General features: G+C 51.8%; 10 protein-coding genes across 23 annotated transcripts; 5 read left to right on the plus strand and 5 right to left on the minus strand.

Moving 5' to 3' along the window:
• Nucleotides 1-3,909: 3,909 nt before the first annotated feature.
• ZNF668 (zinc finger protein 668) lies at nucleotides 3,910-13,234 on the minus strand. Of its 5 annotated transcripts, none has more exons than XM_060122960.1 (4): nucleotides 12,679-13,184; nucleotides 8,779-8,844; nucleotides 5,773-6,441; nucleotides 3,910-5,342 (listed from the first exon to the last, which is right to left on the minus strand). In XM_060122960.1, exons 3-4 carry the CDS (start codon nucleotides 6,417-6,419, stop codon nucleotides 4,130-4,132), a joined length of 1,860 nt encoding a protein of 619 aa, XP_059978943.1. In that variant the 5' UTR covers nucleotides 6,420-6,441; nucleotides 8,779-8,844; nucleotides 12,679-13,184; the 3' UTR covers nucleotides 3,910-4,129. The 5 variants fall into 5 exon arrangements, with proteins under 5 accessions (XP_059978943.1, XP_059978942.1, XP_059978945.1 ...); XM_060122959.1 differs by lacking the exon at nucleotides 8,779-8,844 and adding an exon at nucleotides 9,080-9,236; XM_060122962.1 differs by lacking the exons at nucleotides 8,779-8,844; nucleotides 12,679-13,184 and adding an exon at nucleotides 13,207-13,234.
• Nucleotides 13,235-13,468: 234 nt separating this feature from the next.
• ZNF646 (zinc finger protein 646) lies at nucleotides 13,469-22,233 on the plus strand. The gene is made up of 3 exons (XM_060122953.1): nucleotides 13,469-13,739; nucleotides 14,900-20,319; nucleotides 21,639-22,233. Exons 2-3 carry the CDS (start codon nucleotides 14,982-14,984, stop codon nucleotides 21,758-21,760), a joined length of 5,460 nt encoding a protein of 1,819 aa, XP_059978936.1. The 5' UTR covers nucleotides 13,469-13,739; nucleotides 14,900-14,981; the 3' UTR covers nucleotides 21,761-22,233.
• On the minus strand, nucleotides 22,160-29,120 carry PRSS53 (serine protease 53). The gene is made up of 10 exons (XM_060122968.1): nucleotides 27,300-29,120; nucleotides 26,330-26,350; nucleotides 26,062-26,224; nucleotides 25,472-25,734; nucleotides 25,175-25,329; nucleotides 24,811-25,030; nucleotides 23,868-24,018; nucleotides 23,538-23,782; nucleotides 23,306-23,451; nucleotides 22,160-23,075 (listed from the first exon to the last, which is right to left on the minus strand). The coding sequence occupies exons 1-10, from the start codon at nucleotides 27,355-27,357 to the stop codon at nucleotides 22,758-22,760; spliced, it is 1,740 nt and encodes a 579-aa protein (XP_059978951.1). The 5' UTR covers nucleotides 27,358-29,120; the 3' UTR covers nucleotides 22,160-22,757.
• A 146-nt stretch (nucleotides 29,121-29,266) lies between these two features.
• On the minus strand, nucleotides 29,267-31,475 carry VKORC1 (vitamin K epoxide reductase complex subunit 1). Of its 2 annotated transcripts, XM_060122986.1 has the most exons (3): nucleotides 31,151-31,447; nucleotides 30,209-30,318; nucleotides 29,267-29,730 (listed from the first exon to the last, which is right to left on the minus strand). In XM_060122986.1, exons 1-3 carry the CDS (start codon nucleotides 31,321-31,323, stop codon nucleotides 29,522-29,524), a joined length of 492 nt encoding a protein of 163 aa, XP_059978969.1. In that variant the 5' UTR covers nucleotides 31,324-31,447; the 3' UTR covers nucleotides 29,267-29,521. The 2 variants fall into 2 exon arrangements, with proteins under 2 accessions (XP_059978969.1, XP_059978970.1); XM_060122987.1 differs by lacking the exon at nucleotides 30,209-30,318 and having other exon boundaries at nucleotides 31,151-31,475.
• A 4,364-nt stretch (nucleotides 31,476-35,839) lies between these two features.
• Nucleotides 35,840-43,021, plus strand: BCKDK (branched chain keto acid dehydrogenase kinase). Of its 2 annotated transcripts, XM_060122982.1 has the most exons (13): nucleotides 35,840-35,985; nucleotides 38,106-38,395; nucleotides 38,984-39,350; nucleotides 39,476-39,544; nucleotides 39,639-39,749; nucleotides 40,047-40,094; nucleotides 40,175-40,294; nucleotides 40,786-40,884; nucleotides 41,089-41,162; nucleotides 41,503-41,631; nucleotides 41,721-41,810; nucleotides 42,315-42,473; nucleotides 42,566-43,021. In XM_060122982.1, exons 3-13 carry the CDS (start codon nucleotides 39,156-39,158, stop codon nucleotides 42,708-42,710), a joined length of 1,239 nt encoding a protein of 412 aa, XP_059978965.1. In that variant the 5' UTR covers nucleotides 35,840-35,985; nucleotides 38,106-38,395; nucleotides 38,984-39,155; the 3' UTR covers nucleotides 42,711-43,021. The 2 variants fall into 2 exon arrangements, with proteins under 2 accessions (XP_059978965.1, XP_059978966.1); XM_060122983.1 differs by lacking the exon at nucleotides 39,476-39,544 and having other exon boundaries at nucleotides 35,841-35,985.
• Nucleotides 43,022-45,320: 2,299 nt separating this feature from the next.
• Nucleotides 45,321-55,059, plus strand: KAT8 (lysine acetyltransferase 8). Of its 5 annotated transcripts, XM_060122965.1 has the most exons (11): nucleotides 45,322-45,558; nucleotides 46,887-46,961; nucleotides 47,038-47,213; nucleotides 50,858-50,911; nucleotides 51,013-51,177; nucleotides 51,926-52,015; nucleotides 53,718-53,858; nucleotides 53,956-54,049; nucleotides 54,144-54,294; nucleotides 54,445-54,599; nucleotides 54,884-55,059. In XM_060122965.1, exons 1-11 carry the CDS (start codon nucleotides 45,348-45,350, stop codon nucleotides 54,946-54,948), a joined length of 1,377 nt encoding a protein of 458 aa, XP_059978948.1. In that variant the 5' UTR covers nucleotides 45,322-45,347; the 3' UTR covers nucleotides 54,949-55,059. The 5 variants fall into 5 exon arrangements, with proteins under 5 accessions (XP_059978950.1, XP_059978948.1, XP_059978946.1 ...); XM_060122967.1 differs by lacking the exon at nucleotides 54,884-55,059 and having other exon boundaries at nucleotides 45,321-45,558; nucleotides 54,392-54,524; XM_060122963.1 differs by having other exon boundaries at nucleotides 54,445-55,059.
• PRSS36 (serine protease 36) lies at nucleotides 55,035-70,497 on the minus strand. Its single transcript, XM_060124813.1, has 22 exons — nucleotides 70,461-70,497; nucleotides 70,136-70,171; nucleotides 69,911-69,946; nucleotides 69,521-69,683; nucleotides 68,799-69,079; nucleotides 68,341-68,507; nucleotides 66,444-66,693; nucleotides 66,204-66,333; nucleotides 65,601-65,857; nucleotides 65,351-65,514; nucleotides 64,712-64,949; nucleotides 64,458-64,599; nucleotides 63,918-64,183; nucleotides 63,721-63,842; nucleotides 63,183-63,456; nucleotides 61,138-61,198; nucleotides 59,130-59,296; nucleotides 58,837-58,854; nucleotides 57,017-57,179; nucleotides 56,466-56,737; nucleotides 56,209-56,375; nucleotides 55,035-56,077 (listed from the first exon to the last, which is right to left on the minus strand). Exons 1-22 carry the CDS (start codon nucleotides 70,495-70,497, stop codon nucleotides 55,754-55,756), a joined length of 3,735 nt encoding a protein of 1,244 aa, XP_059980796.1. The 3' UTR covers nucleotides 55,035-55,753.
• Nucleotides 70,498-99,634: 29,137 nt separating this feature from the next.
• Nucleotides 99,635-109,612, plus strand: FUS (FUS RNA binding protein). Of its 3 annotated transcripts, none has more exons than XM_060122969.1 (15): nucleotides 99,635-99,743; nucleotides 101,296-101,320; nucleotides 101,412-101,566; nucleotides 102,319-102,463; nucleotides 102,633-102,814; nucleotides 103,029-103,236; nucleotides 104,843-104,877; nucleotides 106,380-106,412; nucleotides 107,211-107,314; nucleotides 107,671-107,800; nucleotides 108,045-108,146; nucleotides 108,282-108,405; nucleotides 108,740-108,840; nucleotides 108,956-109,103; nucleotides 109,413-109,612. In XM_060122969.1, exons 1-15 carry the CDS (start codon nucleotides 99,731-99,733, stop codon nucleotides 109,450-109,452), a joined length of 1,545 nt encoding a protein of 514 aa, XP_059978952.1. In that variant the 5' UTR covers nucleotides 99,635-99,730; the 3' UTR covers nucleotides 109,453-109,612. The 3 variants fall into 3 exon arrangements, with proteins under 3 accessions (XP_059978952.1, XP_059978953.1, XP_059978954.1); XM_060122970.1 differs by having other exon boundaries at nucleotides 102,322-102,463; XM_060122971.1 differs by lacking the exons at nucleotides 103,029-103,236; nucleotides 104,843-104,877.
• Nucleotides 109,613-116,001: 6,389 nt separating this feature from the next.
• On the minus strand, nucleotides 116,002-117,618 carry LOC132505098 (apoptosis-associated speck-like protein containing a CARD). 2 transcript variants are annotated; one of them, XM_060122985.1, is made up of 3 exons: nucleotides 117,000-117,618; nucleotides 116,713-116,769; nucleotides 116,002-116,148 (listed from the first exon to the last, which is right to left on the minus strand). In XM_060122985.1, exons 1-3 carry the CDS (start codon nucleotides 117,271-117,273, stop codon nucleotides 116,009-116,011), a joined length of 471 nt encoding a protein of 156 aa, XP_059978968.1. In that variant the 5' UTR covers nucleotides 117,274-117,618; the 3' UTR covers nucleotides 116,002-116,008. The 2 variants fall into 2 exon arrangements, with proteins under 2 accessions (XP_059978968.1, XP_059978967.1); XM_060122984.1 differs by having other exon boundaries at nucleotides 116,002-116,354; nucleotides 117,000-117,594.
• A 6,980-nt stretch (nucleotides 117,619-124,598) lies between these two features.
• On the plus strand, nucleotides 124,599-134,319 carry TRIM72 (tripartite motif containing 72). Its single transcript, XM_060122978.1, has 7 exons — nucleotides 124,599-124,836; nucleotides 125,279-125,675; nucleotides 128,382-128,477; nucleotides 128,566-128,796; nucleotides 129,615-129,637; nucleotides 130,746-130,864; nucleotides 131,778-134,319. Exons 2-7 carry the CDS (start codon nucleotides 125,286-125,288, stop codon nucleotides 132,353-132,355), a joined length of 1,437 nt encoding a protein of 478 aa, XP_059978961.1. The 5' UTR covers nucleotides 124,599-124,836; nucleotides 125,279-125,285; the 3' UTR covers nucleotides 132,356-134,319.
• Nucleotides 134,320-134,923: the final 604 nt, after the last annotated feature.

Consider the following 134,923-nt stretch of genomic DNA (forward strand, 5'->3'; position numbering starts at 1 on the left):
TTTAAAAAAAAAACAACTTGGGGCTTCCCTGGTGGCGCAGTGGTTGAGAGTCCGCCTGCCGATACAGGGGACACGGGTTCGTGCCCCGGTCCGGGAAGATCCCACATGCCGCGGAGCGGCTGGGCCCGTGAGCCATGGCCGCTGAGCCTGCGCGTCCGGAGCCTGTGCTCCGTGTCGGGAGAGGCCACAACAGTGAGAGGCCCGCGTACCGCAAAAAAAACCAAAAAGAAATCAAAAAAACAAAAAAAAAACAACTTGTACATGAATGTTCACAGCAGCATTACTCACAATAGACAAAAGATGGAGACCCAAATGTCCATCAGCTGATGAAAGGATAAATAAAGGTAGCATAGCCATACAATGGAATATTATTTGACAATAAAAAAGAATGAAGAATTGATCAAACTACAACATGGATGAGCCTTGAGAACATTATGCCAAGTAAAAAATCCGTCACAAAAGACCACATATTGTATGACTCCATTTACATGAAATGTCCACAATAGGCAAACCTATAGAGACTGAAAGTAGATTAGCCATTGACGAGGGCTGAGGGAAAAGGGTTGGTGGGGGGAGGGGCTTGGATCAATAGGAAGTGACAGCTAATGGGTATGGAGTTTCTTTTGAGGGTATGAGAATATTCTAAAATCAGACTGTGATGGTCGCATAACCCTGTGAATATACCAAAAAAACACTGAATTGTACACTTCAGACAGGTTAATTGTATGGTATATGAATTATATTTTAATAATGCTGTTAATTTTTTGAAAGTCAGACTGTGTCCTCAGGGAGCAGGAACTAGGGTATGGGATACTGGGGGTGTCAGAGAAGAGGGACCAAGGGATGGGTGTGTTGTCTGGGCCCAGAAAGGGAGCAGGAGTTGTGGATCTGTTCTGAACATCCAGGGGACCCACTTCATCCTTCACTGTAGATAGATACCCAGGGATATCTGTTGATTAGTGTATATGGTATCTTTACACCTATTTTTAAAAGGTGCCTCCCCAAACCCCAAGATAAATCATCTTGCTCAAGGCCAAAACTCAAGTCAGTAGTAAACAAAAGTTCCCCTGCTTTCAATCCCTCAGTCCGGTGTCTGTTTCTTTCCTGCTCTGGATATGGTTCTGGGCAGTGAGTGTCCTTGGTCAAACTGATGCCCTCTTTCTGCAGCCATGACACTGATCCCTGCTGTTGCCATGTGGCCCCCTTGTTCTGCTGTGGAGAACAGGAATGAGGGCCTGGGCATGACAACACTGAGTGAGGCCCCTGACACCAAGGGGATACCTAGTACTTCTGCTCCAGGTGCTACCTGGTGTACCAGTCCTGGGCTTCAGCCAGCTGCTGCCTAGTCCCCATGACTGGCAGTGGCACACCGGGCACTTCCTAAGGCTGCCAACTTGGTGGCCCCCAAGTCTACAGATAACAGCATAGAAAGAAGGATCTGGTTCACTCTGACCTTTGGCTTTGTTTTGGCTTATAAATGCAGAAGGCCCTGGTGGTTAGAATTTATAGTCCAGAATCAGTTCTTGATTATCTTTCTAGAAATATTCTATAGGAATTTGAGCACTTATGTGTAATTCGGCCCAAATGGGAGCATACTGACCACACTGCTTTGTACTTCACTATTTTACACTTGACATATTTTTTGAATATTGCTCAACAACATAGATTAATAAGCCTCATTTTTTTAAACAGTTAAAAAAATTTTATTTACTTATTTTTGTGTGTGTTGGGTCTTCATTGCTGCCTGCGGGCTTTCTTTAGTTGCGGCGAGCAGGGGCTACTCTTTGCTGTGGTGCGTGACCTTCTCATTGCGGTGGCTTCTCTTGTGGCGGAGCGCTGGCTCTAGGCATGCGGGCTTCAGTAGTTGTGGCACATGGGCTCAGTAGTTGTGGCGCATAGGCTTAGTTGCTCTGTCGCATGTGATATCTTCCCAGACCAGGGCTCAAACCCGTGTCCCCTGCATTGGCAGGTGGATTCTTAACAACTGCGCCGCCAGGGAAGTCCTGATAAGCCTCATTTTTTTTTTTTTTGAGCTTTGTGTTTTTCTTTCTCTTGGCTTTTTTTTTTTAAACATCTTTATTGGTTTACAGTGGTGTGTTTGTTTCTGCCTTATAAAAAAGTGAATCAGCTATACATATACATATATCCCCATATGTCCTCCCTCTTGTGTCTCCCTCCCACCCTCCCTATCCCACCCCTCTAGTTGGTCACAAAGCACCGAGCTGATCTCCCTGTGCTGTGCGGCTGCTTCCCACTACTGATAAGCCTCATTTTTAAAAAAACTGTTGCATAATATATCTTACAGAGGCCTTATATAGTTAGTCCTTTGCTAATGGACATATACGGTGTTCCCAGTTATCACAAATTTTGCTGCACCAAAGAATCTTTCATCTTCAGTTTTGCCACAAAACTGGAAAAGGAAATCTGTGATGTAAATTCTTTGAGGTGTACTTGCTGAGAGTATATGCATTTAACCTTTTTTAAAAAAATGTGTTTGTTTGCTTTTTTCCCCTCTTCCAGTTTTGAGACGTGACATACAGTACTGTATGTTTAAGGCGTACAGCATAATGATTACATACATCATGAAGTATTTAACTTTTGATAAACATCAAATCATCTTCTCAGTTTACACTAAATGTGGCGCCTCATTTTTGTTTTTCCATTTTTGGTTCTTTGCAAAATTACTTTAAAAGTTATGTAGTCTTCCAGAGTACAGCTATAACTATCAAATTATTTAACAGCCTACATTTCTCCCGATTTGAATAATCATATTTATCATAAACTACATTCCCAGAAATAGGGCTGCTTTTGAACCCTCTCCCCCACTCTATTAATTTATTCTTATGTCAGTAATCTCCTGTTTTTATTCCAGTGCTTTGGTGTTTGATTATCTAGCGTGTCAAATACATCATTTCCACTGTTTTTTTGTTTTTGTTTTGAGCAACACAGCATGCAGGATCTTAGTTCCCTGACCAAGGATCGAACCCTTGCCCCCTGCAGTGGAAGCACGGAGTTTTAACCACTGGACCGCCAGGGAAGTCCTGACAGCTTCACTGTTGTTGGTTTTTTAAAAATATTTATTAATTTATGTATTTGGCTGTGCTGGGTCTTAGCTGCGGCATGTGGGCTCTTAGCTGCGGCATATGGGATCTAGTTCCCTGACCAGGGATCGAACCTGGGCCCCCTGCATTGAGAGCACGGAGTCTTAACCATTGGACCACCAGGGAAGTCCCCTCCACTGTTTTTACATATATATATATTGCACAGGAATTTAGGATTTTCAAGTTTTGTTAAAAAATTCTTTTGGATGGCAATGAACTTAAGGATTAAACTGGAGAATCAACATCTTTTAATAATAACTTTCCACTCAGGTACATGGTATATCTCCATTTAATTAGGTCTTATATCCTTCAGGACAAAGATACTATTTTCTTCATACAGGGTTTGCATGTTTTTTGTGAGATTTACTTCTTTGTAGTTTATGGGTTTTGTTGTTATTGTGAATGGGACCCCAAGTGTATTTTCTAATTTGTTATTGCAATTTGTGGGAAATATACTAACTTTGGGCCTCAGTTTATTATCTGCAAAAAGACAGAAGTAGAGCTACTCAGTAACAGGTCAAGTAAGTGTGGGCTAAACAAAGCAAAATAGATTTGTTCATTGCAGGACTTATCGATGACTTTAACATACTTTGATCACCAAGAATCCCCAATAAGGGTACAGGAATTTCCTGTACTTACTTGACCGTGGAACCCTTTGTCACAAGACATTCTGAAACGTAGAGAAAACAGTGCACCCAAAGACCCTTCTAGTTTCTAATTTGTCAATCCAGGGATCTCCACTGAACCTTATCTGATGCCCAAATTCCCATTACTTACCCCCGACCAGAACACAGAAGACAACCCAGTGTCAAAGCGAATGCTTTAATGAGTGGTGCTCGGAGGGAGCCATGTCTCTCAGAGGCTGCTGCCAGCCTCCACTGTCCCCAGCTCTTTGTCAGGAAGGTGAGCTAGCTGCCTGGGATGAAGGGATGGATCTGGAGTCTAAGAGTGAGCTGAGGCAAAGGGAGGTTCAGGAAGCACCCTGTAGGGGCGGAGCTCCCAGGAGTGTGGCAGAGGGGGCCTGGGACTCAGGCTGGCCCCTCTTCAGGCATTCCTAGCAAAGCCACGAGGGGCTCGAGGGGCGTGGGGGTCCCGATGGGCACAGGGTGGGTACGTTCGTGCTTGCGCAGGTCGCTGGCACTCAAGAAGGCCTTGGGGCAGTGGGGGCAGGTGTAGGGGCGCACAGAGCTGTGGGTGCGGCTGTGCTTGCGCAGCCCAGCCCGGTCTGAGAAGCTCTTGCCGCACTGGGTGCAGGGGAAGGGCCGGAGCTCTGGGTGCGAGCGCTCGTGCCGTCGCAGCAACGTCAGCGTGGAGAACGTCTCCTTGCACTCCCGGCATACAAACTGTGGTGGTTTCTCGTCCACCTCCTCACCCCCCACTTCGCCTGCCCCCCCCAAGGGACCAGGAGCCTCCCCAACCCCAGCATCTTGGCACTCCACGTGCTCCACCGTCATGCCCACCACTTGCCACTGGGTGGCCATCACACCACCCGATTCCGGAGGCAGCCCCAGCAGCCCTGCTGCAGGGTCCCCGAGCCCAGCCCCTGCTGCCGGGGCTGCTGAGCCCTCGCCTGCCACGCTGACCGGCAGCGCCAGCCCCACCACCAGCTCCTGCTGCGGGGGAGGCCCTGCGGCCTCGCTACTGCGATGGGTCCGCTCGTGCTTCCTCAGGCTTGACGAGACCACGAAGGACTTTCCGCACGCGTTGCAGTGGAAGGGGCGCTCACCCGAGTGCACCCGGCTGTGCTTAGTGAGGCTGGCCCGCTCGGCGAAGGCTCGGCCGCACTCCTCGCAGCGGAAGGGCCGCTGGCCAGAGTGCACCAGCGCGTGCCGCTTGAGGTCCCAGGACGCGACGAAGGTCTTGTCACACTGCAGGCACTTGAACGGCCGGTCGCCTGTGTGCACCCGCCGATGCATGGCCAGGTCGGCCGGCTGCCGGAAGTCCTTGCCACACTTCTCGCAGCGGTAGGGCTTCACACCCTCGTGCGCCCGCTGGTGGCGCCGGAAGCTCGAGGGGTCGGAGAACATGCGGCCGCAGCGGGGGCAGAGGAAGGGCTTCTCGCCAGAGTGCGTGCGCTCGTGGCTCTGGTAGGAGCTGAGCTGCGTGAAGCCCTTGCCACAGGCCGGGCAGCGGTAGGGCTTTTGCGCCGCATGGATGCGCTGGTGGCACGTGAGCGAGGACGAGCGGGAGAAGCTCTTCCCGCACTCTGAGCAGAGGAAGGGGCGCTCGCCAGTGTGGGACCTGTGGGAGTGGAGAGGCCCGGAGTGAAGGTGGCAGCCCATCGCCCGACCCCCGCCGCCTGTCTGTACTGTACGTTAGGGCCCCCTAACATCGCTGGGGCCTTGGCCCAATCCCCTAAGGGCCACAGGTCTGTACCTCAGAGTAAGAAACTTTCAGGCTGGGTGTCTAGGTGTTCTAGATCCATCTCTGCACTCAACAGACCCGGCCCCCACTCGTACCTCCTGGGCAGCAGCCCAACTTCAAGCCCCACCCCCTTCCTAGTCCAGGAACCCAGGCCAATCAGACCCCAGTTTCACCCTCTGCCCCCATAGCTCTGCCTCACTCACTTTCCCATTGGTTCCTTCCGATCTTTGGGACTCAACGCCTTCACGCTATTGGTGCGCTCTTCCCAACCCCTTCAGCTGCCCCCCACCCAGCCCAGCGCCCTCACCGCTCGTGGTTACGGAGGTCCTTGAGTTCAGCATAGGCCTTGCCGCAGCGCTCGCAGCTGTAGGGCCGCAGGCCTGCATGCGTGCGCCGGTGCTTGCGGAACACCGAGGGGTCAGCGAAGCTCTTGCCACAGTCGGCGCAGGCGTAGGGCCTCTCGCCGGTGTGACCGCGCTGGTGGATCTTGAGCTTGGAGAGCGCGCCATAAGCCTTGGGGCAGTGCGCGCAGCGGAAGGGCAACTCGCCGGCGTGCGAGGCCAGGTGCACGCGCAGGCACACGGGCTGCATGAAGCGGCGACCGCACTCGGGGCAAGGGAAGGGCTTCTCGCCCGTGTGGCTGCGCCCGTGACTGCGCAGCTCTGGTGCCGTTTTGTAGGCCTTGGGGCACAGCGGGCACGCATACGGCCGAGGCTTCGCCGCTGCACCTGACACCTTGTCCCCGCTGGCATCCTCCGCTTTGGGGTCTGTCTCTGGCTTCAGCTTTGCCTCGGCTACCTCCTCTGTGCAGTCTGCAGGCCCATGTGTGGCAGCATGGCGTGCTGCCCGGGGTGCATTTGGAAACGTCTTGGTACAGGACAGGCACTTATAGCGACGGCCAGAGCGCTTGTAGCCAGGGGCTGGGGACCTCTCCTCCGATGACTCTACCTCCATGGCCTGGATGGGCGGGGCTTCTCTGCAAGAGAGGCAAAGTTAGAAGCCACACCCCTTTCCAATTCTCCAAGGCCTGTCTCCTCACCAAAGCCCTCAGAGGCCTCAGAAGGAACTCTATCTTATCTGCATTTCCCACCTGGGATGCACATCCTTCCTCGCAAACATTCCTGTCTCTCTGCGCTCAAGTTTCCTCTCTGGTCTGTTCACTGATGAAAGGAGCTGGACCAGGTGACCTCAGAGGAACTAAGAGAGGCCGGGATCATCGAAATGCCCACCTGCACTTCCCTCCCCAGCCTCTGGGCTTCTCCAAACCCTGTGGCATTCCCAGAAGGCCCAGGCTCTGTCCATCTCACCATCTTCCTTCTACAGCTCAGAATCCAAGCCCTGTGCAAGGCTGCAGACACGGAGGCTACCTAGATGTGGGTCTGGCCTGAAGGTCTCCAAGTGCTCAGGAAAGACAGAGGTAGGTCCAGAAGAAGGCAGAGCCAGTGGGCTAAATGTGGTCATTGGCACCATCTGTCTGGAAGGGACAGGTCCCCAGCGTATGTATTTTGTCTTTCCCCTCTGGTTGGTTAGCTTTCAGAGGCAGCAACTGTTCACACAGAATTCTGGCCTTGCACAGCTGTAAGGTACTCCACCCCAGATAGGAATCCTGGTCCACCCTCTGCTCTGGAATGGGTCTTTGGTTCTTGCTCCCATAACTCTGGTAATGGGAAGTTCAATTACTCTCAAAGCAGCTTGAGCCATTGCTAGCAGATGTTAGAAGTCTCTGTCTCATACTCAATGTATCTGCTCTGACCTGGCCTCCTGGGACACCCACTCTAGCTATGGCCCCTTCTTTCTCTGTTCAGAGCCCAGACAGCCTCCACCCAGCTGCTCCCGCAGATCATGGCTGGGAGGAAATAGGATTAACAGCTGCATTAGTCTTAACACCAGCTCATCCTCCCTGGGGGATAAAGGGAAGAGGATTACATCAGATCCACTTAAGGTGCAGCAGCTGCTGGGGCAGCCAGGGTGGGGGGAAGGACAATGTTATAGAGAGGGGAGGGGAGCCAGGTGTGTCCAAAAGATGGGCTGGGAGGTAGGAGGTTTGGATTCTAGCACTCCTTTCTAGGCCTGTTTCCTCATCTGTATACCTCAGGGGTTGGTGTCTTCTAAGTTATGACCCAGGGAGGATGCAGGAGTCCCCGGGTGATTGGCAAGGGCTGCATCTTTAGAATCAGCACCCTTCTGCCTGGTGGCCCTGCCTCAGTCTCCCACCCCTACACACACAATCTAGTGTGCACAGGCAGCCAGAGTCTTCTCCCTAAGGTACCATGTGATGCTCTGTCCCCTGCTCAAGAATTTTTCATGGCTTCCATCACACCATGCAAGTTCCCAGGTCCTTCCTGGCTGTTATGAATCCTACCAATCCTTCCTTTGAGCCTTACTTCCCGGGCTTCCCTGGTGGCGCAGTGGTTGAGAGTCTGCCTGCCGATGCAAGGGACACGGGTTCGTGCCCCGGTCCGGGAAGATCCCACATGCTGTGGAGCGGCTAGGCCCATGAGCCATGGCCGCTAAGCCTGTGCGTCCGGAGCCTGTGCTCCGCAACAGGAGAGGCCACAACAGTGAGAGGCCCGCGTACAGCAAAAAAAAAAAAGAAGAGCCTTACTTCCCAAAGGAAGGTCTTCCTGCATCTCCCCTTTGGTTTCTGCCCTACATCCCACACAGCTCTGTTCCACCCTCAGCTTGGTTTTTTCACTTTTCCCATTAAATCCTAGGGCTGGAAGGTGAGTTAAAGGGCTTGAGGCCCAGCCTTCCCCAGGGCTTGAATTCCGCCTAGTTTCTAGGGAATCTGCCTATCCTTGGATGAGGCCCTCACTACCTCCTTTCTAGATCATCTCTGGACAGTCTGATAAAGTTTCTCCTTAATAAAAATGATAGCCTGGGACTTCCCTGGTGGCTCAGTGGATAAGACTCCATGCTCCCAATGGAGGGGGCCCGGGTTCCATCCCTGGTCAGGGAACTAGATCCCACATGCATGCCACAATTTAGAGTTCGCATGCCACAACTAAGGACCCCGGGAGCTATAACTAAGGAGCCTGCCTGCCACAACTAAGACCTGGTGCAACCAAATAAATAAGTAAATATTAAAAAAAAAAGAAAATGATAGCTCACATTTACCGGGCACTTGCTAAACAGCAGACAACATCCTAACCTTTTTACATGTATTAACTTACTTGCACTTCATGTCAGCACCATGAAAAACGTTCTGTTATTACCCCCTTTCACAGATAAGGGAACTGAGGCCCAGAGAAACAATTTAGCATTGTCGTTAAGTGCAGTCTCCGAAGCCAAACTGCATGGCTTCGAATCTTACCTTCCTCACTTCCTAGCTGTGACCTTGTGCAATTCACTTCATGCCATAGGACCTCAGTTTTCTTATCTGAAAAAAGGGAGGTAATAACACTACTTACCTCACAGGGTTGGGCGAGGGCTGAATGAGGTAAGAATAATTACTGCCCTCAATTACTGAATCTTCTCAGAGCCAGACACCTTGCTGAGTGTGCAACCTTATTTAATTCTCTCATAGCTTCCTGAGATAGGGATTATTGTCCTCATTTTACAGACTAATAAACTGAGGTTCTGAGAAGGTTAGTGATTAACCCATGGTCACATACCTAGTAACTCGTGCAGCTGAGACTTGAATCCAGGTGTTTAATTCGCCTTGAGTAGTTGGGTCCTCCCAGGCTTATCTGCTACCTGGGCCAGCCCCACGATGACCAGAACCCTGAGCTCAGGTTACACCTTGGTCTCCTCTCATTCCTGTAGAAGTCCCTGGAGACCAGAGCCAGCACCCTTTATGTTTCTGTTTCCCTCTCAGAGGGCTGGAACCGTGGGTTCCAAGCTCTGGGCCTCAGTCTTCCCATCTGTGAGCCAGAAACCAGGTAGCTGGAGGGGTAAATCCCTTCTCCTAAGGCACTTCCTAGGGGAAATAGTAGGGGCGTGCCAGGCACAAGCTCCATAAAGAACGAAGGGTCAGGTAGGCTAGGCCCCTGTCTAAAGCCCCTCCATCGGGAATTCCCTGGTGGTCCAGTGGTTAAGAATCTGCCTTCCAAAGCAGGGGACGTGGGTTTGACTCCTAGTCGGGGAAGTAAGATCCCACATGCCACGGGGCAACTAAGCCCGCGTATCACAACTAGAGAAGCCTGCACGCCGCAACAAAGACCCAGTGCAACCAAAAAAGTAAATATTAAAAAAAACAAAAACCCATCATCAGGGGCTTCCCTAGTGGCGCAGTGGTTGAGAGTCTGCCTGCCGATGCAGGGGATGTGGGTTCGTGCCCCCGTCCGGGAAGATCCCACATGCCGTGGAGCGGCTGGGCCCGTGAGCCGTGGCCGCTGAGCCTGCGCGTCGCGTCCGGAGCCTGTGCTCCGCAACGAGAGAGGAGACAACAGTGAGAGGCCCGCGTACCGCAAAAAAAAAAAAAAAAACCATCATCAGCTCTTCACTTCCCTGTTCACGGAGGACTCTTCCACCCACCACTCCCTAGAGTGATTCTGTGAACTCCCTGCATGAAAATAATCATGCGGGGAGCATGGGGTAGGACTCAGAAATCTATTCTAAACATGCTTTCTGGGTCATTCCAACTAACACTCATTTAAGAACCTTAGGTTTTCAGAAGCTTCTAGGAGAGAGGCATTTTTAATACACCTCTTTTTCAGATGTGGAGATTAAGGCCCCTGTAAGGGAAAAAACTTACATAAGGACACACAGCTAGTCAAGGAGCCCAGACTCAAACACGAGTCTTCAGGTCCCTGGGCTGGGCTCTTTCTCTACCAGTCTTCATTTACTTAAGGTTTATTAGCCAAATCATGAGACTTTCCACTGCTCCCAGGACAAAGACCAATATCTTTTCCATGGCAAGCAAGGCCCTGAACTATCTAACTCCTGCCTATCCCATCTCCCACTCCTCTCCCCTTGGCTCACTAGGCTCTACCCACACAGGCTCCCCCTTTTTCCCCTCAAAGACTTAAATTCCTTCCCATCTCAGGGACTCTACACTAGTAGTTTCCTCTGCTAGAAACATTATTTCCAAGGGTCTTTGTGTAGCTATCTCTTTGATTCCATTCGGGTCTCAGCTCCCTGTCACCTCCTTAAAGAGGGCTTTCCTGACCACCTTTCTTAATGCTATCTGCACCCCTGCTAATCACTCTCTATCCCCCTCCTGTTTAATTTCCTTCATGTTGCTCATCTGGATGACATTCCTTGCAAATTTACCATGGACCAGGTATCATTCTAAGCATTTTATGTGTGCTACTCAAGCTAAGCCTCACGATGGCCTAGGAGTTTGTTATGGATGAATGTGCGCATGCATGGAAGCAAGGCCATGTGAGAACTTAAGACAGAAGGTGGCCACATACGATCAAAGAAAGGAGCCTTCACCAGGAACTGAATTGGCCAGCACCTTGATCTTGGACACCTCAACCTCCAGAACGGTGAGAAATAAATTTCTGTTGTGCCCCCCAGTCTGTTATTTTTGTTGTTGTTGTTATGGTAGCCCAAACAGACTAAGTTAAATAGTATTATTTTCCCCCCATTTTTCAGACAAGGAGACTGAGGCACACAGAAGCGAAGAAACTAGTCATAGTCACAGCCAATACTCAAAGCCAGGTGGTCTCTGCCTCCCAAACTTCTGCCCTCTGTCCCCTGCTTATTGCTTTGCTAGCACTTATACATTGTATGGTTCAGTTAATTCTCTGTCTCCAGCTTGAGAGTCTAGGCTGGCAAAGAGCCAGGAACCTTTATTATTCTGTATCCTCTACACATAGAACCATGCTTGGTGCCCAAAACAAACTGAACAAATCAACCTCCGAGGCGGTATTTGAACCCAGGTCTATAGCCTCTGCCTCCTCCATAGTAGGAGTTTGTAAGAATGTCGGTCAACAACTATTTGGTAACTGAATTTCTCTGCTTTTCCAAGTTCACAGGGTCCAAATATCGCCCCCAGTACCCCACAGTGGATTCATTGCTCTGGTGAGGGAGGCTTGTCTTTGTCTTTGTTTACTACTGAATTAAGGGGGCGGGACACGTCCTGCTGTATTAAATGCCAGGGATGCAGAGATTTAATTCCCAGAGTTTAGAACGCTGCGGGCAGTGATGAGGTGAAAAGCCACTTTTTATCCTCTCTGCACCTCAGTCTCCCCACCTCTAAACAAGTAGTTACCAATAGGCCTCACAGGCCATGAGAGATCCGGTGAGATGGCAGATGGGGAACTGTGAACCATGCAGAGATAAGAACTAATCATCTCCTAGGCATCCAATCTGGTCAGTCCACAATCTAATCCCAACCCACTTTTCCAGCCTCACCTCCAGGGGCTCTGTGCCCCTCCCGACAGCGACCTTAGCTCCAGCCACAATTCTCAAACTTCACCACCTAAATACATCTCCATATGCAGTTCCCTCTGCCTTCTCCCGTGGGAAAACTCTTTTGCATCTTTCAAATACCTGCTTCCCCAGTGCCCTCAGGAATACTTAATAAGACTATAGAGGTAAGAGCGCCATGGCTCTCTGGGCCTCAGTTTTCTCATCAGTAAAATGAGGTTTCTGAGGCATGTGGGAGTTTTAAGGTCGTTAGAGCCGAGAGCTGCGGAAACCTTGTGCATTCTCGCTCCCTGCAACTGTCTACGTGTCGGGCCCCCGGCAGACAGACAGCCCCGCAGGGCAGGGCCCTGGGCTGCCTCTTCTCAGGAAAAGCCCTGGGAAAACGAGGAATCGGAGAACGCGGCAAGAAGGAGTGAACGAAGGATGACAGAATGAACAAATGAATGGACCGAAAGCCATACTTTGGACAAAGGCCGGCAAGATGGCGTTCTCTAGGACCGCGGGAGGGGCGGCCAGGACCTCGACCGGGGAGGGGGGCCGCCGGCTCCGGGGACCGTGCTTGACGGGCCGCACGCCTGGGACAAAAGCCCGCAACATGGCGGGCTCTAGGACCCTCGTGTGCGCACGGTGCAAGGCGGGCAGCCATGCCGCCCTAGCCCAGGCGTCTGCTGCAGCCGGTCCGCCGGGACAGCCGGCGGGTTCTAGGACCCGCTGGGCCCAGAGCCCGCCCGCCCGCGCCCTCCCGGGGCCGCACTCCTCCCGCCCCGCCCGCGCCGCTCGCGCCAGGCCAACCCCATCTGCCCTCTGCACCCACAGGGAAACTGAGGCCCGCTCGGATTGCGTCCGCAGTGGGACTGCTCGGGGGTCCCTGCGGCTTCCCGCCGGCATTTCCTACCTGAACAGACTGGGGCTGGCTCTGTGGCGTCAACGGCAGCTCCTCTCACCGACGGAGCCCGGGACACAGCCAGGGCGCGGCAGGCGCTAGGACCCAGCTTGGGGGGTGGAGGGGGAGGGACGGGAGGCGGGGCCGCCGAGCGGAAGTGGAAGGGAGCTTTTCCCGCTAGGGAGGAAGGCAAAGTTTATCCGAGCACCCCCCAGCCGAAGGTGGCGGAGAAACACCTTGCAGGGGGTCTCTGTGGGTGCTAATGACAGAGGACACCGGAATAGGTTTACGGGATGCACCGGCTATTGCTAGCCTGGGGATAGATCACCGTGAACTAGAAGGTGGGAGGACAGAAAGGCCATGCCCAAGATTTGTAGTACCTAAATCCGCTTATATTCCACAACATTTCCCTTAATAGCAAGGAGTAAATGACGCTCCCTTCATCTGTCTTTAGAAGTTTTACAAGAAGCCCCAGGAAAAGTGTCGCCAAAATACTGAGGCCAGGGCTGCAGAACCCTTTTTATCCTCTTCTGCGCTCACCCAATATGCACCGTAACGATTTTAGCGGCTCTTCCCGGAAGTGTGGCTAAGATTAGTGCAGAACGACACAGCTCTTTGACCTACGTGGGCGGGGTCAGAGTCGCGCGTTAGCCGCTTCTCATCTAGCACCGGAAATGTGTCTGTGTAGAACCGCTGCTTGGAGGCGGGACAGAAGCATTTTTAAGGCGGAAGTTTCGCGGGGAAGCTTTTGCGGCTAGGACACTTCCTGTTTCCTAGTAACAATAGGAAGTGTCCGCGGAGCTGGGGGGTAGACTGCTGGCTCGTGCCAGCTGCGCCCTCTTTCCTCTGCGTCCTTCCTCCTCCCCCTCTCCTTTCCCTCTTTCCCTCCCCTCCCACCGCCCAGGAGCCCTGGCAGAGTGTGCGTGTGTGGGAGCTCGAGAGCCCCTCCACAACCACCCCTTGGGGTGCGCGGCTGCAGTTAGGGTGAGGGTCCCAGTGCGCAGGCGCATTCCCGTTCGCGGTCCCCAACGGACGCACCCGCGGCGGGAACGAGAAGGGGCCACCGGTGTGAGGTAGGGGTCCTAAGAGAAAACTGGTCGAGGAGATGAGTGAGGCAAGAGGACCTTATTGGTGGTTGATTAGGAGAGGCGACTCTTGAGCGAAGGGGCTTTGTGAAGTGAGAATTCTGGGAGCAGGTTCAGTAAGGGGGTTTAGAGTCGGAGATAGGAGTTGTATTTGGGTCCCAAGGGAGTGAACAGTCAGAATCAGAGAAGGCCAAGGTGATGTAGGAGGCATGGGGGCCTGCCATGGAGAGAGCAAGGGCTTTGGAAAGAAGATTGAGTCAAACGGGCTGGCTCGTGTGTAAACTGGGATAACAGAGGCACTGCAGTGTGTTGTGAGGACTAAGTGACATAACGAATATTCTTTACTTAGCACAGTGCCTGACACATGGTAATGCTTAGGTAGCACGTGTTGCTGTTGTCATTAGTATTATGAGAGAAGGTAGAAGAAAAAATGAGAAGGGATGGAGAGGCGTAGGAAAGATAAAGGTTGGGGGTGAAGAGCCAGAAAGGAGATGAAATTTCCAAGATGGAAGATCGTTTGGAATCCAGGGAACCCAAGAGAGTCTTTCAGAAACGTGACTTTGTGACCCTGAAAGGAATAGGGCAGGTGGGGGAGCAAGCCAGCCCTTTCTCTGAAGGGGGCCTCTAACCTCATCTCTCAGGTCCGAGGCTGTCAACTGAAGAAAGAAGCTGCTTTTTCCATGCCTCTAGGCTACTCTGTTTAGCTGAGGGGTGAAGGCGGGAGGATTGGAGTTACCTTATAGAAGGTCCTAGGAGAGGTACAGGTATCCTTTTAAGATGTCGCAGAAGATAGGTTGTTTCAGATTTATAGAGAGCAGAGGGTTAGAGTCAGTAAAGCTTTTGGGATTTGGTCTGAAGACAGAATAATAGATTTGTGATCAGAGGTAGGTTGCATTCCTTTAGACGTCAGTTTCCTTATCTATACCTCCAGAGATGAGTCAGGCCTAGAGGAGCTGCCATGTTTGGGGAGCTTGTATGCAGGGAAGTATTAAATGATGTTGCTTCCAGAATAGATCCAGTAGAGAGCAGGTCTCTGGGCATTGCTGCTTGGGGAACCCATCTGTGCCCTCTGGTGAACTTGTTGCTCATAGAACTAATAGGCAAAGTTAATTCAGGCTTTCCTTCTGACCACTGCCCCCTGTTCCTAGGCCTTGGACCCTCCACCAGAGGAAGATGCTGCTGCCACCTGCCTGCTCTTCCTGAACCTTCAGGTTTCTGCCACACTGCCCCATGGAGGACACGCCCACCTCACTCAGCTGCTCTGACTGTCAGCGCCACTTTCCTAGCCTCCCAGAACTGTCACGGCACCGAGAACTGCTCCATCCATCTTCCAACCAGGACAGTGAGGAGGCCGACGGCATCCCTCGGCCCTACCGCTGTCAGCAGTGTGGGCGGGGCTATCGTCACCCAGGGAGCCTGGTCAACCACCGCCGGACCCACGAGACTGGCCTTTTCCCCTGTACCACCTGTGGCAAGGACTTCACCAATCCCATGGCCCTCAAGAGCCACATGAGGACTCATGCTCCTGAAGGCCGCCGGCGGCGCAGGCCCCCGCGCCCCAAGGAAGCCACTCCATGCCTCCAGGGGGAGAGAGTGTCCACTGACTCCTGGGGCCAGAGGCTTGGCCCTGGGGAAGGCTGGGAAAACCAGAAGAAACATACTGAAGAGACATCTGGCTGTGAATCTGGGCCAGACCCTAGGGCAGCTCTGGACACTTGGGAAGATCCACCCACCAGACAAAGAGAAGGCTGGGAAAGCCAGCCAGATCCTGAGGAGGGCACAGAGGGCTGGGGGCCCACCACCAACTCTGCCAGAGACCCACCGCTCCCCACCCCGGCCAGCAGTCTCCTTAGCAATTTGGAACAGTATTTGGCTGAATCAGTAGTGAATTTCACAGCAGGCCAGGAGCCCACCCAGTCCCCTCCTCCTGAGGAGGAGCGGCGGTACAAGTGCAGTCAGTGTGGCAAGACCTACAAGCATGCCGGGAGCCTCACCAACCACCGCCAGAGCCACACCCTGGGCGTCTACCCTTGTGCCATCTGCTTCAAGGAGTTCTCTAACCTCATGGCTCTGAAGAATCACTCCCGACTCCATGCCCAGTATCGGCCTTACCAGTGTCCCCACTGTCCCCGCGCCTTCCGGCTCCCCCGAGAGCTGCTGGAACACCAGCAATCCCATGAAGGTGAAAGTCAGGAGCAGCTGTGGGAAGAGAAAGGGATGCCCACCACCAATGGGCACACAGACGAGAGCAGCCGGGACCAGCTCCCTGGTACACAGATGCTAAATGGCTCTGGGGAGCTGAGCACCTCTGGGGAGCTGGAAGATAGCAGCCTGGAGGAGTATCGGCCATTCCACTGTGAGGACTGTGGCCGTACCTACCGCCATGCTGGGAGCCTCATCAACCATCGCAAGAGCCACCAGACAGGTGTCTACCCCTGCTCCATCTGTTCCAAGCAGCTGTTCAACGCAGCTGCCCTCAAAAACCACGTGCGGGCTCATCACAGACCCCGGCAAGGAGCCGGAGAGGATGGGCAGCCATCAGTACTGCCAGCTCCCCTGCCGCTGGCTGAGACCACCCACAAAGAGAAGGAGGTCCCCACCGCCACCATGGACCACCGCCCCTATAAGTGCAATGAGTGTGGTCGGGCTTATCGGCACCGGGGGAGCCTGGTGAACCACCGCCATAGCCATCGGACAGGAGAGTACCAGTGCTCACTCTGTCCCCGCAAGTACCCCAACCTCATGGCCCTGCGCAACCACGTGCGGGTACACTGCAAGGCTGCTCGCCGCAGCACAGGCCCAGGGGCCGAGGGTCCCCTCGGCCGCCGCAAGGTGGAGCTCCCAGCTGACCCAGTGGGAGCAGAGGCAGCCCCCTGTTCAGATCAGGGACCTGGGTGCAGACGTGAAGAGGGGGCCACCGATGTCCCGCCAGCAACAGATAGGACCGCGCCACAGATATGTAGCCTGGGTGGCACGCTCTTTGAAGACCCTGAGAGTCTTGAACGTCACGGCTGGAGCCATGGGGAAGGGGAGAACGGCAAGACCGAGACCAGGGTGTCACCTCCTCGGGCGTTTGCCTGCCGAGACTGTGGAAAGAGCTATCGCCACTCGGGCAGCCTCATCAACCACCGGCAGACCCACCAGACGGGAGACTTCAGTTGCGGGGCCTGTGCCAAGCACTTCCACACCGTGGCCGCCATGAAGAACCACATGCGCCGCCACAGTCGGCGGCGGAGCAGGCGGCACCGGAGGCGGGCTGGCAGTGCTGGCGGTGGGCGAGAAGCTGAACTCCCGTCAGGCGGGAGCTGGGCCCCAGAGCTGGTGGAAAACGGTGAGGGCCTGAGCCGTCCCCAAGACCCTTCAAGGCAAAGTCTGAGTGGAGCCGAAGGCAACGTGGAAAGTGATGGGAGCTGTTTGCAGGCTGCAGCTGAAAGGGACAAATGTGGGCTTGAGAGGGATGAGGCCTGTTTCCAGGGTGATAAAGAGAGCAGCGGCACTGAGGAAGGACTGGAAAGGAAGGAGGCCTGTTTCCTTGACAACTTGGACATCCCAGGCGTTGAGGAGAGCAATGGGACTCGCTTCTGTGGTGGCCCCCCTGGGGTGGAGGAAGACCAGAAACCAGCCCCTGGCCAGCCCAGCTCCCCTTCCCACTCTGCCAGAGCCGCTGCTGGCTGGCAGGCTGAGGTCTCCCACACGTGTCCTGACTGTGGGCATTCTTTCCCCCATGCTGCTGGCCTGCTGAGCCACAGGCCCTGCCACCCACCGGGCATCTATCAGTGCTCCCTCTGCCCGAAGGAGTTTGAGTCCCTGCCTGCCTTGCGTAGCCACTTCCAGAGCCATGGGCCCGGGGAGGCAGCCTCCGCACAGCCCTTCCTCTGCTGCCTCTGCGGCATGATCTTCCCTGGGCGGGCTGGCTACAGGCGTCACCGGCGCCAGGCTCATGACTCCTATGGTACGACTGAGGGCTCAGAGGAGGAGGGGGAAGAGGAAGGAGCAGCAGGGGTAGCCTCCACCCATAGCCCCCCACTACAGCTCTCGGAAGCAGAACTGCTGAATCAGCTGCAGCGGGAGGTCGAGGCGCTGGATGGCGCCGGGTATGGGCACATCTGTGGCTGCTGCGGTCAGACCTACGATGACCTGGGAAGCCTGGAGCGTCACCACCAAAGCCAGAGTTCTGGGAACACCAATGGCGAGGTTCCCAGCCTCATTCATCACCCGGGAGAGTCAGGTGATGCCACAGGGATGGCTGCAGATGGCACCTTTGAGGGCACGGTGACCTCTTTTTCTGGGGAGGGTGGAGACACAAAGTCTGGAGAGGGAGTAGGTGCCACGCTTGCAGACAGCCTTTGTATGCCGGGTGGGGAAAGTTCTCTGGAGACCCAGCCCCGCCCCTTCCGCTGCAACCAGTGCGGCAAGACCTATCGCCATGGGGGCAGCCTGGTGAACCACCGCAAGATCCACCAGACCGGAGACTTCATCTGCCCCGTCTGCTCGCGCTGCTACCCCAACCTGGCTGCCTATCGCAACCATCTGAGAAACCACCCGCGCTGCAAAGGCTCTGAGCCCCAGCTGGGGCCCATTCCAGAGGCAGGAGGCAGCGGTGAGCCCCAAGACATGGCAGAGGAGGGCCTCGGGCAGGCAGAGGTGGAGAAGTTCCAGAAGGAACTTAAAGTGGAGCCCCTGGAGGAGGTGGCGAGGGTGAAGGAAGAGGCCTGGGAGGAGACCACTGTGAAGGGGGAAGAAATGGAGCCGAGGTTGGAGACCGCGGAGAAGGGCTGCCAGACTGAAGCCAGCTCTGAGCGGCCCTTCAGCTGCGAGGTGTGTGGCCGGTCCTACAAGCACGCCGGCAGCCTCATCAATCACCGGCAGAGCCACCAGACCGGCCACTTTGGCTGCCAGGCCTGCTCCAAAGGCTTCTCAAACCTCATGTCCCTCAAGAACCACCGGCGCATCCACGCGGATCCCCGACGTTTCCGCTGTGCCGAATGTGGGAAGGCCTTCCGCCTGCGCAAGCAGCTGGCCAGCCACCAGCGGGTCCACATGGAGCGCGGTGGGGCTGGGGGCTCCCGCAAGCTGCCCCGGGAAGATCGGCCCTTTCGCTGTGGGCAGTGTGGGCGGACCTACCGCCATGCCGGCAGCCTCCTGAACCACAGGCGTAGCCACGAGACGGGCCAGTATAGCTGTCCCGCCTGCCCCAAGACCTACTCCAACCGCATGGCCCTGAAGGACCACCAGAGGCTGCACTCGGAGAGCCGGCGGCGCCGAGGTGGGCGGTCCCGGCGGGCAGCTGTGCGCTGCGCCCTCTGCGGCCGGGGCTTCCCTGGCCGGGGATCTCTGGAGCGGCACCTGCGAGAGCATGAGGAGACCAGAGGGGGTCAGGGAGGCCCGAACGGCACTGAGGGCGGTGAGGGGAACCTGGTCGATGACCAGGGACTAGAGGACCGGTGGTGCAGTACTGAGTCGGTACCCCTGCTGGAGGCTGGAGTCATGAGACCAGCGGAGCAGAGTCAGAGCCCCCTCAAGGCAGCAGGTTTAGAAGGCACGGAGCCAATGTCCTGGGGCACGGGGAAAGCAGATGGGTGGCGAGGAGACAGAGGACTGGTGAATCATGATGGAGATTGGGTTCCTGGGGGTCACGTACCGACCAAGCCGGAAGACGAGTCAGGGGACAGTGTCCCCAGGAGTCCTTGCCACCTTGGCAATAGCCAGCCCAATGGACCTAGTCTGATTCCCATGGATAGCTGGGACAATGGAGACAGCAGCCCTCAGCCGCAGCCGGAGAGCCACTCCTTTTCCTGCAGCCCTTGTGGCAAGACCTCCTGCCAGTCGGAAGGGCCCTGGAAACACAACACCCACAAGACAGACCGTCACTATTGCCTGCTCTGCTCCAAGGAGTTCTTGAATCCTGTGGCCACCAAGAGCCAGAGCCACAACCACGTAGCTGCCCAGACCTTTGCCTGCCCTGACTGTGGCAAGGCCTTTCGGTCCCACCAGGAACTCGCCAGCCACCTGCTGACTCATGCCAGGGGCCTCAGTCAGGTGTCGCCCCTGATGGAGGCCAGAGGTCCCAAAGCTGGGGCTGTAGAGGATGAGGTGGATCTCCCTGGTCAAGTCCGGAAGGCCCCATCAGAACCCCCCAGGGCCCCAGGAGAGAATGCCGGGAGAGCTAATGGAGGCCAAGGCGTCAGGTCCGCAGCGGCTGTGGACGAGGAGCGGCCCTTCCGCTGTGCCCAGTGTGGGCGTTCCTACCGCCATGCCGGTAGCCTGCTGAACCACCAGAAGGCCCACACCACTGGACTGTATCCCTGCTCCCTCTGCCCCAAACTTCTACCCAACCTGCTGTCCCTTAAGAACCACGGCAGGACCCACACGGACCCCAAGCGCCACCGCTGCAGCGTCTGTGGCAAGGCCTTCCGGACAGCTGCCCGGCTGGAGGGCCACGGGCGGGTCCACGCACCCCGGGAGGGGCCCTTCACCTGCCCCCACTGTCCCCGCCACTTCCGCCGCCGCATCAGCTTCCTGCAGCACCAGCAGCAGCACCAGGAGGAGTGGACAGTGGCCAGCTCTGGTATGGGGACATGAATGGGCTTGGGCAGAGGATTGGAGGGTCCCAGAGGAGGCGGGCACACAGTAGAGGGTAAAAACTGGCCCCAAGGGGAGCAAGGAGTGAGAGGATCACGTGGATTTCAGGAGGCGGCCAGGGCTGGGATGTAGAGAAAGCTAGTTTGCGCATGCTGCCTTTCGAGTGGCTGAGATCTGAACCCCTGGGGGCTACCTTACCCCAAGGTGAATAGGTAGCCTGGTGGGTTGGGGTAGTCAGGGGTGGTAGGGAGTGGTCAGGGGCAGAGGCAGCTGCCGGAGCTCCTCTGCTGTGCTGGAGCTAGAGAGGAACGGTCTTTTTGTTTTGGGAGGGGAGGTAGCTGGGTGCCACCTGGCTGCTGCATCCGGACACTCCCCTGATCCAGCCAATTAAGTAATGATTTCCAGAGAACAAGATGGTCTAGGTTCTGCTCTTCCCTAGAGTAGGCAAGGAGCCAGGGAAAAAGGAAGGGGGCATGGGAGACGCCCCCAGACTGTGGCTTCCATGCTGACCTGGTCGGGGAACAGGGTCATTAGTTGGCACCCAGCTCCCTGTCCCTGTTTCCCCGAATCTTGTCTCTGCTCCCCCTCCTCTTTACTTGGAAACTAGACCCTTGGCCCTTTCCCACCTCTATTGGCCCACGTTTCTTCTCCTTCCCTTTATTCAACCTTCTTCTCTCTCTGCTGTGCATTTCCTTTTTGGGATCCAACCAAACCACCCTTTCCACCTGCACACCTGCCTTCCCGCCGGCACACCTTTAATTGGAGAACTGAGTCACAGATAATTGATTCTTTGAAACCAGGCCCAGCTATAGCAACAACAGTTATCAGCCCCTATTTCCCTTCCGTCAAGGGGAATCTCCAGGGAAAGACACCTCCGCCCAGCCTTGCTGGAGGACGAGGCTGCAGAGGAATGGGAGAGCCTGTTCCCTCAGCAAGTCCCGGGCTTGCTCTCCACCTCCCCTAGGGATCTGTAGCCCTTCTCCCAGGGCCACTTCCATTTAGTGGCCCCCAAAGTGGGTGTCCCTGAGATGGTGGGCCCCTTGACCAGAGATTGTCAGGGCAAGGAGGGGTGGGTGGTGAGATTCCCCTGAGAGTGCTGATAAGACGGCTTTCAGGATAAGAGTTCTCGTGACCCCAAGGGAATGAGTGAGGAGTTAGTTAACCAGGTCTGGGGAAGTAATTGGGAGTTCTCACACAGGCCTTGGGGGCAGGGGCTGTGGGGAATGGCCTGCAGGGCTAGGGAGAGGGAGCGGTACAAGCTGTGTGGGGTTTGTGCCCTCAGTCGCCTCGTCTTTCTCTCCCCAGGAACCCCAAAGGCACCAGCGGCGGGCAGAGGGGACTTGTCATTGCCCCCTCCACCCACCCCCACGACCCCACTCCTGGACCCTTCACCCCAGTGGCCTGCAGACCTCAGCTTCTCCCTCTGAAATTCAAGTTTCCAAAGATCAGAATACGGGGTAGGGGGAGGGCAGGTTGTAGGGAAAGGCTTGATCTTGTTTTGCTCAGGAGTAGTTTGGGCATCCCCAGCTCTCTTCTCCTCTCCTCCTGCAAAGAGGACCCAGATCTGGCTTCTTTCCCACGGAGGGGGTGAGATGTTCCTCCCGTCCTGTCCTTCAAGGACCTCCTTTCCCCTGCCTTTGTCACCATGCTCTTCCCTGTGACCAGCCCTGCAAGAAACCAGTGCCAGGCTCTGCAGCCAGGCCACCCTCACCAGCCAGATTCCAACACTCGGGAGAGGCAGATTCAGAGAGAGAGCCATGGGTGGGAATGTTGCCTGTGGAAGGGGGGAGCCCTTTACTACAATTTGTAATTTATTTTCTAAAGTCTATTTTGTAACAATTTATTTAAGTTTAAAAAAACAGAAAAATTGCTCCCCCCAAAAAAAGAAATTTTCAAAGTACATGGCTGGTGTGGTTGTATCTGAGGGGATGATGAATAGGGAAAGCTGGGGACGCCTGCGTTGGACCGCAGAGCTGGACGTGGAGGGGGCATCCACAGGGGAGGTCTCCCTGTGCTGCAGAGGGGAGCGGGGGCAGCTGTCGGTCGGGGCAGGCTCCTTCCCAGAGCCCATTGCGCTGTCGGGCCTGCCCCAGTGGGGGACAGGGTCGGGGGGGATGGCAGAGGGGCAGGGGCAGTGACGCAGGAATTGCCTCACTGTGACCGCAGCATCCCACAGCCACCTGTCAACAGCCGGCTGGCTGGCCTGTCAGGGAGAGGAAGGAGGATGGGGCTGGCCTCGTCCTCACAGCTTCCCTCCCTTCCTCCCTTAGAGGAAGAGGAAGGAGGCGCTCCTCAGCCCCCATGACAGATGAGAAAAGTGAGGTCCGAAGAGGCTGAGAGGCGTGCTCTCCCAGTCAAACAATGACAAGAGCCAGAATTTGAATCCAGATGGGTCCGTCCACTGCTCCACTCCACCCAGGGCAGCTAGAGGTGGGTCAGGCCAGACCCTGCCCTGCCCTGCCCCAGGTCGAGAGAGAAGGTGTCTGCGGAGGCAGTGTTGGCACGAGGGCCCAGGGCCACGTACTCTTCGTTAGCGGGGCAGCTTCCAGGCTCGGCCTCAGGCCCTGGCTCCTCAGCAAAGTAGACCCGCCATTCCAGACTGCTGACCCAGTTCTCATAGGTGGGGAGCATTGTAAAGATGGCAGGCCTTGCCGGGCCTTCGCAGGCGTCTCCGAAGCTGTGCAGCCCAGCCAGGAACCATGTGCCCCTCACTTCCTGCACCAGCGGTGCCCCCGACAGGCCCTGTCAGGGGTCAAGGGACACTGGTGACTTCCTCCCCTCCCGAAGCAGCTTCACGGGGCAGAGGGGGCTGAGGCCGGGGCTGGGGGCCTGGCTCTTTGGGAGCCAGTTGGCAGAAGGGCTGAGTTTCGGTGAGAGGTCTGAGGCCAAGCCTGGCAGAAGGTCTGTTCATGAGCGGCAGCACGAGGGGTGCGAGGGGTCCGTGGGGTGCGGACAGGGGGAGTGGGGCTCACCTCACAGCTGGGCGGCTCACCCACAGCACTGGTGCACATCGTCCGTGGCAGAATGGGGGTGCTGTCGCTCCCAAGGGCTGTGTGCAGGCGGCTACAGGCCCTGGACCCCAGGAGGGTCACAGGCACTGTCTGAGGGGAGCTGGTGCCTGCAGGGTGACAGAGAAGACCCAGCTGCTGCCTCGGCCTCTAGGCTAGATGCACAGCTGCTGGTGGCCCTGTCCTACCTACATACCTGCTCCTTGGTGGGCTAGCCCCAGGACCCAGCCGTGTTCCCCATCAGGCAGGTGGTGGTCCGCGTAGGGCAGGCAGAGGGGCCGCAGGCTGGAGCCCAGTGTTACGGGCTGGGCCAGCAGCAGGAGGGCCACGTCATAGCCCCCCTCTGGGTGGCTATACATCCCATGCAGGGTGACTTTCTTCAGGCCCCGCTCCTCTGGTCCGGCCCCCAGGCCTACAGTCCATTCCTCTGGGGTCTGGCGCCTGTGCAGGGGACAGCATTGACAGCACTGGGTGGCACGGCTGCCAGCAAGGGTGGGGGCACAAAGGCAAGGGAGACGGGACTCACCCAATGAAGCAGTGGGCAGCAGTCAGCACCACCTCCTCGGACACCAGGGCTCCGCCACAGGCCAGCTTCCCTCGGTGCTTCAGCCTGGCGTCCCAGGGCCGTGGGGAGGGAGCTTCTGCCTGGGGCCCGTCTCTCCTCAAGGATCCACAGGCTGAAACAGACGGATTACATCATCTGCCTTCCTGCTAAGTGCTCACTGCATGCCAGGCCCCGTGCTAACCACTTCCCATGTGCTATCAACCATCTTCACAATATCCTTTTAAGTTGAATCTTGCTTGCCCTAATTACCGAAGGTAACCAAAGTTCCAGAGGGGTTACGTGACTTTCTAGCTCAGTAACCACAGGCAAATAGCCAACCTGAGATTCAAAATCCAGGGCCTAAGCTTTTAACTCTGATGGTCCAGGATCATGGGAGTGGCCTGCTCATCATTCCCTACCCCGCCTGTCTGCACCCTTCTGGGCTTGGAGTGGCCCCAGAACTCCTGGCTCACCGGTGCTTCTCTTAACATCAAGATGGAGCTTCCGCCTCAGGAATTATTTTGCATGCAGTTTGCATGTTAGTCACTTACTGCCAGAATTAATGCCCCACTGAGCGGGAGCCCTGCCCTCTCCAATCTCATGGAGTTCCTGCTCCGAAACTTGCAGCCTACCCCCAAACCTTCAGCCAGATCCCAGAAATTCCTCATCTTACCTAAACCCCAAATTCATAAAGTTCCAAAGCATCTATGCCTCTTAGCCGTAAATGGAGCTGTTCCCATCCTGGGGGCTGAAAGGGGCCTTGTAAGCCCCCTCATTAGCCCCTGGCAGCGTGTGGATACCCTGTATCAGTTTTCTATTCTGAGCTGAAATTTGTTCCACTGTGGCTTCCACCTGCTGCCCAGAAGTCATGCAGCCCTGAGGGGAGGTCCCCCCACGTCCCGCTCCTGACACTCGCTGTTCATACCTACACAGCTGTCCTCATCACTGATCTCTGGGGTCTCAGCGTCCTGGGCTACAAAGGCTGCCCCCTGAGCTTGAGCCTGGAGCCAGGAGCTGTGAGCAGTCACGTCGGTCAGCAGCACAGGAGTGTCTTCCTGGGCACAGTCTGTTGCAAAACTGATGATCCCAGCTTGAACCCAGTGTCCGTCAGGTTCGCGGCACAGCACGGGGCCCCCGGAATCTCCCTGGAGCCAAGCAGTGTTGTCAAGGACAGACACCTGAGCCCCAGCCCTGGGCGGACACCCTCTACGTGTGTTCCTTCCCACCAGTCCCTGTGGATTGAGTGCCCAGCCCCCTCCTGTTCCCTTCCCTTGTCCTCCCCCTCAGACCTGACAGGGGCCCTGCACCCCGGGCTGGGGACCTCCACACAGCATCTCAGGCAGGGCCGGGCTGGCCAGCAGCCGCTGGTGCAGGCGGTTGTAGAGACAGTTACACGTGGGGCGGCTGATCAGACGCAGGTGTATATTCCGTAGGGCCCTGGGAACTGGTGAAAGAGGGGGGTTGGGGCTGGAGTCTGGGCTCGGAGGAGCAAGGGAGACCGGGAGCGTGGACAGTTGGCAGCTGACGCTGTGTGACCTTGGGCAAGCAGAGTGCCCCTCTGGGCTCCAGCCTGGGTCAGCACTTACCGTCATTGTCCTGATCCCAGCCAGTGGCCCAGCAGTAGGTCCCAAAGGGGAAGCGATGGGCAGGTTGAGGCAAGCAGAGGGGTGTGTGGGCCACGGGGTGGGCGAGCCGTAGCAGGGCCAGGTCCGAGCCCTGGCTATAGTGCTTATAGTCCCTGGGCAGCTGCACAGCCGTCACCCCCACCTCCTCAGCCCCTGGGCTCAGCCCCTCGTGCTTCAGAGAACCCAGGACAACTGACCAGGAGTGCAGTTCCGTGACTGTCGCCCTGGAAGTGGGGGGGACAAGACCCAGGCATTGAGTGCAACGGGGGATGGTGACACCATGGGAGACAGCACAAAGTGGGTGAAAGATGGACAGAAAACCTGTGGCTTTAAGCAAAGTCCATCCTTCTCCCAACTCAGATGTCTCATTTGTAAGGCTTCTACCATGAAGGGCTGTGAAGATTAACTTGATAGTATGTACCCGGCACATGGCATATTTTTAATAAATGGTACTTTGTTACTCTAGGGGCAGGGCTCAGTCTTGAGGGGCTTGGGGACAAATCATTCACCCCCAAAGCCAGAAACCCTGTTTGACCACAGCCGTGACTCACTTTTCTAAGCAGTGGGCCGCAGTGAGGACCCAGCTGTCCGCCACCAGGGACCCGCTGCAGATGTGGGCCCCCTGCCTCCTCACACTGGCCTGCCACGGCCACTCGCCAGGAACAGTGTTGCCCTCCTGAGGTGTGGAGGGGCCAGGGCCACGCTGCCCGCATGCTGTGGAGAGGCGGGGGTCAGGGTGACAGCAGGCCCCTGTCCTGCCCTCACCCCCGGCCCGACCCAGACCCAAGTAAGGCTCAGGCCCCACGGCCCCAGACTTACCATGCTGAGCTGCTTGAAGACCTGGGAAGAGAGAGACACAGGTGAGCCTTGGGGCAGGGAGCCTTACCTGCCCGGCCCAGCCTTGGTGGAGGGGGCAGGTTTGGGGGGATTGGTGTGGGCTGCTGCTATGACTCTGTGGCGACCTCACCGGCCCCTCAGAATTAAAATATTTATATGAGGTCGAGAAACAGCTTGTATTGGAAGCTATTCAGAGTGTACACTCAGTCATTAATTCTTCTGTCTCAGCCGTGCTCAGCACTCCTGGGCCTGAGCGGCAGGGCCTGGGGTTCAGCTTGGGACCAGGCCAAGCCTCCTCCAGGCCGCAGGACCCCCAACTCCTGCCCCAACTGCTGAGTCAGAGAGGCGGCCTGTGCATGTGAAGAGCATTAGCTTAATTGTGCCCTGCGCTGCAGAGGCCTAAGAGGAATAGAGGCCTGTGTCATGTCCAAGTTGGGGAGGGCATCAAGAGATCGAGACTCACCCCGCCCCTGTTCTGACAACTCGGGCTCCGCCATCTTTCCGGAAACCACCAGAGACTCTACCAAAGGGTCCCCTGCCCTGCCTCTTCCCCATCACAGGCACACACAAACACACCCATTGAACATCTGCTCCAGGAGAACCGGGACGTATGTAAAGGCGGGGAGACTGAGGCCACAGAACCCCAGAACTTGCCTAAGGTCATTCTGGAAGTAGAGAGGCAGATGGGGCCACAGGGCGCACACACAGGTATAATGACAGTTCCTGCAGACATACACTATAATCCAGCCCAAGGAAATCATACCCATTTGGACACAGGTGGCCACATACCCCTCCCCAACACACACAGCCAGACACGGTTACGTTGCCACAGGCTGACTGTGGCCTCCCGGGCAGGCACTCTCTCACACACCAAGCTGCAGGGGGCTACTAGGGTAGAGGACAGCCCCCGAACCCCACCATACCGCCTCCCCGGCAAACACGGGTGACTCACCCTCTATGAGAACCACGGCTCCCAGGATGAGCAGCCTCGGTCCCCAGCTCCCCTTCATGCTGCTCCAAGCCACTCTGCCGCCTGTGCTCTGGTTCTCCGAGAAGCCACCTGGATCTCCCTAGCTCCACCCCCAACTTGCTAGGAGTCGGGAGTCATTGCTTTTCCTGGGCTGGAAGGGAGCCAGCAGTTTCCAGCTCTGGGGCTGTGGCTGTGTGACCCTGGGCTGTTCACCGCCTCTCCCTGGGCCTCAGCCTTGGCCACACTGCCTGGGTTCAAATCCCAGTTCCCCCTAACACTTGAGTGACCTTGGACAGTTAGCCCGTTTGTGCCTTGACTGAAAAACTCCAAACTGTTGAGTGTAAAAGTGCTTAGACCGAAGCCTAGCAGAGTAAACTTGCTCCCAAGCGTGGGAGCTGTCCTACTGGAACAGGTGAAGGGCATGGTGGGCAGGCCTTCCCCAGTTCTCACTCTTCATTTCAGCTTCCCTCCCAGGCCTGGGTCCAAAGGGGTTTCATTTATCTTCTCCTAGTTTGATTCAGAGGCAGGGTGTACAGGGCTAGGTGTCAAGGGGCCAGGCTGTCTGCTTCTTGCTGGCTACGAGACTAGCAAATCTCAATGCCTCTCTGCTACCTTCCCGGGAAACAGGGTCACATGGTGCCCACCTTCCTAACAGGTGTTGGAAGACTCAATTAGGAGGGAGGAACACTCAGGATGCATCCTTTTCCTCTTCCTGACTTCTAACTCAGAACAGACCAGACTGTTCAGGGACCCTGACCCCAACCCAGAGGCAGCTGTGGCTCCGGTTAAGAACATAGACACCAGAGCCATATGGCCCTGGTGAATTCAAGTCCTGAGGGCTCCCTAACCCCCTCCCCCAAACTAGCTGTGTGATCTTGGGCAAATTACTTAGCCTCTCTCTCTGAACCTCAATCTCCTCATCAAGATATACAGTCAGCCCTCTGTATCCACAGGTTCCGCATCTGCAGATTCAACCAACTGCAGATCCAAAAAGAAAAAAGAAAAAAAATCCAGAAAGTTCCAAAAAACAAAACTTGAGTTTACTGCTTACCAACAACTAGCTACCTAGCATTCACATTGTATTTACAACTATTTACATTGTATTAAATATTATAAGTAACCTAGAGATGACTTAAAAGTATATCTTAAAGTATATGGGAGGGTGTGTGTAGGTTATATGCAAATACTACGCCATTTTATTTAATTAATTAATTTTTTTTTTTGGCTGCACTGCGCAGCTTGCAGTGGGATCTTAGTTCCCCTGCCAAGAATTGAACCCGGGCCCACGGCAGTGAAAGTTCCAAGTCCTAACCACTGAACGGCCAGGGAATTCCCTATGCCCTTTTATACAAGGGACTTGAGCATTCTCGGATTTTGGTTTGGGGGTGGGTAGGTGAGTCTTGGAACCAATCTCCTGTGGATACCAAGGGATGACTGTAAGAATAATACCTACCTCATACAATTGATATAAGGATTAAAAGAGCTGACATGTCAGGGTCTTAAACAGTGAGTCACATGTGGATAAGTGCTTAGTACATACTGGGAAAAACAAAACAAAAACACAACCTGTACCTGGCCCTCCAGGGCTGCCAAGACTGGCTTGGGGTGGTAGATAAGGCAGCTGGAGGGGTTAGGTTAGACTACAGGAAGAACTTCCCAGCAAGCCTGCATAGAACCAGAAAGGCAGATCTCACATGCTTGGCTGTCCCAGAAGACAAGGCCTGGCTTCTGTGGGTAGGAGGGACAAGCTGCCAGCCCATTTCCTGGGAGTGGGGGCTGATGGCACCCCAGGTCTTGCTGACTCCACATACTGGAGAAGGGACTAACTACCCTTCCCAGCAGGCCCTCCACTCTCGTTCTGACTCACATCTTCCCCTCCCAGAGGAGGAAAGACTGGGAAAGCCCCAACACTAAGGTCCCTGGCAGACAGATGGCTCAGACTTGGCTAATTTATTTAAGGAATTTTATTGCTCTGAACCATCCCTCCTTGGGCAATAGCAGGAACTTTGGAAACCAGTCTTTGGGGACAGAGGCAGAGGCACTAAGCTGAAGGAAACAGTGTGGCATGTTTGGTCCATTGTCCTGTGTGGGAGTATGGCAGGGGCAGGTTGCAGACTCTTCTAAGGATCCAGACGTAGCCTCCTTGGGCAAAGATCACAAGCCAAAGCAGAGCAGATGAGGTCAGCCTGGCTTGGGGTGAGGGCTCAGTGCCCCTTGACCTTGCCCTGGGGTTCCTGGACCTCCCGGAAGCTCAGCACCATCAGGCCCACATTGATGGCATAGGTGGTGATGCAAACAATGCAGAAATCATAGAGCACAAAGAACAGGATCCAGGCCAGGTAGACAGAACCAGCTAGAGACACCAGGGAACTCAACACCAGCAGGACAGATGCCCAGCGGCCCTGTAGGCAACCTGCAAGGCAGAAAAGGGTCAGGCATGGGCTTCAGGCATGGGCTTCAGGACTAGCTACCTCTAGAACACGCCATGACTCCATGGTGCCACCCAGATGGCAGGGGCTACTGGGGAAGAGTCTCTAAAATGAGAGGCTCTGACAGGCTCCGCCAAGGCCTTGGTTCTCCTAACTGTTCAATGATCCCTGGGACCCAAATAGTGAATTTTCCTGCTGAGCTCTACATGAGATGAAAGATAAGCAACCCTTGGTTTTCCCCCAGAAAGGAACTTCTGAGTCTTTTCCAGAAAACTGGGCTCCTATGAAGTCTCTAAGGGCCCTTCTGGCTCTGACAGTAAAGACTCCTTTAGGTTCCCACCTCCCAGGTGCTCAGTGATGAGCAGTTGGCCATCAGATGTCTGGGTCACCAAGATTGCAAGGGATGGGGCTGGGGTGGCCAAGACAGGAAGGGGCCTGTCATGAGAGCGTAGGGCCGCTCACCTAACAACAACTGTAGTGTGTAGAAGATGCAACCGAATATGCTGTTGGATTGATTGAGGACGCTGTCCTTGCCCAGCACGTGTTCCACCAGTCCGAAGCCCCGGCCCCACCTGGTGCAGGGGAGGGCCCAGGTTAGGAGTGTCAACTGAGTGCCATGGGCCTTATCCTGGGAGGGTTATTTCCAAGAAGCCATCTGGGCTGTCCTTCCCCTTCTAGCCCTTCCCCCAACCCCCACATGAGTCCAAGGGTCAATGGCCTCCAGGAACAGCCTTTCTTTGGCCAGGACAGGATTCCATGTCACTGCCCCTATCCTCCCCCATCCCCAGGTCACACCAGGCCATGGCTCCCCGATAGGTCCCCTTTTCATCCTAGACCTTCAATAAGTCTTAACATGGCAAGGTGAGTATAACCCTACCCCTTGCTTTACAGAGTTACCAGAGACTGGGAAACCAGGGCAGAATCTTTCTGCCCTGGATCCCTAAATCTTCAGCGCCCTGGCCACCCTCTCCCCTATTCTGTTTCAGGTCATCCCACTAACCTAGACCCTCAAGCATAGCCAGATCTGGCCACCTTGTCCCCAGGCAAAGCCATCCTTAAGACCATAATCAAAATAAATTAAAAAGACCATAATCAGTCCCTACACTCGACCCCACCTCCCCGTCCTGCCCGGTCACTTATTCCTTGTCATCAGGATTCACGTGCACTCTCCCTCGAATAACCCCAGTCCCCAGCACTATCTGACCCCTCTACTCCACCACACTCCTGTCTCGTACACACCCGTCTCGCCAGGCAACGTCCCCTTCAGCAGTCCGGCTTCGTGCATCCGCTCCCCGGGCACCCCAATCCCAGATTCATCTGGCAACCTGGTCGCCATGCACACCTGGTCCCCATGCACCGCTCCTACGAGCAGCGGGTCCCCCAAGGCTTCACTCGCGCACGCACCTGGAGGAGAAGACGCGCGAACAGCTGATGGCGGTGCCCACGTCGCAGAGCGCGCGGTAATCTCGGTCCCGGGCGCGTGCCGCCTTCACGTGCAGCGCGTAGAGAGAGAGTCCTAAGCCCGCGAGGCAGAGCGCGAGCCGCGCCCACCCAGGGCTCCGCCAGGTATTGCCCATGTCTTCTGGTATCGCCGGAGGCGCCAGCCGGAAGGGAACCAGCCACGGAGCAGGGGCGGGGCCGGATTTGGCCACGCTCTCTCCCGCCCGTCTGGCTGGGTGACTGGTCTGTTGGTCTCACACTCCCTGATCCAATTGGCTGTTCCCAGGATTTGGCAGAAGTGCTGCTTGGGTACGAAAACTGCTGAGGAATGCTGGGACTAGAAAACCGGATTAAGGGACGTGGGTACCTACTGATTTGACGGCCTGCCAGGCATGATGGGAATTGTAGTCGGGGTGGCCGCAATGCCTCAAGGGTAATGGAGTCTCCGGAGTTTTAAAAATTTTATTAATCGGGCTAACAGTATATAGAGTTTACTCTCGCCCAAGCCCTGCTCTAACTTTGGAATATCCATGAACTAGAAACCAGAGGATCGGAGAATCCAGCGAATACTGCGATCCGATCAAGAACCACGCGTTTTCCCTGAAATTACTTTCTCAGACATTATTAGGACTATAACCTCCAATCCGCCTAGTTTGCCCAGCCATTCCCTCCTGCTGCACCAGCGCCTCCTGCTGGCCGATCTCTCTCTCTCCGTCTCTCCCCCACACGCCCAGCTCCATCACCTCCGCCATACCCTTGACAGTACCCTAACCTTTGTTCTATTGTGGCGCCACCTGGCGAAACCTGAGCCCAGATCAACCCAACAGTCCCTCCTTTCCAAGCCTTTGGTGGGCTAACTGAGCTCCCCACTTCACAGACATAGCATCTATTGATGACCCCTCTCACCTATACTTCCCCTTCCTTCCCATTTGCATTGAAACTTTTCCCCTTAGAAGTTGCAACAAATATCCCTTTACAATCAAGTTTTTTGGAAGATTTTACACTCCCAGTCTTTACTTCCTCACCTCTTCCTTGCTGCCCAGCACACCATAAACTAGCTCCTGCCCCCAATACTCCCCTGAAAACTTACGGCTAGTGTCACCAGGATGCTAAATTCAATGCATATTTTTCAGTTCTTATCATGCTTGGCCTCCCAACAGTATTAATCACTGTTGGGCACTCCTTCCTGGGAACTCTTGTCTTCCTCTGACTTCTGTGATATTTCACTCTCCTGATGGCCCCCTTCCTTCTCTGGCTGCTCCTTCTCAGGCCCATTCCTTTTCTTCCAGACAATGTGGCCAGCGGAATAATGGCTCCTAAAGATGTCGGTGTCCTAATTCCTGGGACCTGTGAACATGTTAGTTTACGTAGCAAATGGGAATTAAAGGTTGCAGATGGAATTAAGGCTACTAATCTGCTGATTTTAAAACAGATTATCCTATGGATCCAATGTAATCACAAGGGTCCTTAAAAGTGAAAAAGGGCAGCAGAAGAGATTCAGAGGAAGGTGTGACTATAGAAGAAAATCACAAAGAGATGCAGTGTTGCTGGCTTTGAAGATGGAGAAAGGGTGTCATGAGCTAACGAATGTGGGTGGCCTGTAGTAGCAAGAAAAGTTGAAGAAATGGATTCTCCCCTAGAGCCTCCAGAGAGATTTTTTTTTTTTTTGGCCCAGCCATGTGGCTTGCAGGATCTTAGTTCCCTGACTAGGGATCGAACCTGCGACCCCTACATTTGAAGGGTGTAGTCTTAACCACTGGACCACCAGGGAAGTCAAAATTCATGTTGTTTTGAGTCACTAAGTTTGTGGTAGTTTGTTATAGAAACAATAGGAAACTAATACAGAGGACTAAGACTTAGACCAGTTTCTCACTTCTTTCCACAGTTTTCTGGAGTGTTCCTATATCCATGACTGACTTCCCCCTGAATGAGTCATCTAAGAGGGAGCAAGGTGGAAACCACAGTATCTTTATGACTTAGCCTTGAAAGTCTCATATTGTCATTTATCCTATTCTGTCAGGTCAGCCCTGTTCAATGTGGGAAGAGACTACAGAGGGATATAAATACCGGGAGGTGGGAATCATCGAGGATTCACACAAATCACCACAAAAATAATGACTTAAGAGAAAAACAATCATTTTATTTTCTCTCAGTTTTTAGGGGTTAGGCATCCAGTACGAGAATTTTGGCTGGGTAGTTCTGGCTCACATAACTGTGGTCAGATGCTGGCTAACGCTGGAACGATGGGAGGCTGATAACCTGGCCTCTCTCTCTCTTCTTGCAGTCTCAGGGGCTATTCGTGATTCCCTGTAGCCTCTCCGTAGGCACTACTTTGGGCTTCCTCACAGCATGGCAGACTCCAGGCTACAATAGCCAGTTTCCAAAGTTGTCTTCAATGATTTCCACCTCCTGGGATTCATAACATTGTGTACTTTCTTCCCACACGAAATAGGGCTGATCTGACCCAGTAGGATAATACAGAAATGATGGTTTGTGACTTTGGCGGCTAAGTCATTAGGATATTGTGGCTTCCATTTTGCTCTCTCTTAGATCACTAACTCTGGGTGAAGCCAGTTGCCATGTTATGAGGACACTCAAGCAGCCCTAAGGAGAGGTCCACTTAGTGAGAAACTGAGGCTTCCTGTCAACAACCAGCACTAACTTGCTAGGCATGTGAGAGAGCCACCCTGGAAGTGGATTCTCTAGCATCAGTCAAGACTTCATGTGACTGTAGTTTTAGGCAACATGTTTTTGTTTTGTTTTGTTTTGTTTTGGTGGCACCGTGCAGCTTATGGGATTTTAGTTCCTTGACTAGGGATCGAACCCAGGCCCTTGCAGTGAAAGCGAAGAGTCTGAACCACTGGACCATAGGGCAACATCTTGACTGCAACCTCATAAGCAACCCTGAACCAGAACCACCAGCTCAGCTGCTCCCAAATTCCCAACCCAAAGAAACTGTGTGAGATAATAAACGTTTATTGTTTTGAGCTGCTATATTTTGAGGGTAATTTGTCACACAACAATGGACAATTAATACAGGGCAATCAGACTGCTTACGTGGTAACTCAGGACTCCAGTAAAAGTTCTCCAGGGAGCCAAGTGGAAGCTGCATCATCTTTTATGATCTAGCTTCATAAGTCATCATATAGTATCCCTTCCACTGTAATCACAAATTTGCTTAGCTCTTATGGGAAGGAACACAGAACTTCACCTCTTGATATGAGAAGTGTCAAAGTCATATTCTAAGAAACTCATGTGGGCATGTGGGGTGGGGCATCTTTGGGAAACACAAACTGCCACATGAGGCAACATTGTTTCCACCGATGTCTTCCCTTACTCCTTCCAGGTCACAGCTTCTGAACTCTGACCTGAGCCCAGATCTCTTTCCTGGGCTCCACACCCCAGAGCAGAAACACTTCTTGGACATCACCATATGTATGTCTCACAGGCCAATCAGATGCAATGCAATGCACCCCAAACTGAGCTTCTTACCTTCCCCAAACCTGGCCCTTCTCTGGGGTTCCCATTTTAACCATGGCCCCCCCCAGTCCACCCAAGCCACTCCTCCTGGACCACTCCCTCATTCCCTATAATCTATGCAGACCACTACCTTGACCCAAACCATCATCACCTCCCACCTAGATAAATGCAGTAGCCTCATCTTTGGTCTCTCAGATATATTTGTCTCTTACCCTAAGGTACATTCTCCATACAGCAGTCAAAGTACCTCTTTATCAAAAATTAAAAGATGTAGTTTTGTCACTCTGCCTTTCAATAGCTCAAGAAGAAAGCCCAATATTTCTTCCATTTATTTAATAAATGTTTATTGATCACCTGTTATGTGCCAGGGACTGTGTTAGGGGCACAGGATAAATCAGTATAGCAGACAAATATTCATACTGTGGGCTTACATTTTAGGAAAAAAACTGAGCAATTACTATGATAAATACATAAGTATATAGTATGCTGTCAGTGATACATGTTACGGATAAAATAAAGAGTAAAGCAGAAGGAATTCCCTGGCTGTCCAGTGGTTAGGACTTGGTGCTTTCACTGCCTGGGGCCAGGGTTCAATCCCAGGGAACTAAGAGCCCAAAAGCCACACAGCGCGGCCAAATAAACAAATAAATAAATAAGAGTAAAGCAGTGTGAGGGGAATGGGGGTGGTTGCAATTTTAAATAGGGTGATCAGGTTGGGCTTCATTCAGCTGACATTTGGGCAAAAGCTTACAGGAGGTGAGGGATTAAGCTATGTGGAAATCTAGGGAAAGGGTGTTCCAGGCAGAGGGCACAGCTAGTGAGAGGTGGAACGTGCCTGGTATGTTGAGGGAAAAACAGGTGGGCCAGTGTGGCTGTTGCCATGAGTATGGGGGGTGAGGACGGAACGGAAGGAGGGGACGGAGGAGTCGTTCAATCTTTCTGGGTCTCTGTTGCCCCATCTGTAAAATGAGGATAATCACATTACCTCAGAGGTTCGTTATGAAGATGAAACGAACACATGTAAATCTCTTAGAAGAGAGCCTGACCAACGGGAAGGTGGACTCTTGGGGTGCAAGTCCAACCTCCACCGCCGGGAGGTAGCAGCGAGTCCCGGCCAGGCTGGTCCAGTGCGCAGGGTCAAATACACTGCCGGCCACGTGAGCGCCGGGATCCGGCACGCTTCAAGCCATCTTTTGCTTCTCTGCGCACTTCGGCCTTCCCAGCGGGAGCACCCTCCCCTCTCCCTTTTAACGCTGGCTCAAGCCCTGCCTTCCTCCAGCCGCCTCCAGAGCTGAGCGTCCTCCCAGCTTCACTCCAGGGTATTGCCGGGATGCGGGAAAAGAAAGGGTGGGAATGGTGTGGAGATGAGGGGCGAAGAGAAAATCCAGAGACTCAGGGAGCCCCTTCCTCATGATCTGTGCAGACTCTCCCCCAGTCCCTCAGGCAGGCCAGCCGGTGGTGAAGGGTCCCACCTCTGCTGAAGTTTAAAGACAGCTCCAGGGAATTCCTTGGTGGTCCAGTGGTTAGCACTCCATGCTTTCACTGCCGAGGGCCGGGGTTCGGTCCCTGGTCCGGGAACTAAGATCCCTCAAGCCGCATGGCTCAGCCAAAAAAGAAAAAAAATTTTCCAAACCAAAACAAAACAGCCCCCCCAAAAAACTCCAAAATATCACCTGCTTCACTTACCCCTTTGCTTTAAAAATTTAAACTATTTAGAAAATACATGACCATGGTGAAGAAAAATCTGGTCAGTATAAGTACACACAAACACACACTGAAAAGTCTCTCTCCCATCATCGCCTGCTTGGAAAAACTGTCTTTTCACTGGTCTCTCTTCGTTTGGTCTCACTGGTCCCATCACTACCGCCAGAGCATTCTGTCTAAGGAGCAGATCTATCTAGTTAAAACCCTTCAGTGGCTTTTTTTTAAATTAGTTAATTAATTAATTGATTTTATTTCTGGCTGTGTTGAGTCTTTGTTGCTGTGCCGGGCTTTCTCTAGTTGCGGCGAGCGGGGGTTACTCTTCGTTGTGGTGCGCGGGCTTCTCATTGTGGTGGCTTCTCTTGTTGCGGAGCACAGGCTGTAGATCGCGGGCTTCAGTAGTTGTGGCACTCGGGCTCAGTAGTTGTGGCTCGCAGGCTCTAGAGCTCAGGCTCAGTAGTTGTGGCGCACGGGCTTAGTTGCTCCACGGCACGAGGGATCTTCCCGGACCAGGGCTGGAACCCGTGTCCCCTGCATTGGCAGGTGGATTCTCAACCACCGCGCCACCAGCGAAGCCCTCTTCAGTGGCTTCTTACTACTTCAGGACAAATGCACACTCATCCTTCAAAATCTGGCTCTGGTCACCTCATTCAGCTCCTCTCCTCCCAGACTCCACATGCTCCAGGCTCTTCCCTGTCCTGACATGTCCTTCCCACTCCAGCTCCTAGGCCTGGCCAGTCCTGCTCACACTGCACCTATACCAATTTCCCAGACCTTCCTGTGTGGCTCTTAGCACAACTGATGACACGGAAATTGTCTGCCTTCCTCTTCAGGGCAGGGAAGGGTCTATTTATTTAATTCAACACCAATCTCCTCTCCTTGCACAGAAAAGTCACCTAAACTGTGTTTGTTGCTGGCATTAATTAGTAATAATGATAATGTAACAGGGAAGAGCCATATCTGACTATATGTTCCATCTGTTTCTTTTACTTTAACCTTTGCTTTCTGCTGCTTTTGTTCACTAAAAGGATACTGTCTACACACAATGGCCTGCCTCGGGGAACCCTGCCCTTCTGCCTGAATGTTAAACCAAAGTGCCTTTGTTCAAGGAAACATCCGGACCCTGTCTGCCTGTGGATGGCTATAAGAAAGAAGAAATTAACACATCCCCTCCCCGAGGCTGGCCATTCCAGGTGATATTTGCAAAACTTATGGCCTTTTTACTTTACTTCCTCATCTCCTCCCCCTCTCTGTGCTATAAAAGAAACTGGCATCCAAACCCCGATAAGTTGGTTATTTTGAGACTTTAGTCTGCCATCTTCTCGGTCTGCTGAATTGCTTGCCCAACACCTCGTCTCCTATGCCCTGTTGTGCGGCGAGCAGAGCGAGCTTAGACTCAGTAACAATAATAGTAATAATAATACCTAGTAGAGTGTTAATTCCACACCTGGCACTATTCTGGGCACTTTACATATATAAATTCATGTGACCATACAACCCCAAGGTTGGTACAACCTCATTTTACCAATACGGGAATTGAAGTATTGAGTAGTTTAAGTAACTTGCCCCAGATGGTAAGTGGCTGAGCTGGGGGTTGAACCAGGCAGTCTGGTTTCCCACAAATGAGTCAAGAGCTAGAAGGGAGAAGGACGGGACCTCAGGGGAGGAATCCAGGTAGGGTTTGGTCTGTGCACTTTGCATCTAAGGGTCTTCTCGCCCTCTCGCATTTCTTTCCCAGAGATCCTATTTTATAGAGCAGAAGACAGAGGCCCAGAGAGACCAGATAACTCCGGGAGCCCTGTGGAGAGAGCTGTGCTATTTATTTGGGGACCTGGGAGCAGAGACACAGCCACGATGGGTTGGCGCGAGTTGCGAGTCCTCCGCTCCAAACTACAACTCCCAGGAGGCACCGGGCGCCCATAGCCCGCGTGACGTCACGGCGGCAGAGGGCGCAAGCGGCTCGGCCAGCCCGGCCGGTGGACTATTGGGCCGTCCCTCTCGGACCCCGGCCCTGGCTCTGGCCCCGAGGTAAGTGGAGCTACCCGCTCAGACCGTGCCGCGAAGGCTTCGCATCGCGCGCCCGCCGCCTCCGCCCTTGCTCTGGATTGCTGGAGCGCGCGTGGACTGGGGTTGGGGGGCTGGGGGACTGGCATCTACCATATGGGGAAGATCCGGGCCGAACCAAGTGACCCTGCGGAGGGAGGGAACCAGACAGGGACTCCCGAGCCGCTACTTCAACGCAGCCGACCCTGGGGTAAACAATACTGTGTGCCGCAGGTACGCAGGCCAGACACCGGCCGGGGTCCGAAGGCGCCGGATTAGGGGTCAGCCCCGCCCCCTGAACGAGGGTGCCCGGGATCAGAGGGAGCGGGGGTTGAGGTTTTCGGGCTGGATGGGTCTAAGGATCCTCCTCCCTCCAGACTACCAGATAGAACATCAGATTGAAGAATAGTAGCCCCGGAAAGCAAGGTTATCCAGGGTCGGCCTGTGTGTGCTTGGGGAAGCGGTTGAAGGGGTGGGCAGAGATTGTCCAAATCTGACTAACCCGTGCTCACGTGGAAAGATAGTGCGCCTGGATTCAGAGCCTTACAACTCCCCCTTCTTCCGCCTTTATAGATGGGAGCTGCTCCTGGAGGCTGAGCTTGTCAGCATCCTCGACCGGCTCTCGCCCCTGAAGTCAGAGAAGTGCCCCTGCCCACCCACACCCTTCTTGCCCCGTTTTGGGGTCGCCTCCATCTATCCGGTCCTCAGCCCTAGTGGCTGCCCAGTTCGACAAAAGAGCAAAACGATGATACTGGCTTCCGTGCTGGGGAGCGGACCCCGGGGCGGGCCAGCACTCTGGCCTCTCTTGGGGCCCTCACTGTCTCTCCGGGCCCGCTCCACATCAGCCACCGATACCCACCACGTGGAGATGGCACGGGAGCGCTCCAAGACAGTCACCTCCTTTTACAACCAGTCGGCCATCGATGTGGCAGCGGAGAAGGTGTGCAGCTAGGGCGGTGAGGCCTGGGTCCAGAGCTGGAGTGGGTGTCCAGGGAAGGGGTGGAGCTAATATGATGGGGGCAGGGTGTCAGAGGTTCAGTGCTCAAGGGCCCTCTGCCCCTCCAGCCCTCAGTCCGTCTCACTCCGACCATGATGCTCTATTCAGGCCGCTCTCAGGATGGCAGTCACCTTCTGGTAAGATTCTTGCCCCTATTTTTCTCTTGGTCTTTGGAGCTCTGACCCAGCCACTCAGGCCCTGGCCTTAACTTCCTTCCTCTTTTTCTTCTAGAAAAGTGCCCGGTACTTGCAGCAGGAGTTGCCAGTGAGGATCGCTCATCGTATCAAGGGCTTCCGCAGCCTTCCTTTCATCATTGGCTGCAACCCCACCATACTGCACGTGGTAAGGTGGCCTCAAGGCGGCGTCGGTTTCCCTAGTAGAGAGGACCTCAGATCAGTGTGCCCACCGCCCATGGGGCAAATGGGGAGACGGAATCAGAGTGGTAGAGGCTTACCTGCCAAAAGGTTTCAGGGCCACAGAGGACTCGGACCCAAGCCTTCATGGAGGCTTGAAAGGCCATGATGGGGTTTGAACCAAATGAATTGGGGTGGATGGCGATCCCCATAGGTGGGCACGGGTGGCTGTTCTCTACCTGGTGCCCACAGCATCCCTGTGAATTCCCACACCTCTTCCTTGCAGCACGAGTTGTACATCCGTGCCTTCCAGAAGCTGACAGACTTCCCTCCGGTGAGGGCTGGGCCAGGGCAGGGTGAGGGGCTGAGAAGTCAGGGCTGGACCATCCAAGCTCATGACTCTGTGGCCTGCAGATCAAGGACCAGACGGATGATGCCCAATACTGCCAGCTGGTGCGACAGCTGTTGGACGACCACAAGGATGTGGTGACCCTCTTAGCTGAGGGCCTGCGTGAGAGCCGGAAGCACATAGAGGTCAGGGGCAGCGCAATGGGGGCTCAGGCCTGTTGGGAGGGCCTGGGAAGGGCACAGGGTTTCTTTTTTTAACATTTTTTGTTTTTGTTTTTATTTTTTGTTTATTTATTTTTGGCTGTGTTGGGTCTTTGTTGCTGCACGCGGGCTTTCTCTAGTTACGGCGAGCGGGGGCTACTCTTTGTTGTGGTGCACGGGCTTCTCATTGCGGTGGCTTCTTTTGTTGCGGAGCACGGGCTCTAGGTGAGCGGGCTTCAGTAGTTGTGGTGCGCAGGCTCAGTAGTTGTGGTGTATGGGCTCAGTAGTTGTGGCTCGCGGGCTCTAGAGTGCAGGTTCGGTAGCTGTGGCGCACAGGCTTTGTTGCTCCACGGCATGTGGGATCTTCCCAGACCAGGGATTGAACCCGTGTCCCCTGCGTTAGCAGGCAGATTCTTAACCACTGCGCCACCAGGGAAGTCCCAGGCACAGGGTTTCTGAGCCCCTGCTCTTTACAGGATGAGAAGCTCGTCCGCTACTTCTTAGACAAGACGTTGACTTCAAGGCTTGGGATACGCATGTTGGCTACACATCATCTGGCGCTACATGAGGACAAGGTGGGGCACGGGGACCTGAGACCTACCTGGGAATGTCAAGTGGGGCAGAGAGGACTGAGCCAGGAGCCCCCATGGGCTGGGGACTCGGGCCGAGGGCCTGGGGAGAGCCTTGGGGCTGCTTCTGTAGTCTAGAGTTTGCAAGCTTTTGGTGGCCACGGTGTGGGTGGAGGTGATCCCTGGTCCTGACCTTCTTTCTCCTGCCAGCCCGACTTTGTTGGCATCATCTGCACTCGCCTCTCACCAAAGAAGATTATTGAAAAGTGGGTGGACTTTGCCAGGTGAGGCTAGAACGGCTAAGGGGGTGACGTCTTCGGGCAGGGAAGGTTTGGGTCTGATCCGTTGCCCAGGGCATGGTCCAGGGCAGGGTTTTTCAACTGTGACACTGTTAACGTTTTGGGCCAGATCATTCTTTTTTGTGAGGGGCTGGCCTGTGCTTGTTAGGATGTTCAGAAGAGTCCCCAGCTTCTACTCACTTGATGCCAGTAATACTCTCCAGCTGTGACAGCCAAAAATGTCGCTAGAGATTGAGATTGTGAAATTTCCCTGGGAGGTTGGGGACAGAATCACCTCCAGTTGATAACCACTGGTTGAGGTCTGAACCCTTGCTCCTTTCCGCAGACGCCTGTGTGAACACAAGTATGGCAATGCCCCCCGAGTCCGCATCAATGGACATGTGGCTGCCCGTTTTCCCTTCATCCCGATGCCGCTGGACTACATCCTGCCCGAGCTGCTCAAGAATGCCATGAGGTGGGCTGCTGGATATATTGGAAGGGGGCAGACAGGAACTGGGGTGAGGCTGGGGCACCACCACCTACTGATCTTTGCCCCCTGCACAGAGCCACAATGGAGAGTCACCTAGACACTCCCTACAATGTCCCAGATGTGGTCATCACCATCGCCAACAATGATATCGATCTCGTCATCAGGTTTGCCCTGGGTGGGAGTTGGGGTGGGATACATGGGGGTTCCGGGCACTGTTTCTGATTTGCTGGATGATTTCAAGCCAGTACCTGCCCCAGTCTGAGATTTAGTTTCTGGTTGGACAGGATATTCTCCAGTTCTGAGATTGCCATGAGCTGGACATGAGTGGATCTGGGGCCAGCTGTGGGCCCCAGGGCCCTGTCCTTGTCAGCAGCTGAGGGGCCCAGAGTGGGAAAAGAGTCAGAAATAAACAGTCTGCGGTGCTGGGCTAAAATAAACAGTCTGCGGTGCTGAGAATAAACATCAAATCCTATGAGGAAGTATAAGCAGTTAGTGGCAGAGGTAAGGGTGGAGAAACATAGCTTAAAAAAACAAGGCCCAAGAGTCTAGGTGACCACATTCCATGTTTGCGTGGAAGCGACAGGAAGCCCGACTTAGCACTGTCTACCTGGGGAGGTAGTGAGCCCCACCAAAGCTGAGCCAAACCCCTGTCGTCGTCATCCTGCCAGGATTTCAGATCGGGGCGGGGGAATCGCTCACAAAGACCTGGATCGGGTTATGGACTACCACTTCACTACAGCTGAGGCCAGCACCCAGGACCCCCGGATCAGCCCCCTCTTCGGCCACCTGGACCTGCACAGTGGCGGCCAGTCGGGACCCATGCACGGGTGAGGCCCCACCTGGCCAGAATGGAGGGGCGGGGGGGGGCAGGAGACTCAAGCCTCTGAAGCCCGTGTTCTGTCCCCTTGCCCACCCCCAGCTTTGGCTTCGGGCTGCCCACATCGCGGGCCTACGCAGAGTACCTCGGTGGTTCCCTTCGGCTGCAGTCCCTACAGGGCATTGGCACGGACGTCTACCTGCGGCTCCGTCACATCGACGGCCGGGAGGAAAGCTTCCGCATCTGACCCCGCAGCCCTTGGCCTGCTTGCCTGCCCAGGCTAGGCCACACACCCTGGCAGGACCTTCTGGGCCCAGCAGGGTGCCACCCTGCTCTACACACTGCTGCATCTCGGGTCTTAGGGCCCCAAGCAGATGGACTTACGTGGAGCCAGGCACCTCCCCTCCTCGATGGGGTCCACTGCTTCCCTGCCTCCAGGCCTTAGAGGGGATGAAGTGGGGACCCTTGGGGTCTCCAGCACCAGCTCCGTCATTCTTGTTCCTGGGGAATCCCCACTCTGACCTGCTGTTTGTTATTAAAGTTCACATTTTGAATGCCCTCTTGGGCCCCATGTGTGGGCAGGGCAGGTGAGCCTTTGTTTCTGCCCCCATTCAGGTCCCCTGGGCCCTTGGGTTTAACTAGTTCATGTTCCAGTCTCTGTCCTCACAGCCTGGCAGACCAGGAATGGAATTGGCCCCGAGTCGCTTGCATGTTACATTTGGCGGGAGTGGGGATGACTTGGGCAGTTTGTGCAAAGACCTTTCATTTATTTTCATTTGCCAAATGCTTCTGGCTCCCAGACAATATTGAAGGCCCGGGTTGGCCCAGCTTTAGGCCTCAGTTCTGACTCTTCCCTTCCCAGCAGTCACAGGTTGCGGAGGTGTAGGTCACCAGACTAGGCAACTTTCCAAGCCACCTGATTCCTGAACCTGAGTAAGGTTAAAAATACTGTCTGCCAGCTGTGCTTGCTGTTGCCAAGGAAAGGAACACACCAGATTGTGCTCTGACAGGCCCCAGAGGACAGTGGGGTCCTGGTAGGGAGGGCAAAAGGAAAGGACTCCAGGGAGCAGGTGGTGAGGTGACCACCTGCCTATCTTGCCAGGGAAGGAGAAGGCCTGAAGGCCTGTTTGGTGGAACTGTTGATGGAGGTGGGGCACTGAGGGGAGACAGGAATTGTATCTGGTGGTGGGAAACCATAGTGACTTGCCAGGCTGAAAATCCTGCTGGCTGCAGGGCAGAGGGGGTGAGACTGGAGAGGTAGGTGGCAGTCAGGGTGAAAGACCTTGAATTTACAGTGAAGAAGCATGGGTTTTATCCTGGAGGCAGCAGGGACCCATGGAAGGGTTTTAAGCTAGGAAGTGATGTTTCAGGTTGGGTTCCCTAGAAGCACATCTTAAAAGGAGGATTTGTGTCTGAGTGATTTGTTGAGAAAGTGCTCCCAGAAGGGAGTAGGGGAAGTGGGAAAGGGAAGGGCAGGAGGCCAGGCAAGAGAGCTAAGCTCCACAGTCATTGATGGACTCCTCCACTGGACAATCATTCGTTTAATGTCCTATTTGAATGGGGTTGGGGAGGTACTTAAAACTCGCTGGCTAAGAACTTCTGTTTTCATCTCTTCTGAGGCAAAATAGCTCTATTAGCCTGAGGGGCAGTTTGCCAAACAAGCCTCTGGTGCTGGCTTTTGAAAGCCCATCAAAGGAAATATGAGCACAAAGAAGCAACAGAAAAAGATTCTAGGGGATCTGGGTGAATCATCTACATAGTTCTAGGGGTGGGTGGAGAGTGGGAAAAGGTACTACAGTTGTAATTTTTTTTTTCTTGCCTGATTTTTATTTTTTCTGTTTCATATGCTGCCAGACAACTGGCATTTACTGCTCCCCCCAAACTCCTTCATTCCCCAAAAGCCAAGTTACCAGCACTTCCCACTGCCATCCCTCACAAATACTTAGACATTTCCTGATCTATAACCTCATCCTTAGGGCTTGAGCATTACACCCCTCTTAGAATTGTTTCTAAGCCCAATAACCAAATTATAAGTCAAAGATGATTAAGAGAGAGGCCAAAGGGAATGTTTGAGCACCTACCCTGTCTGGTATTGTGCAGTACACTTGTTTTATATACATAAGAGATAAGTACATGGTTCAACCTTTTTATAGTTATATGGCTTGTACAGTTTAACCTTTAACGACACTCTGGGAATGGACATACTTGTACAACTTCCCCAGTGAAGGGGCAGAACCCAGGATTCCTTACTCAATAAGCCCCAGATGCTCTCCATTATGTCCACTGCCTTTGGCTAGTTTCTGTTTAGGGGACCTGGTCCTTTCTTTACAAAGGCTTGATTCTGTGAGAGTGATTTATTGGCTGTCCCAGGACACACATCCGTCCTGCTTCCCCCACCCCAACTGTCCTTTTTCCACTCTCAACAAGGAAGGCAGTTTCTTCAGTCTTCACAGACGGGAGACCCGTATTTGGCAGGCGGAAGTGGGCGGCACGGGGATGGGTGCTAATCCCAAATTCATCGCCCAAAAGCCAGGCATCCAGGGAGGCTGCTTTGGCTCTGCCCCGGTCAAGTGGGGGCAGCGCCCCCTGATCAGGCACCCGGACCTTTAAAAAGATCGAGCTGAGGCATCACATCATGAAAGTCTTTTTCCTCTTTTCAACTCCACGGTGCAGCCATAGTTCCAAACGGAAAACAACTCCAGGGCAACCGGCACAGTCCACGTCAATCTGGCTCAGCGCCGCGGAGACCGTCGCACGAGCCAATGAGCTCCTGCCACGTCACAGACTCCCGCCTCCAGCCGGCCGCGGCCTCCGCCACGAGTAGCTGACCCGGAGCTAAAGGCCCTGCGCGGCGCTGTATTCTGGCGTCATTTCCACTACAGCGATGGCGGCGCAGGGAGCAGCTGCGGCGATTGCGGCGGCGACTTCAGGGGTCGCGGGGGAGGGCGAGCCCGGGCCCGGCGAGAATGTGGCGGTCGAGGGGACCTCCCCGTCCCCGGGCCGCGTCTCTCCGCCGACCCCGGCGCGTGGCGAGCCAGAAGTCACAGTGGAGATCGGAGAAACGTACCTGTGCCGGCGGCCGGATAGCACCTGGCGTGAGGGCGGGACCCAGGGCCAGGGGGCGGGGTTTAAGGGCGGGAGCGGGGCCTGAGGGAGGAGAACGCGGACTTTCGGACTTGCCCGGGCGCCGCCTACAACCCCCTCCGAGTTGGGTGTTCGCCAAGTTCTTCCTAATGTGTGTAGAGCTCCCAATCCACTTCCTTGCCCAGTCTTAGGCTTCATTCCCTTTTCTTGTTAACCTCCTTCCTCAATGGTCTCCCTTGTCTCTGTGACTCCCCCCTTCCATCCATCCCCTGCAGCCGCCAGCGGAGAGGACCTACCAGAACACAAAAACGAGCTTCCCCTCCCTTCTATTGCTTTGCCTCATTTCCAAAATAAACCCCAAGTTCCTTAGAATGGCATTCATTTTTGTAACCTCTCTGTTTTCCAGCACCCCTAGTAAAGGCCATTGCCAGACCAGACCACACTGTGTGCTCTGAAGGCCATATGCCTTTTACTGCCTGTGCCCTCTGCTTGGAATGCCCTTTTTTCCCTTTCTCCTTGTTTAGCTGGCTAGCCCCAGTCATCCTTTTAGCATCATAGCCCTTGTGATGCCATTCTTGACTCCCTTCAGGCAGATTGAGTCGTTCCCTTCTGTATGTTCCCTTTCTGTATGAAGAAATGCAACATTTTCTTCATACCTGAGCTATAGTATATGTACCATTATGTTGTCATTGTCTGTCTGTCTGTCTTCTATCAAAGTGGGAACTTCCGGAGGGCAGGACTGCTCATGATCCATCACCGTATCCAGCAGCAACCCAGCACAGGGCCAGACATGCAGTGGTTGCCTCCTCGTTTATCGAATGGTCGGCTGTTTGTCATTGAAAGTTTTAGAGCCATTAATTCACCGTTTGAGGTGGGCACGGTTATCCTTATTTTACAGATGAAGGTGCTGAGGCTCAGAAAGCCAAAATAACTTTTTCAGTTATTCAGTTAAATATAGCTCAGTTCAGTTAAATATAGCTAGGAAGTGGGGCCGTCTGATTCCACAGCTAGCCCTCATGACCCCTGAACAAATGAACGACTGAGTATAGCAAAAGAAACATTGAATTTGGAGCCAGATTTAAATTCAGTTAAGTATTTGCTCTTATCACTTTTCAAATAGGTGACCCTGGGTAAGCCTCAGTTTCCTCGTCTCTAAAATAAGAATAACAGCCCAATCTGGCCCACCTCAGACAGTGATTGAAGGGAGTGGCAGATGTGAACAGGTGAGGTTAGCGTACATTTGGCCACAGAATCTGGGAAACCGCTCCTCAGTGTGAAGGATCACTGTTGTTCCAGCCCTGTTTTCTTTCCTGGTGATCCTAGCCTTTTCCCTTCACAGATTCTGCTGAAGTGATCCAGTCTCGAGTGAACGATCAGGAGGGCCGAGAGGAATTCTATGTACACTATGTGGGCTGTGAGTGACTTGGGGTATCCAGGTCTGGGGGGGGGCGGGGGCGGAAGGGCAGCACCCTCATGGCCCATCCTCACAGTTAACCGGCGACTGGACGAATGGGTAGACAAGAACCGGCTGGCGTTGACCAAGACGGTGAAGGATGCCGTGCAGAAGAACTCAGAGAAGTACCTCAGCGAGCTGGCCGAGCAGCCTGAGCGAAAGATCACTCGCAACCAAAAGCGCAAGCATGACGAGATCAACCACGTGCAGAAGGTCCGGGCCCCTCCCCTTCCCCGGGGCCGCAGGAGGCTCAGCTGCCTCTGCTGACTCCCTTGGGTCCCGGTGCCAAAACCACAGCAGCTCCCATTTCTTAAGCTCCTACAGTGTGTAGGGGACTCTATTTCTTCTCAGGTATTCTTCACAGATGAGAAAACTGAGGCTCAGAGAGGGTGAGAGCTTGGCTACAGTCTCGTGGCAAGGAAATGACACAGCTGGGACTGGAACTCAGGCCTCTTGCACCTTTCGTGCCCGCTCTTGGCTGTGCCACATTGACAGATGGACCTGAAGTCCAAAGGGGAGGAAGAGAATGAGTGATTTGGGGCACTTGCTATTGCCAAGCATTGTGCTGAGTGTTGTGCCTGTATAAGCTCATCAGATCCGCCCTAACAACTCAACACCACGGGGATAATTAGTTCTTACTGAGGAAAACAGGAAGCAGGCTGAGAGAGGTTAAGTAACATGCCCAAGATCACACAGCTAGTAAAAGGGTGGGTTGAGATTAGAGTAATAATGGCAAACATTTATAGGCTTGCGAACCACAGTATTAGGCTAAGTATTAGGCACAGTATTAGGCTAAGTGAGATCAGTATATGATCTCACTGAAGTTTCACAGCAACTCTTTGAGGTAAGCATTATATCCCCAGTTTACAAGGGAGGTACAGGTAGTTTTAGGAATCCAGTTAGGAATTAGATTGACCAACTAGATTGTCCTACTTTGGGGCACAAGCTCTTTGAAACATGCCAGAAATTCCTGCCACTTTATTCCAAAACTTGGGTTCTTTTCATGAAGCTAGCCTGCCCTGGGGGGTTTCTATCCTCCCACTCTGAATCTTAGTTTCTGGATTTGTGAGATGGGGTGTGCACACAAGAGGAGGATTTATGGAGCTCTCAAGGCACCCAGACGTTCATTATTTTCAACCAGTGCCAGTCCATCCTTCTGAGTGCTTGTCCTGGGCTTAGCAGCAATGGTTTGCAAACTGTGGGGCTGTTAGTAGATTGCCAAATTAGTTCAGTGGGTTGTGACCATGTAAATTTCAAAAATGGAAGAACTAGGACAAGGTAGAAAGTACCATAGTGCATTGCACTTTATTAAAGGTAAGTATTGTTTTAAGAAGCTTCTATCTCACATACAAATATATATATGTATATACACAAACTTGCAGTTGGTTTACAGTGCTGTGATAAAAAAAATTTGAAATACCTGAATTAGAAAGATCTCTCACTGAGAATTCCCTGGCGGTCCAATGGTTAGGACTCGGCACTTTCACTGTCATGGCCCGGGTTCAATCCCTGGTCAGGAACTAAGATCCTGCAAGCCACGTGGCGTGGCCAAAAAAATCTCTCACCATCTAAGGCAGCACGGTCCAACTGAACGTCCTGTGATAAATGGAAATGTTCTGCCTCTGTGCTGTCCAAAACAGTAGCCACTACCCACGTGTGGCCCTTGAGCACTTGAAATGTGTTTCGTGTGAGTAGGAACTCAATTTTTTAGTTTTATTAAAAGATTTTTTTGGCCGCGCTGCACGGCATGTGGGATCTTAGTTCCCTGACCAGGGATCGAACCCGTGTCCCCTGCATTGAAAGGCAGATTCTTTACCACTGGACCACCAGGGAAGTCCCAAGAATTAAATTTTATTTGAATGTAATGAACTTAAATTTAGGTGGCCACTTGTGGCTAGTGACTACTTCACTGTTCAGCTCAGATCTACGGTTTTCTTAGCTCCGCAGCCAGGTTGCACTGGCACATGAAGTCGCAAAGATGAGCCTCTAAGCTGGCAGGCAGCAGGGTGGTTGACAGTGGGCCAGTGGGGATAAAATCAACGAGTAACAGCGAGCTAACGATCAGCAAGGTTCTTCAGAGCCTAATTAACGTTTAATTCTAAATAAACTGCAGCATTTACGGAAAGTAGTGTTTTTGTAATTCTTTAATGCATTTACAGAGGAGGATTGTGTTGTATGAGTTGGGAAATGTGTTTTAAAGAGGCATGTGAGGAGGAAAATCATCCTTCCCTCATCTTTGCAGGGGTTAGGTGTGGAGTTGGACAGGCGAGGGGCCCATGCCCAGCTGTCCTGGGTGCCAGTTCTGTGAGCTTACCTCTCTGTGCCTCAGTTTCCTCTTCCGTGCAGTGGAGAGAGTGAGGATTCCCATCTCAGGCTTGTTCTGAGTGATGCCTACAACGTAAGTGCTTAGTACTTGGAATAAATGGCAGCTGGCTAGTCCCCAAGGGCCAGTGACCTCGCCTCTCCCTGCCTGTTTACTTCTCTGTAAAACAGAAGTAAGAACATTGTATCTCAGCGTTGCCAGAAGGGTTAAATGAGGCCATCCAGGCAAAGTGCTCTGTGGAAGGGGTTCTGGGTAAAAGACTGGCTCCTTCTCCCTTCTGAACTACAGGGCAAGGCTGCCATCTACTCTGGTGTAGGTCATAGGCCTAACTGCGTCTACTGTCAGGCTGGACTTGGTTCCTCCTTCAGCATCTGGCCTAGGAACAAGATGGGCTGTGAGTGCCACCTGACTTGTAGTCCCTGCCTTCCAAAGACTTGGAAAATGGGGGAAACCAAGAAGGGGGAGTCGGAGGGTACTGTTGTTGACCACTGAATTCCTGACTTGGGAACGAATGTATTCTGCACCGGAAGAATGCAGTCAGGCCTCCTGGAGGATTGTTGACCACACCTTCCCAGGGTGCTGGGCCTTGAAGGACAGGGAGAGCACAGCAAAAACAATTACACGTGATCACTCGCCAAGCTCTGCCTCATCATGCACTTGCCTGGCTCGTGCTCGGTGCCAGGCTGAGTAAGCATTTTCTGGCAGCTGTAGGAGAGGGAAGGACATTCAGGGTGGAAGGAACTGCATGTGCAAAAGCATGGAGGCCAGCAACAGGAGTGTTGATAGAGCAGATCTGAGGGGGCTGAGACTGGGGGCTGGGAATTTACAGAGGCCTCGTCAACTATCCAGACCTGAGACGGTGGCAGTGGCTATTTGGTGTGGGACAGAGGAACCGGTTCCAGAGATGACAAGGAGGTAGCGCTAACAGGATGTGGCCATTATTCGGATGCCAGGCTGAGAGGAGGAGGAGTCTTGAGAGCTGGCCTCTTATTGGTCTGGGGTAGTTGGACTGAAGGTGATGCTCCTAGTGAGATGGGGAACCCAGGAGGATGACCAGGTTTGCAGGGAGGAAAAGTTGAGTTCCTTTCTGGACACCTAGAGCCTGATGTGCCTGTGGGAGGGGCCTCCGGGAGCAGTCCCATGGGCAGGAAAGAGGTCCAGGCACACCGGAGTGTCCGCACCAGTTCCTGCTGTGGAAGCGGAAGACCAGGCCCATTATGTCATCTGTCTCACAACAACTGTGGCAGAGCTGGATTGATCGCGTTGTACAGCTGAAGCTCTTACCAGCCCAAGAACTGGAACCAGGCCTCCTGATCCTAGCCCTGTTCATCAGGCAAAAGGTCCAAACTTGGGCATCAGGAGTGTCTGGGATGTATGGGTGGGTGGGCAGATGGGAGAGGAACTTGGACCAGTCAGCTCCGAAACCAGGTGAAACAGGTTTGCTAGACAGGCGGGAAGTGCTGGGTTCTGGGATGGGAGGCGTGGCCTGACCTCCACTTCTGTTCACCTGTGTCCACTGCTCTTTCTCATTCAGACCTATGCAGAGATGGACCCCACAACAGCAGCCTTGGAGAAGGAACATGAGGCGGTAAGTAGGGGAGTGGGTCCTAACTGGGGGCACCCCTTCCCTACAGCATCCCTTGCCCCGACCGAGCCACCCCCTGCCCTTCACTCCCACCTCGCCCACAGATCACCAAGGTGAAGTACGTGGACAAGATCCACATCGGGAACTACGAAATCGACGCCTGGTACTTCTCCCCGTTCCCTGAAGACTACGGGAAACAGCCCAAGCTCTGGCTCTGCGAGTACTGCCTCAAGTACATGAAATACGAAAAGAGCTACCGCTTCCACTTGGTGAGGCTGGGCCGGGCTGGGCCTGGTGAGTGCGGTGGTGGGCATAGAGGCTGAGGGCCGGCTGAGGCAGCGGCACTAGGCAAGGTCCAGAGCAGTTGAGTCCAAGGAAAAGCTGCCGCGGCTGGAGAGACCTGGATTCCAGGCCTGACTCTGCCTTTGCTGGAGTGACCCTGGCCAACTTGCTGACCCTCCCCAGACCCCAGTTTCCTCTTCTGTGGAATGGGGACCTTCTGGGGTCCCTTGCCCTCAGCACATGTTTATCAAGGCCAGTCCAGAGCCAGGTTCCCCTGTGGAAAAGAGGAAGTAAGCACAGCTCCGAGCCGTGGGACTATGAGGTGCGGACAGACAGGAAGCTTTAATCCACATGCAGGACCTGCTGGGGCAGGGCAGTGGCGTGTTTCCCACAGGGTAGAGACACTGAGGCAAATGTATGTGGTTTGGGAAATGCCCTTGTCATGGGTGCCGGCCCTCCAGAGTCCTCCAGAGCCAGACTGAGCTGGACTTAAAACCGTCTCGCTGTGTGATGTTTGAGCCGGTTACTGTGCCTCGGTTTCTCCATCTGTAGAATAGCGCCCATCTCCTCAGATGGTTGGGAGTATTACTCGATGTAGGTAAAGGGTGGGGCCCGGGGTCTCCAGGTGGAGAGAAGCAGAGGCCTGCTGCAGGCCACACAGGGCGGGATGGGGCACCTAGTGGGGAGCCTTGGGGCCTCATGCCTGTGCCTCCCCCTGCCCGTCCCCACCCCCAGGGCCAGTGCCAGTGGCGGCAGCCCCCGGGGAAGGAGATCTACCGCAAGAGCAACATCTCTGTGTACGAGGTGGACGGCAAAGACCACAAGGTGAGCCCCGGGGGGAGGCACTGTGACAGGTGGGGGGACACGCTGGGCACCTCCCGACGATCTCACGCTCTCATCTCACGCTCTCACCGGCGCCATAGGGTAGAGGCCAGCCTCAGTGTGCGAAGAGGACTGCGGGCTGGTGCTCGGCCTGGCACTCGGCCTGTGGTTGGTGCATAGTCAACTCGTGGCCCTGTGGTGCCAGCCTCGAGTTCTGGGTTTCCCTTCTCTCCCTGAGGACTTGCCTTCTGATGGGGTAGCTTGGGGTGGCTTAGGTTCAGGCGATTTTGGAACCCAGAGTGGAGACAGTCTTGCCTCAGGCTGTTCTTAAAAACTGCTTTCTCTTTCTGCCTGAAGAAAAGGTGTTTGTTTTTCCTGGGTGTGAACTGCTTTGTGTGAGGTTTCCTGCTGGGAGCTCTCCGTGGCTCAGACCGCTAAGTTCCTTGTTCCTGAAGGACTTCATTGCGGCACTGTGGCAGGGTGGGGCCTTTGGGGCCTGCTTTGCTGTGTTGAGAACTTGACCCTTGCCTGGTCAGTCTGGGAAGGTCTCCTGGGGAAGTCCCGTGGAGTGTAAGACGCAGAGGCCTGGCTTCTGAGTGGCTCCTGGCTTCAAATCGCCCCGTCGCTTCCTAGCTGACCTTGGACAAGTTACTTAAGGTCCTTTGTTCCTGTTTCCTCATCTTTAAGACAGGAGTCATGCTAATAGTTAACTAACAGGCTTGTTAGTGGAGTAAATGAGACAGCAAAGTCAAGTACTTAGCACAGTCCCTGGCATCGAATAGGGTTTAGTAAACATGGGCCTCTGTCAGCCTTATGATAAGCAACTTGTGAAATCTTAGCCCCACCAGAGCCCCCTGCTCTGCCCTCCTGAGCATGAATGGGGCTGGGGGCGGCAGGAGGGGCCCCAGCAGGAGACCTGGGTGTTCTTCCCAGTTCTGCCTTCTCCAGCTTTGGGTCCGCAGGCAAGCACTTCCCTCTGCCGCCCCCCAGAGCCTCCATTGCCTCCTAAGCAAAATGGGTCTAGCAGCGCTGGGTTCACACAATTGTTGAATCCAACGAGAGTGGATGTAAAAGGTGTCCTTGATCTCTGCCATGAAGCCAACCTCCAGGTCCCACTGGCCCTCCTGGCATTGGTCTCTGTCCCGGTGTGGCTGAATGGGCAGACAGCTCAGGCTGCAGTCAGGCTCGAGGGTCGTCCATTCAGCAGACATTTACCAAGCTCCCAGCTTCACGCTTAGCCTTGAGCTAGGTGCTGAGGACACAGCTGTGAACAGTCAGAACTCATATAGCAGGTTGAATCCTGCCCTAGTGCTCACCAGCCATGGGACCTTGAGCGAGCCACTGTCTCCTCTGAGCTTGTTTCCTGACCTGAAACAGAAGAGTTCGTGTCTGTGAAGATTGAGCTCCTCTTCAGCGCTCAGAAGCGGTAGCCGTGATTGGTCCAGCTCTGCCGTTACCTCCTTGAGTGCTCATAGCTCTCTGATGTTCAGTTTCCCCATCCATCAGAACGTGACTCTAAGACTCCTTCCAATTCTAAACATGACTGTTCTGGTGAGGATCCCACTTCTCACCGTGCTGGCACTGGCTGCTGTCTGGAGCCTGGCACTTGCAGGGCAGGGTGGCAGCTCCTGCCCAGGCCTCCATGGGGCGAGGCGGAGGAGTTACGCCTGCTCCCTGAGCCTGCTTCCACCTCGCGACCCCTCAGATTTACTGTCAGAACCTGTGTCTGCTGGCCAAGCTTTTCCTGGACCACAAGACACTGTACTTCGACGTGGAGCCATTCGTCTTTTACATTTTGACCGAGGTGGACAGGCAGGGAGCCCACATCGTCGGCTATTTCTCGAAGGTGCTGGGTTGGGAAGCCCGGGTTGAGGGAGAGGGGGAGAATGAACCTGAAGCAGGGGCTGAGCCTCCGCAAAGGTCCTGACCACCCACCCCTACAGGAAAAGGAGTCACCAGATGGGAACAACGTGGCCTGCATCCTGACCCTGCCCCCCTACCAGCGCCGTGGCTATGGAAAGTTCCTCATTGCTTTCAGTGAGTGGTTCCCGGCCTGTCCAGGAAAGGCAGCTGTGGTGAGGGGTGCCAGGGCAGGGTGGGTCCTCAGTTTCCTCATTTCCACTGTTGCCAGGTTATGAGCTGTCCAAGCTGGAGAGCACAGTAGGCTCCCCTGAGAAGCCACTGTCTGACCTGGGCAAGCTCAGCTACCGCAGCTACTGGTCCTGGGTCCTTCTGGAGATCCTGCGAGACTTCCGGGGCACACTGTCCATCAAGGACCTTAGGTAAGGGAGGCACCTGGAACCCTCAAGAGGGAAGGACTCTCCTAAGATTGGCCGTGATGCTGTCAAACTGTCTCCTTGTCCCCTTTTGCTGTCCCAGCCAAATCCCACAAGGGAGCTCTCTCCAGCGTCTGCTCTAATCCCTTTCTGCAGCCAGATGACGAGCATCACCCAGAATGACATCATCAGCACCCTGCAGTCCCTCAACATGGTCAAGTACTGGAAGGGCCAGCATGTGATCTGTGTCACGCCCAAGCTGGTGGAGGAACACCTCAAAAGTGCCCAGTATAAGAAGCCACCCATAACAGGTGGGTGGAGTCTGCCCAGGGTGTGTGTGTGTGTGTGTGTGTGTGGGCAGAGGGTAGATGTAAGGACTGCCGTGAGCCAAGGCCTCTGTTTTGCTGTCATCGGATCCCCAACCAGTCTGACCAGCTCCCAGGACCGAAGCCTGGGGCAGCCCCCTCCCCAGGACCCAGTCTGCCCCTGTTCTCACCTCGAGGTGAAACCTGGTCTGGGCCCAGGGCAGAGCAGCCACTGCGAGCGGCCGGGCCCGGAGGCCCAGTCTTGCCTCTCATGCCTCTTCTCCCCACAGTGGACTCTGTCTGCCTCAAGTGGGCACCCCCCAAGCACAAGCAAGTCAAACTCTCCAAGAAGTGAGTGTCCTGTGCCTGTGCCCCTGCTGCTGGACCCGTGCCTCCTTGCACCCCAGCCTGTAAATATGTACAGACCTGTTTCGTCATTTTTTTAATAAAGTAAGTTCTGCGAGTGGCTCTGGACTTTGGAGGTGGGAGGGAGAGGCCCAGAGCGGATGGGCGTCATTTCACGTCACACACACATGGCCAGTTGTGCTCAGAACGTTTTACTCCATCTCGCTCCGTCTAACCCCGCACACCAGGTGCAAGTCGGGGCCCAGTTCCGGTGGGGGCTCAGTCCTCCGGAGTCCAGGAGTCGGGGCTCAGGGGGGCATGGCAGCCAGTGAGGCAAGCGTGGGGCCTTTTCTGTCCTTGAAAGCATGCTGCTCAGAGGCAGCCCCAACCCAGAAAACAGTGAGAGGGTGAAATGATGGGGCTCATCAGGCAGAGCAGGTGAGGTGCTACAGCCAGCCTTTCAGCAGCAGGCATCTGGGCGTCTTCTAGAAACAGGTGGGGAGCCGGGGCCCACTTTCATAGCCGAGGGTCCTTGGGGGCTCCACAGGAGCCCAATCGATAGGCTTGTGGACAGCAGATGGAGGTGACCAGAGTTTCTAGCCAGTAGACTCCTAGGCAGTAAACTCCTGTGATGGAGGTTACAGTCCCAAAGAGCAACCCAGAAGAGTGGGCTCAAAGGTCAGGATGGTGCTTTGAACTCCCACAGGGTCCTGGGAGGAAGGAGTGGCTCAAAGTCAGGCATCCTGGGAGCAGGCGTGTGCCCTCGGGTGTGATGTGGAGGTCCCGGAAGCAAGTCAGCTCCCAGGGTGAGTAGCTCAGTGGTCGTGCTGTGGGCAGAGGAGGCCCAGGGTCAGGCCTAGTGGCAGCAGAAGGAGGGGTCCCACCAAGCCTGGGGCTGGGGCAGGGTTGAAGGCCCTGTGGTTGCTGCAGAGGTTGCCATCAGGCTGGGACTCCTGGATTTGGGGCACCACCTGAGGCTGGAGCTCTGCCACTTTGTGGTGAATCCAGGAGGCATAGCTGGAGGTCAGAGTATACACACCAGGCCTGTTGGGGGCCCCACAGGCATCACCCCAGCTTACGATGCCTGCCAGGTACCAGCGGCCCCCCACTGGGCAGGAGAGTGGGCCCCCAGAGTCACCCTGAGGAGAAAATCCATACAGCAGCTGTCAGGACCAGCCTCCAGGCCTCCAACCATCCGTGCCAGCCCCATTGAGCCCTCATCTCCCAAGACACGCCTGTCTCATCTTCTCCCCGGACCCCCCGCGTGTACCTGGCAGGCGTCCTTGCCCCCTTTCACATAGCCAGCACACACCATGTCCTGCTGGATAAAGTGGGGCTCCTCGGGCTTGGCGTTGATATTGTACAGGCAGTTACAGGTCTCGCGACTGATCAGTGGCACCTCAAGTTGCTGCAGCGTCTTGGGGGCCGGGAGGCTCACTGTGGGGGCAAAAGATGCTTACCCAGGGCCTCCTACCCTGCGTCGGCTCCCTCCGTGCCCCTAGACATCAGCGCCCACCTCACCCTCACCTGAGGGGGCCACGTGGCCCCATCCCATTACAGTGCACTGGAGACCATTGGGGAAGGAGGCGTTGGCTGCGGGGAGGCAGATGGGCCGGATGTAGCGAGAGAAGGTGACAGAGCGTTTGAGCTGGAGGAGCGCAATGTCACCCATGGAGCCCTCCTGGAGGTAGCTGGGGTGGGAAATGACCTGCGCCACCATGCGGACCTCGGTGTCAGAGCTGTAGTAGTTCAGCTTGTGGGCCCCCAGCTTTACCTCGTAGTCCTCTGTGCGGTGCTCCCTGCAGGGAGAGGGGCGAAGGCTGGGACCCGAGAGACCGGGATCCCTGTTGCCTTGTGGCGTCCAGCCTCAGTTCCTGACCTTTCAGAGTCCACCCTGCATCCTAGTTTTATCCTGTGACCTGTGACCTCTGGCCTTCACTCCTGACGGATCCTTACAGACTTTATTGATATCCCTAGATACAACCCAAGAACCTCCAACCTCTGACCCACACTGATCCTTGAACTTTGACCTCCAGCCCACTTTTGACTTCCCCCCCCGCCCCCTACCCAGCTGGTACCTTGGGAAGCAGTGAGCAGCCGACAGCACCCACTGCTCAGACAGGAGAGAGCCGCCACACGCGTGGGCACCGTTGTAGCTGATGCTGACCTGCCAGGGCCACTGGCCGTGGGCTGAATCGCTACCACCTGTGATACGTGCTTGGTGGACCACGCCGCAGGAGGCTGCCCGGGGAGGAAAGGAAGGGAGGGGGTCAGGTCCTCAGGGTCCCCCAAACCACATCCTCGACCCTGCCACTCCCGACATAGCCCAGGAGGTCTGGTTTGGAGCTTGGGGAGTGCACAGAAATCAGCCACCCTGTGTCCCCATCCCATGGCTCACCAGTCACGGTCAGATCTGCCCGCCCCCACTACCCTCGACCCAGTGCCTAATTAAGGTCTCATCCAGCTTCTGTCCTCACCGGCCTTCCTGCCTTCCATCTGCTCCACCCCTTACAAACCTGGCCAGGTCATACCCCCGCTTAAATCCTTCCCTGGCCCGCACCGCCTTTACGAGAGACTCCAGACCTTCCATGGCACAGCCATCCCTCTGGACACCCTGTCACAGCGGGCCACACACTTGTTCACCTCCAGACCTTGGCTTTTTCAGGTCACTCTGCCTAGAATACCTTTCCTCATCCCTACTTCGCTCAGCAAACTGCTATTTGCCTGTGGAGATGGTTCAAATTCTCAGTCCCTCTGTAGCCTGCCCTGACCCTGCTGGCTGAGTGAGGCGACGCTTCGGAGCTCCCGAGGTCCGTGCTTCCCAGACGTGGCTGTTCCGCATTATGACGTGTCTGCTTCAACCAGCCAACCTGGGCGTTCCCTAGGGGCAGGGACGAGGGCAGATCCCTATGTCCCCAGCACCCAGCACAGGGCTGGGCACACGGATGGAGTCGTGGATGTGTGTTGAACAAACGAACGGAACAGCCGGGCTCCCAGGGTGTGAATGTCTAGTTTCCAGGACAGCCCCACCCCCGCAGAGGCCGCTGTTTGGAGCAGGACCCAAGTGCCCTTCACAAAGTCACCCGCTCAGAAGCAGGGAAAACCACCCAGTGAGGCTCCTCCCCCTCTCCTTGTAAAAAGGACAATAGAGACCAGCAGTCCAAGCAATGCCAGGCCCCAAAGGGGCTTTCACTGCCTTAATCTTCCAGACTCTTCATTGCAGCCCCAGGAGACAGACAGAATCAACTTCATTTTTTAAAAAAATTTTTTGTTTTTGGCCACACTATACGGCATGCGGGACCTTAGTTCCGTGACCAGGGATCGAACCCGTGCTCCCTGCATTGGAAGCACAGAGTCTGAACCACTGGACCACCAGGGAATTCCCAGAATCAACTTCATTTTATTTTATTTTTGCCGCACCGCACGGCCTGTGGGATCCTAGTTCCCCAACCCGGGGGCCCTCGGCAGTGAAAGTGCGGAGTCCCAACCAGTGGACCCCAAGGGAACTCCCTCAGCTTCATTTCAGAGGTGAGGGAACTGGCATTCGAGACACAGCCAGTACATGGTGAAGCCGGGATTGCCAAGGAGACGGATCCTTGGTTTGTTTCCCTCAAAACAACCCACGTTTGGAGTCAGACCTGGGTTTAAATCCCAGCTCTGCCACTTACTGGCTGTGTGCCGTCGGGCAAGTTATTTCTCTGCCCCTCAGTTTCTTAATCCAAAGAACGAGGGCTGTAATCCTCGCCTCCCAGAGCTATTGGGGGACCCAAATAAGACAACAGGGGTGAAAGGGACGGCCTTGCAGAGAGGGTCAGGCACTCAAACGCCCCAGGGAAATCTGAACCCGTGGCACCTCCCCCTCCCCTTCCCCTCCCCCCACTTCCCCGGCAAGCCTCACCTTCAGCCCCAACGGCTCCTGGAGGGAAAGAGAAAGAGGGAGGGGTAAGCGGGGAAGTCTCAAGTGCCCAGACGCCCCCTTACCTCCTGCTTCTCCAGAGGGCTGCCCCCCCCCAGGAAGCCAAAGCTGAGGGGAGAGGCCAAGAGCCAGGGAGGCTGAAGCTGGGGGTTCTTGAGCCCAGAATAAGGGATGTGCCCCAGAAAAGGGTTATACCCTCGGCCCCGGTGCACTACCGGCCGCCCCCTTCCCCCCCTCCCCCCCGTGCTCCACACTCCCCACCCCCACACGCTCACCCATCTCATTCCGGAATAATCCAAGCAAAAGCAGAGTGGCCAGAGCCTCCAACCACCTAGGCCCCAGCCCTGCCCTCCGGGCCATGACCCAGGACCAGGGGCCCTGGGAAGACACCAGGCACCCAAAGGAAGGGACCTCAGGCTGGGGTTCAAAGGCAAGATCCAGGCTTCAGAACCAGAGGGAAGCGGGAGCAGGTGTCCAAGGCGGCTTCGAAGGCAGGCAGCGGGCACAGAGTAAACACCAGGGTCTCTGCAGCCGGCAGTGAGGACGCGTCTCCAGCCCGGCCTGGGTACACAGTAGATCTTCCTTCCGAAGTGGCAGCTCCTGGGAAAGGGCACCTACCTTCCGGCCCCTCCCCTGGTCCCGCCCTCCCTGATCAGCTCAGCCAGCCTCTCTTGTTGCCAAAGTCCTGAGTCCTCTCAGACCCCGTGTGTGTGTGTGTGTGTGTGTGTGTGTGTGTGTGTGTGTGTGTGTGTGGGTGTGTGTGTGTGTGTGTGTGTGGGTGTGTGTGGGTGGGTGTGTGTGGGTGGGTGTGTGTGGGTGTGGGTGTGGGTGTGGGTGTGGCGAGGGGGGTGGGGGGGTTGGGTTGAGTCCTGAGTCCTCTCAGACCCCTAGGCTGTGTGTGTTGGGGGGGGGCGAGGGGGGTGGGGGGGTTGGGCTGAGCAGCCCCAGGCAGGGCTGGAAACCCGGATGGCTGGATTCCTGACCCAGCGGCTCTTGGTCCCAGGTCTTTCAGGTCTCCATGACCAGTTATGCCCCCAGGGCCCGGCCCGGCCTGTGTTACCAGCTGATTCTCCCTCCGTTCCGCCTGAGGCCTGGCATCTGAGCCCCGGACAGCCAGGTCTGCCCCCGGGCTGGGGCCTTTTCAGGTCCTTCTGTGGAGCCTGCAGCCTCATCTTCGCGTGGTGAGGTGTGGTGAGCGTGTCTGGTGGTGCTAATCATTCCACAAATACTTACTGAGCGCCTAATATGTTCCAGGCACAGGAGACACAGTGGACACTGTCCCTGCCTTCCCTGAGCTCATGGTGAAGTTGGGGTGACAGACTTGAATCATAAAATGACACAAACAATTACGGAATAATTTCAAGCTACGAACTGTGATGGAGAAAGAAGAATGCGGGCTCTGGGAGCCACTTACAGGAGCGTGACCTAGGCTGGAATCAAGAAGGGCTCCTCAAGGAGGTGCCTTTAAAACTGAGACCTAAAGGGATTATGAAAAGCTGTTAACAAGGCAAAGATGGGGAAGGGTGGTCCAGGTGAATCGTCCTCAGAAGGAGGGCGCAGGTGACCTAGGTTCAGGGAAAGGAGGCCCATGTGCCTGGGTTGGGGGTCAGGAGCCTCCTCTGTGAGTGTATGAATCTGGGCAATTGGGAAAGTGTGTTGGCTTCAAGCTTTAGAAATACAGAGCCCCACTTGTCCACCTACCTTCCATAAGACTAGGTGTCTGGACCTCTGAGCCAGGACTTCAGGGAATTCCTGTAATGGGAAAGGGGACAAAACCGACTCGGGGGACTTCCCTGGTGGTGCAGTGGTTAAGAATCCACCTGCCAATGCAGCAGACACGGGCTCGAGCCCTGGTCCGGGAAGATCCCATGTGCCGGGGAGCAACTAAGCCCGTGCGCCACAACTACTGAGCCCGCACTCTACAGCCCGTGAGCCACAACTACTGAGCCTGTGCTCTAGAGCCCGCGAACCACAACTACTGAAGCCCGTGCCTAGAGCCCGTGCTCTACAACAAGAGAAGCACCGCAATGAGTAGCCCGCGCACCGCAACGAAGAGTAGTCCCCGCTCAATGCTATTAGAGAAAACCCGCGCGCAGCAACGAAGACCCAACGCAGCCATAAATAAATTAGTAAGTAAATAAATTTATTAAAAAAAAAAAAAGACTGACTTGGGAAGGGGTCTAAGCTGGGGTGGAGGGGGAAGACCCTGGACACTGTGGGTGGGTTTGGGTAGAAGACAGGGTATATTAAATGTTTGTGGGGGATGACATACGAGTGACTGACTGGGCATGGGTGATCTTGGGTGGCCTCGGCCTGCAGTGGCTTGAAGCAGGATTTCCGTTCTCTGGCCAGAGACGGAAGTCAGGCCGTGGCAGTGAGAGCGCTGAATCCTAGCCACTAGACCACCAGAGGACGAGTGGCCAGTGACAAGGCCCTGTCCCGTCAGCTGTGTAGAAATGAATTTCCACAAAGAGACGGAAAGTAGTGAAACAAGTAAAGTGTTTATTAGGAGGAAAAAGGGTACGTGTGGATAGACACACAGGTGGACTCAGAGAGAAAGTCGCGCGCTCGTGGGTAGTTTGAATCACTTATATGGGGCATTTCTTCCAGGTTTCCTTTGGCCAATCATCTTGCTTTCTCTGCCTCTGAGTCCGTACTTGGTTTACCTCAGGGTCCTCCCACGTGTGCATGAGCAACTCTTAGCCAAGAAGGATTCTAGCAAAGAGATCTATGGATAGGTTGGCATCACTTACTGTGGGGTGGCACCCCCTCCTTTTTTGACCTCTGAGGAGCCTTTCTGCGCACGTAGAGTCGGGAAGGTCTCCTTGACCTCGAGAATGAGAAATACAAGGTCTCTTATCTGGGTGGGGGCTTAGCTCCTCCTCCTCTTCATCTTGGAGTATCTGCCCAGAGGGGACAAACTCCAGCTACTCAGCCTGGGGACTATCTATCTCCTGCCTTATGGAGAGCAGGTAGGGGTGTATGTCCCTGTGGAGATATAGATGCAGAATATTCTCTCCCTGGCTGTCCAGTGGCTAGGACTGTGTGTTCCACTGCAGGGGGCAGGGGTTTGATCCCTGGTCAGGGAACTAAGATCCTGCATGCCATGCAGTGCGGCCAAAGAAAAAAAAACACAAAACGATTAGCCAGGGCCTTTAAGAACCTCTGCCCATCTTCTCAATCTCCCAAGAACTTCCAGCTTCCCTGTAAGGTCTCCCCTCCCCAACCTTCTGCCTACTCAACTCAGGGATGGTGACCCCAGCCCCAGAGGTGACCCCTCTGCCACCCTCAGCGGCTGGTTTCCACCCCAAGCACCCCTCCTGCCCCGGATGGGTCTCCCTTTTGCCCTTATTCTTTGCTAGAACCTCCTCTATGACTTGTTCCTGATCCCCAGTCCATGTGTTCCCCCCCACGTTGGGAGCACTTCATGGGCTTGTCAAGGCCCGAGCTGTGCCGGGACTTAGCAATTAGCAGGGAACGTGGTTGAATGAATGCAGGGAGGTGCACTGGTAAGTGGGGGTGGGCGGAGGTAGTGAGATGTACATACAGGGGACTCTTGATGGGGCCCAAACCCTGGGGGCACTGGGCAGGATGTCGTGGACCCTTGAACGGTACAAGTGTCATGTGTGTGTACTGGGGACACTGGAGGTGAACACTCTGGGGCACCATTCATCAGGGTATGTGTACGGGGGAGGCTCCGTGCAGGTACAGGATATGGCAGACAGACCCTGGATTCCCAGACTCCTGGACCCTTCCTCTGACCCTCACCCTCAGTCCTTCTTGCTCTGGGGGAAGGGGCAGCAGGGTCCAAGAGAGCTAGGGCTGAGGTGTCCAGCAGGTGTGTGCTGGGGATGCTGATTCCACTGGGGAGGTAACACACACCCAGCTGGCCACTCGACCTCCCCCGCCCTGGGGCAGGAATGAGGGACAGATGCCACATTATCAGGGATACATTTTCTGGGAGCCCAAGGCCTGACTCACAGAGGCCCAGGAGGGAGAGGCCCGCTCCCTGGGGCTTCCCCCCACCCCCCGCCCCGTCCCTCAGCCTGCCCCCAGCAATGCCACAAAGCCACGCATGTCTCTGTTTACACGTTTGTGGTCCACTGGCTCCCCCTGCCCTCAAGCATGCCAGGGCCCAAAATAGCTGGGCACTGAGGCCCAATTGTCTGAAGCCGCTGCAGTCTAGGTGGTTGGGGCACTCAGGAGGTTCTGGGTAAGGGAACAGAGCCGGTTGGGCCACATTCCAGCCCCACCAGGTAGGAAGTAGAGGGCTGGAGGGGGTGGGGGAGGTGAAGGGGAGGTGGCCCAGGGACCCAGGCCCCCTCAGCCCTGGATCAGGAGGGTCAGTAGCAGCAGGAAGAGAGCAGCTCGAGGGGAACCTGAGGCCCTGGCCATGTCAGGGGGACAGAGGTCGCCGCCTTCTGGGAGCCAGTGGGGGAAGCCACTGGGGGGCAGGAAATGCGCCTCCCCCACTGTCTGGGAGATCCAGGTCTCTTCGGGTCCGATGGCGGCAAATAGGTCCCTGCTGCCTCGAACAGCCATGCCCACGAGGACCCAAGAGCCTTCCTCAGTCTGGCACAGGAGCGGAGGTGCTGAGGTCACCTGCAGCATCAGAGCCAAGACCAAAAGGGTCTCTTTCCCTTTCCTCCTGGTCCCCTGCACCTTCTAGGGCCCAGCCACAAAGCACAGCTTGCCTCCATCCTCAGGCCTCTTGGCCCCTGGTCTCTCTCAAGGTTCAGCCAGGAAGCACTGCTTCTTCCTATCTGAGACCCAGCACCCAAGAATTCCAACCCTGCCCTCTCCCTGGTGTCCAGCTGCCCAGCACTGCCTCTCCCCTGCCTGGACCAGGACACCCAGGCTCCGTACCTCACACCTGTCCTCCTGCCCCTCTGCATACAGGACACAGAGAGTTCCAGGGGGCAGAATGCCCTGATAGAGGCAGTGACAGAGTCGTGGTGTCAAGATGGAGACAGCAGCAGCCACAGGGACTAGAGAGGAAGGAAGGTTGTCCCAGGGATTCTGGCGTCCAGCCACTTCTCACCCCCAGGACCCAGGGCTCTCACCTCGGTCCTGGGGGTCCTTCCAGCCCAGCACCCAGCAGCTGGCCCCCAGGGGAGTACCCCCTGGGTGAAGGCAGATGGGCAAGGCTGATGGGGAGGGCTCCACCCGGGAGCTCAGCTCCAGGAGGGCCAGGGGGGGCCGAAGTCCCAGGTGCCGGGGCAGGCGGATGCTGATGACCAGCCGGGATACCTGGTGACTCTGTGGGAGGGGGCTGGCCCCAGCCCGGCCCAGGTACACTTCAATATAAGGCACTGTTGTAGAGCCCAGCCTGTTGGAACAAGGTCCAGTGTCATTTCCTGTTCCCCTCATTGCTGATAAGGTCCTTCCCAGTCCAGGGGAAAGGGTGGAATGAATCTCCAGGGTCATTCCACTAACTCCTTCATTCATTATTCCTCCTTCCAAATCTCTCTTTGTCTCAAAACACGTCGCAGCAATTACCCTGTGCTATAAAAGCCCTAAAGGGAGAACAAACCTCTATTGAAAGAGTCCTTTGGCCCATCTTCCAATTTTTCCCTCTTGCCAGGGAGATGGGTGAGACCCACCTGAGGATACAGTGAGTGGCTGCCAGGACCCAGCCTGGGGCCACGAGGATCCCAGTGCAGACTCGCTCTCCAGCTACATGCACCTCTGCCAGCCAGGGCCACAGGCCCCCCGTCAGAGCCGGCTCTGGCCGCAGTCCACAGGCTAGAGAGAGGAGGCGACTCCCTCAGTGGGGGCCCAACAGCTGACCCCCAAAGCCCCTACCATGGATCTAAGCACTCCCAGGAGCCCCTAAGCCCCAAAGGCACCTCCTCACCGCCATGCTCTGTGTGAGGGGGACAAGTTTGTGTCTCAGTCTCCTCCCCCTCAGGGCCCCAGTCCCAGGACAACTGGTCCTCCAGGTAGGCTCCCCGAGTCACATGGCTGATCCATGGGCCGTGGGTCTGCAGCGGATAGAAGGCTCTGGGACGCAGGCAGTCACTGGGTAAGTCTCTGATTCCAGCCAGGAACCAGGTCCCCTCTTCCCGGCATAGAAGGCTCCAATGAGAGTAGTTCTGCAGCGAGAGAGTGTGTGTGTTACCAGCCTCTAGGTGTGTGCCAGTTGATGAGAGGATGCCAAAGTCCTGGGGCTTTCCTAGACTCCACACTCTCGCGTACTCGGATAAACAAATCCCACCTCCTCCAAGCCAGGCTCCAACACAGATCTGTGTAATAAGTCGGCTCTCACTTTAGGATTCTCTTTAAACCTAGAGGTAGCGAAAAGGCCCGGCGGGTCTCGGGGCCCCTCCCCAAAGTCCTTCTGGGCCAAGCTTCGCCCCCAGCGCGTTCTGGCCCCGCCTTAACCCCGCCTCCGTCCCCAGATCACGGAGCCCAGTTCCTGTCTCTCTCAGGCCCCGCCCCCAGTCTGCCCCTCCCTCCTACTTAGACCCATGGGCCCCTCCCCGCCGCCGCTCACCCAGCAGCGGCCCGCCACCTCCTCTTCCTGGTAGGCGGGGCAGAGAGCTAGAGGCGGCTCTCCCGGCGGCGGCACTGACTCCCCCTGGCGGCCATACAGGCAATGACACCACCAGGCGGCCAACAGCTCCGCCTCAAGCAGCGAACCGGCTCCGGGCACTGGTTCTGGAAGAGAAAGGGAGGAGGCCTGCGCTGCGGTGGTGTCCGGCCCCGGCTCCGCCCCGCCCGGCCCTAGCCGGGTCCCTGCTCACCCGTGTGGCCCCAGCGAGCCAGGCGGCAGCGGCTCCCGGGCAGGAAATAGTGTTCTGGGTGGGGTAGGCACACTGGCCGCGGGGCCACGCTCAGGTTCACGGGCGCGCGCAGCTGCAGCAGCGCCAGGTTCGAGGCGTCGTCCCACGAGGCGTTCTCGTGCGGCACGAGGCGTGCCACCCGCTCCGCGCGCGGGCGCGAGGGCAGCATCACGCGCCAGTGGTCCAGGTCGCGGGGTGGGAGATCTGAGCTGATGCGGCTGCGGGATGGGGAGACTGGGGACGTGGGCTGGATCCCGCATGCTCACGTCTAAACCTCCACCCGTGGCTTAGACTCTGTATCTCCAGGCAGGATTCTGCATCCCGGACCTGAGACCTGTGCACTCAGACACCCCCCCACCCCAATCCTGGGTCGAATTCGTATTACCCCTCTATTCGCCCCAGAGAGACTAGGACACGGATTTTTGAGCTGGATCATACACCTCCCAATGGCACCCCACTCCCCTACCCCTATCCTACCCAGGGGAAGGGCTGGGCCAGTTAGATAGTGTCTCAGACTGATGGGGGAAGGGGCAAGAATCTGCCTGAGACTGGGTTTTCACTCACCCTGGAAAGCAGCTGGCAGGTGCCAAGACCCAGCTTTCAGACACCAGTGCTCCATAGCAGGGTCTGGATCCTGGGACCATCACCTGGGCTTCCCAGGGCCAGGCCCCTGGTCTTGGGGCCTTCCCGCACTCTGAGGGGCGAGAGGCCTGAGTGAGGGGGCTTCCTGAACCCCAGGCAATTTCCACCTGAACTCAAATCTCCCAGATCCAGCTGACATCCAGGTGTCCTGCACCCCCTCACCTGGCAGGGCGATGGTACAGTTCTCATCCGTGGGCTCGGGGAGACCTGACTGGAGCTCCGGGGACTGGGTGGGAAAGGCAGGGCCAGGCTCCGAGCCCAACACCTGTTCCCTTATCCATGCCTCATAGGGAGCCACAGCAGTGAAGACTCCGGGGCGGTTCCTCCGTCCACAGCCAAAGCCAAAGCTGGTGATTCCGGCCTGGAACCATCGGCCACCTTCCTTGCAGACCAGGGGCCCCCCAGAGTCTCCCTGATGATAGATGACTTAGTGTCACGGGATCAGCCCAGAGACCCACCCGCTTATACCGGACCACCTCGCAAAGGTTCTACACCTCTTCTGGTTGGCCCTACATACAGCCACCTTCTCCTAGAAACATTTGTTGGCTGTGCCTTGTCCTCTGTAACCCCTACAACTCTAAACAGAAGAAAGCCATGTAAAGTGGAAAGGCTGATGAGCAGTCAAAGCCAGGAGCACCAAGCTAACGCATTAAAGGCCATGCCAGAGAGGCCTGCAGGTCTCATTCAGAGCCAATGATTCTTGTTCAATAAATAGTTCAAACAAACGCTGTCTTTGATTTCTAAGTTGTTAGAATTCCTTGTTAAATTGTTAAAGTAAATCAGAGATGCCAGCATTCAGGAGGAAAAGGCTGTTGGAAATAGGCTATTAGAAAAGCAGCAAGAAGGGACAGTTTGAAGGCAAGTAAGGAGGAAGAACTACAAGGAACAGACAGTAAAACAAGGGTTCTGGGGCCATTTAATGCCGGGGCATTGTCCCTAAGATATCACTATATTCCAGGTTAGGCACCTCTGTGACCCCAGGAGGGTTACAAAGAAGGTGCAGAATCATCTAGAATTGTGCTGTCCAATATGGTAGACACTAGCCCCATGTGGCTATTTGAATTAATTAAAATTAAATAAAATTAAAATTCAATTCCTTGATCACACTAGCCACCTTTCAAATGTGCAATAGCCAGTGTGGCTAGTGACTATCATATCAGACAGTGCAGATAGAAAAGATTTCCATCATCATAGGAAGTTTTATTCGACAGCACTGGTCTAGAGGAAGTTGAATTGTTGGCAGTCCTGTTCAAGAAGGCAGGGATTATGTCCCTAGGTCCTGGAACTTCATAACTGGGAAGGACCCTGAAAACCATCTAGCCTGAATCCCCATCACCACCATGCATGCTTGAGTGCCCTCAAAGCTCTGTGCCATTGGAGGAACATTTCTGGGGAAAATGGTTAAAATATATCATGTTTTGGCCTTCAGCAGGTTATCTGGAAAATTCCCTTCTGTGAAGGATTAATTCATTTTAAAAAATAACTATTTGTTGAGTATCTACTAAGTAATAGGTGCTGTGCTATAGGCTAGGATATGGGATAATAATATAATGATAATAATAATAGCTAATACTTATTTAGCTCTTACTAAGGACCAGGCACTGTTCTAAATGTTTTTTACATGTACAAATTTATTTAGTTATCATAATGATTAATAAATCATATGATGATTTATTTAATCATCATAACCTCCAGACAAGTAACACTATCATCCCCATCTTCCAGATGAGAAAATCTGCACAGAGAGAGGTCAAATAACTTGGCCAAGGCTATACAGCTAATAAGTGGTGGCACTGAGCTTCTAACCAGGATAACACTCCAGAGTCTGGCATGTGACCACTGCGCTACACTGCCATCGATAACAGTGCCCATTTGTTGAGCCCCAAGTTCTGTCCATTTGTAATCTTCACATCAATCCCATCCACTGGCAATCTTGCCCTCTTTTTGCAGATGAGGTTCAGAAATATGAGCGAGATGGGATTTGTCTATTAATCATACTGCTTCCTATTGGTGAGGGCTCTGCCTGGCCCTTCAGGCAGGTGCAGGGGCCTCCCCTCACCTGGCAGGTGTCCTTGCGGCCCTCTGGGTAGCCAGCACACAGCATCCCTGGCAATAGCTGGAAAGTGAGATTGAAGGGACCAGGCCGGCTGTAGAGACACTGACAGGCAGCTTCTCCCAGCACCCTTAGCTCCACTTCTTGTAGCACCCAGGGGAGAGGCAGGGGGTCTGTGGGCAGAACCAGAGAAGAAATGCTGTGAGTCAGGAATGCAGCCCCCTGTTCCCCAGGGCTCAGCTTGGTCCCCTCCAGCTGCCTCCTGGACATCTTTGTCTCTGCGCCCACCACATCCCAAACCAATGTCCCCTCCCACTCCTCTCCGTTCTTCTTCCTACAGCCTCATCTCAGGAACGGCCCCATCAAGCGTCCAGTGCCGGCTGCCCTGCGGCCCCACCTGGTAGCCTCCACCTCGCCAATAACCCACCTCCTGAGACGCCCCCCCCCGCCCCCGCCCCACTCACCGGCCTCCTGGACGTCCCCCCAGCCCGTGGCCCAGCAGGCGGTGCCGTGAGCGAAGCGGTGCGAGGCGCGGGGCAGGCAGACGGGCCGCACGGTGGGGCCCAGCCTGGCGGGAGAGGCCAGGCGCAGCAGGGCCACGTCGGCACCACTTTCCACGCCGCTGTAGTTGTCCGGTACCAGGATGGCGGCCACCGAGCGGACGTGCGCGCCGTCCAGGGGTCCGTCATAGGAATGCACGCCCAGCACTACCGACCACTCGGCCGCGGGCTCCAAGGTCCCATTCCTAAGCCAAGGCCAAGGCCGGGGTGGGGTTAGGTGGACCGCATGGAGGGGGCAGGCCTCGTGGGGCTGGGGGCTTGGAACCAGGGAGAAGGGGGGGTCAGCGGGAAGCCAGGAGGGGCGGAATCCGATCCAGATTCGGGGCTGGGGCGATCGAGGTTGAGACAGACTCCTGAAAGGGGGAGGAGCGGTTGCGATTTGGAGGTGCTTGATGGGGGGCTTTGGAAAGGTGGAATTCAGACCCGGATATTTGGTGGAGTGGTGGGCGGAGTCTGCTGGCAGCCTCACCACACTCCGAACCTGGATACCCCGCAGAGCACTTAGCTTCAGGAGGGCGGGGAGGCGGGGGTAGCTGGGCTTCAATTTAGCCTTGAGTCCGCGGGACCCAGCTGCGGAGCGGGCTTGGCTTTTGAAAGAAAGGGGCTGGACGTGGGCGAATACTCACGTCACGAAACAGTGAGCGGCCGAGAGGACCCAGGAGGGGGCGATGAGGGAGCCCCCGCAGATGTGGCCCCCGCCCTGATGCAGGCTCACCTGCCACGGCCAGGTGCCCGGCTGCGAGTCTGAGCCCCCCATGATTCGGGCAGAGGGCTCAGGGCGACCGCAGTCTGCAATGGGATACCGTGGAGGTCATCACCTGCCCCTGTCCCCCAAGCCAGAGGCCCAGGTAACTCAGGGCAAAGCCCCACCCCCCAATCCACTTCAGTTTGCCCCCGAACAGGGAACAAAGAGAACCTGGGCACTTCTAAGTTTCTGATCATTTCCACCTCCCTCATTGCTTAGCCAGCTTTAACCTCCTTTAAGATCTGAGGACCAGCCCCCCACCCTTCCTTACCCAGATCTTCAGGTTCTTCTTTGGTAGGACTGAGAGCTGGGGTAAAAAGAGGGTAAAAAGAGGAAGATATTGGTGACATCCAGCCCTTGACAGCGCCCAGCTGCCATCTTCCTACTTTCCTCTTCCCCAATTCCCTGCCCTCTCAGCCGCCCTGCCAGCACCCATGCTACCTCTCCCATCTTTTCTGCCTCTGTGGGTGATATTCACCTAGTCCAGCTGCCTTACCTGAGTCCTGGAAGGCTCCTGGGATGGGGCTTATGGCTGGAAAGATGGAGGCAGGAAGAGGCTGGAGACCTATTCTCACAACACGCCCTCCCCGCAAACTTTACAGGTACTCCATCCCCCCCATGGCACCCAGGCCTCCTTTCCTCCTCCTCTCATATGCTATTCCTTCCCCTCCCGACACCTCACTCCCACCTTCGCTGATGTCCTCCTCCCCTGCCTCCTCTGACACCCCACTCCCGAGGCAGACCCCTGGAGTCCTGCTTTCCAGCTCCCCAGATGTTAGAAGCCAGGCCCCTTACAACCATGCCCTGTCCCCTGAGGTTACCAAGGATGGCAAGTGGGAGAAGCAGGTGCTGGGACATGGTACATTTGAGTCAGCTGGAGGCGCAGAGATGGGTGAAGATCTGCTCCCTGCCACAGCTCTGTCTGCCTAGGCAGCCCGTGACTCCTGATGGTCCCAGGGACAGCCCCACCCTCCCTGGCTGGAGCCCATCTCTGGGAATCTGAGTGGATCTGGGGCTAGAAGGAGGAAGTAGGGAGCCTAAGTCCCCACCCAGAGCCCTGTGCGCGTCTCAGGTCTCTAGAGGCCCGGTGTGGGTGTTGGGGGCAGGTGTCCTCGCTCCAGGACACTTACTGGGTGGGAGAACCCGCAAAGGCGGAAGGAGAGGACAGCCAGGGGCTGGGAGGCCAAAGTTCTGGGTCCTTGGTGAGGCAGGGCTGCAGGTCAGCAGTGGCCCTTGGGACAGAGAAAGTGGCCCCTCAGTGGCGTGACTCACCTGAGACTTCATCTCTCTTTGGGGTGTGGCTACCCCAATGGCTTGGCCTTTTCTTCTCACACAGCTCTGGTTACTGGAGTCGCTGGCCAGGTCTGGGACGGGAGCCCTAGGGAATTCGATCCCATCCCAACAAAAGGATCACAGATTCCGGCAGGTTGGGCAGGACATAGGATTCTGGGAGGGGGCTGGGCAGGCTGGTAAGGCCGAGAAAGACTCCACCCTTCTTTGTGTTAGCGTAAGTACTCCCAGGTGTTTTGCCACTTACTCTGTGTGACCTTAGGAAAGTCACTCAACCCATCAGTATATTCAGTAGGAGTCTACTTAAGAAATATGGTGCCTCGAAGAGGAATTGAGGAGAGTTTAATGAAGGAACTATTGACAGAGGTGTAGGCAGGGAACAGGGAAACCGACAGGGATGGTGAAGCATCCGGGGGCTAGCAGTTACAGAGAGCCCTGCCTGAAGAGGCAAAGAGAGGGAGCAGATACTGGAACGGGAAAGAGAGAGCTGGGCTGTAGGAGAGGGCCAGCCAACAGGAGTGCCTTCAATGGAGGAAGGCAACCTTTATCAACCTGTGGCTCAGCAGGGAGGGAGCTGGGAAAGAAAAGTCCCTATCTCACTCTTCTCCTACTCTCTGATCGCCTGCCAGCTCCTCCCATCATCTGAAACCTACCAGAAGTCAGAGTGCAAGGGAGCCCATGATGTGGTCCATAAAGGTCACCCTCTGGGGGAACAGATCAGGATGGAGAAGTGTGGGGAATGGAAATGGAGGGTCAAACAAAAAGTATCCACACAAATATATCTATTTTCTTATCAATAACATAAGCTAATAATAACAATACTCTATTAGTCCAGTTTCCCTAGAAAACAGAGGCCTAGGCAAAACCTACATGCTGTTTCCTTTTTGGGAAGTACAATCGCAGGGCAGCAAGAGTAAAGGAAAATGAGAAGTGATCAGGGAGAGAGGAAATGCAAATACAGAGACCCAACTATTGATTGATAATCTTGTTAACTTTAGCTAGTCCGTGGCAGGAAATGAAGGTCAACGTGGTGGTGTGAATATTACTAAAGGGAAACCTCACTGAAATGGAGTTGGGAGGCCAGAAGGGGGAGATCTCACGCACATACTACTTGATGTCAATAGAGTTCCCAACTGGAAGAGACATTGCTTTGCATCTCCAGCAGGAAGTGACACTACTTTTCTACCCCCAGCAGGAGGAAGAAAGATTTATTCCCTGCCTGGCAGCAGCTCAGCCAATGAGAGACTGTCTCAGACAGTGAAAAGCCACTATACTTTGAACTCCCAGTTTCTTCGAAAGGACTTTTTGTTTATAACAGCCCCTCTCAACTTCCCCCTCTCTATAAGAGTTAACTCTATAAGAGCTAACTCTCCTTTGCGTTACCTGGCTTGCATGTGGTTTGCCATAGTTGCATGTCCCGAATGGCAAATCTTTGTTGCTCCCGAATAAACCCATTTCCTGGTAAAATAACTGGTTGTTGTATTGTTTTAGGATAACAACTTCAGACTTGTTAACACAATCCTTGGGTTTCTAAGTCTCCCCCGGCACTTATTTGTAGGCATTTGTCCCTCCAAAGATAAAGAACCAGTCATTTATTCAACAAACACTCAGAAAAATGAGGTATGGGCAAAAAGAAGGTAGGAAGGAGAGGGTGTAGAGAGTGGCTAATGCAAAGCATGCACGCCACGAAGACCCTCACCTACAAACTGCTTCCTCCAATTCAGCACTTAAGTGTTTTGGTCTCAGGACCTCCTTAGAAATTTTAAAAATTATTGAGGAGTCTGAAGAGGTTTCGCTTATGTGCCTTATATCTATCAATATTGACTGCATTTGAAATTAAAACTGAAAAATACTTGAAATACATATTAATTCATTAAAAAGAAATTCATTATGTTAATGTAAATAACATATTTTTATGAAAAACAGCTACATTTCCAAAACCAAAGAAAAGGTGAGAAGAGTGGCATTGTTTTACACTTTTGCAAACCTTTTTTAGTGTCTCGATTGATAGAATACAGCTGGATTCTCATATCTGCTTTTGCATCCAGTCTATTGGGACATCATGTGTCAAGAATCCTTTGGAGGGCTTCCCTGGTAGCACAGTGGTTAAGAATCCACCTGCCGAGGCAGAGGACACGGGTTCGAGCCCTGGTCTGGGAAGATTCCACATGCCGCGGAACAACTAAGCCCGTGCACCACAACTACTGAGCCTGTGTTCTAGAGCCCGCAAGCCACAACTACTGAGCCCGCGTGCCTAGAGCCCGTGCTCCGCAACAAGAGAAGCCACCGCAATAAGCCCGCACACCACAATGAAGAGTAGCCCCCGCTCGCTGCAACTAAAGAAAGCCCACGTGCAGCAACGAAGACCCAACGCAGCCAAAAATAAATTTAAAAAAAGAAAAAGAAAAAAAAAGAACCGCTATTAAAAAAGAATCCTTTGGAAACCTACATTGTACACTTGACGTCATGAAAATAGTTTTGCCCTTGAGCACCTCTTGAAAGGGTCTTGGGGCTCCTCCAGGGGTTCCCAGACCATATTTGAGAATTGCTGCTCAAGACAATAATTCTTACCCTTTCCCCAACCCAAAAGACCTTTCTAAATAGAACAGGGGCTCCCCAAAGCAATGCATCTTGTGGGAGCAAGAGGGAACACTTTCTTCTAGGGAGACAGATTGGAATTTCTGAGGGGGTGCAAGTGCAGTTTTCAAAAGCTGCCCTGGTGATTCTGATAGTTGCTCCATGCCGATATGCTCTTGCTTAAGAATCACTGCTCTAAGTTTTCTAATAGCCAACACAGAGGGAAACCCAAGCAGGAGTCTCTCTTCCAGGTACTAGGACAGAAAATAAATTTCTCCTGAAGGTACTCATGGAGAGGACGCTTCGGTGTAATGAAATCTTCCTCAACAGTATCATTGTGCCAAAAACAGCAAAGAGGGACTCCCCTGGTGGTCCAGTGGTTAAGACTCCACGCTTCCAATGCAGGGAGCGTGGGTTCGTTCCCTGGCTGGGGAACTAAGATCCCACATGCCGTGGGGCAGCAAAACAAACAAACAAAACAAACAAACAAAACAAAAAACAAAACAGCTAGGAGTTTCATAAGGTTGACTTTTTTTTTTTTTTTTTGCGATATGCGGGCCTCTCACTGTTGTGGCCTCTCCCGTTGGGGAGCACAGGCTCCGGATGCACAGGCTCAGCAGCCATGGCTCACGGGCCCAGCCCCTCCGCGGCACGCGGGATCTTCGTGGACCGGGGCACGAACCTGCGTCCCCTGGATCGGCAGGCGGACTCTCAACCACTGCGCCACCAGGGAAGCCCCATAAGGTTGACTTTTATAGAGCTGCTGAATGTCAGCCCATAACACCATAATCAAACATCGTCAATAAAATAATTATATGGGGATGCCTTTGGGTAAGAGAGGCAGTGCATGGACACACAGTTCACTGTTGATCTGTTTGGTGGAAGGGGAAATTATAGATCAACTAGTGTATTAGTTTTCTATCACCGACATAGCAAAATATCATACATTTAGTCACTTAAAACAACACACTTATTACCTTACAATTTTGAGGGTTAGAATTCTGACATGGGTCTCCCTGGGCTAAAATCACGGTGTCAGCAGGGCTGAGTTCGTTCCTCGAGGCTCTAAGGGAGAATCCATTTGCTTGTCTTTTCCAGCTTTCGGAGGCTGCTCTCACGGCTCATGGCTCCTTTCCTCCATCTTCAGCACCAGCAATGTTGCATCTATCTGACCCTTTTCTGTCTTCACATCTTCCTCTCTGGCCAAAACCAGAAAAAGTTCTCTGAGTTTAAGGATTCATGTGATTTGCGAGGATGTGGAGAAAAGGGACACCTTGAGGACTGTTGGTGGGAATGTAAATTGGTGCAGCCACTATGGAGAACAGTATGGAGGTTCCTCAAAAAATTAAAAATAAAGCTACCATATGATCCAGCAATTCTACTCCTGGGTATTTATCTAATTAGAGAAGATATATACACCTTATGCTCGTTGCAGCATTATTTACAATAGCCCAGATGTGCAAGAAACACAAGTGCCCATCAATAGATGAATGGATAAAGAAGATGTGCATATATACAATGGAATATTATTCAGCCATAAAAGAGAATGAAATCTTGCCATTTGCGACAACGTCTTAGGATGGACCTAAGAGGACATTACTCTTAGTGAAATAAGTCAGACAGAGAAAGACAAATACCATATGACTTCACTTACATATGGACTCTAAAAAACAAAATAAATGAGCAAACATAACTAAACAGAGACAGAGAACAAACAAGTGATTGCCAGAGGGGAGAGAGGTGGGAGGAGGAAAGAAATAGGTGAGGGAGATTAGAGGTACAAACTTCCAGCTGCAAAATAAATGAGTCACAGGGATGAAATGTGTGGTGTGGGGAATATAGTTAATAACTATGTAATATCTTTGTATGGTGACATATTGGAACTAGACTTATAGTGGTGATCATTTTGAAATGTACAGAAATACCAAATCACTATGTTGTGTACCAGGAACTAACATAGTGTTGTAGGTCAATTATACTTCAAAAACAAACCAACAGGGACTTCCCTCATGGCACAGTGGTTAAGAATCCGCCTGCCATTGCAGGAGACATGGGTTCGAGCCCTGGTCCGGGAAGATCCCACATGCTGTGGAGCAACTAAGCCCGTGCGCCACAACTACTGAGCCTGCGCTCTAGAACCCACGAGCCACAACTACTGAAGCCTGTGTGCCTAGAGCCCGTGCTCTGCAACAAGAGAAGCCACCACAATGAGAAGCCCGCGCACCACAACGAAGAGTAGCCCCTGCTCACCGCAACTAGAGAAAGCCCGTGCAGCAACGAAGACCCAACGTAGCCAAAAATAAAATAAATACATTTATAAAAACAATGACATGAATGAACTTGTATACAAAACAGAAGCAGACTCACAGACACAGATAACAAACATGGTTACCAAAGGGGAAAGGGTGGCAGGGGGCGGGAGGGATAAATTAGCAGTTTGGGATTAACATATACACACTACTATATATAAAATAGATAAACAGCAAGGACCCACTGTGTAGCACAGGAAACTATACTCAATATTGTGTAGTAACCTATAAGGGAAAAGAATTTGAAAAACGGAATCACTTTGTCATACACCTGAAACTAACACAACATTGTAAATTAACTATACTTCAATAAATAAATAATAAATAAATAAATGAACTTCGAATAAATAAATAAAACAGAACCCCTTTTATTATCTCTCTTTGTTGTGAGGGGTGACTGGGCTCCGCTGGGTTGTTCTGCTGCTGATCCAGCTTGGGGTCTGTCATGGGGTTGCAGTCGGATGCAGCTGGGGCTGGAAATTTCTGGATGTTCACCTCGGATGGCTGGGTCTCTCTCCTTCTCCACGTAATGTCAAGGTCTCTCCTCTCCATGTAGTCACTCTACATGGTCTCTCCAGCACGGCAGCTGGACTTCTTACTGGCGGCGCAGAAGTTCCCAAGAAGCCTAGAGCAGACGCTGCCATGCCTTCCTGGGGCTTAGGCCTGGGCTGGCGCAGCCCCACTGCTGCAGCATTCTATTGGTTAAAAGAGTCACAACCTAGTGCAGATTTCAGTGAGAAGGGGATTACAAAGGGTATGAATACTAGAAGGCATGCTTCCTTGAGGGGGTCATCTTTGGAGCTGACCTACCACAGACTCTCAGGTACTTCAAAAAAAGAGGCTACCCAACGGCCAATATGCATATGAAAAGCTGTGCAAGATGACTCGAGAGAAATGAAAATGTAAACCATCAAAATCTTCCACCAAACACCCGCCAGAATGGCTAAAGTTTTAAAAGCTGTCGACGCCAAATGTTGGTGAAGAGGTAGAGTGAGTGAAATTCTCATACGCTGCTGAGGGGTGGGGAGGGTGGGTAGAAAATTGTTTGGTAGTATTCACTAAAGCTGAACATATACCTATACCATGACCCAATAACAATACTCCTATGATTAGACACAAGAGAAATGAGTGCACCGAAAGACATGAGTATAACAAAGTGTCTGTTGAAGCTTTATTCATAAGAGCCAAAACCCAGAAACAACATTAATGCCTAGTAACAGGAAAATTGATAAATCAATTGTAATATATTCATACAATGGAATACTATGCAGCAATAAAAAAGGATGAATTACTGACATGTACACCCACACGGATGGATCTCACAGAAATTGTTCAACAAATATAAGTATCCTAAATGTATGATTCCAATTATATACAAGTCAAGAACAAAACTAATCAACGAATATAGAAGTCAGAATAGTGGTGACCTCTGGTGGAAGTAGTGACTGGGAACAGCACAAAAATACTTGTTGGAGTGCAGGAAAGTTCTATATCTTGATCTAGGTGGTGGCTACTCAGGTGTATACAAATTCAGAACTTCATTGAGATTTAAGATTAGCACACTTTGTGAACTTTTACTGTGTGGTCGTTACGCCTGAATAAAAAGAGACAAAGCACATTTTGCAATTAAGTGGACTCCAGGGTCAATTAAGGAAAAACAACTGAGCCAGCTCCAAAAATTCTTTGCTAGACCACAAGCTTTGGTAAAAGGTGGAGCATTCCATCAGATACACCAGAGCAGGCATGTTATGTAGTTTCTGAAAGTTTAGCCAAAAGAATGAAGCCCTTTAGTGATTGGAGAAACAATAAAAGCACACTTAAGCAAAGTTGTTGATACTACATTCCTGATAAAAAAGATAACTTCTTTTAAAAAAAATTGGTAACAAGTTACTTTTTTTTCTGAATTGGGCTTCTCACTAAAAAGGTTGATTATCACTGACCTAGAAAAAAAGACATTCTTGAGATAATCGTTAAAAAATATTGTTTCTCCCAGCCAAGCTTTTGAAAGGTACTGAGCAGAGGGGGCAGGAGATTGTTTCCACAGGTTAAGGTCAGGGCCACATATACTCCTTGTGACTAAGCTGGACAGTGCTGCATCTTCTTGTGAAAAGATGTGAAGAAATTGGAAAAGGATCTGGGGTGTCTGCTCTAACGCACAGCAGAAGGGTGTCATCACAGAGCAAGGATGCAAACATTTTAGTTTGGAAAACTGTTAAAATTGGATGTAACCCCTGGTAAGGTTGTCAGGTAAAATAGACGATGTTCAGTTAAATCTGAATTTCAGATAATCAGTGACCAAGTTTTTTGTATAACTATGTCCCACGCAATATTTGGGAAATAATTATTCGTGTTTATCTGAAATTCAGAGTTAATTTGGCATCCTGCATTTTTATTTGCTAAACTTGGCAACCCTATTCCCTTGGCTATAACATTACCTTGCTAAGTTACTGTGTTGTCTCTCGCTTGGAAGAAGACTTTCTGGAGTGTGCTCCAAAATAACTTGAGGTGGGGTCTAAAATGCGCACGCCACGTAACTCGGTGCAGTGTCCCTCTGAGTGGGAATATTTGAGAGACCATTGATAAAAGTTGACATATTTGACTCCACTCTGTACCAGAAGCCAAGTTGACTGGTACAGTCAAGATGCCGCCTGAAGCTCCCACTTGTGGCAGGAAAGAGTAACTGCTCCTCTTTCCATATCACTCCACCAGACACTCCCATCCCCTGCCTCTATCACCTGGTCTCCAGGGACCATGCTGGCACAAGGTCACCACCTGGGCCTCCCTTCCTTTCCTCCAATACATCCCCCAAGCAGCTGAGGCATACTGGAAACAGAAATTGCCCCAGGACTCAGCACTTTGGTCTCAAATGAGCAGCCCTACTTCAAGAGGACTCATTTTAGTGAGGTGCAATCTATGCCATGTGGAGGGTGGTTCTTGAGAGAAAGAGGAAATGATCTGTGTTGGGGTCTGGGAGAGAGACCCTCTGCCCCTGAGGAGAGCAGCTGTGGACAGGTGTGGCTGAGCCCGGTTTAGCCCCTGGGGGTAAGAGAGGGAGTCAGGAGATGATTGGGGTTGGGGTGAGGGCAAGATTTTTGAGAAGCAACTGTGGCAACAAGGCCCTGACTTGGAGGCCTGAGCTCAGGAAGCCTTCTAGACCCCTCTGTAAAGATGGGGGATGAAGCATGGTGGGCCTTGGGTACTCATACCATAGCAGATATTTCTCCTGTAGGCTGTTTGGGTTTTCTGAATTCTAAGCATCTAAAATGAGAACGTGTATGAGGAGGGAAGCTGTAGATTACAGAAACCCACTCAGATTATATTAATAAAAAACAGGGGCTTCCCTGGTGGTGCAGTGGTTGAGAGTCTGCCTGCTGATGCAGGGGACACGGGTTTGTGCCCCAGTCCGGGAAGATCCCACATGCTGCGGAGCGGCTAGGCCCATGAGCCATGGCCGCTAAGCCTGTGCGTCCGGAGCCTGTGCTCCGCAACGGGAGAGGCCACAACAGTGAGAGGCCCGCGTACCACTAAAAACAAACAAACAAACAAACAAACAAAAAAACAGGCACATTATTTCAGGTTTCCCCTTATAAAAAATTAATAAACAGAAAACTCAATTAAATAGAGTTGGGAGACCAGAAGGGTCTACAACAGGAAACAGAGCCCAACAGCAAGAAAAAAGACTCCTTTTCTGGCAAAGACTTAGCTAATGAAAAACCATGGACTCTGTTTACTATAGCCCTCCCAACTTCCTTTTCCCCTCTATAAAAGAATTCTGCTTCCCCTGCTGTACAGGGACTTGCATGTGGCTTGAATTCCCTGCTGATTCCGAATAAACCCATCTTTGCTGGAAAAATAACTGGAAGTCTTTTTATTTTAGGTCAACATTTTGGTGGCCCATACAGAGACCAGAGAAGATCCCTGAAGGCTCTGGGGCTGGTGAGCAGACAGGTGTGGTACTCACAATTGAGCCCATTTTCACTCAGTGCTTTCTCACCAACCCTGGAGTTTGAAGGTGCATCTTTCTCCTGGATTGGAGCTCACACCCTCTTTGCATTTGAAGCTTTCCAGGATTCATTTAGGGTTTATTTTTAGGTTTTGTCTTTTGAGTTAAGGCCTTGTTCTGCATGTGAGTACTTATTTGATACTTCAGTCTGATTTTGAGATCAGACTGTTTCAACCAAAGCTGGCTGAAATGCCTTTGGCCCATTCCTTTGGGAAGAGGGCTGCTTCACTTCAACTGTGCCAGTTTTGCCACCTTTGGTCTATTCCTTTGGAATAAGCTATTCTCTGGAAACTGGCTGAAAAAGTCTTTGGCCTGGCTCCTCTGGGTCCAAGCTGTTTCCTTAGGATTAGCTGATATTAGCTTGCAAGCTGTCTGAATTGAACTGTTTGAAGCTGGAAGCTGTTGAAGCTGTTTGAAAATTTTTCTTTTACTCTAGAGAAAAACTTCTGAGAAATGGGATCCAGGTTACCTAAATATTTTGAGAATGCCCCACATCTAGGGACTCTAGCCGATTTTATGTTTCAAAACTGAAGTTCTTCCTCATAATCATTTCTAACTAAACTGACCAACTTGAAGAAAGGCAATTTAGAATATTGATGGCCATGATGGGGAAATTTAGAAATCCCCAAACTTAATTTCCTTAAAGCCAAATTGGACTACAATAGCTCAAACGTTTTCAGAACTGAGTGGAATGCTTTTTTTTTTTTTTTTTTTTTTTTTTTACGGTACGTGGGCCTCTCACTGTTGTGGCCTCTCCCGTTGCAGATCACAGGCTCTGGATGTGCAGGCTCAGTGGCCATGGCACACGGGCCCAGCCGCTCCATGGCATGTGGGATCTTCCCGGACCGGGGCACGAACCCGTGTCCCCTGCATCGGCAGGTGGACTCTCAACCACTGCGCCACCAGGGAAGCCCTGGAATGCTTATTTTGATTGATCTTTTGAGGCTTCCCAACATTATCTGGAGTCTGAATTGCTTCTCTGCAAAATAAGATTTTAAGGTTAACTGAGGCCAACAAATGATTAAAGAAAGAAAACATGTTTCCGGAAGCCTCAGGCTCTTCTTCCTTGGCTTCTTCTTTGTCTCAGGCGCCACCTCTGGTGTCATCTTGTCTCTGTCTATGGGGCCATCTTCCTCTTTCCCTCCTACACCACCTAGGCCTCCTCTATACCCTCAGTTCCCCAGTACCAATTCTTTCCTTTTCTATGAAAATCTCCTTGCTCCCTTTTCTTCTGAACTTCTTTTCTATGAAAATCTCCTTGCTCCCTTTTCCTCTGAACTTGTCAGAATCTGTCCCTTTAAAGTTAAGTCTTCTGAGGATTCAGAGGCTAAACCTTTAATAGCTTATACTCTCTGGACTAAAGCTGAACTGCAAGCCAGAGTCAAAGATTTTCCCAAAGTAACTGAAGTTTCTCACACGTTTGCTGAGAAATTTAACAAAGTCACTCAGATTTATTAACCTGCTTTCTCTGACTTATCAGCATTTTTTTTTTTTTTTTGGCTGTGCCACACAGCTTGTGGGATCTTAGTTCCCCAACCAGGGATCGAACCTGGGCCCTGGCAGTGAAAGTGCTGAGTCCTAACAATTGGGCAGCCAGGAGATTCCCTTTATCAGCCATTTTCTATACGTGTCAGTGAAGGCCAGGCCCAGCATTGGATGAAAATTGAAAATAATTAGAAAAATCCTGACAGATCTCTAGAATTACAACTGGGAGACCAGCCTGCTAATTTATTGTATGATCAGGCTCATACAGTCGCTAGGTGACTCAATAGGGAAATTTGAAAGTCTGTTGATTGGAACAAAATTCAACCTTGCACACAAAAATCTGATGAACCTGTTCATGGCTACTTCAATGGGTTTCAAATTATTTGAAAAAAAGATGGCCCTTCCTTTAGATGTTGATTCCACCCAGGTAGATTTTAGCTCTATATTTGTTAATGAGCTGAGCTGGGAACTTTCCCTTTTAGTTAAAAGGACCAGAATGGAATGGGAAACTACGTCCACTTCAGATTTAAGGAAGACCGCCAAAATTCTTAATTTTCAACTCCAGCAAATGAAATCTCCTAAATGAAGCCCAAACCCTCCTAGTTTCTGCTCTTATTGCAAAAAGACAGGACATTGGAAAAAAAGATTGTTACATATTTAAGTGCTTTAGATGTCTTCAGCCCTTTAAGCAGTCTTTCCAACGTCCTCTTAATTCTCAAAATGTTGAGGCTCCAAGGATCTACAGGGGCTCTTCCCAAACTTCCCTTTTAATCAGTTTGGAGAAACATTTCTCCAGATTGGGGACGAATTTCTTCCAGTCCTAGCCGACACCAGAGCTACTCTTGACCCCACAATTATAAAACAGCCCCTGCCTCAGAGTGCTAACACAGTTCAAATAGTGAGGACCTCTAATGAACCTCAAGAGGTTCCTGCCTCAGGGACCTTCCTGGTGGTCCAGTGATTAAGACTCCATGCTTCCACTGCAGGGGTGTAGGTTCAATCCCTGGTAGGGGAACTAAGATCCCACATGTCACACAGCTAAAAAAAAAAAAGAGGGGCGTTTCTGTCTCTGAATCTGTTTATTTTGTTTAGGCCCTTTGAGAGATACACACCCTTTTATACTTAGTTCCTCTGCTCTTACCCATTTATTAGACTGAGACTTCTTAGAGAAGCATCATTCAAGAATTTCTTTCTCTCAAAAGGAGGAAATAATTTCAATCAAAGTAACCAACCAGGTGAACCAAATGACCCTTTGACATCCTTTATGCCTTCCATCTCTGACAGTACTAGAGCTGATTCTGGAAACACTAATCATTTGTCCCTATTGAATCAGCTACCACCTTTCTTATGGGAAAAAAATCTCCAAATGATGCTGGCAAAAGTCAAAGCACACCTCCCATCAAAATTCAAATAGAGGGCTTCCCTGGTGGCGCAGTGGTTAAGAATCCGCCTGCCAATGCAGGGGACACGGGTTTGAGCCCTGGTCTGGGAAGATCCCACATGCCGCGGAGCAACTAAGCCCATGCACCACAACTACTGAGCCCGAGTGCTATAACCACTGAAGCCCACACGCCTAGAGCCTGTGCTCCACAACAAGAGAAGACACCGCAATGAGAAGCCCGCGCACAACGAAGAGTAGCCCCTGCTCGCCACAACTAGAGAAAGCCTGCGAGCACCAACGAAGATCCAACATAGCCAAAAATAAAAATAAATAAAATAAATAAAAAAAGTTCTAATAGATTCCTCAAAACCTCTTCTCAGAATTAATCAATACCCTGTAAGTCAAGAAGCCCTTCAAGGCATAAATTCTATAACAGAAGATTACAAGGCTCAAGACCTCATTATCCCTTGTATTAGCCCCTGTAACACTCCCAGTTTTACCAGTGAGAAAACCTGAGGGCCAAGGGTGGAGGTTGGTCCAGGACCTCCAATAAACAACATTGACAATAAACATCCCTGGACACCCTGTCATTCCTAACCCTCATATGTGACTAACACCCATTCCTGGGAAGCTAATTCTTTACTGTAATTGATTTACAGTAAAGAAATGTAGTGCATTCTTTAGTATTCCAGCTGATGAAGCTAGCCAATACCTTTTAGCCTTCACTTGGGAAGAAAAACAGCTCACTTGGACAGTAAGTCTTCAAGGTTTTACTGAGAGTCCCTACTTCTTGCAGATCCTGAGGGCTGATCTATATGATATAAAGTTCCCTGGAGGTTTTATTTTGTTGTAAAATGTGGATGATTTGCTTCTTTGCTCTTCTTTTCAAGCCTCCTCACAGGAAGACAACATCCACTCGCTAAAGCTTTTAGCCTTAAAGGGACATAAATTCACCAAAGAAAAATTATGGTTTGCCCAAACCCAGGTTCAATATTTAGGGCATTTGATAAGAGAACAAAGGCTACCCTTGGATCCAGATAGGACGCATTGTGTCCTAAGTTTCCCCAAACCCAAAACTAAGAGTTAACTGGGAAGTTTTCTTGGGCTAGTTGGTAATTGCTGAAACTGGATTCCAAATTTTTCTCTTATGGCCAAACCTCTGTATGTTTTAGTCAACAATAACAACTCTGACCCAATTTTGAGCCAGATGACATAGACTTCAAGGCCTTAAAAGGAGAGTTTGATGAACATACCTGACCTTGGGAATCCCAATGCTCAGATTCACCTTTTCCTTTTCGTATATGAAAAGGAAGGGAAAAGAGAGCACTTGGGCTACTCACCCGAAAATACAAGGACCTCCATCGATCCATAGGGTGTTATAGCCAGTAACTGGACCCAGTGGCACACGGATACGCCCCTTACCTTAGAGCCATTATAGCCACTGCCCTTTTGGTTATGACCACTGAGAAAATCCTTGTGAGATCCCCTTTACCCATTTCTGTACCTCATGCAATAGAAGTTTTCCTGAATTTTCACCACACTCAATAGTTCTCAGTCAGCCACCTCACCTCCTATGAAGTCCTTGTGTTAACTGCTCCTCACATAACCCTTTTTTGTTGTAATGATTTTAACCCTGCTGCTCTTCTCCACTCTGTCACTGATGAAATTCCTCATGACTGCTTAACACTGATGGACCACCCCCTGACTTCTTGTGATGGTCTGCAGGAAATTCCTTTGGATAATGCTGACTTCTCATGGTTGGATGATGTTTCTTATTTAAAAGGTAACAAGGGCTAATATCATGCTCGGTATGCTGTGCTACTCCTTTTGATGTTGTCTTGAGGCAGCATCTTTACCGACGGCTACTTCAACCCAACAGGCTGAATTATATCGTTCTTGTTCTTTGGCCAAGGACAAAATTGCCAATGTTTATTTATTTATTTTTATTTAATTAATTTATTTATTGGCTGTGCTGTGTGGCATGTGGGATCTTAGTTCCCTGACCAGGGATGGAACCCGTGCCCCCTGCGGTGGAAGCGCAGAGTCCTAACCACTGGACCGCCAAGGAATTCCCCCAAATTGCCAGTATTTATATTGATAGTAGATGTGCTTTGGGAGTAGTTCATGATTTTGGAATGTTGTGGAAGCAACATGGCTTCCCCTCACTTCCAGTGGAAATAAAATTAAAAATGGCCCTTATATTCAGGAATTAGTGGATGCCATACTTTTACCTGCCACTTTAACTATTATTAAGGTTCTGGGATGTTCTAAACATGACTCTTTAGAAGCTAAGGAAAATCTCTTTGCTGATATTTCCACAAGAATGCTGTCCTTAATGGGACCAAGAGCAGCCAAACCTCTGTCATGGTCCAAAGGAATATTTCCCCCAAAAGGATAACTTAGAAAAACTGGCTAGAGAACCCCAACAATTGGCCTCAGAAAAGGAAAAACAAGTTTGGAAATTCAACAGCTCTTGGTTTGATAAAAAGAGAAGGCTCCGATTTGGGTCAAATAACAACCCAGTCCTACTGGAGACTCTAAAATTCCCACTTTTCACCACTGTACATGCATTAAACCATTGATCCACTAATAAAATAATAGCATTCATGAATCAATATTGGTGAGGAAACATGAACACCACCACAAAAAGTGCCTACCTCACTTGTCCCACTTGTCTGAAGTATAACCCAGGGAAGCCTGTTCGTACTGCTCCTGGACATTTTAAACTGCTTAATGGACCATTTGAAATCTGGTAAATGGATTTCATACAACTTCCTCCATCTTATGGGTATAAATGTTTTAGTTATGGTCTACATGTTTTCACACTGGACTAAAGTCTTCCCTTGTAGACAGGTTACTGCCTCTTCTGTGGCTAAAATCCTTTTAGAAAAAACTACCCCTACTTGGGGAACTCCTTTTGTGTTTCATAGTGATAAAGGAACCCATTTTACTTGCCACATACTTCAACAAGTCTGTGCAGTTTGGCCCGTTTTACAAAACTTTCACTGTACATGCCACCCTCAACCAGGGATTGACCCCACGGGTGGCCTTTGGCAGTGAAAGCATGGAGTCCTAACCACTGGACTGACTGACAGGGAATTCCCTCGATCCTCTTCTTTACTTGAACACATTAATGGCATTATTAAGACTCAGTTGGCAAAGTTTATAGAGACCCTCCAAATACCTTGGTCAAAAGCACTGCTGTTGGTCTTTCTAAATCTCAGATCCACCCATTTTTGGAACCCATGAAACTTATCCTTTGAGATAGTCACGGGTCATCCAATGCACTTGTCTCTTGATTCTTTTGACCCACAACTGATAAAAGGAGAGATATTCCAATATTTCAAAGGCATAATTGCTTGTATTAAAAATAGTCATTCTGGACTTCGCTGGTGGTACACTGGTTAAGAATCTGCCTGCCAATGCAGGGGATACGGGTTCGAGCCTTGGTCCGGGAAGATCCCACATGCTGCGGAGCAACTAAGCCTGTGTGCCACAACTGCTGAGCCTGTGCTCTAGAGCCCGCGAGCCACGACTACTGAGCCCGAGTGCCATAACCACTGAAGCCCGCGCGCCTAGAGCCCGTGCTCCACAACAAGAGAAGACACCACAATGAGAAGCCCGCGCACCATAATGAAGAGTAGCCCTTGCTCCCAGCAACTAGAGAAAGCCCATGCAGCAACGAAGACCCAATGCAGCCAAAAAAGAAATAAAGAGAAACAAAAAAGAAAGAGAAAAGCTTTTAAAGAAATAATAATAATCATGCTTTGGTAGAGCAACTGTCTTTTCACAGTGTGCCCTTGGGAGATGAAGACCTTAAACATGACATCTTGCAACCTGGAGATTTAGTCTTTTGGAAAAGACACCTTCAGAACTCTCTTCAACCTCACTGGAGAGGCCCCTATCAGGTTCTGCTAACCAGCCCTTGGGTTGTCAAACTCCAAAGCATAGACCCTTGGATTCATGTGACACACCTAAAGGAAGCACTGAACCCTGACTGGACCTGCACATTTTCTGGTGCCCTGAAAGTAAAGAGTTCCCAGAACTGAAAGAGAAAACATCTGATAAGACAGCTTTCCCAAGATATCTAGACCAGGCCTGTTGGATGTTTGTCACCAAACTGTTGACGACGACATAATGTTTCAGATGATCTCCAATATCTATGATCTTGACGACAGGTGGACTTGAGATTGAAAGTGCCTGAGAGTTCTCCCTCCTTTCCCTCCTTGTTACCCAGATGTGACCTCAACAGGTTTCCAATCTGTGTACATTCCCTCTGAAAAGAGACACTATACCCAGGAAAGGTCCTTCCTGGTGTTGTGGGACAAAAAGCTGCTGAAACTAGAAAACCTGACTCTTGATCAGCAATGCATTCAGAGAAACAACTGGATCAAAAGGAGGATCTGTAAAAAAAAACTTAATAAAGAGAGGCCTCAATTAAATAGAGTTGGAAGACCAGAGGGGAAGCTCCATACCCTGGGACCATAGTAGAGTCTAACAGGAAGAAGAAAATTCCTCTTCTTTCCTGGCAAGGACTCAGCCAATGAAAAGCCATATACTCTTTGTTTATTATAGCCTTCCCACCTTCCTTTTCCCCTCTATAAAAGAGTTCTCCTTCTTTTGCTATGTGGGGACTTGCATGTGGTTTGCCATGGTTGCAGACTCTGAATTACAATTCTCTACTGATTCTGAATAAATTCATCTTTGCTGGAGAAATATCTGGCAGTCTATTTGTTTTAGGTCAACACCCTGCTCTCTGAAAGCAGAGCATTCTTATGAAACTTTTCGTAAGCCAAAATGGCGTAAAGCAAAGAAGCAATTACTTCAGAATACATCTTGCTAACGGTTGCACAAAATAAATCCAGAGAAAGCACAGATGCTCCCAGACGTAGTTCAGCGCTAAGGGAGCTTGATGTTGAAATGTTGAGTGTAGTTCCCAAGGAAGGAGCTTGGTGGTGCCGCTCTCGCTGCTTGGGGTGGACATATCTTGCTCACAGCAAACACTGAACACTTTTTTCACTTCTTTTTTGTAAAAGCAGAAACCCTCTATGTATATCTTTCAGTTAGCAAAGACAGGTACTAATGTAGGTCTTTCGTAAAAGTGAGTGGCATAAAGTGAACTTTTGAACAGAAGGAAAGATATACAAAGGTCATTAACTACATGTGGCTATTAATATTAAAATGCATTAAAATTAAATAGAATTTAAAATTCAGTTCTTTAGTTGCACTAACCACATTTCAAAGCCTCCATAGCCACATGGGGTTAGCGTCTGCCACACTGGACAGGACAGATACAGAACATTTCCATCATTGCAGAAAATCCTGTTGTATACCTGCTGTTCTATATTGTTTGTTCAGCTTCCAGTAGCACTTCCTCCTCTCTGCTCCCCTGATCCACAGGAGTGGGGCCTTAGCTGATATTAACTCAAATTAAAAAAATGTTTTCCCCTGCTTAAAAGTCTTCCGTGGCTACTCAAGTCTCTTATAATAAAACCAAACTCCTCAGTATGGCCCACAATGCCTGGGGACACAGGTCCCTGACTGCTTTTTTCAATCTCATCCTATCAGCCATTTTGAAAGACACAACCTCACCTCCCTGACCAGTTCTTAGTCTAGGAGAATTGATTCAAGCTGGGCCAATCAGGGTGTTAGTAGGGATGGTGGTCTGTTGGTGACCCTGACTGGCCCTGCTCTCGAACGGATTGGTATTTGTCATAGTTTTCTACAGAGGGCACCTGACCCAATTGGTTAAAACAAGTCCCATTGCTCATTGGTAGGGAAAGAGTCTTCAGTTAGGTCCAATCAGAGGGTCTGGCATACAAGGTCAGTCTAAAGCCACACCTGTTTATTAGTTTCAGCTGGTTGAGATGAAATACAATATTCAGTTCTGATATCTCTTAGGCAAGTGTTACTGTAGATGGAAATCTTCCTTTTTAAGAGATACACCCTAAGTATATTTCCTGCCTGTCTCAATACACTATTCGTGATGCTAGTAGGAGAGCAGACCAAAACAAAAATGAGAGGGGAAGATTGTCACAGCCATTCCTCTCCTTCTTTCTTGCTAACTGGATCCCAATTTTGTTCAGCCATTGGGTGGGCAGCAATATGTCCACGGATGTAGGACCCCTACCTCCTGCCCAGGGGGTGCATGAGGATGGGTGTCAGCCACTTGGGGGCAACACTGCTCCTCTTCACCAGTGATTGGTTCAGTTCTGACCCAGGGAAACTCTGCTGGAGCTTCTGTAAAAGACTTTCTTCCACTATTTAAAAGAAAAGTTCCAGGGACTTCCCTGGAGGCCCAGTGGTTAAGACTCTGTGCTTCCACTGTAGGGGGCATGGGTTTGATCCCTGATCAGGGAACTAAGATCCTGCATGCCCTGCTGTGTGGCCAAAAAAAAAAAAAAAAAAAGAAAGAAAAAGAAAAATCTCTTCAAGGAGAAAGGATCCTCTTCCCATGGCAGGATTGTACTTCCTGCCCCCCTAGAGTCATGTGACTAGTTCTGGCCCCAATAAGCTCTGAGCGGAAATGCCATGGTGTTGGTTCACCAACTGGCCCCATAAACAAAGGGCAAAGAGAGGTCGAAGAAAGACGCAGACGACTCCAGACTCCAGATTGGTAGATGGCAGGTGCGATAAGCAAGGGAACTTACATACGAGGCTTGTCTTGGGCAGCCACAGATGAGTAGATCTCCACACCTGCCAGCCAGTAGCTTACAAGTTTATATAGCGGCCTTAACTGGGTTTAGTCATGTATACTGTCCAGATGGTCTCAGCAACCCCATACTCTCTCAAGGCTACCTCCTTGTAATAGCTCCCACGGTGGGAACAATGGGCAGAGTGTACATTCCAAGGACGGGGGTGGGTGTGGGTGAGGAGCCTCCAAAAGACTGGGTCCAGCTTTCTGACGTCAACTGGTGGTCGTTTCCTCTCCATGACCTCCTCCAACACATGTGCAACTACCAGGCCAGAATTTTAGTGCTGGGACCTCCTAGCACTGGCTTTTTCCCCTTGCCCCAGGAATGAGCAATGTTTCAGCCTGGCCCCAGAATGAGAATGATGTAGAGCAGAGCCCTCGGTCAGCCCTCAGTGGACATGAAGCAAGACATAAACCTATGTGTGTTAAGCTCCTGAGATACTGGGGTTATTACCACAGCATGATAATTTAGCACAGCAGTTCTCAAAGTGAGGTCTGGGGACCTCTGTGGGCTCCCAAACCCTTTCGGAGGGTCTGCAAGATCAAAACTATTTTCATGATAATACTAAAAGGTTATTTGTTTTTTCACTTTCTGGAGTTTTCCAGAGACTACGTAACACGTGATGATGTTATCACTCCGATGGCTAACGAAATGTGTTCTTGTGTTTTAAAAAATTATCAGTTTTAATTTTCAGTATAGAAAATAGAGATAGATATAACCTACATAAAGAAAAGCTTTTGGGGGTTCCTTTCTTCTCCCTTTCTTTGTTTTCATACCTATACACATTTCCCCCAAATATTTGTTTTATGACATGTATTATTACACAAAGTATACATTTAAATTATAGTGCTATGCAGAGCTTTAGCTTTCATTCATAGGGATGTATCCTTGCCCATCTATCTTCAAGAGTACTGATATAATTTTCAGAGGAGATGGCCAGCAGGCTGTTAAAGCAGTGTGCTGGTTCTGCTCTGCTGTTCCCTTTCGGCTCCTTATGCAGGTTCCAACGGTGCTCCTAGCCAGCTCATCAGACACTTACGGCCATAAGGTCCCTCAGCATGCCAACTGGAGTTCCTGCTGTTGGAATCTATTTTTATATTATCCCATTTATAAAATCACAGGCTCTCCTGTTACAGGAAGTTCCTTGTCATTTCTTTCCCTGTGTTGCTGGGGGGTACTTACATCATTGGTTTTTTTTGTTTGTTTTTTGGGTTTTTTTTGGCTGCACTGGGTCTTCATTGCCGGCTTCTCTCTAGTTGTGGCACTCGGGTTTAGTTGTCCCACGGCATGTGGGATCTTAGTTGCTGGATTCTTAACCACTGAACCACCAGGGAAGTCCCTCATTGTGGGTATTTAAAATTTTTTTTAAAATTAATTAATTAATTATTGGCTGTGTTGGGTCTTCATTGCTGCGCGCGGGCTTTCTCTAGTTGTGGCGAGAGGGGGCTACTCTTCATTGTGGTGTGCGGAGCAGGGGCTCCAGGTGCGTGGGCTTCAGTAGCTGTGGCTGAAAGGCTCCAGAGTGCAGGCTCAGTAGTGTGGCGCACAGGCTTAGTCGTTCCGCGGCATGTGGGATCTTCCTGGACCAGGGCTCGAACCCGTGTCTCCTGCATCGGCAGGCGGATTCTTAACCACTGTGCCACCAGGGAAGCCCCCTCATTGTGTTTTATTTTACCATTTCTATGTAATGATTCTCCAGTTTTCCCACACTTTTCAACATCAGAACATGTTTCAGAACATGTTTTTGTGTGTGTGTGTGTGTGGTACGTGGGCCTCTCACTGTTGTGGCCTCTCCCATTGTGGAGCACAGGCTCCGGACGCGCAGGCTCAGCGGCCATGGCTCACGGGCCCAGCTGCTCCGCGGCATGTGGGATCCTCCCGGACCGGGGCACGAACCCGTGTCCCCTGCATCGGCAGGCGGACTCTCAACCACTGCGCCACCAGGGAAGCCCAGAACATGTTTTATCTTTAGGTCTGTGCTCATTTGCCCACTGGCTTTTTTTTTCTTTTTGGCCACACAGCATGGCTTGCGGGATCTTAGTTCCCCAACCAGGGATCAAACCCACGCCCCCTGCAGTGGAAGCAAGAAGTCTTAACCACTGGACTGCCAGGGAGGTTCCCCTCCGGCCTCTTTTTGAAAGATATAGTGTTTCCAGGGAACAGAGATTAAAAATTAAAGGTCTATTCCTTAGAAATTTTAGAGGCTAAAGTAAAAGTCTGAATTATTGAGAACTACTAGTTAAAGTAGGTCCTGCACAACTATTTGCTTTTTGTAATCCAGCTGACCCTTGAACATCACGGCAGGGTTAGGGGTGCTGACCTTCCACTTGTAGTTTATGGTCGGCGCTCTGTACACGTGGTTCCTCTGTATATGAGGTTTCTCCATATCCATGGTTCCAAAACCTGACGATTCAACCAACCGCAGATCGTGTAGAACTACAGTATGTATTTATTGGAAAAAAGACAAAAACCAAAAAACTGCTTGTAAGTGCACCTGCAGTTCAAACCTGTGTTGTCCAAGGGACAACTGTAATTAAAAACTTAGGCTAAAGCTGGAACAAGGGTATCCTAGATCATCCTGAGGTTTTCCTGATAAATTCCAATTACTCTGTGGTACTTGAGTATATTCAAATGCTTATTACGTTCTTTAAATAACACTGCTGAATAAGAGTTCTAGAAATGAATTCAAGATGACACAGGAAAACTCTCAACCAGAGAGTTTATTTGAACCATCATTGCAAATACTACTTGCTGTCTTGCAGCAGTAAAAGGAAGTTCTGAAATAGACAAGCCCTGGTGAATTACAACCTCATAACTCCACTATAATTAGATACATTTTGATATGATTATCAGCAAATTTCCACACAATTTTGGTACTGGTTCAGAGGGTTTTTCCTATTGTCATAGAAAAAGTAGCAGATAACAATTACGTTGAGCACAGCTACATTATTTTTCCCTGTGGACAATAATAAACTATGCCTGTATCTCCAATTTTACACTCAATGGTGGTTAGGTTTCTGGATGATGGAACGATGTGTTTCTTCTACTGCAGAGAAGAAATACATCTCCACCTAAAAATTACTAAAGCCAAATTTACCCATAATGTCTTCTTATTTCAGTAAGAACCATCAGGTAAGAAAACCCCTGAGGACTTCCCTGCTGGTGCAGTGGTTAAGAATCTGCCTGCCAATGCAGGGGACATGGGTTCGAGCCCTGGTCTGGGAAGATCCCACATGCCGTGGAGCAACTAAGGCCATACACCACAAAGACTGAGCCTGTGCTCTAGAGCCTGCGAGCCACAACTACTGAGCCTGCCTGCTGCAACTACTGAAGCCCGTGTGCCTAGAGCCCGGGCTCCGCAACAAGAGAAGCCACCACATTTAGAAGCCCACGCACCGCAACAAAGAGTAGCCCCCACTCGACGCAACTAGAGAAAACCCACGCACAGCAACGAAGACCCAACACAGCCAAAAATAAAATAAATTAAAATAATAAATAAATAAAAAAAGAAAACCCCTGAAATGAGAAGCAAATCTCTCAGTTTTACTATGCCATATTTTTCACACTTTTTTTTTTTTTTTTAAGCAACACTTTCCTAAGTTGTTTCATATGAAGCTTTCACTAAAGAAAGGAGTTGCGGGACTTCCCTGGTGGTGCAGTGGTTAAGAATCCGTCTAACAACGCAGGTGACACGGACTTGAGCCCTGGTCTGGGAAGATCTCACGTGCTGCAGAGCAACTAAGCCCGTGTGCCACAACTACTGAGCTCACGCACCACAACTACTGAAGCCTGCACGCCTAGAGTCCGTGCTCTGCAACAAGAGAAGCCACCACAATGAGAAGCCCGTGCACCACAAAGAAGAGTAGCCCCTCCTCGCCGCAACTACAGAAAGCCTGCGTGTAGCAACAAAGACCCAACGCAGCCAGAAAAAAAAAAAAAAAAGAGGAGTTGCTAAGTTCTCTGGTTTCTAATCAGCTAAGAGGCAGGAGCCTTAGGGCAAAATTCTTAAAAAGAAAAAAAGCCGGTCAAAACCTGTTTCGTTGAAAACAGAATTCATTGCAGTTTGGCTAGGCTCATCTTGTTGACCTACTAGATGTGAAGACATAGCTTGAAAAAATAAGTGTAAAATATCTCACTGATTCGCTTTACTTCTTAAAATGTGGCCTAGAAAAATTAAAACTACGTAAGTGGATCTTAAGGCTCTAGATAGTTCCTTTGGACATTCATTAGAAACAATTTTTTATATGTGTAGTTTTCATTTTAGGCCCCCACAAAGAAAGTAAGGAGAACTTTTCTCTTACTTGTATCTTCCTGTCGAAATATGCAAATGAAATTGAACAAAATATATTTGGAATGTTCAGGTCTTTGCATAAACAACTCAAGCATAAAGTTTTTTCAGATTTTTTATTTATTTCTCAGGAAGCCCCTGTATTGCTACCTTTTCTCAGCCCTCCTCCTTTTTCCTTTGTCCGTAGAGCGAGAGACCCTCCCTGACAGGCAATGATGCGGAAATGCCACCAGAGCCTTTCATGTTTCATTTTCATGAACCGGGTACCAGTATTTGGGGCTGGCCAGTTTGTTCCCCTGGGACCTCTAACCCATTTGGAAATGGATGTGCCATTTTGACAGGACAGTTGTGCCCTTTGGTGTCGCCATGACCACCAAATTCCTCGCCCCGTGTCCTTTCTGTCTCCTGGCTCTGCTTCCTAGAAGGCTTTCTGCCATTTTGCTCAGACCCAGTGAACTGTGTGGCCCTTTTCTAGCCAGTCCAAGCAGGTTTTCTCTTAGCACAGCCCAGTGAGCTGCCCAGTGTTTACTTTCCCAGTTCTGTTTATCATGACAACTTCCCACAGAGACACAGAAACTGAGTTAACCACCAGCCCCCACAGCCAGCGGCACTTCCTGTCCTGGGCGCTGCCCAAGGAAATAATAAAGCAATTATTTCTTACTTGAAGCTGTGCATCTTGAAGGACGGGTGAGAGAGAAAAGGACATTTATTCATGCAGTTATGTTCCAGGCCCAGTTACAGGTGATTTGCAGATGGAAATATCCTTTGATATTCACCTTAGACCTACAAGGTCGCTTTCTTTTATTCTTATTTTGACTTATAGGAAGTAGCAGAGTTGTCTTACACCTACCTCAGGGCCTCTGCTTAGGTTGCTATGGGTTTTGTCCCGCAGAAAACTCGTCTCCAAGAGGCAAATTGGGGCTGCGTGAAATTCAGCTCCTGCTCTATTCGCTAAGCCTTGGGCCCTGCTTGGGCCGTATTGGCCTGGAGGAAGGGATGCCTTCCCAAGTCACACAAAGACACACTGCAGGCTAAGTGCCCAGGTCTGGCCCAAAGCCCCACTCCATCCCTCTCAAAGTTCCTGAGAAGAGGGATGTTGCCTGCTCTTCCCCATGAGCCCTGTAGGCAGGGACCCAGCCACAGTGTCTGGAAGACAGGCCCTCGGTCAAGCTGGCTCCTCCTCCTTCCTCGGTTCACGCCATTCTTGGGCTGACAGATGCCTTGCTTGTCTTGTAGACTCCCAGCTGCAAAGTCATCACGTCTATTATAGGGAAGGCTGATCCATTCCACTGCTCACTGCAAAACTAATCAAGCTTCTTTGGTCCCACCCTACAACATCCTCTTACCACCTACTGCTATGGCACTCTGTAAGAGTCAATTTCTTTTTGGTCAATATACATTCATGGTAAAAAATTCAAATATAAAGGAGGATCCAGGGAAAAGTGAGTTTCCTTCATACACTCAATCCCAAGTTTCTCAGACTCCTTCCCCAGAAATAACCACTGTTACTAGTTTTTTTCTTCTTCCAGAGATATTGTATGCATAAACAAACATATATATATGTATATATATATATATATATATATATACATATATATATATATAAAGTAACTCTCCCCCCTCACTTTAAAACCTAGATAATAGCATATGACACACATATTGTCCAGTACCTTGCTCCTTCCTCCCATTAGTAATAGAGATTAGATAGTCGTTATATCTGTGCATTCAGATCCACCTCATTAAAAAAAAAATCTCATAGTGTCTGTACACTTAGATCTATCTAATTTTCTTAATCTCATGGTATAGCTGTATCACAGTGGTTCTCAATCTTGGGTGACTCTGTACCCCCTCCCCCTCCAGCCAGGAGACAACTTTGGTTATTACAACTGGGGGTGGTTACAAACATCCAATATGGGTAGAGGCCAGGAATGCTGCTAAATATTCTATAATACACAGAACAGTCCCCCACAGCAAAGAATTCTCTGGCCTAAAATGCCAATAGTGCCAAGACCGAGAAATTTTGCTGTATAATAACTCAGTTAACCAGATCCCCTATTGATAGGCACTTAGGTGGTTTCTAATATTTTGATATATAGACAGTGCTGCATTGACAATGGTATAAATTGGAGTTCTCAGTTGCAGATGATATAATCTATTTTAGTTTAAGCGGAAAGGGATTATAAGGTGGTGACTAAGTTTTTGAGGAGGTTAAGAGTCAAGTTTGGATGCTTCCCAGCCAGTAATAGATACCAGGCTGAGGGTCCAACAACACCACAGAAAATTTCTAGTGGAAATTCCAGTGCTGTTGCCTCATGCCATTGACATTAGTGATACTAAGGATGTTATAACCTGCACAAGAGCTACCCCTGAAGGACCAAAGGCTTGGGCTGCTATGCTGGCCAGAACAGCTGAATGTACCACAAATGACTGCTGCCTCCAATCCTGCGTGATGCATCTGCTGGGCAAAATTGGGCTGGAGATGATCAAGAGACAGGCGTGGAACTCAGGAGCATCATGGCTGGACCTACACATCGGGGAGCTGAAGGCATGATGTGGATGAGATTCTCCAGAGCCAATTTTTAACTTGGAGTCTTTGCTAGGGGTCTGAGAATAGCATCGGGGGGTCACAGATTTGGACAGGAAAGAGTACATTTAAATTTTTACTAACCTCCAGTTGACACTTAGCATTTTTCTCAATCGGCTGTCTATAGGCAACAAACCACAGCAGTGTCTGGGTCTTTGACACCAACAGAAATCTCAGAAATTTTCATATCACATTGCAGCTGCTGCAGGTAACTTAAAACACTTTTTACATTCCGTTCTACTTCAAAATTCAGATATTATGCTATCAGGTCTGTATATTTGATCATGAAGATGTTTTTAAGAAATATTTTGATAACTCTATTTTCATTTAATTGGTTTCCTTTGTATTCTTACAATGTTTGTTTTATGCATTTAAAAATATTCTAAGAAGGGATCCACAGAATTCACTAGACTCTGGCAGAAAAAGAGGTTAAGAAGCTCTCATCTGGAACTAATCACAAACTCAACTGCCTCCAAGGGCCAGGTAGAGGCCTGAAAACCAGGACCTGCTTTGGTTTCTTACGTTTGAAGGGAAGAAATATTTTCCCTTGCTTTTAATTCCACTCTAAGAACAACTACGTTAAACACCTGATATAAATGGCAATTGACTCTGGCTTCCATGTCAGGAATACTAGGAAGTAATGGAGACTCTGGTCAGTTGCAAGCACATGCCCCAGCAGCTTCTTGTCCCAGCTGACCCTTGCCCTGCGGGAAAGTGGGCCCTGAATGGCCAGAGCCTCCAGTTTTCAAGAAAAGCCAGAAGTTTGGATTTTTCTCTATTTTTAGTGTTGGCAAATGGTTAAAAAAATTAAAACCAACATATAGGCTACAGACAACCTGTCTGCGGGCTGCATTTCACACCAGGCTGCAGTTGGGGCTTTTGAGTTTCGAGGAAGAAGCAAAGGAGGCTGAAGACAGAACTCTGCAGAGCACTGCTATCTGCAGGGCGAGCAGAGGAGGAGAATGCAGGGAAGGAGCTAAATGGACAGTGGGAAAGGGGGGAGGGCCCAGAGCAGGGATGCCAAGTAAGGAGACTTTTAAGGAGTGAGAGGCCCCCGTGTTTCGTGAGTCAGGAGAGGTTCACTGAGAGAGATAAGCCTGGAGAAACAGTCACTTGAGGTTGCCTTTCACAAGTCACAGTCTGAGCCTGTTACTCCCTGCCATGCTGCTGCATGAGTGCCCTTCCCCACCCACGCCTTTGACTTTGCCATTCCATCTGCCTGTTACACCATATCCTCTGCTGCTTGGTGAACTCCTACTTATCCTGTAAGGCCTGGCTTCAATGTCACCACCTCTTTTTCCTCTTCTGTGGTTGTCTACCTGATGGATGACTTGCTCTCCCAGAAGAGTTTCCACAGTCCTTGATTCCATGTTACAGCACTTACCACATTTGATTCAAATACACTTTGGGGTTTGTGGGTCTCACCCACATCTTGCCCACTGGCTATAAGGTCTTGTGGCTCAGGGACTGGATTTTTTTATCCTCTTCTCTCTAGGTCTGCCCCAGGCTTGGTACATATTATGCAGTGCTCAAGCGATGTTTGCTGAAGCACGGGGGTTAAGAGCCGGAACTCTGAGCCAGGCTGCCTGCGTTGCGAACCTGGCTTTGCCACTTTCTGTGTAGCCCTGGGCACAGCTTTTTACCTTTCCATGCCTTTTTGTTCATCTGTAAAATGTAATCCTCATGTCAACATTTTATTGTGAAGAATAAGATTAAACAAGCTATACTTACAGCACTCAGAACACTGCCTGAAACTTAGTAAGCCTTATCAAAGTGTTATGTTATTATAAATATGTTATATATAAATATTATTATTATTATATGTTAGCTTTGTTATTAAATTGCTTCATCTATTTTGTACACTAATGCATCCTCAGTACCCTGGACAGTCCCTGGAACACTGTAGGTACTTAATAAATATTTGTAGAATCAATGAATGAATGAGGGATGGACTTCCCTCTGTTTGCCCTCACTCAAGTGTCACAATGCCCTCCCAGTGGGGGTGGGGTGGGTGACAGGGTGTTCAAGGGCCATTAGGGCCTAAGTCAGGAATTTAGTAGAAGTTTGTGGGCATAGCCCACAATTATTTCTCTAGGAAAACGTGTCTAACCTACAAAGGAAGTTCTGGAACCCACATCACAGGTAAGCTGGGAAGGAAAATCCGCATGGCACATGTACCAGGAATAACCTCCTTTGTCTTGTTTTATTCGATACTTTCAAATTTCCTTCTCTAGGCAAGGCTGATTAGAGTGCAAGTTGCAAGTTAATTTGAATTTCACTTTTTGTCCTTGCTCTTATAGGGAGTGAAAAGGCTTCAGAACACTTCAAAGTGTTCGCATAACCAACATAAGGAGTGTTTTGCAGCCACACAGACCTGGATTCAAATCAGGACCCCTGACCCTTAGCTGTTCTATAATCCTGGATTGCACGCAGCCTGAGTCTCATTTTTCTTACCTGTAAAATGGAGATAGCTTTACCTTCTTCATAAGACTGTAATGGGAAAGCAATTAATTGTGCATTTTGAAATCACTTCAGCTCTATACAAATATCAGTTATTATTGGATCTCCACATTGGTTCCTCGGTAGGGTTTCAGGAGAATAAAGAGTAGCCCTGTATCAGTAAAAAGGCTGGGAAATCCCTGATCTAATCTCAGTGCTCTTTGAGATCCGGAGGGTTTGGGCTTTCCAGTCCAAGAGCTACTCAAGCCAAGCTACTCGCGGGCCAAGCCGTGAGGGTGTGGGTGGGCGATCAGTGCTTGACCAGACTGGGACCCAAGGGTCCATGCTTTCTTTCATGGCAAGCGTCACAATCTACAAACCCTGGTAAGGACTTCAGCAGACGCAAGCCTGAAAGACGATGAGTGAATACCTAGACGCAGGGAGAGGGTCGGTGTGTGTTGTCGGTGGAGGAACACTAGAGCCAGAGAGCGAGGCTGGCGCCGCAGGGAGGATGCATTTGATGCAGTGTAAGGGGAATGGAGCGCAGGAGCTCTCCATCCTGAGCGAAAGTGAGGCCCAGTGAAAGGGGCCAGCCTGAGGAATTTCGGTTCCCGCCCCTCGGCTCCCGGCTTTGACTACAGTTCCGCCCGCAACCGCCCTGGGCCCCTCGCCCCGCCCCCAGAGGGTAATAGGGCTGTACCATTATGCCATCATAGGGGTGAGGGTGAAACGTGGGCTTAGTCCTGAAAAGCAAATATAACTTCTTTGTCAGAAAAACAGAGGATTATATGTATTATTTGCAAGGTTCTTAGTTAATACGCTTCCTTTCTGCCTGCTAGGGTCCTCTATACTCCCTGAAGAGTTGCAGGAGTCGGCCACGATTCCTTTCCTTTCCGCAGTTGGTGCGTTCCCCCGGCATGCGTAGGCGGGGAGGCGTACATAAACCTCGACGCAGGAGGCGGGGCTGCTCAGTCCTCGAGGCGTCGGTGCTGTGGTATTGGAATCTTGCTGATTGTCGGCCTGTGCGCGCGTGCGCGGACATGGCCTCAAACGGTATGTAAGGGCGCGAGGCGGCGGTGGCGCGCCGGCCCCGGGCCTTGTTACCTTCCAGTCGGGCTTTTGTTTTTCGGTGGGACCTGGGCGGCGATCGCGTGTAGGGTCTTCTCGCAGCACTGGCGGGAAGCAGCGGAGAGGGGTGGAAGGGGGAGGCTGATGTCGCCATCTTGTTTCGCTCCTCTGGCGCCTGGCGCGGGGCGGGAGGTCTTCCCTTCGCAGCCCCTTTCCTTGAGGTGAGGGTTGGGAGGGACACTTCTTGGTGATTGGAAACGTGAGGCATGGATGGAAATGCCCGGTCCCTGTAGCCTTTTCTCCTTCTCATTCCGAGCCTCGCGCTCGGGCCCGCTTTGTCGCAGTGCTGCATCCGGGCATTCGGAGCGCGCACGCGCTCTGCTGGCCCCTCCCCCCTTTCTGGCGGCGCGAACCCCCCCCTCCCGCCTCGTGTCGGCCCTGCTTTTTGTCGCGAGACCCTTCGCTGGAGGCTCCGCGGCGCGCGTCCGGTTTGGGCCTCGCCCCCGGGGTCCCTCGGGAAGGGGCGGGACCGCCTCGTTCCCGCCTCGCTTGCCACGCGGGCGGGGGCGGAGGCTTGGGCCCGCTTAACGGCTGGGGGTGGTCCAACGGACTTGGGGACCCGGCCCGAGGCTTTTCCCGCCTAAATTTCCTCTCTCGGAGGTGGTTACTGAAAGGAACGGCCGCCCGAGGCCCCACCTTCTCCCCGTCCTTTTGCTCTTTTCTGCGGGAGGAAGCGCCTCGTTTCCTGTACCGGCGAGACGAGTGGATCTGGCCAGTGCGTCTAACATGTGGCGTTTTAAAAGCGCTTTCTCTTTCTTCGGTTCGCCGAGTCTCCCCACAGTCCCGAGGCAGGCAAGGAGGAGATAAGAAAACGCACTCGTGGGGAGCCACAGGGCTGGGGACTTGAGTACCAGTCGATTTGCCTCCCGAGGCGACCGCTCTTGATGGTGATCTCTGTTGTTTGGGATCAAAGAGCGCTCTTCTCTTGGTTAGCTAGCTTTGCATTAAAAGCTTCCGTTTCCAGTCTCCAAGATTGGGCAAAGGGTGAAGAGCGGCCTCTTTGGAGACATTCTTGTTTTTCGGATTGAGAAAGTGGAGGCTACGTTCCGAACAGTTCTGCCTCTGGCTTGAATTAAAACCTGTTCTGCTGAAGCAGCTGTGTGACTTTAGCTTGACTTTCGGTGATATCTTTGTCTTCGAGCGGGTGTGAGAAGGAAATGTGTGTAAATTTGTGCAGTTCCTGACATCGATTGAAGTTGCAGAAAATTGGAGCTGTTCACCAAGGCTCTTGCTTTTTCCAGTACTTAAGGCTTCTTGGTCTCTGTAGAAATTCGCTGTTTCTTTGCTTTTCTTTATTGTAAGAAAACTTGACTACGGTCTGCCAGATTGCTCCTCTCAACTAGGGTTTCATGTGGGAATTTATGCCTCGTTGACTTTCCTCTCTGGGGGCCCCAAAGCTAGCTTGAGTTAAGACTTTTCGCCCTAGTCTACTCTTAGGAATGGTTGAAGGTAATATAATTGTGTTTTTGTTTTTCAGACTATACTCAACAAGCAACCCAAAGGTGAGTGTCATTTCTGGGCTTCCAGAGTTTGTAAAGGGCGAGGGTGGCTAAGGTGTTTTTGTCTGAGAGCACGGTTTGTCTTTTTCTCCAGTTATGGGGCCTACCCGACCCAGCCTGGGCAGGGCTATTCCCAGCAGAGCAATCAGCCCTATGGACAGCAGAGTTACAGTGGCTACGGCCAGTCAGCGGATGCTTCAGGCTATGGCCAGAGCAGCTATGGTGGTTCTTACGGACAGACCCAGAACAGTGAGTCTCTTTTAGTGGGTCACCCCACCTCTTCCTGCTGTTTCTGAATGTTGCTTTTTTTAAAACCTAAGCAGTGCTGAAGTGTTTGCTTTAACCAGTCTATGACCCTTAAAGCACTTAAGTGTTTGAGTCCTTTCAAACAAAAATACTTAATTGGTTTGTAATTGTTTCCTATTATTTTCTTTGACTTTTTACTTTTCTATTTATGTTGCACTTTTCCCCATTTCCCCTAAGAGTGAAAGTGAAATGGGAGGGCGGGGGGTGTGTGTGGGGGGGAGTATTGCCTAAAGGGAGAAAACTGTTAGATACTTAAAGGGAGAAAATGGCTTCCTTGAAGATGTTTGAAGTCCGACTGCTGTATATCACATGATACACCAGGAGGTGGAATTTGCCCTGAGGTCCTGAAGTGTAAATAATATGGGGTTGTCTTATTGGTACTGCACACATAATGGGCAGGTTAAAATGCTGTTAATTAATAGGGATCTCTTGGGCTGTGATTAGTGGTGGTCCTGGAGGCTGGCTTTGGTGTGGGTGGGATGAGATTGGAACTCTGAAGTTGGTAGAAGTTGGAATATTAAGCTTTAAGGTAAAAGAAGGGTAATCTCTGACTGTGAGTTGCAAGATTTCCAAGCATCTTCTAAGAGGTTGAGTTTTCAAGTATGGGAAGCATTAGGTGGTATATAATGTTTTCTTCAACCCATTCCCTGCCTTTTCTCTTTCATCATAGTTTTGTGACTTCCTTCTTCTTCTAGCAGGCTATGGCACACAGTCAACTCCCCAGGGATATGGCTCAACTGGTGGCTATGGCGGTAGCCAAAGTTCTCAGTCGTCTTACGGGCAGCAGTCCTCATACCCTGGCTATGGCCAGCAGCCAACTCCTAGCAGCGCCTCGGGAAGGTAAGGAGTTGTGGGGAGAGGGGAGAGGACTGAAAGATTAGGGGTGCATGAGTGAGCATGAGGACTAACGGGGGTGGCCTCTGTTGGGTACAGAGAATGGGGTGTACTGAAAGTGAAAGAAGGTTTTGGACATGCTGGCATTATGATTCTGTTTTTTCCTTTTCCCTAGTTACGGTAGCAGTTCTCAGAGCAGTGGCTATGGGCAGCCCCAGAGTGGGGGCTATGGCCAGCAGTCTGGCTATGGTGGACAGCAGCAAAGCTATGGACAGCAGCAAAGCTATAATCCCCCTCAGGGCTATGGGCAGCAGAACCAGTACAACAGCAGCAGTGGAGGTGGAGGGGGTGGTGGAGGTGAGATGTCTTCAGCTTTGTCTCATACCTGCTTTTTGTAAGGAATTGTATCCCGCTCGACCCGTTCCCTAAAAGGTTCTTAAAAATGTTGCGCTTTTGTTTCCTAGCTTCATTTTAATTTTTATTGTCATTTATCACCTGTGCAGTTGAACTGCTTTATGCCACCTCACAGTCTGTTTTGTGTTTCTTAAAGGCATCCTTTCTTTCCTGACAGGTAACTATGGCCAAGATCAGCCCTCCATGAGTAGTAGTGGTGGCGGCGGTTATGGCAATCAGGACCAGAGTGGTGGCGGCGGCTACGGGGGAGGCCAGCAGGACCGTGGGGGCCGTGGCCGGGGCGGTGGCGGTGGTTACAGCCGCAGCAGTGGTGGCTATGAACCCAGAGGCCGTGGAGGCGGCCGTGGAGGCAGAGGCGGCATGGGGTAGGTGTCTTGTGAGCCAGGGAGTAACATCACTGAGCAGTGTGAAGGGTTGCATGAATCTCCCTTGAAGCCTAGTCCCTTAGTGCATGGTTAGTCTTATTCTAGGGATTTGTGGGGGCTTTGATTTAGGAGCATTGACTGTTTCTTCTTCATACATCCCCATTTTATTTTTGTGAGAACTTGGGAACCTGAACTTCTACCCACACCTCTGTATAGAGATTTGCGTACTGACATTTTTATTTCTCAAGAAAAAGAAACATGGGTGTATATGGATTGGAGTCATTGATATCCTAGGCAAGAAAAATGGAAGTAAAGGCTTCTTTCTCTGCAAGGGAAACCGATGATCCCACTCCTGGTAATAGGGAAACTTGTTACTTGTTACTTGTATTCCCATGTGTCCTCTGAGGAAGTTGTAAATGGTTAACCTGACTTGAGCTTCCAGGAATTGGCTACTCTCTCTTTCTGTATTCTGTAGTCATTTGAATCCACGAGCACTCATTTGACTGACGGTAATGATTTTGTGTGTGACTTGGTTCATGGGGCTATCTGAAGTGTGCAGACCTTTTGGACAAAATACAGTATGCTTGACAGTGGTATCCCACCTATTTGCTCCACTGTCCCCCTTCCTCTGGTTACTTGTCCAACTGGACCTTCTTTCCTCCCCTTCCTGCTGAAGTTGAAGTAAAACCTTAGATTTGATGTTAAAGCACTTGTCAAATCTGTTGGTAAATATGATTTGAAGGACCCTACTCTGTCTCCCTTGAGAGGGGAGGAATGTCAGTGTGTTATTCCTTTTTGGGAAAAAGTAGGTTTTTTAAAGAGTTTGTGTATGGTAAGTATTCAGAGGTGGGTGGGGGCAATCTCAAAAACCGTACAAAATAAGGAAAACTCTGTTGTGTGCGTGTGTTTAATGCAAAACTTTAAAAAGAAAAACAACTGTTAATGTGACTGTTAACTTGCTCTGCATTTTATGTGCCACAGGTATGAAAGGTGACATTGCAAAATACTCCGCTCTTCTCACAGTGTTAGAAGGGGTGACCCCGGGGGTGGGGAGAGATCAAAAACAGCTCAGTAGTTAGGGTAGGGCTTAGCTAAGTTTGTCTCGCTTTAAGGGGAAATTGCCTTTGGTTTTGACTTTTTATGGAACAGGGTTGGGTCTGCTTGCTGCTTTCAAAGCAAAAAACCACAAAAATGTGTTCAGGGCTACCCCAGCCTGGTGTGAAATGTCTTCTGGGTAAATCGGGGGTAGGGTTTTTAAACCAACTACTGGGTTGTCATCCACTCGCGACAAGAGGAAAAAACATCTGCTACGTCGGAAGAACGACCAAGGAAAATGGGTCTTTTTTTTTTTCCAGAGGAAATAGATATATAACCTTTTAAAGCAAAATCCTTAAAAATTGTGTCTGAGAAATTGCACACGTGTGTGTGACATGCTCAAAGGTCAGACAAGGGGTGGTCAGGAAGGGGAATGTATTTTAGTAGCCATTTGTATTATCATTTTCCCAAAACACCTACCCATGTTTGGGGAATGTTGAACAAAATCAAAAACCGCCCTTTTGTAGCCGTTGGAAGCTTCATGTCCTTTCTTCTAACTTGTCTTCTCCAGCGGAAGTGACCGTGGTGGCTTCAATAAATTTGGTGGTAAGTGAACAGAGTTTCCAAAATTCCCAACTCCCAGCAATGCTTTGTCTGATTGTTCATTTGCAGATGTCTTAACGTGTTTTAAGTGTCAAAGGTTTTGGAGTGTCCAGAACCACCTCCAGAAAGGGGTGGGGTAGAATGCCACCTGCTGCCAGATGTGTGCTAACCTGGAGGCAGGCAGGGGTAAGACTCAGCAGGCATCTGGTACCAATTCGGTTTGACCCAGGTTAAATAAGAGGTGTTTAAGTAGGCCTCTGACAGGAGTGTTGCCACACCCGGCACTTAGTGAGCACCGTAATGAGAAGCTGGAGAGTGTGCTGGAACACGTGGGGCCGACTTGGCTTTAGGACCCTTTTGATCAGTGTGTACGAGGTTAGTGTGTGTGTGTGTGTGTGTGTGTGTGTGTGTGTGTGTGTGTAACAATCTCCAAATGTTTTAATTCTGGACGAGGGATGTGAACTTTTGCCCTGCTCTGAGGATGGTGAAGTTGGTATATATTTATATATTAAATACTGAATGGTGTCAATGCGATTCTACATACACGCATTTAAACTCAATTCAGATGGGCAAATAGAAACTAGCTCTGGGAAGGAAGGTGTGGACTACTTCCAAGAAAGGTTGGGAGTATGTGTGGCTCATGGGAAATAACCAGGTCTTAAACAGCACAAAACTGAATTCATGGAAAAATGGCAAATTTGAGAAGTCTCCCAGTAAGCTGGAACTTTTCTGGTTTGGTTAACTAACAAAAGGTTTCTTGATTTGTCTCAACATTTAAAGCCAAAGGCTTGGGTTCATGATTTAGGTGTCATTGAGTGTGGGTACAATATTTATTTATGATGAATTCAGATAAACTTTGGTCAAAGATGGTCTCTGGAAAAAAAAGAGAGGCTGCATTATGGAAATAAGATTTCTGGTCTGTTCCCTGGGACATGCTTAAAAAATACAATAGCTATTATGTATGATTTATATTTTCATGTGGTTTTGGGGGAAACAAACATGGTTTTAAGAATGGTTTCTAAAGATGAAATTAAAAATTGTTCTACAAGGGATAAGTGTCTTTGGTGTTAAAGTTTGGAGAAACTGTATGGATGCATATCACATTGCTGGTGGTGAGCCCATTTCTCTCTGGGGTGAGAGAACAGGGCCAAGCTATGAGTTGGTTAACTTCAAGGGGTCTCCCTCCTGGCCCTCCCAGTCTGTGCTGAGGACATTTCCCAGCCTGAGCTGGGGGAGGCAGCATTTTCTGAAGTGTGGCGTTGTCCCTGTGGGGACTCAGGTTACATACAGGTCTTAAGAAAAGGGGCCTCTGTCTTCCCCAGACCTGCCTAGGATTTTTCTCTGGGCAGGCAACCCAGGACAGGGTTTGGAGTGAGGCTGTGAGCACTTACCTGATATTTTGCAAAAGTTTGGATTTGGTGTGAATTTTTCTCCTTGTCTTTCTCAGCCTGTTGACTAACGGCTCCTCTTTCCTTGTTTTTTGTTTTTTTTTCATGTCACTTAAGGCCCTCGGGACCAAGGATCACGTCATGACTCTGGTAAGTCCAGAGGTGGCATGAAGGAATGGCTCAAGTGGTACCAGGACTTTTCCTGGATGTTCTTTGAAACTTAAAGGGATGTGAAGAACAGGGGTAGAGAAGAAGGAAAATGTGGGGAAGGGAGTTTAGGTGTAGCTATACTTAACAGTGATTTATAAATGAGCCATGTATCAGAAATATCTGATGTGGTGATTTCCTCTCCCAGCAATTTAGTAGGTCTGGGAGGAGCCCGAGAATTTGCATTTCTAACAAGTTTCAGGAGATGCTGATGCATCTGTTTGTGGACCATAATCCTGAACTGCTGGTTCAGTTAAAGCAGTGGCTTTTAAAAATGGGGATCGTAACCAAATTATTGAACGAAAAAGACACAGAAAGGGAAGCACTTAGTGTAGTTTTTGTTTTAATTATGTTTATATACTGGATTTTAGTGTAAAATAGGTTTCTTAACTTGGGGGTCTTAACGTTGACAAACAACTGGTGTACTTATTGTGTGGTTGGGCAGTTAACTCCTGAGCCCTGGTTTCTTTAGTGAGTATCAACATGTTTCAAAGGGTAGTTGTAAAACTAAATTTTAATTTGTGAAGTGGCTGGTATATTGGTACTCAGATAATAAAATAGAAGGGATGGGGATTTCTTTTGTCTGACCTAAACCAAAGTATATTGCTTGCTTTAGAATTTTTCTTCTTTGAAAGCGAAATAGCAAGTATTAAAGTTAGGTTATTAAGAGTCACTGACTTGTTTTACCTTTGCTTGTTTCCTCTCTTCAAATTCATGTTTCTTTCTGCGTTTGACAAGCAGAACAGGATAATTCAGACAACAACACCATCTTCGTGCAAGGCCTGGGCGAGAATGTTACAATTGAGTCTGTAGCTGATTACTTCAAGCAGATTGGTATCATTAAGGTACTTGTGGAGCAGAGTGGGTGCTTTCTATCAGTGCTGCAGGCTTTTGGATTTCACACCTTAGTGGAAAAAGAAAAGTCTTAATGGTTGCCTGCTTAATTTGTTGAAGAAAGAACATTAGCCTTTGCCATTTTTTAAAGGGAATCACATTTTAACACAAAGGCACAATTGATAAAAAATGGAGTGTCTAAAACTTTTGAATTTGTAGTCTATAATCTTTACTTTCATCTTTTAATATTGAAGTGAGGAACAGTTATAGTTGATGGCTTTAATTCAAGTTACATGAAATAGAAAGGTATGGTTGTGATAGTGCTGTCTTCTTTAAGACTGATGTTATCTCACGTTGATTTTTTCAGACAAATAAGAAAACAGGACAGCCCATGATTAATCTGTACACAGACAGGGAAACAGGCAAACTGAAGGGAGAGGCAACAGTGTCATTTGATGACCCACCTTCTGCTAAAGCAGCTATTGACTGGTTTGATGGTATGTATGCGGAGGCTGGCAGGGGTGGGGGACAGGGTAACTAGCTTTGGGAAACGGACTGTGTTTTGAGGATTTCTGTGAGTCTTCCAACACTCCTATTTTGGCGTGGTCTTATTTTTTCTTACGTTTCATGAGATTGTAAACATTTACAAGAAGGCAGAGTCTTCTCTTGATTGTACCAAGTGTGTTTTTAGACCCACAGGTCTTAATAAAAAGTCTCTTTATACCCCCTTTATTTCTTTAGGTAAAGAATTCTCTGGGAATCCTATCAAGGTCTCATTTGCTACTCGGCGAGCAGACTTCAATCGGGGTGGTGGCAATGGTCGTGGAGGCCGAGGGCGAGGAGGTGAGGATCTACTTCTGCTGGCGTAAGAGGTGATGGGGAGAGAAGGGAGAGAGGGTGGTAAGGGTTTGCATAGGAGAGAAGGTTAGGTTAACCAAACTTGGAAGCGGAGCAGACCTATTCTTGTGTCTACACTAGGACCCATGGGCCGTGGAGGCTATGGAGGTGGTGGCAGTGGTGGCGGGGGCCGAGGAGGATTCCCCAGCGGTGGCGGTGGTGGTGGAGGACAGCAGCGAGCAGGGGACTGGAAGTGTCCTAATCCGTGAGTGAAACTTTTTAAATTCTTTTCTCAGCCCTCTTACACATGTGCCCTTTGGTACTATGGTAGAGCTTGTGTTTTCCGACTAATAGATGTCAAAGGTACACTTTGATAGGCTTGGCCAGGAGTCACCTAGGTGAGGTAGCTCTAGTGGGAAAGGTATTGGATTGGGTTCAATAACCTGCAGTTTTTGTCTGGCTCGCTCCTGAGAAACAAGCCCTTTTGCTTTTCCGAGGCCTCATTTTCCTCACGTATCCGTAAGGTAACTGGAGTGTTCGTAATTCTAGGTCTTGTCTTACCGACCCCCGGCCCTGACTAATTGTCTTATTTTCCTCAGTACGTGTGAGAACATGAACTTCTCTTGGAGGAATGAATGCAACCAGTGTAAGGCCCCTAAACCAGATGGCCCAGGAGGGGGACCAGGAGGCTCTCATATGGGTAAGGAAGAGGCAGAGCTGGTGATAAGGAGTTGGGATCAAAAGGAGGCTAGAGGGAAGGTAGGAGGAATTTGGGGGATGTAATATGGGGATATATCATATTTCTTTTTTCCTAGGGGGTAACTATGGAGACGATCGTCGTGGTGGCAGAGGAGGCTATGATCGGGGCGGCTACCGAGGCCGAGGCGGGGACCGTGGGGGCTTCCGAGGGGGCCGGGGTGGTGGGGACAGAGGTGGCTTTGGCCCTGGCAAGATGGATTCCAGGTAAGTAAGACTCTAAATTGAAATGAAAGTAGAGCAGTTGAACAGAGGTCATGGGATTGCAAGGTTTTGGGACAGTGGTTTCATTTTGAGGGCTAGGTTGGAAAGCTGAGACTGTAACCATAGTGGGTAGGGAAGGAGGGAAGGAAGATTATCTGGGGGAGCTAATCTGTAGACTCCCGCGTACTCTCTATACCTATAGGGAGATATGAGCTAGTTCTTGGGCTTGGGTAGCAGGGGCAGATAGGATTTCTGGGGTGGGGTGGGTAGAGAGGTTGGTAACTCAGACCTAATGGATACTCTTTCTTGCAGGGGTGAGCACAGACAGGACCGCAGGGAGAGGCCGTATTAGCCTGGCTCCTGAAGTTCTGGAGCAGCTTTCTCCTGTACCCAGTGTTACCCTCATTATTTTGTAACCTTCCAACTCCTGATCACCCACGGGTTTTTTGTGTCGGACTATGTAATTGTAACCATATCTCTGGTTCCCATTAAAAACCATCATTTTAGTTAAATTTTCTTCCTCTTCCCCCTCTTCACTGTCCTGGAGCATTGATGTCCAGGTCAAGAATGTGGGGAGTGTTCCTCTTTCAGATCAACCTGCCTTGCGGGAACTGGAATAATTTGTTTGTTCCCGCTTAGCAGGAACTGGAATAAAGTGTTTGATACTTGTTTCAGGGAGAAAAGGTCAAGTGTATCCTTGAAAGTAGAGATTAAACTTTTCTGTTATGGTAAAAACTAGATGAATGAAAGTGGTAAATGAGAAACATGTGGAGTGTTGGCCCAGAATTGTCCAACCATTTGGAAGTTTTTCTTTTACCATGTTTATTCACATGCTGGTTTTAGTGAGTTTATTACAGTAGTTCTGTTCTTTTTTTAAGGCCTCTTCGCTCTTCTGGCACTTTTCTGAGTGGGGCTCAGACAAATTAGGTTGCTTTGGGGGTGGTATTCAAGCTTGATCGTGATTGGAGCACATAGTTATTAGCCAGTTGGGTGTTTTGAAGGAAGGAGAGTAACTGAGCACCTACTTAATGGCAGGTGTTCCGTGGCCTTGCTCACTTCATGCCCAGTGCATGGGTGATGTGGCTCTCGTTTCTCAGGAAATGGTCGACCCCAGGATGGAGTCCCTGTCTGATCACTTCATTTTCATTTCTTGGCATTTTGTTCTGAAATCATTGTTCTGAAGGGGACAGACTCCTATCCCAAACGTTGTTTGCCTAGGCCTTAAGAGGTTGCTAAATTTTAGGGAAAGAGACTTGGGAAGGAGAGGAGATGGTAAAGGGGGGAAGGTTAGCTGGGAAAGTAAGGTAGAGGCAGTTCTTTATATTTCAGGGTGACCCCCCCATTAGTTTTCCTGAAGGTGGGGCTTTGGTAGGTGTCTTTAGGGAGACAGTGGTCTAGCTGGGTCATGTTTACATCCTGCCTATACCCAGAGGGCTGAGGTCATTGATAATTTTGAGAAAGGCAAAGGTTGGGGCCGATGAGTTGAAACCTCAGACTCCAGTGCCTGTCAACCTTAACATGCCTTTCCTGACCCCAAAAATTTCCCCCCTGCCTTTTTTCCAGCTCAAACTGAGTTTAGAAAACTTGCCCATCCCTGCCAAGCAGTTGAATTTTAGTTATACAGAACTGAAAATTATAGCCAACAGCAACAGGCTTCTTTGCTGTCAGAAGCACAGCTCGTAGAGTGCCTGGGACCCCTGGTGGGAAGTGCTTTTTCTCTTGGTTTAAAATTGTCAAGTGTGCTGTAAGTGTTCTCTTCTTAGGAGTTGTTTCGTCTTCCAATCTCTGGTGACTTGAGATGGAAGCTGTGGCTTTGTCAAAAGGAATAGCTGCTTTATCCTCCCTACTGTGTGGAGGTGCTCTACCAAGAGTAGGTGGAGAATGGCTGAGCTGCTCCAGGCAGTGCTTTCCTTTGGCTTACTGAACTTGGTACGCTTGAGAAACCCTCAGAATTAGAGCCGAGGATATGGCATCGTTTCTCTCCCTGGTGTGTTCAGCTGCCTCTGCTTTCTTAACAGTGATGCTTGGTTTGAATGGCACTATCCATGTCTGAGAAGTTTATTGTGTGTGCTTCACCTGGTAGGGTTCTGGTGTTAGGGTTTCGTTGTGGTTCCTTCATCCCTACTGCTAGCGGTGAAGGAGGTTGAAGCTCTGGGTGAGACCCAGTTACTGACTGGGACTGTTAGTTCTTGTCCTTTAAAGGGCTTCAGTGATTGGCTTTGCTCTTAAGTAAAAAGAAAATAGAGTCTCAAGTGTCTAGTGGGTAGATCCAGTTTGGAGTCCTTTTCCAGGAGAAAAGAATGGATGACGACAGAACTAGCAACAGAGGGAATGTTGTTGGTTCTGGTGCCAGCTTATCCATTGGTGAGAAAATAGGAGTGAGACCTCAAGGGGGTTGGACTTTGGGCCCTCTGCTCTTGGCTGCATTCCCTTGTAAGCACTAGGCCAGTAATAGCCAGTCATATTTCTCTGATGAGGATCTTAGGCTAGTCCTTAGAGATCTAAAGAATACATTATTACTGAATTATGGAAAATGGCCTGCAGTCTGGAAGCACTTAGGCGCCTGGCTTTTTGAATTGGGACAGGCTGACTAGGGAGAAGTGAGGAGGGTAGGTTGTGGTGGGGAGAAGTGTGCTGCGGGTCTGTTTGTTTCCACTGATTTAGTTCTCAGGCTTTTCACCTTTTCCCCATCACGTGCTGGATTTCAGTAACTTGGATATAGGGCTGAGGTTAAGTCATTGCTGGGTCCAGCTCCTGTGAGACTCAACACATTAACATCTTTATTTAGGCATGTTGCTTCCCACTTCCAGTCTCCTGTCAGTCTTCCACCAGGGGTTTTGTAACCAGGTCTCACTCTCTCTACTAGTCTGTGAGAGGCTCAGCTCAGTGTGAGGTCCCATCTGCAGCCATTCCTCTCCAGTCTTCAGAACTCAGACTCCCTTTTCTGCCTTTGGGCCCTCAATACTTAGTCTCTTTCCTTTCATCTTTAACTTTTATTTTGAAATAATTCAGACTTAGGTTTCCACAAAAATTATCTTGTTCAGCTCCCCATGCAGACGGTAATCTTCCTGGTGCTGGGGGTATTAAGAAATGAGGAAGTAGTGTCAAGTGGATCTTGCCAGCAGGTTTGACTTTTGGGCTTGTAGAAATTGTTTGGCCCTCAATCCTATGGTGTTAGCAGTTAGAGTTTTAAGAGACCATTGAATTTAAAATTCCTAAATTTTTTTTTTTTTTTTTTTGTGGTATGTGGGCCTCTCACTGTCGTGGCCTGTCCCATTGCGGAGCACATGCTCCGGACGCGCAGGCTCAGCGGCCATGGCTCACGGGCCCAGCCGCTCTGCGGCATGTGGGATCCTCCCGGACCGGGGCACGAACCCATGTCCCCTGCATCGGCAGGCGGACTCTCAACCACTGCGCCACCAGGGAAGCCCTTAAATTCCTAAATATTTTTGAGGGAGGAACAGAAGTATGTCAGAGGAGTTTGGGTCTGGAAATAGTGCTCTGTGGATGGATTGTGCTCTCTCAGCTCCTTGGATTGTCTTGGGGTTGTAGTGCTAGCATGAAGGGCTCCTTTAACATGAAGGATAATTGACAGCCACCAGTGTGGGGATTGGAGACAGGAAAGGAGCTTGGACTATGCGGTCGAAGATAGGGGATTCCTTGTGTGTGGTGGGGAACTGAGCTTTAGGCCATTGCCGGTAGAGAATGCCAAGGAGGGTGGGGTGGGTATGGGAAGAAGAAACTGAAGGGAAGCAGGAACCAGGCTTTCCAGGTAGCATTCTGCATGCGCACCTCAGGGTGGCAGTGTTGCACAATTGCCCTGATTCCTTGTAGCTGTTCTGTGCAGGATCCTTAGGGCCTCACTGCAGCCTGCTTGAGGTAAGAACCTGTCAGATTTAGCTTGATGGCTGTTTTTTTTTTTTTCCCTCTACTCTTAAACCAGAATTTGAGGGGAAGCGGGCCCATCCTGTATATTCTTTCCCTGAGTGAAAAGGCAGATCCCTCTGTGAGAAGGCTTCTGCAAACCTGTCGCAGGCTGACTGAGGTGGCAGAGCCACATTCTCTCTATAGCAGTGTGTAAGTTGAATACATACCTGAATCGCTTGGCAATGTGGTTAGCACGTCGGTTCTAACTCTGTGTAGGTCCTGGTGGGGTGCGGCCACCTCTGGCGATGCTCTGCAGAGACTCCTTTTCTGCTAATTCCCCCCGTCATGTCTGGAAAGGGGAACTCAGTTTTGTACAGAACTGTTCATGTAGACAGTTTAAGCCAGGAGCTAAGAAAAAGGTCACTCGTGGAAGGCTGGGTCCTGGATGTGGGTTTTTGTTCTTATTAGCACAGGCCCAGCGGACATTACCTATTGATCTGCTTTTTTTTTTTTTTCCAGTCTTGTGATGCTTAGAGGTTTGAGCAGAAAATGTTGATTGTTTCAGACTGAGGAGCCTAAGCCATTGAGCAGCTAGGAACAGAAACATCCTGGAGATCACTGTTGACACCAATGTGTGCTCACTGTGGGCCAGTTGATTTTAGGTGATGAGCTGTGTCCTGTTATCCCTACTTTATAGATGGGATGCTGAGGTACAAACTGGCCTTAAGTCTCATAACTGGTGAGTGAGGTAGAGCAGGGATTTGAATCTGTCCTTTGGCTGCAGAAGTGTGTCCTTAACCAATATGCTGTGGCTGGTAGAACTCTGAGCCTCACCCTTCTCCCCGCCTCCCCCACCAAATAAAAAGGAAAAAGAAAGCCCCCAAGAAGTCTTTCAACTTCGGGGAGCTGTTTCTTAGAACTGTGTCTTTTGCCTCAGGCTTGCACTAGTTTTTGTAGCTGCTCTGTTTGAGCATCTGCTGTGCAAGGAAGTGTTATGGCTCCATATCATGAGAAGCATTAGGTTCCTATGAAGTGTAAAAAAAAAATCCTCTGTTAGGACAGTAGACATACACAGTAACTGATGTTATTATTTTTCACATGCAAGGCACTGTACAGAGGTTGAAAAGATGTCTTTTTGTGGGGATCTAATGGGAGAGTCCTGTGTGAAAGTAGATGTGACAATATGGTTTGCTCTACCACAGGGAACCTAGGTGAAAATGCCACTGGAGCCCAGAGGAAGGCCCTCTCCGGGCATGCTAGGACAGGTGGGTTTCAAGGTATCCAGAGTCGGGATCAGCGTGCGGTAGGGCAGGGTGTATAAGTAGTGTTGAGATCTGGTGGTATGTGAAGAGGAAGGTAGGAGAGGTTGGATGGGGTTATTCAGGGTCAGGTTGGAAGCGGGGCTTAGGTGTGCTAGTGTTAGAAGGGAGTCCATTTCCATCATCAGTTTTCAGTACTCAGGCCCTAAGGTGGTTGACGAGAAGCAGCGAGATCAGGAGGCCTGTTGTGGTAAGACATGAAGGCATACGCCAGAGGGGGGCAGTGAAGTTGAAAAGGAAGGTGTTTGGATGTAAGTTGGAAGACTGACTAAACTTTATGGAACACGCTGGTGTTTCTTGTTTTCTGGTTAGGCTGCTGCTGTTGCCATATGTCGAGATACAGGGATAGTAAAAGGAAGACAACTTCAGTTTGGGAAATGGCAAGGTCCTTCAGAACATAAGTGAGCAAACACATCTCGGGGATTGAATGAGGCTTGGTTTATAAGATTGAAGAAGACTTGGTAGAAAAGGGCTGAGAGTAGAATGGGGAGCATCACTTATTTTATGGGGTATTTGGCCAAAGAAGATGAGCCCACGGGATCCTGAGTGTTTGGGCTGATTCCCACTTTTGCGGAAGCTCAGCTTTCCTCCTGGAGTCCTAAATGGCATTAGGAGCAGTCCCATGTCACTGTAGCCTTGACAGTGGTCATTAGCTTAGCTTTTTGGTAGCTTCCTCCTGCAGTAAACAACTTGTTTTCTCCTGTTGCTCTGGTGATCTGGTCATCAGAATAGGGAAGTGTTAGACGGTGGGGGGAGGGGGATAAACACTGCATCTGTCAATTCTTGTGTCTAGGGAGGGTGTTCCAAGTGAAGCCTTCATACAGCTTTTCCATTCTGTGCTGGTCTATCGTTGTGAACGGCACACTTTGTACCCTCATATCTGGATCGCCGAGTCTGATGATCTGACTCCTAAGGATAGGATATCTGGCCTCCTTGGGGCCTGCCTGTTGCTTTGCATCTACCCCCTGCAGGCCAGAAAGAATTTGGGTGCAAAGTGTACTCAGGATGTGGTCCTAGAATCTGGTTCCGTAACAGCCTCTGGAAAGGCTCCCTAAGTGTTTTGTGGAAATAAATACTCCTGTTTTCTTTTGTGGGCACAATTTCATCGAGAGAGGGAACAGCTACTAGAACTCATTTCCTGAAGTTGCTTTTGTGATTGGCATGTTTTCTGGGCAGAGTGTAACCTATAACCTCTTGGAGCGGGTGGGAGGGAGCAGAGGGAGGAGTGACGCCTGCTGGTGTCCGTGCCAGAAGGAGCCCTAGGGACACTCGGTGGCTTGTGTTCTTTCCTGCTTAGATGGTACTCTTGTCACTTCCCCTGAAAATTGCTCTCATTTTGCAATTTTTTTTCCTATGAAAAAGCGAAAGAGAAGCTTGGCAAACGAGTCTGCTTCTAAATGCACGTCAAGTCTGGCCCCCCCCCAGTTCCAGGCCCTTTGTACATATTTCTATTCTAATTTTTAGACCTTGGCCACAAGACTAACCTGTGTTCACAGGTCTCAGGGGCAGACCCTGTGGGGTGGCATTAAGGGAGCCACCAAATGGTGAGTGAGGGACCATTCCTTGGTGACTGAGGCAGGAAGGATGAAGTGTTTGGGGAGCCTGCTGCCCCAGGAACAGGCGGAGGCTAGAGCTTCATCTGAGCCACTGCGGCGCTTGGATATGTAGCTCTGCGTGAGTTTCCAGGCTGGAGTAGGAAGACACCAAGTACAAGCTGGATTTTCATATGTATATTAAAAAATCAGAGACTCCAGGTAAGATGGCTGGAACTGCCAGGGGTTGTCTGTGGGACTGCTGCTGGGGAAGATGCCTCAGCTCTGCTCCAGGTCGACCACCAGGTAGGGCTGGGTGTCCCTCAGGGCCTGGAGGAGCAGATCCTTGCAGGTCAGGTTCCAGGCTGGAGCAAAGCTGAAGAGCTTCCTCATCTTGTTAGAATTGGTGCACTCCGCCCGCACTGCCTGGTACTGGTCCTCTGTCAGGACCTTCCCGTACAGGGCATCCAGCACCCCATCCACGTCTGTGACCCGCGCAATGAGGGCTGCCCGATGCTGCTCCACAAAGTGCAGTGCTGGGGCGGGAGGGAGGAGAGGGGATGAGCTGGGACCAGGGTGGGTGCTGGAGCCTGTCCCTCTTGAACACTAGGCTTTCTTTAGAAATTGCCCTGAATGCAACCCTAAGCGGTGGGGTTCAAGGTGGGCATGCCACCAGGACTCTACCTATAGTGGGATGAGTTTAACTTTGTCTCCCTTTTTCCTCCCAGCCAGGCTCAGCCCCAGGAGGTGTGTGAGTAGGTGGGTGGGAAGGGTTGGCCTAGCTTTGTGCTCTTTGGGTACTCCTGGCCTTGGGACAAGAGGCTGTGCAGGGGTACGGTGGGGCGGGGCTGGTGAGGTGCCCAGGTAGGTGAGGTTGGGCGTTTAAGGCTTTACCTGGCTTGGCTGCTGTCTGGGGAGGGGCCTTGATCCCGGCTGGCGTGGTTCCGGGGCCTGTAAGAAAATGTTAAGTGGTGTCTCCCAAGTGTTTCTGGGTTCGGGGGTCTCTTGGTCCGGAAGGCAAGGTCGGTACCAAGCGCGGGAAGCCTCCCCAGCAGGAGGATTTTATTAAAGGGCCTACCCTTTAATAGGAAGCGGAAGCTCCAGGAGAGGCGAACTTTTGGGTTGGGAGGAGGGTGTAGAGGGGATACTGGTCTGGCCCTGTGTGGAAGGGGCGCACTCACCCTTGCGCAAGGTCTCCTGCAGCTGCTCCGCCACCTCCTGCATGCCGATGTTGCACAGCACGAATACCGTGAGCTCGGCACTGTACGCCTCCAGATAGTAGCTGACGAGCTTGTCGGTGAGGTCCACAGCGTCCATGGGTAGCAGCGTCCCCCGTGGGATGCGTCCGTAGCCTTCGCGCAGCGGCACTGAAAGGAGCTTCATCTTGAACTTCTTGAACTCGTCAGCGGTCAGGTTTTCCAGCGCATCCAGGATGGCATCACGCGTGCACCCCATGGCTCCTGGGGTCCCCTGCCGCAGCCGCCGCTTCAGCTCGCTCAGGCAGTCTGCCAAGCAGGAAGTCTGCTCTGGGGCGGGGCCTGGAATTCCCCGCCTTCACTCCTGTCCCTGCCTCAGAGCTTTGCCCTTGGGTGTTAGGCTCCTGACTACCGCGTTCCTTCCCTTTCTCTCCTGGCCACCGGGGGGCGCCCAGATTGCATCCTTTGGCTGGTCTAAGAGGTGGGACCCAGGAGACCCGGTGGAAAAGGGCTCGTGGGTGGTGCCTGCCTCTCCAGGCTTGGACTAGGTAGCACAGATCAGGAACCTGGTTTATTGGAGCGCTAAGGCTTAGAATAGTGGAATTTTGGAACCCTGAAATCTCCATGTTTCCTTAAACTTTAGCATTCTCTCTCCCTGTCATAGGATCAGAATCATGGAATCCTAACAGCCACGTAGCTCCCCAAATTCCACGGGTAGATTACTGTGTGTGCTTTCTCTCTCCAAGCCTCAGTTTCCTTATCCATGAAATGGGGATAATAACACTCATTCACTTAGTAAATATTCCAGCATAACATGGGCTACCTGATGGTGCCTGAAACCTTGCCAAATGCTTCATGGGAGAGCCAGGATTTGGTCCCCCAGGAACTGAATTTCTTGGGAAGTGATGACAAGAGACACTTGGAATGGTTGAGAAAATTCTTGACTGGAGGGAAGGTCATGGGAAGAGAGCTATTCTGGGGTCAGGGGGCTTGACCCAGAAGAGCAGATGAAAGGTGGCTTGGGTTGGTGTAGGTTGGAGTGGGATGGCGTGGGTTGGCGTTGGAGGCCAAGCTGTGCCCAGAATCCTTAATTTGCCCTTAACATGGCTGGGAAGGCCCTGCTGGTCTGCCCCTGTGCACCTCGCCAGCCTTGTCTCGCACCACACCCTGACCACACTCCATCTCTGAGTTCCAACCACACTGGCCTCGCAGTTCTTCAAATGTGCCAGGCTCCTTTGCTTCTCCAAGCCTTTGCACGTGCTATTCGCTCAACCTGGAGCTCTCTTCCCTCACTCTTTGCCTGACAAACTCTCAAGACTTTAGGTCTTAAGTTAAATGCTACTTCCTCTGGGAGACCAGGTTTAGAATCTCTCCAGTTCAAAACACTTGCTACTGATTTGTAGCTCTTACAGCAATTGTGACTAAATTGTAACTGTGAGTATGTTTAGGCACCCACCTCCCCACTAAAACATGAGCTCTATGAGGGCAGGGACCTTGGCTGGTTCATTGCTGAATCTCCAGCATCAAGAGTGCCTGGGACATAGTAGGTACTCAGTGAAGATTTGCTGGATGAAGGAATGACTGAGGCTGTGTTACCTGCAACATGTGTTCCAAAAGCTTCCAGCAGAGTGGCAGGGCCCTGCTCCCCATCCGTGTGTGTGTTGCCACACACAGGCTGGGTAGTACTATGTGCCAACATCCTTACCATGGGTGGCACTTGTGGCCCAGCGGCTAGTGTTCCCTGGCTCATGGCTGTTCATTATTGTGCCTCTTCACTGGTCTTCGTCCTTGCAGAATCTCCACGTCATTTTGTGCACTGTGGCCAGAAGGCTACATCTTCCTAGCCCACACATTGATGCTGTCCCTTCCCTGCTTGAAAACCTCCTATGACCCCTCAGTGCCCCCAGAATCAAGTCTAAGCTCCTTGGCTTGGCCTTTAAGTCCCTTGCCAGCTTCCTCGGCAGCACCTTCTACCCTGTGAGCCTCTGGACCTCTGCACGTGCAGCACCTGCTCTCTGCTTGGCCTCTCTTCCCTCCTGGTCTGCTTGATGAGTTCCTGCCTGTCCTCCAACATGCATCAGGAGTCACTTTTTCTAAGAAATAGAAAAACTGAGCCCCTATGTGTAGGCTGTGATCCTTCACATGCGTTATTTCTAACCCTTACAACAGTCCCTTTGGGATAGGGAATAGTAGCCCTGCTGTACAAGTGAGAAGATTGAGGCTCAGAGAGGTTGAAGGACTTGCCCAAGGTCATATAGCTGAGGGATCATGCAGGTTGTCTGGTTAGCTTCTGAGTCTGGCCGCTGTCTACTCTTCCCAGTTGGCTTTACTGTCCTCTGTGCAAAATGAATTATTCCTTGGCCATGTCGGCTGGATGCCCCTATGATGCCTTTCTCACAGTGTTTACCACACAGTGTGTCTGGTCACTCTGCTTTCCTCACCAGACTGAGGACCCTTTCAGGTCCACAGCACCCAGCACAGGGCTTGGCACAGATCCAGCCTTGATAAGCCTTCATGAAATGACAAAAGAATCCTAGAATCTAGAATCATAGAAACCTGCTCTTCACATTTGTTGGAATCTTAGAAGCTGTGGGTGTTTGATCCATGGAATTTAAAAAGCGATTGCCTGATTCAAACCGCACCTCCCCAAAAGAGCAGGGATCCCCTTGGCCATACATGTGGCCATTTTACTGCATCTCTTGAATTCTTGTTTGGATGGGGTGGCCTTGGCTTTACGTAAAACCAATGTAACACATCTCAATGGAACTTTTGGGGCTGCAGGAAATTGCACATTGGGGAGTGTGTGTCATGACTAGGACGTCTCCTCCTCACACCTGGCTTCCTGGAAGCGGGAGAGCTGAGGATGTGTGTCGTGGTGTGACACGGTGCCCCTTCCCTTGTTCCTGCTTATCACCACCCAGGGCCCTTCCTCTTGGACCCAGCTTGGCCCCTGGCACCTGACTCAGTCTCATTCCTGCTCACACACATTCATACTGAGACACAGAAGATCCGGCTGTGATTTTTCGCCTGACATGCCTCAGAGCACACGCTAGCACTTTGGCGTGATGTCACAGGGAGCCAAGGGACAAGGGGCTGGAAGTGCAGGAGCATCCTCTACTAGCAGTGGAAGCCTCACTCCTGCAGTGATTTCAGGCTGGAGGTCAGAGAGCACAAGTGACACCTTGTCAGGTGGACATGCTCTATTGAGCCCACTGTAGACTCTCAACTCAGAAGGAGAATCTATTTGATTCTAAAAAGATGTATTAACTATATATAAAATAGATAAACAACAAGGACCTACTGTATAGCACAGGGAACTATATTCAGTATCTTGTAATACCTATAATGGAAAAGAATTGGAAAAAGAATATATATATACACACACACATGTATAACTGAATCGCTTTGCTGTACACCTGAAACATTGTAAATCAACTATACTTCAATAAAAAGTAAAAATTTACAAATTAGAAAAAAGATGTCCTAAGAACCTACTAGATGCCCAACCTCATGATAAGTGATGTGGGAGACTAATAATAGTAATGACAGCTTCCATTTTTCAAATTTACTGTTCCAGGCACTGTGTTAAGCACTTAACATGCATAATCTCACTTAATTCTCCCAACAACCCCATGAGGTAAGTGTGTCTATCCTACCTCACAGAGGAGGAAACTGAAGTTTTCAAAAATTCCTCTGGAAGACTGCACTGGTAGTACATGAGGAAATACAGACGGAGCCACCTGACTCCTGGGCCCAAATTCCAACCTATGTCCTCAAAGTCCCACTCTCTGGCTTCAGAAATTGACAAATTGCTTGGAGAGATAATGTATATGGAAATGTATGCCTCCTCCAGACTGTCCGAATACACCCTTAGGAGGGCACATGTTGCAATACTAGGAATGATAACGTTAACTTCCTCCTCTTGGCAGAATGCTCAAGAAACTTACAAAGCACATTCAGAAGACTGTGGAATAGTGGGAAAAACGGGAGATGAGGGGTATCAGACCCGCTCAGGTTTGATTCCCAGACCCTCTACCTCTTAGCTGTGTGACTCAGGGTGGTCACAGCCCTTTTCCGGGGTCTGCACTCGCCAGCGCATAGGAAATGAATGCTCTGAGAAGGACAGTGGCTTCTCTAGGGTACCCTAGGGAGGTAGACTCAGAGCCAGCTCCTTCTTGGAGACTGCAAGGCGGTTTCCCCCTGCAGAGGTGGGGAATAGGAGCCCTGGGCAACTCTCTGGGAAGCTGTGGTAATCCCTTCTCCCTGGGCCCCCCTTTTCTGGGGGAAGTACTCCGAGTTCTGAGCTTTGACTCCTGGCAGGAAAGAACCTCCGGGTCTCCCCTCGGGCCCACCTTCTTGCCCCCTGGACTAGGCCAGACCAGTTGTTGGTGGTAAGATGCTTCCTGGGTGTGATCCGACACCTCTACCCCTCAACAAAAGTAACTGATTGCTGGAGCCAGATTGCACCTCCTGGGGTCAGAAGACCATAGACTGCCAGGACATTGGGCAAGTCATTTAATCTCTTTATGCCTCATGGCTTCCTGTTAAGATAGGGAAAATGATGGGGTTGTTATGAGGTTATAAATGAGGTTATGAGACTATAAATGGATCGAGGATTGTGAAGTGCTTGGAACAGGCCTGGCACAGAGTAGGTGCTTTTGTCATTATTAAAGTTTCTTAACATTCTTCAGTTTCCGAATCTGTGAAGTGGGGATGATGTTATTGACCTTACAGGGCTGTAGGGAAGGTTCGTTGGAACAATTAGTAGTAATAATTGTAATAATATCAATATCAACATTTATTGAACATTTTCTACGGGGCTGGCATTGTTCTAAAAGCTTTCTATGAATTAGCTTGTTGAATCTTCCTAACGATCCAATAGTCTCGATAATAATCCTGACATGATCCCCATTTTCCAGATGAGAAAATCAGGTTGATCAAGGTCACACGATGAGGAAAGAGCAGTCAAGATCTGAGCCTAGTGGTGGCAGTCACTGCTTCCGAAGTCCTTGGGTGCCAGCATGCGGTCCTTGCTGTTTATTTAGTGTATTATCTAGTTTCATCCTCATAACAACCCTACAGGGATGGTATTATTATCCTACTTATCCTTATATTGTAGCTGAAGATGCTGCAGCCCAAAAGGGTAGGTGATCTTTCTGGGGACACCCAGCATGAGTTTGTGACACCAGCATTCAGATCCTGCATCTGCAGGGGCCCCAATCGGGGGATTTCTGGCTTCTCTTTGCATTTATCTAATACAAGGAGTTCTCACCTCCCATGGCACTTATCACTCCAGCCGTTGGGAAGCTCTCCCTTAGGACAAACTGAAATCTGCCCCCTCTGAGTTCTGGGCCTCAGCAATACTAGTCCTCACCTCCTCCTCCCCTGGACATGGTTTTGGGCCCCTTCTTGTCCCCCACCCTGCTGTAGATGATCTATGTCCCTTTCATGGGTCAGAGGTCAGATCTGGCCCATCTACAGAAAGGGATTGAGTTGAGTGTCACCTCCCTTTCCTGGGCACCCACTCCTAGTGACCAAAACCTTCAGCCCTAGCCTGGTAGGGGTGGAAACTCCAGGTGAGATCTATATTCAGGATGTTGACTTTTTGAACTGAAATGAAGTGGCTAGTGGTTTCAGAGACCAGCTCCAGATGTGCTCTCATCCCCACCTGCCTCCTGTTTGGGGAAGTGGAACTTCTCTGGATTTCTCAGGGTTCCGGTAAAAAGCCCTATCTTCCTGAGACTCTTCATATAACCAGAATCCTTCATAGAACCAGGATTAATTGCTCTAATCCAAAAGAATGATAAAACCTCACTTATCTCTTCCCGAGAGGCCCAAATCATTACAGCCTGAACAAAGTTCCTAGGTTAAGACCCCAAGGTGCCAGGGAGCCTGGAGCAGCTCCCTCAGCGGGCCAGCATGAAACATGCAAGAACTTCAACGGTTCAAGAAGGAATGAGCCCCAGAACTCAGAGACAAGTCATAAAAGCAGAGGTGTGCTAGGAGCTATCTGACTCCTGGGGAGATTTGTTTACTTGCCAAAAAGTTGGAGTAAGAAGATCTTTAAGGGGGGCTTCCCTGGTGGTCCAGTGGTTAAGACTCCACACTTCCATTGCAGGGGCCATGGGTTCGATTCCTGGTCAGGAGCTAAGATTCCTCATGTTGCAAGGCGTGGCCAAAAAAAAAGAAGACTTTTAAGGAGGGAAGGGGGACAGCTGCTTCCTTCTCCTTTATAAGCAGGGAAAATAATTCTTCCTTGATTCTCACGTACGGGGTGTCTGGCTACTCTCATGGGACAATTGACCTGGCTCTTGTCGAAGCTCAGACTAACAGAGACGGAGAGTGGTCGAGGGAGAAATGAACAAATCCAGGAAAAGGCTGAGAGGCCAGAAGAGGACAGAGTGAGTCTCTGTATTTATTCATTCACTAAGTATTTACTGAGCACCTGCTGTGTGCCACAGACTTTGTTCAAAGTTGGAGATGAGCAGTGAACAAAATTTATATTCTGGTAGGAGGAGACAGACAAGAAACCAACAAATAAAATATATCATGTGTCAGATCGTGATAAATGTTATGGAGAAAAATAAAAAGGGGAAGGGAGATGTGAGATTTAAAATCAGGGAGGTAGGAAAAGCCCCATTGAAAAAGTGACACGGGGTAAAGATCTGAGGGAGGAGGGGGAGGCAGCCACGAAATAACTGGGGTTTGAAAGAGTGTTCCAGGCAGAGGGGAGAGAAATGCAAAGGCCGAGGCGGGAGTGAGCAGAGGGAGAGGTGAGTGATGACTAGGGTGTGAGGACTTTGGTGTTTTTTTTTTTTTTTTTGCGGTACGTGGGCCTCTCACTGTTGTGGCCTCTCCCGTTGCGGAGCACAGGCTCCGGACGCGCAGGCTCAGCGGCCACGGCTCACGGGCCCAGCCGCTTCGCGGCATGTGGGATCTTCCCGGACCGGGGCACAAACCCGTGTCCCCTGCATCGGCAGGCGGACTCTCAACCACTGCGCCACCAGGGAAGCCCCTAGGACTTTGGTTTTTAAATTGAGATTTGAAGGATAAGCCTTGAGACTCTCGGCTGCAGGCTCTGGATCTAGTTCATTCATTTATTCAGCTGTCCCTCTATCACTCATTTTCCAAGCACTTAGGGAGGCCCACTTTGCCCCACAGCTTGTGCTGAGCACTGGAGACACCAACAGGGAAAAGGCTCTCCCCTCAGCCCTGCAGGAATAAAAACTTTCAGGGTTGGGGGAGGTTCTATTCTCCCGCATGTGGAAATAATACTGCCGGTGTGACTTTGGAGAGCCTTAAGCCTGGGGAATAAGTGGGTGACAAGCTGGGGAGGGGGCCACAGGCAGGGAACGGGGGAGGCTGGAGAGTGCGGAGGCTGGGGTGAGGGAGAAAGAGGAGACTCCCTTCAATCATGTTTCTGTCTTTTCTGTGGTATGAGAGGCCCTGTCTCTGCTGGCTCTGAGCTCTGGCTCCAGGCTGGGCAGGGGAGAGGACAGTGGGATGGGCCAGGACAGGTGGCCTTGACATGTGATGCTTGTCCGCTGACAGCTCAGTCCTCACTTTTAGAACGGTTTCCAGAAGTGATGGAAGGGGATGGGCAGGGCAGCTAAATATAGTCCTGGGGCCAGAGGTCAGTCTGGGAGGGTCTGTCTGCTATTCAATGCGGGCCCATCTCCCGTGGTGTTCCTCGTCCTCGGTCTGAGCTCGGTGCTTGCTTCTCACCTGTCTTCAGACACAGATCTGACCCACCCACAGTTAGGCCTGACCTTGACTGGGCCTCTTGCAAGTCTCTTTTTGTCCAAGGTCTCCAACCAGACCTGTGAGTCCTGCGGGTCCTGCCGGCCTGGGGATATGGGGGAGGGGAGAGCTGCGGGCCCTGGAGAGGTGAGAGGAGGGGAGGGGGGAGGGGCGCTGGAGAATCTGGGGTTGGGGCTGAGGCCTGGGGCTAAGTCGGGGGAAGGACGGGGGGTAAGACCGTGTTTGCAACCCAGCCTCGTGTTTAGGAACTGGGATTGAGACCGGGTCCCTGATAGGGGCTATTTGGGGGGCCGGGGCTGAGAACCGCAGTTGAGGCTGCCTTTGGGACTGAGAGGGAGTCCCCTTCCCTCCCTTGGCCGGTACCAGAGTCCCTTCCTGTTTGAGATGAGAGGCTTCTATAGGCTGGGGCTCCTCCCTGCGGGGCTGCCAACCCGGCCTGGGGCTGGGGCTGGCCCGGGATTGTGGCTCCGCTGAGCCTCCCTGACCGACACCTCCTTACCCAGGCCCGCAATGTCGGCTGCACCCGGCCTCCTGCACCAGGAGCTGTCCTGCCCGCTGTGCCTGCAGCTGTTCGACGCGCCCGTGACAGCCGAGTGCGGCCACAGCTTCTGCCGCGCCTGCCTGGGCCGCGTGGCAGGGGAGCCGGCCGCGGACGGCACGGTGCTCTGCCCGAGCTGCCAGGCACCCACGCGGCCGCAGGCGCTCAGCACCAACCTGCAGCTGGCGCGCCTGGTGGAGGGGCTGGCGCAGGTGCCGCAGGGCCACTGCGAAGAGCACCTAGACCCGCTGAGCATCTACTGCGAGCAGGACCGCGTGCTCGTGTGCGGCGTGTGCGCCTCGCTCGGTTCGCATCGCGGCCACCGCCTGCTGCCCGCCGCCGAAGCCCATGCACGCCTCAAGGTGCGGGGCCGGGCGGCCTCCGGTGGGGGGCGGGGGCGGATGGGGTTGTTGGACGGGTCGGGGCCGGGCCGATCGGGCCTCTTGAGCTTCAGGGCCCGGGGCGCATGGAGTTGCCAGGTACGCGGGCAGGGCGGGGCGGCTAGGGAATGGGGGTGCTGATGAGCTCAAGGCGGAGCTTGGCGGAGACCCGAGCCTTGAAGAGGCGCTCGGAGACCGGCCTCGGCGGGATAGGCGCGCCAGCTGGAGCGCGCCGGAGATGCGGGGGACTCAGCCGTAGGGCGGAGTCTGTGGAGCCGGGGGCTGAGCGAGGACTGAGTCGGTGCCCGCGGCCCAGGCGCGCAGGCTCTGCTGCTGGGCACAGGCCCGGGTAAGAGGGGCGGGGCTGGCCGAGGGGGGCGTGGTGCTGGGCGGGGTGGGCACACAGTTGCTGGGCGGTGGCCCCCCCTGCGCCCCTGGAGCAGCAGAGCTTGTGCGGGCCTGACCGTCATCAGATGTGGCCTAATCCAAGGGGACCCGGGAGGCCAAGGCACGCCTGGGTACGCACCTCTGTGCACAGGCCCAGGTTGGCACCGAGACCCAAGTCCAGGCTGTTATTGTGATTGGAGCTGGAAGTTCCGAACGCTTCCAGAGCCCACACACAGTTGTGCGCCCCGAGGTTGGCGATCTCCATGGAAGCCCAGCAAAGACACCCAGACATTGGCAAATGGGGACACAGGCACACGCTGGCTCAGCTGTCATACGTATGGCAAATCACACGCATGCAGCTACGGGAGGGTTTAGGTATACACAGGCCCGAGGAGGTCTGTCATGAAGCATTTATAGGGTCGTTGGAAGAATAAACGACAGGTGCAGCGGCGGGAGGAGGCGGGGTCTGGAGGCGTGGAGCGGTGCTCCGTCGCCGTCTCCGCGGTGCAGAAACTGCCAGCGTCTTCTCGCGCTGCTGTTTGGGGGGGTGGGTGGGGGGGTGGAGGGTAATCTTTGCCCACAAACATCAGCGTTGCAATGCACTTCTCCTTGGCCTCCAGACTCCTAGAGGGGGTAGATCCCGCCCTGAGGCTGGTATTCGAGGGCCCCATTCTCTCCCAGGGGCCCAACTTCACCGTACCTCCGCCTTCAGCCTAGCACAGTCCAGCTCGGTGCTGGCTGGTGGTCCCTAACCCAGTGCAGGAGCCTCCTCCACCCAGGAGCCCTCCCTGCCCAGGCTCACCTCTGCTGATAACCACAGAACTCCCATCCTTATCCATCTTTATCTGTGAAGAGAGAACAGAGTCTGTGAAATGGGACAGGGCAGCAGGCAGCCCAGGAGCCTCCAGGGGGCAGGTGGGGTGGGATACAGTCTGCCAGGGTCTGTACCAGCCCAACCCTAAGCCGCAGAGAGGGGCTGGCTGGAGGTCTGAAATGGGGATCCCTGGAAGGAGCCTGAAGGAGGAGCGGGGCAGGAAGCCTGGGGTGGGACTGAACACCTGGGTCCTTGGGGAGGAAGAGGGGCTGGGTTGAGACCATTTGCCAGACCCGAGTATGGTTGAATGGGATCTGCCGGGTGAGGGGGACACTCACACCCCCCTGAAGCCGTGCTGCCTCCTCCTGCACGCCTCGGAGTAGGAGACAAGCCTGTCGGTAAGATCCACCACACGCCACGTCGTGGAGCACTGCTCCCCACGCCTCCTCACTGCGGGATGTTCCGAAAGTCTCTGTGCAGCCCCCAGCTTCTAGGGTGGCATTGTGCTTGGTCCCCATGGCTCAGCCCTTCTGCCCATGAACCTCGGATGCCTGAGAGCCACCAGGCCCACCCTGTCCTGCAGCAGGCAGGGCTGTGGCCCTGCAGGACGTCTGGGGCAGGAGACTGACCTGGCGGCTGGCCACGGGAGCCCATGGTACAATTCCAGTGGGGATTCGTCAGCAAACAGTGCTTAGAGGGTCTCCCAGCTTCCTTTAGGGGGAGGTGGGAAGGAGGCTGCCAATTTGTCACAACCAGAGGTGAGGTGGGGATGACTGTTCCCATTCTGCAGAAGACCAAACTGAGGTTGGAAGCCATGGAGACATGGCTGATTCCAGGGCCATGGGTCTGATTCCAGGGCCGTGCACCTCCCAGCAAACAGTGGCTTTGGCTGGAGGTATAGGAACTCCCCTACACCTGCATTTCAGGAATCACAAACTGACAGACCTAGGGTAGGAGCTGACCCACAGATATGTTTGGTTCATTCATGCAGAAGACATTTTTATTAAAATGTCTACCCCAAGAGCGCACCGGTGTGCAGGGAGGCTGATTAGGGCGTTTTGCTAAGGTTCTGCTTTTAAGTATAGGGTGAGGGCCAGGAATAGGAGGAGGCTGCATTTCTTCTTTTCACATCCTCTGCTCACCACTGAAACCTGCTGTGCGCAAAGCCCCTGCCCCTCCAGTGGAGGAGACCAAACCACATTTGTGATTATCATCCTCACAGAGACCTGTGCTGGGGGGCTGTCTGCTGAGGGGATGGAATCAGGGAAGGAAGGCAAGGCTAGGGAGGACTTACCTAGCCAGACCACAGGAGGGTGAAGCATTCTAGACCTCAGAACCAGTACCGGCAAGGGCTTGAGACCAGCGAGCGTGTATGGTAAGATGCCAGTCTGGCTGGAAGAGAAGCTGGCGCTGAGGCTGAGCCAGAGGGAGCAGGTTAAGTGGGGGAGGTGGGCAGCAACATCACTTCTTTCTGTCTTACCCCCCAGACGCAGCTCCCACAGCAGAAGCTGCAGCTGCAGGAGGCATGTATGCGGAAGGAGAAGAGTGTGGCTGTGCTGGAGCATCAGCTGGTGGAGGTGGAGGTGAGGGGCTCCGCACAGCAGAGCCCGGGGACTGGGGGTTTAGGCTGGGGGTTCCCGGCCAAATGTTTTTGTCTGTCTGTCCCCACAGGAGACAGTGCGTCAGTTCCGGGGGGCCGTGGGAGAGCAGCTGGGCAAGATGCGGTTGTTCCTGGCTGCACTGGAGGGCTCCTTGGACCGCGAAGCTGAACGTGTACGGGGTGAGGCAGGGGTGGCCTTGCGGCGGGAGCTGGGGAGCCTGAACTCTTACCTGGAGCAGCTGCGGCAGATGGAGAAGGTGCTGGAGGAGGTGGCAGACAAGCCACAGACTGAGTTCCTCATGGTGAGCACTGGGTGGCTTTCTTCTCTGCCCCTCAGCCAGGGTTCAGGTCTCAGAGACCTCATTCCATTGTCAGGCAGGGACCCTGAGGTCCAGAGAGGGGCAGGGGAGAGCCAGTGTCACACACTGAGGAGGGGTGCACCCCAAGATGGCCATTATGGTTGTTTAAGTTGGGCACTGCACAAGGACACTATATCTAAGTGGGCACCATTCATATCATAGATATTGTAGGTCTGCATATTTATTAGGACAATTTTTTTACCAGGTGGAATTAGTTTCTTGAGGAAGGGGGTACTTTATTCATTTTTTAAATTAAAAAAAATTATTTGTATTTATTTTATTTTTGGCTGGGTTGGGTCTTCGTTGCTGCACGCAGGCTTTCTCTACTTGTGGCGAGCGGGGGCTACTGTTCGTTATGGTGCGCGGCCTTCTCATTGCGGTGGCTTCTCTTGTTGCTCTAGGCATGCGGGCTCAGTAGTTGTGGCTCGCAGGCTCTAGAGCTCAGGCTTAGTGGTTGTGGCGCACGGGCTTAGGTGCTCCGCGGCATGTGGGATTTTCCTGGACCAGGGCTTGAACCCGTGTCCCCTGCATTGGCAGGCAGATTCTTAACCACTGGGACACCAGGGAAGTCCCAGGAGGGTACATTTTTCTAATTCACACAGAGGTAAAAGGCTAAGGGCAACCTTGAATTCTAGGTTTCTTTTGTCTTCTCTGATTCTTCCTGGTCCCACACTTAGCATTTCTGTGGTCCACCCCACCCTCAGGACTCCCCAGTGTCCCCACTGCCTGCTCAGCTCCATTCTCTTTTTCTCTCTTTCCAGAAATACTGCCTGGTGACCAGCAGGTGAGATCAGCCTGGCCCTGCCCCCTTTCCCACTTTGCCCTTGTCTGCCAGGGACACTGGCTGGCTCACCCTCTACTCGCATTCAGTCCACTGCGATTCCCCTGCACTTTGTGTGGATGTAGAAAAGAACCCAACCCGTCCTTCTCCTCAGGGACCTCCCAGACTGGTCCTGGAGACAGACAGGGACACAGCACACAGGAATCACTCAGTGCTGCCGTGGAGGGGAGGGGGTGGCCAGGGCAGGTTTTCCGGAGGTGTGCATTGTAGAGTTGGATGCTGAAGGAGTGAACAGGAGTTGGCTAGGTTAAAGAGTTGGTGGAAGAGCATTGCAGGCAGAGGGAACAGCAGTGCAAACTGCTAAGAGGGAGGGAAGATGAAGCTGGTGAGGCAGGAGGGGCCCAACTGTGAAGGGCGGAAGAGCTGGACCTTATCCTAACAGAAGGCTTTAAAAAAATTCTAGTAAAATATTCATGACATAAAATTTACCATTTTAACCTTTTTTTTTTTTTTTTTTGCGGTATGCGGGCCTCTCACTGTTGTGGCCTCTCCCGTTGCGGAGCACAGGCTCCGGACGCGCAGGCTCAGCGGCCATGGCTCACGGGCCCAGCCGCTCTGCGGCATGTGGGATCTTCCCGGACCAGGGCACGAACCCGTGTCCCCTGCATCGGCAGGCAGACTCTCAACCACTGCGCCACCAGGGAAGCCCTTAACCTTTTTTTAATTTTGGCACGGCTTGTGAGATCTTAGTTTCCTGACCAGGGATCGGCAGTGAAAGCACAGAATCCTAACCACTGGACCACCAGGGAATTCGCCATTTTAACCATTTTTTTTAGTGTACATTTTAAGTTCAGTGGCATTAAGTACATTCATGTTGTTGTGTAACCATCACCGCCATCCATCTCCACAACTTTTTCATCTTCCCCAACTGAAACACCAACAGAGGCGTTTTAAGCCAGGATGTGATGTGGTGGGGCTGGTGTGGGGGGGACCCTGGAACTCCACCATAGCACGCATCCTCCTCTCTTCTGGGTACTCCCGCTTGCCCTCCCCCAACCCCGTGCCTCCTCCAGGAAGTCCCTTCGCACACACCTCACCCCCCCCCCACCAGGCTGCAGAAGATCCTGGCAGAGTCACCATCACCTGCCCGTCTGGACATCCAGCTGCCCGTCATCTCAGATGACTTCAAATTCCAGGTGTGGAGGAAGATGTTCCGAGCTCTGATGCCAGGTACTGGGAGGGTCTCGCTCTGGGTTTGCGTTTGTAACTGTGTGGTTGATGGGAGGCTCCGGCCACATGCAGAGAGGCCTCCCAATTCCAGCTGGGGAGGTCATCCAAGAAGGGCCCACTGCCCCTTTCCCTTGGAGTTTCCCTGCACCTTCATAACCTGTGCTCAGAGAGGGATCTGAGAGGGCATGGGGTTTTCAGGTGGGTGACTGACATGGTGAGGACACTGCTTACTGAAAGGATGTTGCTGCCGGCAGCAGGGGAGGCTGGGGCCCGGGTTTAAGCCCTGCGTGATCCTTGGCCCGTCCCTGCCCCTGTTGGCCAGTGGAGATGATGATCCCTGCTAACTGGGGGCTGAGGACTTGCAGAGATGGAATCCTGCGGTCAGACACTGACTCTGGCCTGTGGCTGGGGAGGCCCAAGGGCTCAGCCTCCTCTCCCCAATAGCTAAAGCACATTGGGATGCTGCAGGCTCCAGGCTCCAGGACACGTACACAAGGCTGGTGCAGCCCTCACTTGTGGGAATGGAGGGACCTCCATTTTATCCAAGAGAAGACTAAGGCCCAGAGACTGGATCAAGGCTGAGGTCACACAGTAGGGCGAGGTAGGGACTTGCCTAGGACCGGGCTTCCTGACCATCTCCTGCTCTGGGGCCTTAGACGGTGAGTGACATGCCTTGTATCAACTTACTCCTGCCCACAACCCTGGAAGGAGGCAATTATGGCCTCGTTTTACAGCTGAACAATCTGAAGCCCTGAGAGGTGTGGTCTTCGGCCCCCACCAGTAAGCAGAGAGGGGCTCACTTCCCAGAGATGCCGGGAGGATTAGAGGAGACGAAGCTGGCCCACAGGTTGGTGGGCAGAAGGCTCGCGGGAGCCACACCCGCAGGGCCTGACCCTCCTCCCTCCCGTGGCAGCGCTGCAGGAGCTGACCTTTGACCCGAGCACGGCCCACCCAAGCCTGGTGCTGTGTGCCTCGGGCCGCCGTGTGGAGTGCTCGGAGCAGAAGGCGCCGCCGGCCGGAGAGGACCCGCGCCAGTTCGACAAGGCCGTGGCGGTAGTGGCGCACCAGCTGCTCTCCGAGGGCGAGCACTACTGGGAGGTGGAGGTGGGCGACAAGCCGCGCTGGGCGCTGGGCGTGATCTCGGCCCAGGCCGGTCGCCGCGGCCGGCTGCAAGCGGTGCCCTCGCAGGGGCTCTGGCTGCTCGGGCTGCGCGAAGGCAAGATCCTGGAGGCTCACGTCGAGGCTAAGGAGCCCCGCGCCCTGCGCACCCCCGAGAGGCGGCCGACGCGCATCGGGATCTACCTGAGCTTCTGCGATGGCGTCCTCTCCTTCTACGACGCCAGCGACCCCGACGCACTCGAGCTGCTCTTCGCCTTCCACGAGCGCCTGCCCGGGCCTGTGTACCCCTTCTTCGACGTGTGCTGGCACGACAAGGGCAAGAACACTCAGCCGCTGCTGCTCGTGGGGCCCGACGGCAGTGGCGAGGCCTGAGCCACCCGCCGGGTTTGGGGAGGGGTGCGGGGCCCTGCCGGCCTGGAAGGAGAGACGGGTCGGGTTGCCGGGCTTGAAGGCAGGGCGGAGGGGGTTGGGGACTGGGGACTCCAAGCGTTCTGAGAACTTTGGGATTAGCATGAACAGGGGACTGCCAGCCAGGGGTTGGGGTGGTGGTGGGAAAGGGAGATCTGAAGTCAGGTCAGTGGGGGAACTCCACTTGGGGAACCAGGAAAGCCCAAGGGTTCTGGGAAGAAACAGATTGGGGAAGGGTCAGGGGGCTTGGGGAGAATTGCGGGGAGGAGCTGGAGAACTCTGTAGAGCAGCGGTCTGCAACCTTTTTGGCACCAGGGACCGGTTTCGTGGAAGACAATTTTTCCACGGATGGGGGTTGGGGGCGGGGCTGTGGGGGATGGTTCAGGCGGTAATGCCAGCGATGGGGAGCGCAGATGAAGCTGCGGCTGGCTTGCGTGCAGCCCACCTCCTGCTGTGCGGCCCCGGTTCCTAACGGGCCACAGACTGCCACTGGTCTGTGGCCCTGGGGGTTGGGGAGCCCTGATGTAGAGTAAGAAGCCCCTGCAGCCTCACACTCCGCTCCCCCTTGGGGGCCTCCACTGCCAGGATCCAGACTCACTGTAGCAAGAGGCCTTCCACTTGGTGATTCTCCAACTGGAGCATGCATCAATATCACCTTTTCAAAGCACCTAACAGTTCTGGTTCAGTACGCCAGGGCAGGTCAAAAATGTGCCTTTCTAACAAGTCCACAGGGGGCACTGATGCTACAGGTCACAAGCAGGATCACACCTGAAGCATTGCTGACTTAGCTAGCCCTCCTTCTGTTCAGTCAGCTCTCTGTTATAGAGAGTCAGTTATCACATAGCTATCAGCTATGAGGCATGGAAAACCCAAAACATATTCCTCCATGCAACAGCTGTTTAAAAACTGCCACAGAGCTTCCCTGTGGAAGCCCTTAACAGTGGTTAAGAATCCACCTGCCAATGCAGGGGACACGGGTTCGAGCCCTGGTCCGGGAAGATCCCATATGCCACGGGGCAACTAAGCCTGTGCGCCACAACTACTGAGCCCGCGTGCCTAGAGCCTGTGCTCTGCCACAAGAGAAGCCACTGCAATGAGAAGCCCACGCACAGTAGAGTAGCCCCTGCTCGCTGCAACTAGAGAAAACCTGTGCTCAGCAACGAAGACCCAAAGCAGCCAAAACTAAAAAACAAACAAATAAATAAATTAATTTAAAAAAAAAAAAAAACGCCAGAGCCTATGCTGGGTGAATAAACTGACCCCCAATTTTTTGCCCTTTGTCTCTGGAATATGTTCACTGAGTGTCTAGGACATGGAGGAAATCCCCCAAGTTGCCAACAAAGAGAAAGAGCCTGAAGCTAGCCCTGCCCTGGGCCCTGCTGCTTGTGGAGGATAGAAGCTCCCACCTCATCACATCCCCCACCCCCCAGTTGCCTCCTCAAAAGCCAACTTTTTTTTTTTTTTTTTTTTAACTCAAAGTCCTGTTTCTTGGGTTTTGGAGTAACCACTGAAGCCAAGAGTGGGAGTCCCTCTTTCCTGGAGGGAGAGGTTTTTGGGGACTCAGGCAGGTGGGACAGGTGGCTGCCGCCTCTCTCATCCTAAGGGAGGGTGAAGGCCTGCAGCCATGCATTGCCACCAGTGGGCGTGCTGCTGCTCTGTGAAAAGGCCTGGGGCCCCCTGGCAACTGTGGGGATTTTCTGGGGGTGGGGGAAGAGGAAGGTGGGCAGGGTAAGAAAGGCCTCAAGACCTGGCTGGGGGTGCACTCCTGGCTGCGTCTCACAGAGGAGGGCCTCTTGGGCCCTGGCTCTGGGACACAGAAGAGAGGATTCATTTGAGAAGCTCTTTCATGCTAGAAAATAAAACCATAAAGTAAAGGGATTCTTTGGTTGTCGAATCCAGCAGCATGAATAAACGCGATTATATTCCGACTCCTTCCTCATTGAATCTGTGTGAAAAGATGAATGACCTATTGCTAGGCAGTATCCTCTCATGGCCAGCCCAGCCTTCAGTCTTGACCCATCAAATCTTTTTAAAAACCCAACTGTGGTCATGTGATTCAGTTGCTCAAAACTTTCAAGGACTCCTAGTTTCCTGCAGGAAGAAGCCCCCAGTCTTTGTCTTGGCTGCCCGCGCGGGCCGCTCGGCTTGTGCGATCTTAGTTCCCTGACCAGGGATTGAACCCGAGCCCTCGGCAGTGGAAGTGGAGTCCTAACCGCTGGACAGGGAATCCCCCCTCCAGCCTCATCTTGTGCCTCGTGTACACATACGCCTACACTCTGGCCCTACTGAACTCTTGGGGTCCCTGTACACCCCATATTACGCAAGTCTCCACAAGGAATGGCTTTTCCTTCCCCCACTCATCCTACAAGTTTCTCCAGAAACACATTTCTTAGCTTCTCTTGATCCCAGCACCTCTTTACAATGGGCAACCACTGCACTGAATCCCCATCATGGGTGCCTGGGGAGGCCCAAGAGCCTCCAGCCCTTTTCTAGGAAATGGGTACTCTGAGACACAGATGCCAAGACAGGATT

Source organism: Lagenorhynchus albirostris, chromosome 15 (genome assembly GCF_949774975.1).
Source record: "Lagenorhynchus albirostris chromosome 15, mLagAlb1.1, whole genome shotgun sequence".
In the NCBI taxonomy this organism is placed as follows: Eukaryota; Metazoa; Chordata; class Mammalia; order Artiodactyla; family Delphinidae; genus Lagenorhynchus; species Lagenorhynchus albirostris.

Excerpts from the sequence above, each read along its gene's own strand:
- LOC132505098 (XM_060122984.1), bottom strand. The coding sequence starts at position 117,273 with ATGGGGTGCACGCGTGATGCCATCCTGGATGCGCTGGAAAACCTGACC. Across the intron at positions 116,770-116,999 it reads GCAGGAGACCTTGCGCAAGG|GCCCCGGAACCACGCCAGCC; the intron begins GTGAGTGCGCCC and ends ATTTTCTTACAG. Across the intron at positions 116,355-116,712 it reads CCAGACAGCAGCCAAGCCAG|CACTGCACTTTGTGGAGCAG; the intron begins GTAAAGCCTTAA and ends CTCCCGCCCCAG.
- ZNF668 (XM_060122962.1), bottom strand. The coding sequence starts at position 6,419 with ATGGAGGTAGAGTCATCGGAGGAGAGGTCCCCAGCCCCTGGCTACAAG. Across the intron at positions 5,343-5,772 it reads GACCTCCGTAACCACGAGCG|GTCCCACACTGGCGAGCGCC; the intron begins GTGAGGGCGCTG and ends CCACTCCCACAG.
- VKORC1 (XM_060122986.1), bottom strand. The coding sequence starts at position 31,323 with ATGGGCAATACCTGGCGGAGCCCTGGGTGGGCGCGGCTCGCGCTCTGC. Across the intron at positions 30,319-31,150 it reads TCGCGCGTCTTCTCCTCCAG|GTGGGGCCGGGGCTTCGGAC; the intron begins GTGCGTGCGCGA and ends CCCCTGCACCAG. Across the intron at positions 29,731-30,208 it reads CACACTACAGTTGTTGTTAG|GTTGCCTACAGGGCCGCTGG; the intron begins GTGAGCGGCCCT and ends TCTGCCTTGCAG.
- FUS (XM_060122969.1), top strand. Across the intron at positions 108,147-108,281 it reads TGGAGGCCGAGGGCGAGGAG|GACCCATGGGCCGTGGAGGC; the intron begins GTGAGGATCTAC and ends TGTCTACACTAG. Across the intron at positions 108,406-108,739 it reads GACTGGAAGTGTCCTAATCC|TACGTGTGAGAACATGAACT; the intron begins GTGAGTGAAACT and ends TATTTTCCTCAG.
- TRIM72 (XM_060122978.1), top strand. The coding sequence starts at position 125,286 with ATGTCGGCTGCACCCGGCCTCCTGCACCAGGAGCTGTCCTGCCCGCTG. Across the intron at positions 125,676-128,381 it reads AAGCCCATGCACGCCTCAAG|ACGCAGCTCCCACAGCAGAA; the intron begins GTGCGGGGCCGG and ends CTTACCCCCCAG. Across the intron at positions 130,865-131,777 it reads GTTCCGAGCTCTGATGCCAG|CGCTGCAGGAGCTGACCTTT; the intron begins GTACTGGGAGGG and ends CTCCCGTGGCAG.
- PRSS53 (XM_060122968.1), bottom strand. The coding sequence starts at position 27,357 with ATGAAGGGGAGCTGGGGACCGAGGCTGCTCATCCTGGGAGCCGTGGTT. Across the intron at positions 24,019-24,810 it reads TGATGAGGACAGCTGTGTAG|CCTGTGGATCCTTGAGGAGA; the intron begins GTATGAACAGCG and ends CGTCTGTTTCAG. Across the intron at positions 23,783-23,867 it reads GCTGCCCACTGCTTCATTGG|GCGCCAGACCCCAGAGGAAT; the intron begins GTGAGTCCCGTC and ends TCCCCTGCACAG.
- ZNF646 (XM_060122953.1), top strand. The coding sequence starts at position 14,982 with ATGGAGGACACGCCCACCTCACTCAGCTGCTCTGACTGTCAGCGCCAC. Across the intron at positions 20,320-21,638 it reads GTGGACAGTGGCCAGCTCTG|GAACCCCAAAGGCACCAGCG; the intron begins GTATGGGGACAT and ends TTCTCTCCCCAG.
- PRSS36 (XM_060124813.1), bottom strand. The coding sequence starts at position 70,497 with ATGTCCCAGCACCTGCTTCTCCCACTTGCCATCCTTG. Across the intron at positions 65,515-65,600 it reads GGCTCGCTGGGGCCACACGG|AACCAGTGCCCGGAGCCGGT; the intron begins GTGAGCAGGGAC and ends TTTCTCTTCCAG. Across the intron at positions 64,600-64,711 it reads CCCTCACACAGAGCATGGCG|CCTGTGGACTGCGGCCAGAG; the intron begins GTGAGGAGGTGC and ends TCCTCTCTCTAG.
- BCKDK (XM_060122982.1), top strand. The coding sequence starts at position 39,156 with ATGATACTGGCTTCCGTGCTGGGGAGCGGACCCCGGGGCGGGCCAGCA. Across the intron at positions 40,095-40,174 it reads AGCTGACAGACTTCCCTCCG|ATCAAGGACCAGACGGATGA; the intron begins GTGAGGGCTGGG and ends TGTGGCCTGCAG. Across the intron at positions 41,811-42,314 it reads GATATCGATCTCGTCATCAG|GATTTCAGATCGGGGCGGGG; the intron begins GTTTGCCCTGGG and ends TCATCCTGCCAG.
- KAT8 (XM_060122963.1), top strand. The coding sequence starts at position 45,348 with ATGGCGGCGCAGGGAGCAGCTGCGGCGATTGCGGCGGCGACTTCAGGG. Across the intron at positions 45,559-46,886 it reads GCGGCCGGATAGCACCTGGC|ATTCTGCTGAAGTGATCCAG; the intron begins GTGAGGGCGGGA and ends TTCCCTTCACAG. Across the intron at positions 47,214-50,857 it reads AGATCAACCACGTGCAGAAG|ACCTATGCAGAGATGGACCC; the intron begins GTCCGGGCCCCT and ends TTTCTCATTCAG.